This window comes from Budorcas taxicolor, chromosome 1, assembly GCF_023091745.1.
Source record: "Budorcas taxicolor isolate Tak-1 chromosome 1, Takin1.1, whole genome shotgun sequence".
In the NCBI taxonomy this organism is placed as follows: Eukaryota; Metazoa; Chordata; class Mammalia; order Artiodactyla; family Bovidae; genus Budorcas; species Budorcas taxicolor.
The window spans coordinates 53,307,555-53,415,704 of NC_068910.1; the positions used below are offsets into that span (position 1 = coordinate 53,307,555).

At 47.9% G+C, this 108,150-nt stretch overlaps 1 protein-coding gene across 1 annotated transcript; it reads right to left on the reverse strand.

Annotated features, from left to right (window-relative positions):
• Positions 1-15,851: 15,851 nt before the first annotated feature.
• Positions 15,852-76,766, reverse strand: TRIM71 (tripartite motif containing 71). The gene is made up of 4 exons (XM_052650173.1): positions 75,888-76,766; positions 27,753-27,920; positions 21,709-21,843; positions 15,852-17,303 (listed from the first exon to the last, which is right to left on the reverse strand). The coding sequence occupies exons 1-4, from the start codon at positions 76,764-76,766 to the stop codon at positions 15,852-15,854; spliced, it is 2,634 nt and encodes an 877-aa protein (XP_052506133.1).
• Between the last annotated feature and the right edge of the window lie 31,384 nt (positions 76,767-108,150).

A 108,150-nucleotide genomic window follows, 5' to 3' on the forward strand; every position in this document is an offset into this window, starting at 1 on the left:
CTTTCAGAATTTTCCAGTTTATTGTGATCCACACAGTCAAAGTCTTTGGCATAGTCAATACAGCACAAATAGTTGTTTTTCTGGAACTCTCTTGCTTTTTCGATGATCCAGTGGATGTTGGCAATTTGATCTCTGGTTCCTCTGCCTTTTCTAAATCCAGCTTGAACATCTGGAAGTTCATGGTTTATGTACTGTTGAAGCCTGGCTTGGAGAATTTTGAGCATTTCTTTGCTAGCATGTGAGATGAATGCAATTGTGTGGTAGTTTGAGCATTCTTTGGCATTGCCTTTGTTTGGGATTGGAATGAAAACTGACCTTTTCCAGTCCAGTGGCCACCACTGAGTTTTCTAAATTTCCTGACACAATGAGTGCAGCACTTTCACAGCATCATCTTTCAGGATTTGAAATAGCTCAACTGGAATTCCGTCACCTCCACTAGCTTTGTTTGTAGTGATGCTTCCAAAGGCCCACTTGACTTCACCTTCCAGGATGTCTGGCTCTAGGTGAGTGATCACACCATTGTGATTATCTGGGTCATGAAGATCTTTTTTGTATAATTCTTCTGTGTATTCTTGCCACCTCTTCTCAATATCTTCTGCTTCTGTTAGGTCCCTACCATTTTTGTCCTTTATCGAGCCCATCTGAATGAAATGTTCCCTTGGTATCTCTAATTTTCTTGAAGAGATCTCTAGTCTTTCCCATTCTATTGTTTTCCTCTGTTTCTTTGCACTGATCACTGAGGAAGGCTTTCTTATCTCTCACTGCTATTCTTTAGAACTCTGCATTCAAATGGGTATATCTTTCCTTTTCTCCTTTGCTTTTTGCTTCTCTTCTTTTCACAGCTATTTTAAGGCCTCCTTAGACAGCCATTTTACTTTTTTGCATTTCTTTTTATTGGGGATGGTTTTGATCGCTGTCTCCTGTACAGTGTCACGAACCTCCATTCATAGTTCATCAGGCAGTCGGTCCATCAGATCTAGTCCCTCAAATGTATTTCTCATTTTCACTGTATAATCATGAGGGATTTGATTTAGGTCATACCTGAATGGTCTAGTGTTTTTCCCCACTTTCTTCAATTTAAGTCTGAATTTGGCATTAAGAAGTTCATGATCTGAGCCACAGTCAGCTCCAGGTCTTGTTTTTGCTGACTGTATAGAGCTTTTTCATCTTTGATTGCAAAGAATATAATCAATCTGATTTCGGTGTTGACCATCTGCTGATGTCCATGTGTAGAGTCTTCTCTTGTGTTGTTGGAAGGGGGTGTTTGCTATGACCAGTGCGTTCCCTTGGTAAAACTCTATTAGCCTCTGCCCTGCTTCACTCTGTACTCCAAGGCCAAAGTTGCCTGTTACTCCAGGTGTTTCTTGACTTCCTACTTTTGCATTCCAGTCCCCTATAATGAAAAGGACTTCTTTTGGGGGTGTTAGTTCTAAAAGGTCTTGTAGGTCTATCATAGAACCATTCAACTTCAGCTTCTTCAGTGTTACTTGTCAGGTATAGACTTGGATTACCGTGATATAGAATGGTTTGCCTTGGAAATGAACAGAGATCATTCTGTCGTTTTTGAGATTGCAGACAAGTACTGCATTTTAGATTGTTTTCTTGACTATGAGGGCTACTCCATTTCTTCTAAGGGACTCTTGCCCACAGTAGTAGATTTAGTGGTCATATGAGTTTCGTTTACCCATTCCAGTCCATTTTAGTTCACTGATTCCTAGAATGTCGACTTTCACTCTTGCCATCTCCTGTTTGACCACTTCCAATTTACCTTGATTCATGGACCTAACATTCCAGATTCCTATGCAATATTAATCTTTATAGCATCCAACCTTGCTTCTATCACCAGTCACATCCACAACTGGGTGTTGTTTTTGCTTTGGCTCCATCCCTTCATTCTTTCTGGAGTTATTTCTCCACTGATCTCCAGTAGCATATTGGGCACCTACTGACCTGTGTCCTATCTTTTTGCCTTTTCATACTGTTCATGGGGTTCTCAAGGCAAGAATACTGAAGTGGTTTGCCATTCCCTTCTCCAGTGGACCACCTTCTGTCAGAAAACTCCACCATGACCCGTCCATCTTGGGTGGCCCTACAGGGCATGGCTTAGTTTCATTGAGTTAGACCAGGCTGTGGTCCATGTGATCAGATTGGCTAGTTTTCTGTGATTGTGGTTTCAGTCTGTCTCCCCTCTGATGCCCTCTTGCAACATCTACAGTCTTACTGGGATTTCTCTTACCTTGGACGTGGGGTATCTCTTCACGGCTGCTCCAGCAAAGCATAGCCACTGCTCCTTACCTTGGACATCGGAATCTCCTATTGGACACCGCTCCTGACCTTGGATGTGGGGTATCTCCTTTCAGCCCCTTCAGCACCGCGCAAGGTTTCTTTAGGAAAAGACATTTCCAGATTGCAGGCAGCTCAAGACGGCATCAGTAGAACTGGGCCCAGCAGATGAAAGCCCCAGGAAAATGGCTTGCCTCAGGGGTGAAGTCCCCATACCAGGAGGGTTCCAATAGGAAAAGGCTATGTCTGGAGCTGACAAAAAACCCACAGGGGATTTCCCTGGTGGTCCAGTGGTTGGTTAAGACTCTGCACTTCCACTGCAGGGGGCACAGGTTTGATCCTGGTCAGGGAACTAAGATCCCTGCTGCATGGCCAAAAAAAAAAAAAGAAAAACCCTTCAGACTTTATCCTAGACTCAGAACTTGTGACTGAGAAAGGAAGACATTATGCAGCATTTTCCCTTCTGAATCAAACCTCATTGTATCTAAAATGAGAACACTGGGCTGAACATCTTTAGGGGGGCAACTGGGCTAGGAAGAGCAGTACAACCTTGGGAAAAAACCCAACACCCCCAAACCCTTCCACTGTACATCCTTGACCTCATGCCCATTCATGAGGAACGGCTTCTCCCATCCCACCCCAACATCCTCTATCACGTCTCTCAGTGTTTCCTCCACGTTCAACATACTAAGTACTAAATACTAAAATCTGGCTGTTTCCAGAGAACACTGATTTTTCTCTAACCTTCTCTCCAGCGACTGTTGTTTCTCAAACACTGCTGCTGCTAAGTCTCAAACACTACTGGTTCTAAAATATTTGGAGGAGAAAAAGATCAGAAAGGTGCAATGTCTGAGCAGGGAGGAGATGAGAACTCTGAGCCCCAAGGTAAAACAGCTTCAGTTATGAGAAGGCAGGAGCATCTGAATTAGGGGGTCTCTGAAAGTTGGGGTTTCTGGCCTGGGGTCCACAGAGGTCTTTTCCCCATGGCTGAATGATGAAATCTAGGGCAGAAGAGATGGAAGCTTGATTCCCTGATTCACCAGAACCACAATATAGAAAGGTTTTTGACCCCAGGTTGGAACCACGCCCTTGGGTTTGGGCTCCTGCCTGACACATAGGGAAAGTCACTCAACCCCTGGATGAACTTCCAGCCCCACCTATCACCAAGCCTTTCAGGTCTCCACTAACATGTTTTCCCTCAGATTTTCTTAGCTTCAGCTCTTTCCAACTATTCCCAGTCCCCCGGCTTTGGGTCTGTCTCCTGCTTCTCATCCCTGGCCCTGGCTTCCTGCACCTGCCATAGAACCAGTCCCCCAATTCTGGGCAATTCTTACACCCTTACCATCCCACCCACCCAAGCCAAACCACTGAGCTGAGATCCAAGGCACCTGGCCCTTCTGGGCAGTGTGGTCAAAGGATACAGGAAGAAATAGACAGCATGATGGTGAGGCTGAGAGGAGGGACAGCAGAGAGGGAGGGTTTTGTAGTTCCGCACATAACAGGAGAAGCATAGTGAGAGAGGAAATAAAGAGGAATGGGACTGGGACTTCCCTGGTGGTCCAGTGGCTAAGACCCTGCGCTTCGAATATAAGGGACCTGGGTTTGACCCCTGATTGGGGGACTAGATCCCACATGCCGCGACTAGGAGTTTGAATGCTCCAACTAAAAGGTCCAGCATGAAGCAAAATAAATACATAAATATTACAAAAAAGAAAGAGCCTTGAAATGTTTGAATATTTGACTGTAGAAGGAACTAATGAGTGCTCAAAGGGGCATTGCCAAATCTCTAGTCTGAAGTGTGACAAGGGAATTTCCCCTGGCAGGTGTGAGGAGATTGCTAAAGGAAGCCAGCTGGCAGGGAGAAGATGTGCTCAGTTTCACAACTTGTTATGGGTGGTGTTGGCAGAGATTCCTGGAGAACTGACAAATATGAAAATGAACTCTTCGGTTCATAGTCATACCTGAACACATACACACACAGAGAGACCTGCATATCTGGCATGGTCAACAATAATATATAAGAAAAAAAACATAAAGAAAAAAGAAAGAATAAAAGAATATACATATTTAGGGGAAAATTCATACAAAAGGTAGTAAAATAGAACAGAATAAAAATTTAAAAGCAGAAAGGAACCCAAAGTAGTAAGCAGTGCCTCTTTCAAAAAAATTTTTTTAAATTAATTTTTACTGGAGAATGGTTGATTTTTCCAGTAGTCCTGTATGGATGTGAGAGTTGGACCATAATGAAGGCTGAGTGCCAAAAAATTGATGCTTTTGAACTGTGGTGCTCGAGAAGACTCTTGAGAGTCCCTTGGATGGCAAGGAGATCAAACCAGTCAATCCTAAAGGAAATCAGTCCTGAATATTCATTAGAAGGACTGAGGCTGAGACTGAAGCTCCAATATTTTGGCCATCCGATGTGAAAAGCCGACTCATTAGAAAAAGCTCTGATGCTGGGAAAGATTAAAGGCAGGAGAAGGGGACGACAGAGGATGAGATGGTTTGATGGTATCACTGACTCAATGGTGTTAGCTTTTTTTTGGAGTTTGAGTAAGCTCCAAGAGATGGTGAAAGACAGGGAAGCCTGGCGTGTTGCAGTCCATGGGGTTGCAAAGAGTCAGACATGACCGAGCCACTGAACAACAGTTGATTTACAATGATAGTTTCAGGTATGAATCAGCAAAGTCAATCAGTTATACCCATGTATGTGTCCAATCTTCTTCAGATTTTTTTCCCATATAAGCCATTACAGAATATTTAGAGTTCCCTGTGCTATACAGTAGGTTCCTATATATTTTTAATATATATACACATATTGTATATATATACAATGTACTCATTGTACATACAGATACACAATATACAGACTGTATATATACAAACACAATATACTCATTGTGTATGCTGCTGCTGCTGCTGCTGCTGCTACGTCGCTTCAGTCGTGTCCGACTCTGTGTGTCCCCATACACGGCAGCCCACCAGGCTCCTCTGTCCCTGGGATTCTCTAGGCAAGAACAGTGGAGTGGGTTGCCGTTTTCTTCTCTAATGCATGAAAGCGAAAAGTGAAAGGGAAGTCGCTCAGTCATGTCTGACTCTTCGAGATTCCATGGACTGTAGCCCACGAGGCTCCTCTATCCATGGGATTTTCCAAGCAAGAGTACTGGAGTGGGGTGCCATTGCCTTCTCCTCATTGTGTATATATAGACATTTATACACAATATACTCATTGTATATAATATATACACAATATACTCATTGGAAAAGACTGATGCTGGGAAGGATCAAAGGCAGAAGAAGGGGATGACAGAGGATGAGATGGTTGGATGGAATCACTGACTATATGGACATGAGTTTGAGCAAGCTTCAGGAGTTGGTGATGGACAGGGAAGCAGTGCCTACCAAGTATTTGTTGTTGTTGTTGTTTTTTCTTACAAAGTGCTTTGATAGAGGCAAGCAGTCAGCGATTTCATCAAAAAAAACAGTGCCCTATAGCAGGTACCCCCACCTCCAGGATCTAATGCCCGATGACCTGAGATTGTTGTTTAGCCATGAAGTCATGTCTGACTCTTTGCGACCCCATGGTCTAGTCCACCAGGCTCCTCTGTCCGTGGGATTCTCCAGGCAAGAACACTGGAGTGGGTTGCCATCTCTTCCTCCAGGGGATCTTCCTGGCCCAGGGATCGAACCCGTGCCTCCTGCATTGATAGGCTGAGCCACCAGGGAAGCCCATACTCTCCCAAGGTGGGCTTCTGCCTGTATCTTGGTCTCACTTGCTTTAGGAAAAATGCACTGGAGGGAGATCTAGTCGGGAGAGTATGTTGCTCTGTGGAAGGTGCAGTGAATATGGGTGGTGGTGGAGTCACGACAGAGCTTGTTTCTCAGGGATTCTGCTGGAACTGGCTGGGAACCTTGACGTGCTGGCACCTGCCCAGCCCTCCCGGCTGGGGGACAGTATGTTCCGGGCGGATCCCTCCTCCTCTCTCTCCTCATTCCCATCCCAGACCTTAACATTATAGGCACATTCCTAAGCTGAGTTCCCAAACCTGATATCTCTCAGTCCAGATTAGAGCGTGTGCCAGCCCCTCCCAGCTAACCCCAGCTCATCTGGCAGATGGTGGTTCCAGGCTGCTGTTGAACTCTCCTCAAGCAGTAGAGTCTGTCCCTGCCCAGAACCCACTGTAAAAACTTGAAAGTGTTGGGAATTCCTTGGAAGTCCAGCGGTTACAACTCCACAATTCCATTGCACGGGGCACTGGTTCGATCCTGGGTCAGGGGAACTAAGATCCCCCAAGACACGTTGCTTGGCCAAAAAAAGAAAACAGTTAAAGTTTCAGATTCAATGATAGCTTGGTCCAGAAAATACTGTCTGTAGCCTTTTGTAACAAGGATTGCACAAGTAATTGCACATTACTAAAAATAGAATTCATGGTACCTGTGATAGCCATTTTAAAACATGTTATCAACTCTACTTCAATAACACTGTTTTTTAATGTTGGGAATGCTTGACTGTGAAAGTTGCCAAGATAAGCCTCCAATCAGTGAAATCAAAGTAGACATCTTCTGAGTTGAACAGTAGGGAATTACCCCATCCAAGAAAATAGAATTGTTAGGCCACCTGTTCCAGCAAGCCCTATTGAAGGGCTTGGTTGAGCAGAAAGTACATTCACATCACGGAATCCACCAAGCAAGAGAGGTAAGAGTGGGTGAACACCCAGCCAAAATAATGTCTGTATGATTTTGGATTAACAAGGTCATGTTCACATTTGTCAATGTTGCAGGAGTATTTGCCTCCAAACCTAGCTCAAAACCCACACATCTTCCCCACCAAAAGGCAACCTCCCCGCCTCCTTTCTGCTAGGAACACCCTCATTCTGGCATTAGGCTGGGCGTGCAGGATCAAGAGGAAGCCTATGCCGGCCCGGCAATCCCCTGGTGGTCCAGTGGTTAGGATTCCGCACTTCCACTGCAGGGGAGATGGGTTTGATCTCTGGTCTGGGAACTAAGAACCTGAGTGCTCTGTGCACCCCACCTACCCTCCAACCCTGCAAAAAACAAAAACAAAAACAAAAACAAAAACCCATGAAACAAAAAAACACAAATATGTAGTATTGTTTTGAGCTTTTTTCAAACATGTAAAAGTCTTACTGTATGGAGAAGGAAATGGCAACCCACTCCAGTATTCTTGCCTGGGAAATCCCATGGACAGAGGAGCTTGGCGGGCTACAGTCCATGGGGTTACAAAAGAACTGGACACAACTAAGTGATTAAACAAGACCATGCTAAAAATGCTTTTAAGAGTAAAGGGTATTTTCTTACCTTCATTGTTGCTTTAAAAATAGCATTACAAATATAATATTAATATGCCCAAACATTGTTAATAAAAGAAAAGTAACTAAAAGTTATTATAGATCCAGCACTTCTCGGAGACAAACATTATATATTGGCTTCTAATTTAAAATTGTCAATTTCATCAAACATCATTTGACTTTGGTTGGCCCTTTATAGTTTGCATAAAACAAAGTTGATTTTCTTCATTTCTGTCATTTAGGTATTTTCCATATTGAGCAAATAATTTGAACTTATATTTCAAAAAAGGTATACCGTCAAGTCCCCCTGAAACTAGCTCCTTCGACTTTTAAATGTACCCACAGTTAGCTCCTGGTCATTCATTTTATAGTCCAGTGAATAAATGTATCATGTGTACTCTTCTCATGTCTTGTGCGAGTCTCTCCAAAGCACACTCCAGGTGAAAGGATGGATCTCAGTGCATACCCACGTCTTCCATTTACTAGGTATTGACAAATACCCCTGCCAACGGTTGTACACTCCCACCAGCTGTGTATGACATTTCCTAGCACTTGCTACGAGACTTTAAGATTTTTGTCAAACTTTTGAGTACAAAATGGTATCTTATTTTCGCTTAGTTATTTCCCTGAGCTCTAGTGCAGCTGAGCTCTCTAAATTACCTAACCGATCCTTTGCCTATTTTTTTTTAAATTGGACTGTATTTTCCTTATTGACGTGTAATTCTTTAAATATTCTGGAATATTACTTGCTGTTATTTATACCTTTATAAGGGGCTTCCCTGGTGGCTCTGTGGTAAAGAAGCTGCCTGCAGTGTAGGAGACACAGGAGACTTGGGTTCAATCCCTGGGTCAAGATCCCCTGGAGATGGGAATGGCAACCACTCCAGTATGGCTTGGAGAATTCCATGGACCCAGGAGCTTGGTGGGCTACAGTCCCCAGGGTTACAAAGGGTTGGACATGACTGACCTTTAGGTTTTCATACCTTTATAGGTATCTTCTCCAAGGCCAAGCCTTCTCTTTTCACTTTTTAATGATGTTCATTGGACTGATTTTTTAATATTTTGAAAGTAACAACTGTACATATTTTGGTCACATGTACATCTCTGGTTGGCTGGGTGTATTCGCCTCATTCCTAAATCCAGGCTGGTGATGCTGCCTTCCTTAGAATACTGCCTGAGGTCCTGAAGAGGGACCAGAACTCAGCAAGGGCTCACCAGGCCCAAAAAATAGCCCTGCTGGGAAGTGGCACCGTTATCACTACCACTTACAACTTTCAGGGTGGGCTAGCCATGAGGCCCTCCCAATACAAGTCCAGAAAAACCAATCAAACCTTTCATTTAAGCATTAATTTTTAATATAACCCGATGTACTGTGCCTTTTCATATTGAGATTATTCATATACCATAGAATTCACCCACTTACTTGTAGACACCATCACCATTGCCTAGTCCTAGATCATTGCATCATTTCAGAGAAATACCAGGAGGATGTGGATTGCAGGGGAAGGTTATGCATGTGTGAGGGTAGGAGGCCTCTGGGAAATCTTTGTGCCTTCGTCTCAATTTCTGTTATGAACCTAAAACTGTTCTTTAAAATAAAAATTGCCTTACGCCCCTCCACTAAAAAAGTTGGGAACTTCCCCTGGTGGTCCAGGGGTTAGGCAGTTTCACTGCTGGGACCTGGCTTCCATCCCTGGTCGGAGAAAAGACCCTACATGCCACAGGATATGGCCAAAAATAAAATTTAAAAAATAAAGGTGTTTGAGGGACTTCCCTGGTGGCCCAGCGGCTAGGCTAAGGATTCTGTGCTCCCAATACAGGGGGTACCTGGGTTTGATCCCTGGTAGGGGAACTAGATCCCACGTGCCACTATTAAGATGCAGTGCAGCCAAATAAATAAAAATGTATTTGGCTATGTTAAAAAAAAAAACATAAACATGGTATCCATCTGCTCTGCAAACACTGTATGGACCCAATCTGACCCACTGACCAGAGTACTCACTCTGGATCCTCCATCACAGATCACCCTTCTTTATTCTCAAATTAAGGACCACACAGACACAGCCTTTCCATGGAAAAAACCCTCTTGTTTATTTGATTAAACAAAAATAAAATAAGCTGCATAGGAACAATTTTAAAGTCCAAAGAGACACCAACTTTGTTTTAAGGCTGCAGTAGCTGATACATCATCTCCTTGCTACCTTGTCCAGCCTCCTCTGTGGACCACAGCGATACATTCAGAAGCCTGTTAGCTAACACAGGAGTTTTTGAACACTTTCCCATCGGTTCTTCACCTGCTCATTGCCTGTCATGCCTGAGGCCTGCAGTGTATCATTTAGAAGTAAAACTCCAGAGGGGAGGAGGAAAAAAAAAAAAAAACCCACCCAAACAAGAACCCACCTTAAAGGTCTGGGGAAAACCCTTCACTTCCCCAGTTCCCCACTTAATGGACAGGATCCACACCACCGCTGCAATGCCCATTTTGAAAAGTGTCAAGAGGCAGTCAGCAACCAGGAGGGTTTGCAGCATAGGTTTCTGTGGCCCAGGCAGTTAGTCTGGTGGTGCATATTCTTACACCACGTCTGCCTTGAACAAATTAAAAAAAAAAAAAAAAAAAAGACTTATCTCACTCATTCTAATCTCAGGCAACATGCCCGTGTTAATTTCTCCAAATTTGCATTTGTTTTTCTCACAAAAACAAAACAAAAAAAAAAACCCTCAACCAAGCCATGTGTTCTACACTTTCAAATTTAAAGCATTTTGTTGACCGGGCATGACAGCTAATGGACAGTATTAAGCAAGATTCATTAAAAAAAAAACAACAACAACAAACACTAACAACCCTCCCACCCACCCGAATATATCTAACATGCTAGCTAAAAACAACATCCCTTGCCCACCCACCCTCTCACCTGCATTGAATTGAAGAAAAGAAAGAAAGAAATCTTACCGCCCTAAAAACAAGAACATCCCAGAAATGTGAAAAATCTTCCTCTGAAAAAGACAACTACACAGACTGCTAGGAACACAAAGAACTATTCCAGAGCTGGTTATTTCAAGAAAGTAAACACTGTGCTTCACACAGTAACATTCAGTCAGTGTGCTCTGGGATAGAGCCTTAAGAAAAATACTACCTGAGCTTGTAAGTTAATACAATCATTAAAAGGAGGTCTACGACCATGTGGATACACAAAACTTTTAGAACCATTACTGGTTAAATGATGATGGAAAAACATCCCACCAGGCTGGCTTGTTAACCCGTAAGATCAGTTTTTAAAATAGGCATCATTGAGGTATTTCTTCACCATGACATCTTTAAAGCAAATGCACGATAATGACAGTGGTCTTCAGGACCCTCGCTTCCAAACTGTAACAAAAATTGAAGTGAGGGGAGAAAGAGGGGTGGAGAGGCAATACAGTATTATCATGGTAATGTGCTTCTCAACTTTATCAAGTATTTAATCAACAAGCAAAGGAAAAGAACAACCCATCAAAGAATGTGTTACCTTTGGTAGGGGGGAAAGAAAAAATCAAACACAGAAAAAGTGACACACCCTTCACCATCACTGCTCAGTCAGACAGTGATTGTTGCAATGTCAGGGTTGAGGCATGCCTTGCTGGGTCCAGAAAGGGGATAAATACAATCACGAGGTCTAAAGGATGCTCATTCCCTTCCAATAGGTGATGTTTTCAACAACCAGACCCTTAGAATTGCTCCTAAAAGGCTGTATTTGTAGACATTCAAAATACAGATAAAATATTTTTTCTCTTGAAGAGAAAAAAAAAAAAAAAAAAAAGACCTAAAGGTCTTCATTTGCAGTTAAGTCCTCAAACAGGTCAGATGTACTCGTGGTTTCAGAACACTGAGCAACATGCTAACGGTGTGCGTTGTTAACTCCTGGTGGGGGAAAAAAGCCAGATTGGTAAGAAATATTTGGGTTTAAGGACTGTGCTGCATGAGTATAGGAAGATTTGGTTTCCAGGTTTCTTTTTCAAGGTCGGTCCAATGTTTCTCCTGGGAGAAGTCAGTTCTGGAATTAATGAAAGCATTTTCTTCTCGAGGTAGCTCCCTGCTCCCACCCACTCCTGGTGGATTAATACTATTCAGAGACCCTGTTAGATGCTAGTGTGAGGTAGGGGACTTTTTGCCAAAAGTGAGGTAGAAAAGAAACAAAAGCAGACGGTGTGGAGTGGAGTGGGTGTGTGTGTGTGTTTTTGCATCTGTCTGTGTTTTATGCCCCGGCCTGCCAACAGCCAGAGAAGATTGGGAGGGCCAGGTTCTGCGATTCCACCACACGCAAGTATTAAGACTTTTTATACAGCCCCGGACTGTTGGAAACTCAGTAAGAGTGATGTCTTAAATAAATACTTTTTGGCACCATTGGATTTTTTTAACAGCAGAAAAAAAAACACACTAACAAACATAAAACCAGCCTATAACTTTGGCATATCTTTCGCTATCTACCAGGACACAGCAGTCTTAAGATCTTCAGAGAGGAAGACGACACACAGAAGACATTAAGACTTCCCTCCTCTAACCATTAAGCTTTGGCTTAACTAGAATAAAGCAGACGGAGCCAATCTCCCGGTCTTCTCTTACAACCGCATTTCAAAGTGCCTTCCATTCTGGCAACTTGTTTTTGGCCCAGCGTGTAATTTAGATTTTGCTTATGGTACCCTAGTCTTGTGATTCCCCAAATAAGTTAGACTTAAAAGGGTTCTGTCAATCAAAGAGTCAGTGGACTTGGGGTCCTGTCTGGGCCACTGGGCTGCAGCCAATGTGAGTGCCACCTGCCAGCCACCACACAGCACAGGCTGAGATAGAACTGCTTCTCGTGACCAAATTCGCACAGGAATTACTAGGTTGGCCAAAAAGTTCGTTTGGGTTTTTCCATCACACCTTATGGAAAAACCCTAGCAAATTTTTGGCCAACCCAGTATTCAAAAAAAAAAAAACCACCATACAAAACAAACCCAAACACCAGTAATACTTCTGAAATGTCACGTTGGTGTCAACCAAAAGTGGTTTGCCTCTGTGGGTTGTTTAGATTTCCTTTAGCCATTGCAATATTTAAACCTGTACATCTAAAGCCAATTGGCATCTCAAACCATATACTGACCCTACACCCCATCCCATCCCCTGACCAGATCGGACATACACGGGGACTACTGTCTCAGCATCACATTCCTGAACAAACATTTTATCCTCCTCCCTCACAGCACCCAGGAACCCTATCTTCACACCAAGTTAAGGACTCCTGCTTTGATCCAATTCCTGCTGCCCTGGTGTCACACCTCCTAAGGGGCAGAGACCCACACGGGTAAACACTTATTGTGAACAGCCTCACTCATTCTAGGGAGGTCCGAAGGCTAGCCTTTCTCACGACTCTTTGATCCGGAGCATTCCACACTGTACAAGAAGCACACTCTGAGTGCTTTGCACCAATCCCTTGCAGGTCAGGAGTCAATCGGGAGCAGCCACAGATGGCAGTGTTTTACAAACAAAAGCTTCCCAAGTGTGACCACGTTTCTCGAATGGCAGTGACGCACAATCCTAGGCGCAGGCAAGGTAAGGAGATGTTATCTTTTACAAAGAGTGAAGAGGCTGCGTCACCCACCCTCCGTGCTCGTTTCAAGGAGGGGGCCTGTCTGCTTTAAGCCTGCACACTGGACAGTCGATTAATGAAGCCCTGGTCATTTCAGCCACGTGTGGAAACCCTGGATTCACAACCAGATCCACAGACAAACTTTGAAGAAGCAGCGTTAGTTACTGCTACTCAGCAAGTAAATTTCTCACTCAGGTCCCAATATTTCCCCACAAATAGGGAAACTGGGAAGCAAAAGTGAAGGTGAAGATGTAACTGAAGGTAGTGACTACCTCAAACAACTCAGACTAACCATAATCACGACCTGAGTTTCAGAGAACATCTGAAAGAATTTTCAAGATCCACTCCCCACCAGCTAAAAAAAAAAAAAAAAAAATATTTAAGCATTCAAAATCAGTTGTCTTTGGTGATTATTTGGGGGAGCAGGAGGACTGAGAGAAGGAGGATCAGCACCAAGTTATTTCAAAATAAATAAAAAGAAATGCTTAATTACATGTGCTCTTTACCAGTCAAAGAACTGAGAAGTTAGGGACAACATGAAAGAGAACTGAATAGGAATTAGAGGGGAATTCACTATTAGGGAATCACTATTAAATTCTTCAATCAAAGAAGAGACGCTTTTACTGAAGTCTCCCGACACCTCCCTACCCAGCAACACTGCATCTGGGTGACAGCAGTCGGAAGCTGCTTTCCAGTTTGGGGATCTTTCACTACATCTACTTCTCGTTTATGGAACGAGGTTTTCCCCATCTTGGTCGCTTAGAAACCCCAGAGCTAAAGCAATGGGGAGAGAGGGGGGACCGCAACATGGTGAATATCCCCAAAAGCTGGATGGGAAAAGCAATTTGATTGGCTGGCTACACTATTTCCCATCATCTCCTTTTCTTTGGGAACAACAGGAGTTGTTCCGTTTATTAGTTTATTCTGTTCGTTAAAAACCCTAGCCATACTGCAAGAGGAATTTCTCTTCAATACAGGGTCAGAAACTGATCTGTTAGGGGACAGATCCTATTCAACATTGCCATCCAGGCGCACCTCACTCTCTGGTGCCCCTCTGGAATTCGGTTCTCAGTTCAGTATTTCCAAGACGGCCAAGGCTCAGAAGCGCAAGCCTCTGCACCCCAGTCCAGCTCCTGACAAACCCACCCTGTAAAGCAACAGATGCCATCTGATGGTTCTGCAGCTGGGGAGACCGGCTTCCTAAATCTTCCTTCTTTGGTTGAACTAGAGGTATTCTGTCCTATACGTTGTTCAGGTTGGGGCGATTTTGGCTTACAAACCCTTTACATTCAAAGGCCTTTGCGGGGGGGAAAACGAACCACGCCCCGTGGCTCAGGAGCAGACTGCTCTGTGGAGGTGAGCTGAGGAGAGGGTGTGGGAGTGGGCTGTTCCTACTTGATTCGCAAACATCCCATCTCCCTGAACTTTCAAAGCAGGAAAAAATTGTGCTTTTAAAACAAAAGTTGATTCCTTTGCCTCCTCATCCTAGGAGGAGAAACACCTAGTGTTCAGAGAACCACAATCAACCGCAGTCTGGGGGTCCCTCGCCTGTGTCTCACGCTCTCTGCTGACCGACTCAGCACATGCACCCCACCCACTCATGTCCACACTCCGGTCCATGCCTGAAAATCCTCATTTTGAGAAGGAGGTGACTTTTCTTCTTCCTTCAAACGTATTCTTTATAACCAACAGCAAATGAAAAATCACTTAACTTCTGAGAATACTTTTAAGCAAAAAGCCTGAACTACATCTATTTATCAGAAACCAAAGTGTGAGAAGAAAGTTCTTTGGGAGGTGGTTTTGCTATTTTGGTGTAAGGTGGTTGTACTCTCTCACACACACACATACACACACCCCCTCCCTCAGAAGAAATAAAGACTGCACACCCTAAAAGAAGAATGGTCAGCTTTTCTCGGCTAGCAAGCCACAGCCACATCTTCTAGGAGTAAGAAAATATGATGATGATCAGGATGAGAAACACACTGAGGTATACAGGGAGAACACAGGAAAGTTCTCTGTTGCAGCATTAAAAAAAAAAAGGAAAAAAAAGAAAAAAAAGATTTTTCCCATAAAGACCAAGATCACACAACACAACCTAACCCCATAAACACAGTATTCTTAAGAACACAAATACTCTACAATTAAGAATCTTAAATCCTATTTTCCCAAGTTTTATAGTTTTTTTTTGTTTTTCCTTTTCACTTAGTAGTTTTCTCATGTTTCCTTGGCTCAATCTACAGAACGCACCCCACCGCACACATCCAGTGCCCCCCCACCAGCCACAGAGATGCTAGGCTTGTGCGTGTCACATCCCATGGAGAGGGGAGGAAAACCCCCACTGAGCGAGTGTGGGAGGAGGCAGAGGGCCTGTCGGAGAAGGAAATGTAAAAGGTTTCTGAGGTAGATAGAGATATCACTTCACAGGCTCAATCCCTGCAGAAAAGATAAGTACATTCATCTGTAAAAAAATAAAGGTGAGGTAGGACGCAAGCAATGTTGTACTCTTCTTGTTGTCTTTCAAACAAAAGCAAAAAAAAAAAAAAAAATTTTTTTTTTCCCTGAGACAGTTTCTTCTTTGAAATTCAAAAGTGGGGGAAAGAGACAGACAGGACAGATGGATACGCGCACCCCAAACACGGAAGCCCAGGAAACGTGATTAGAAGATGAGGATTCGATTGTTGCCGAAGTCCACCACGACGATCATCCCGTCCGGCGTGACCGCTATGCCGGAGGGCCGGTCCATCTGCCCGAAGCCACTGCCCTGGGCGCCGAACTTGCACAGGAAGCTGCCATTGGGCTCGAACATCTGCACCCGGTGGTTCCTGGAGTCGGCCACGATGATGCGCCCCTCCTGGTCCACAGCCACGCCCTGCGGCCGCAGGAACTGCCCGTTGCCCGTGCCCTCGGAGCCCAGGAAGCGGGCCGACTGGCAGTCCGGGTGGATGACCAGGAGCCGGTGGTTGTTGAAGTCGGTGACCACCAAGTGGCCCTCGTGGTTGAAAGCCACGCCCCGCGGGGAGTCAAAGTGTTTCCAGAGAGCCCCCTCGAAGCCGTACTTATTCAGGAAGACCCCGTCGGGCCCGAACAGCTGGACGCGGTGGTTCCGCGTGTCTGAGACCAAGATCTTGCCCTCGGAATTCACCGCCACGTCCCAGGGGTAGTTGAACTGCCCGTTCTTGGTGCCCTTCTCCCCGAACTTGAGGAGGAACTGGCCCTCGAAGGTGAAGATCTGGATGCGATGATTGTCCTTGTCGGCCACCACGATCCTGCGGGAGGCATCGCACGCCACCCCGGCAGGCCGGTCAAACTGCCCCGGCCGGGAGCCCAGGGTGCCGAACTTGTGGTGGAAGGTGCCGCACGGCTTGAACACCTGGATGCGGTTGTTGCTGCGGTCGGCCACCACGATGAAGCCCTCCTTGTCCACGCTCACGCCCCACGGGCGGCAGAGCTTGCCGTCGCTGTCGCCCTCGCTGCCGAAGCTCAGGCCGGGCAGCCCAATGCCCACGTAGCTGCGGCCAGACTTGACCAGCACCTTGAAGGGGCTGTTCTCGATGTGCTGGTTGCACAGGGTGACGGACACCAGGTGCTCCCCCTCCAGCTGCGGCCGGTAGCTCACCACGTAAGTCCCATTCTGCTGGTCGCTCACCTCCGCGCCAAACAGGTTGCCGTCGGGGCCCAGGACCACGGCCGACATGAGGTCACCCCCCGACAGCCGTGGCTCCCCGTCGTGGTCGTAGCCGATGACGGTGAAGGAGGCCACCTTTCCCTGCAGGGCCCGCTTGAGGCCATCGCCCGTGGCCTTGGTGAGCGGCGCAAAGGCCCCGCTGCTGACGAAGCCGAAGGACTTGATGGCGAGATACAGGGCCTGGTCGGGGGGTGTGAACATGACCCGGTCGTCCTCCTGGGGCTGCAGGAGGCTGCGCACGGCCTTGAGCTCCTGTGCCTGGGCCAGCATGCGGTCCCGGGCCAGCAGGATGTCCAGCGCCCGGCCCTCCTCCAGGACCTGCTGGACGGCGCTGATGGTGCTCTCCAGCTTGTTCAGGTTCTGCCGCAGCTTCTCCACCTGCAGGTACAGTGACTTGGCCTTCACCTGGCGGATCTTCTCTACCTGGAGGGAAAGGTGAGAGCCAGAGAGAGGACATGGAGGCTTAAAAGACAGACAGAAAGCAACTCATCGGCTGAAACACACACACACCGAGGGAAGCCTCAGACTGCGGGGCTGCAGAAATGACTGGTCTCCACACCCCCAGCATAGCAAAATGCAGACAGAGGAAGGCGGGGGAACTTTCCCTGGTCACAGGCGATGACTACAGAGACCTGATGGCTAAACGCAATGACTAATCCTGGACTGAGGAAATGCTGCTCTGAAGGAGGGAGTGGGACTTTGCTGGCGGTCCAGTGGTTACGACTCTGCGCTCCCTGGTCAGGGAACTAAGATCCCACATGCCTGGTGGTGTGGCTGAAAAACACCAGCAACAAAAACCTACTACTGCTGAAATATGACTGTGGACTAGACTCAAGATTTGAAACCAGTGTCATATCAAGACTCAACTTCCTGGTTTTGATTAAGAGGATGTCCTTGCTCAGAGGAAGCGAACATTTAGTTTGTAACGGTGCCGAGTTGCCAACATTCCAACTTACTCTCAAATTGCAGGCATGTGCACGCAGCTCGTGCACGCGCACGTGCATGCACACACACACGGACACGTGTGCACGCGCACACACACGCACATACACACACACACACACTGATGAAAACAGAACAAGATGTAAATCACGGGTGAATCGGGATCAAGCATACATGGCGTTCTTTTATTATCCCTGCAACTTTTCTCTAAGCTAGAAATTAGGGACTTCCCTCTGGTGGCCAGTGGCTAAGACTCCATGCTCCCAATGCAGAAGGCCCAGGTTCAATTCCTAGTCAGGGAACTGGATTACACATGCTGTACCCAAGAGTTCACATGCCACAGCTCAAGATCTCATGTGCTCTAACGAAGACCAGTGCAGCCGAATAAACAAAATATTTTTTAAAAAATGTCAAGTGAGAGTTGCTCAGTCGTGTCTGACTCGTTGCAACCCTGTGGACTATACAGTCCGGGGAATTCTCCAGGCCAGAATACTGGAGTGGGCAGCCTTTCCCTTCTCCAGGGGATCTTCCCAACCCAGGGATTGAAGCCAGGTCTCCCGCACCGCAGGCAGATTCTTTACCAACCGAGCTATCAGGGAAGCCTTTAAAAAATTAAAAATTAACAACAGCCATGTGACAGAAGTAGGCATTTCCTGAGCACCTCCACTGCACCAGGCGCTAGAGGTACACGTGGCCAACAGAAAACACGCGCCTCACCCCACTGAGCTTGTAATCTGAAAAGAGAGATACTAACCAAGCAATGAAAGACAGAAAGACTAACTCAGACAGTGCTAGATGTTAGAGGGTACACACAGTGTGATGGAGACTCACAAGGAAGGTCTGACTTAGTCTCTTGAAGGTTATTTCTCTTTCTCAACATACACACACACACACAATCACCAGGAGAACACTTGTGTGTGGAGGCAGTATAAGGAAGGATTTGGTTAGCATCTAATTCCAGAGTACAAACTAATCCCCCCTCTGCTTCCCATCTTCATTGTTTTCTCTGTTCACAGGTTTTAGAGATTTTCAACAGGGAGCCTAAGAGGCCCCACACCCCAGATCTGGAGACACGACCTTTGTTGGCAACTGCTGGCCTGGATTACCTCCAAAGGGGCCTCTAACCCTAAAATGCTGTAGTATGTAAAAACATGGCTTCTGTCCTGTTTCTGAGGGTCCCAAACCACACTATTAGGGAACATAGGATTTTTGTTTGACTGATGAAGCAGCCATTTCTCCATTCTTTCAAATGAAATAACTTGAGATTCCTCTAAGTGTTTTGCTCTGTGAAGAGAACAAACCAGCCGCCCGGCTAGTCTGCGTTGTTCTGCAGAGAGGACCGTGACTTCTGAGTGCCTAACTGATCTGAAAGCCACAGAGGGTTCACTGGAAGAAGAGCTGGATTTAATCTGACTTCCCCTTGCGGGGTGGATAACATGATTCTGAACCCAATTCCTGCACATTCATCTGTCCACTCTGGAAGGATGTGCCTGCAGAGAAGCCCAAAGGTGCGGACCAAAGAGAAACCACATCCTCTGTTGTCACTCTGGACCATATCTCTGGGCCTCGGTTCTGATCCCTCAACTGTGTGGCTGTAAATGTGTAAGCCACAAGAAAGGAGGTGTATCCAGACACGTAAAACTGGGCCACCCAGCACTCAAGTATTTTCAATAACCAAGATGCACAAAAAGAAAACGTTATACAAAGGTGCCCAGGCAGGAGGGAGCAGAAAACTTAGTGATTAGTGGAGAAGGCAGGCCTCCCCAGGATCTGGGGCAAGGCACTCCAGCAGAGAGCAAAGATGAACAGGACTGCTGTGTGTCCAGAATGAGCAAGCTGATTTTGGGTCATCCAAGAGTGAGTTTTTAGGCAAGTAAACAAGAAGCTGCTTACATGAAGAAGAGAGACTCTGCTTCCCAATCTGCTTCTCCTACGGTAAAGCGCGTGCTCTCGAGTGCTCCTGAAAGAGCACTGCCCTGCGAGGGAGGAGGATGCAAGTTGGGCCCACCAGCGGGAGAGGAACTAAGGTGAGGTCTGAAGAAACCCCCGCACACAAAGGCCTTTTCATCCACAAATCCAGAAGAGCAAGTTTGTGGCAGAGTTCACCACAGAGCTCTCAGGTTGCAACAAGGGGGCCCCTTTCGGTTATAATTACCATTCGTGGGTGGCACGGGACCGGCAGACTGGGGGGACATCAGAGTGTCTGAAAACTGTGGCAGGCCCACAGAGGTGCCCGAATAAACCGTGTGAATGAACTCTTGGACCGTTTCTACCCGAGGACTCTCCTGCCAAAAGGGAGCGGAGCCATATTCCTTGAGAGACTCAAGCAGGCAGAAAGCAGACAAGAAGGGGCAACACAGAAGCCAACGCAGCCTTCCAAAAGGCCGGCACAATTCGCTGTTTCAGGGCACAGGAAACTGACGAGGATCATTTTCAGAAATCAAGACGCCGTCAGACTGCCCTAGTGGCCCAGCGGACAGGCATCTGCCTGCCAGTGCAGGGGACACGGGTTCAATCCCTGATCCAGGACGATCTCACATGCCTTGGGGTAACTAAGCCCGTGCACCACCACTACTCAGCCCAGATCTAGAGCCCACGAGCTGCAACTACTGAATTCAGGCCGTGTGCCTAGAGACTGTGCTGCGTAACAAGAGAAATCCCCAAACCGCAGGGAAGAGGAGCGCCTCCCCCCCAGCCCCACCGCCTACAACTAGAGGAAGCCCCTGAGCAGCAACGAAGATCAAGTGCAACCAAGAACAAATAAATAATTTTACAAAGAAAATCAAGATGCAATGAGCCCAACAAGCACCACACACCCAAGTACACAATTTACATAAGGTCTGTATAGTCTTTGCTGGCATCTTTTTTCAATTTTTTTTCTGGTCATGCCAAATGACACGTGGGGTCTTAGTTCCCCAACCAGGAATGGAACCTGCGCCCCTTGCACTGGAAGCACAGTCTTAACCAGTGGGCCACAGGGAAGCCCCTGTGTAGTTGCCACTGTGTGTTCTGAGACGGCGACTGATTCCAGTGGAACTGGCGTGAGGCACTGGACCCTCTCAAGGCTCCTGCCCTTTTCTTCCTGGGTAAGGGTGGAAGATCTGACAAGAAAAGGCTGCTGGGGACGTGGGCGGGACGAGTCACCTCTCCGGCTGATGTTATCTAAACAGCACACCAGCGGGCTCTGCGCTCCTTCCTCCTCCAACAGGAAGAAAGGGCACATGCGTTCACTGCCCCCACACGGAAAACTGGCTTTCCACAAGGCGTCAGGAAGTCCCGCCAGCCAGGGCACCAACACTAAGGATGTGTCCTAGCAGGCTGCTTTCCTGATGGCAGCCGCCACTGTACTCTTTCTGCCTAGAATTTTCTGTTGTGTCTGCAATAGAAAACCCGAGCCTCCTGGGACTCCCCTGGTGGTGTAGGGGGCGCGGCTCCCATCCCTGGTTGGGGAATTAAGATCCCACATGCCAAAAAAAAAAAAAAAAAGTGTTAAGAAAACCCAAGACTCCATCCAATCTCAGGGACCTGCCTACTTCTGAAAGGAGTCTTTCTGCTCGGAGGGCACCAGCAATGTCTAGACACGCCTGCATCTTTCTGCGAGAAAGAAATGGCAACCCACTCCAGTGTTCTTGAGAGAACCCCAGGAGAGAACCCTTGGAGAATCCCAGGGACAGGGGGAGCCTGGTGGGCTGCCGTCTATGGGGTCGCACAGAGTCGGACATGGCTGAAGCGACTTAGCAGCAGCAGCAGCATCTTTCTACAGACTATTCGAAAGTCAGAGCCAGGGTCCGGGGATGATATCAGGACACTCACTGTCCTGCTGTGGCTCACAGAGGACATGCGGCCGCCGAGCTGGCCCAGGGTGGGCTGGGGCACCCCCAGTTACCTTCCAGAGCAGCTCACACTCCCGCTCCTCCAGCGCCTTCTTGTGTCTTGCAGTCACAGCTTTGACCTCCGACTGTACCACCTTTGCCTTCATCTCCACCTGCTCTGCCACCGTCTGCGCCTGCTCGATGCTCAGCTGGAAAACCAAAAGCCATCTCAGAGCACGACAGAGACCTTCATTCCCCACAGGCAACACTACGGCTGCTTCTCCTCAGCCCTGAAAAATGAATGCCGTGGGCCCCCACCCAGGCCTGGTGGGCCCCATCCTTGGAAAGAGAGCAGGCGTTGGGAGAAAGAAGGGATTCTGTCTGATATGTAACTGAAGGAGCTGCTGGGCAAGGGCTGGGCTTCTTTGTATGAGAAATGGCACCTCCACAGTGAATGTCAGGATTGTTAAAGAGATAACTCCGACACAGTGAAACCACTATAGCTGGGTCGCAGCCCAAAACCGGGGACTGAGGGTCAGATGTGAAATATACGACTCCAGGCACCCGAGTGACTTCCCACAGGCTTTCCGGCCCGGATCCCTATCTGGGGGAAACCCCGAAGGCCAAGCATATCCCTGGAGGGAGGCATGCCACAGGCTACAGCCGAGCTCAGAAGCAACGCCAAGTGCAAACTGGGAACGGTGTCGCACCCACCTGAGAAGCCACACCTGTGGCCAGACACAGCTCGCCAGAGCCCATCCCTGCCCCCACCACGCCCCTACCCTGTACCACCAGCCCCCAGTAAATCAGCCCGTTTAATCAGACGTAGTATTGCTCATAAAAAATTAATCCAGACAGAAGGCCTGGTGTTTTCATGAATATTACATGATGTGTCTTGAGAAGCCACAAGGATTGGAGATACTGAGGTATTAAATCAGGGATTCCAAACCGACTGCTGTGGCCCAGATCAGGAGGAACCCAGGGAGCCTTAAGGGTCTGGACCCTGCCTGGGCTCAGCAATCAGCTGCAGGTGAGCCTTCAACCATGTGCCTGGCACAGGAGGCTTTCTGGGACGTGGAACGCATCCACGGCTGGCGCCCGTCCTGGGTAAGTGAGGCTGGATGGCCGTCCTGGGGCTCAGAAACCCAGGTTCGTTCAGATCCCAACTCCACCTCCTACCACTTTCTAAGGTCTCAGACGTGTTCCTGGCCTTCTCCAACTTTGGGGTGAATGTGAGAAAAATGCAGAACAATACATGGCAAGAGCTGGGTCCAGACCCTGGCCTGGAGTCAAATATGGCTATTATTAACAGTGCCTAGCTGATAGCCCCTGCAACAGGGGCGCAACCATCCTCTCCCTTCACCCCACTTAGCCACATCACACAAGCAGGTAGGCCTATTCACAGCCCCTCCCTTGAGATGTGATCCCACAAGAGACACTCAGCACACGCAACGTGGTGCGGTCACCACCACTATCTGGCTCCAGAACAACATCTTCACCCAAAAGGAAGCATCCAGGCCCCTGAAGCAGTGGTTCGCCACCTCCCCTCCCTCTCCCCGACGGCATCCAACACCTACTGTCTCTCTAGATCTGTTTATTCTGGGTATTTCAGACAAATGGAATCAAACAATACATGACCAACCGTATTTTCAGGACCAGGCTCTCAGCTAATCAGTTGTGACAAGGGCTTCCCTGGTGGCTTAGCAGTACAGAATCTGCAGGGGACGTGGGTTCAATCCCTGGGTCAAGAAGATCCCCGGAAGAAGGGGATGGAAACCCGCTCTAGTATTCTTGCCAGGGAATTCCCTGGTGGAATATAGTCCATGGAGTCGAAAAACAATCAGACAACAACTTAAGAAATTAAACAACAACAATCAGCTACAATTCATTCAGTCACTTATAATTGAGATCCCTAACTGACCACCCTTCACGCTCAGTTGGAAGACCCATTAATGGCATGAGAACCCCATGCAGCTGCCCCCAAACCAGACATAGTGGACATCCCCAGGAGGCCTAAGGACCCACTGAGTGGATCGGAGCTGGTACCTGGCTGATCTGGATGCCTCACAGGCTATCCATGGCCTGGGATGGCTTTCACCTCCAAAATCACCCCAAGATTCCAAACCTCAGCTCAGATGTCACTTCCTTCACTGAAATTGGAAGTAGAGAATACCAACCCATGACTGCAGTGGGTTAAACATCGTCCTGCCAAAATTCAGATGTGCCTGAAACTGCAGGAAATGACTTAACTTGGAAATAAGGTCCTTGCAAATGTTACTATTTAAGATGAGGTCACAGTGGACTAGCCTGAGTTCTAAATCCAATGACTCTTACCATACAGGGCTGGGGGAAAGTGAAAAGTCACTCAGCTGTGCCCGACTCTTTGTAACCCCACAGACTGTAGCCCGCCAGGCTCCTACCAATGGAATTCTGCAGGCAATAATGGAGTGGGTTGCCATTGCCTTCTCCAGGGTATCTTTCCAACCCAGGGATCGAACTCGGGTTTCCACCTCTGTGGGCAGATTCTTTACCACCTGAGCCACCAGGGAGGCTCAGAGGGCCATGGGTGGACAGAGGCAGAAACCGGAAGTGATACAGGTTCAAGTCAAGGCAGGAAGAAACAAGACAAGGTTCTTCCCTAAAGTCTTTACAAGGAGCACAGCCTTAGTGATACGTTGGTTTCTGACTTTTATCGTCCAGAACTGCGAAAAAATAAACTGCTATCGCTGTAAGTCACCCGGTTTACAGCAGCCCCAGGGAACTAATACAGCAGCAGACAAGTTGAAATAGATGGATGTATCCAAATTACCCTAAAGAGAAAAAGTTAAGACTGATCAATCAAGCAAGTGTGTATAGGAGCAGAGATATAACAGAGTCGCTAGCTTTCAAAACATCTCAGGTTTTCAGTAGAGGCTGATTCAGAAAAAGAGCAACCTCACTAGACAGTTAAACAGAGACGATTTAATGCAAGGAATTCGGTTGTACACGAAGTGGAGACCTACTCGGGCAAAGGGCACCCTGAGGACTCAGGTCAGCAGCTACCACTCCCTGGTGTCTGAGAACAAAGAAAAGTAGGGGTTACTGGGACCCAGAAGTGTGGAGAGGGACACCCCAGGGCCCAGCTCACTCTGGGAGTGGCAACAGCTGGGAACTGGAATCAACTTCTGCTACCAGGAGGGGAAAAGAGCTGCTGCTGAGAACAGGAAGTCAAAAGAAGAAACAAGGTCCTTTCCCCCACTTCTAGATATGCTGTTTGAAACACTGCAGCCCCTGCCTCAGATGGCATGACCACGAAAGGGCGGGCTGGCACACCAGTAATGGGTATGCCCTGTTCCCAGAGGTGCTGGGTATTAATCAGCACAGAGCTGATATCCTCGTCTATATCACTGAGCCAACCATGCCTATGTCTGTAACATTTTAAAATGCCTCTGCGATGGTAAGCAAAGGCATCAAGCTGCCTTAGGTTTATATTAATGTCATATTACTTACCAAACTGATTTCCCATTAAAATCAGAAGAAATGGAAATAACAGGTGCACACTCCTACAGGGACTGACCGGAGGGCAGTGACCACCATCCACCCCTTGCATGACAACATGGACAGTGAGGGTCTGGCCACCCCCCACCTTACCCTGTCCCCTAGCCAGGTTGCTCTCAGCATCTCCTCCCCTTGCGTTTGGCCCTCCTACCCTAGGATAAGAAGTATTTCTTCCATTTTCCGAACAGGTAAAATTGAAGTGAAGTGAAAGTTGCTCAGTCGTGTCTGACTCTTTGTGACCCTATGGACTATACAGTCCATGGGATTCTCCAGGCCAGAATACTGGAGTGCGTAGCCTTTCCCTTCTCCAGGGGACCCTCCCGACCCAGGGACTGAACCCAGGTCTCCTGCACTGCAGGCGGATTCTTTACCAGCCGAGCCACCGGGGAAGCCCAAGACAGGCAGAAGGGGAGCCAAGCTCTGGTTGTAATCTGAGTTGTCCCCATTCCCAAAGTCATAAAAGCTCGGCATGAAGAGACCAAATGGATCTTTCTTCTCCAAATCCTACACAACTTTCAGGCAAGCACTGCACTCCAAGGTGTGCAGACCAGGATGTGCTTAGCTAGTTCCCATTATCTACGCAGAGCATATGAAGGACGCAAGAGGCAGATGGGTTGGGGGAAATGGCAGTGGGTGAAAGGGTTGGGGAAGCTTGGAAAACAAACACTTGACAGTAAAAAAGAAGTGTGCACCATGGCAGATCCATGCTGATGTACAAAATCCACCACAATATTGTAAAGTAATCCTCCAACTAAAATAAATTAATTTTTTTAAGAAGAAATAGAAGAGGGACTTTCCTGGTGGTCCAACAGCTGGGGCTTTGTGCTCCTGATGCAGGGGGCCTGGTTCGACCCCTGGTCAGGGAACTAGATTCCACATGCCAAAACCAAAGATCCTGTGTGCCCCAACTAAGCCCCAGAACAACCCAAAATAAATATTTTTAAAATAAATAAATAAGAAGGAAGGAAAGAAAAGGGGGGCAGGGGAGGGAGGAAAGAAGAAAGATCACCGAACAAGCATGGCACTTGAGAAAAAAACATTGTCTTCAAATGTTAACAGATTCAATCAAACACTTGAAGTTGAGGAGCTCAATCCGAGCAGGGAAGTCAGTGATGCCAGCTGACTGTTGAGTGGCGGCCACTTAGTACCGAGGAGAGTCTGAGGCCAATCTGGGTTTCACTGAGAAGAGTGCCAAAAGCGATTAGTGATGTCTGCATGGAGAATGGTGGTGGCCTGATGACAGGTATTTAAAGTGGCCTGATAGTCAGAAGATAAGAGAGAAGCAAGCGTCACCGATAAAGGCCACCACAGCAGATATGAGAATTACTGCTGTATCTTTAGCACACTGAGTATCTTTCAAACTATGATTCATCTTAACATTGTCAGTGGGCTTTTTTCCTTTCTTGATTGTATACAAAATAAATGTGTACCTTACGATTAATGGCAACTTAAATGTGATGAAAAAGGAAGTAAAGACTCAAGGCTGTCTTATGTGGAAAGCAACTATATTCCTGATCCAAACTGTGGTTGGCCCCAGGGAAAACCTTTATGAAATTCTCACATTACATTTGTTGTTGTTGAGTTGCTAAGTTGTGTCTGACTTTGCCACCCCTCAGACTGCAGCCTGCCAGGCTTCCCTGTCCTTCACCATCCCCCAGAGTTTGCTCAAACCCATGTCCATCAAGTGGGTGAGGCCATCCAACCATCTCAGCCTCTGCCATTCCCTTCTCTTCCTGCCCTCCATCTTTCCCAGCATGTTGTACTTTCATGAGTCAAGTGCCTTGGCTATCAGATAACCTGACTCGGCAGAAAGATTACTTCAGTATCACGTATAGAAATGCTGAGAGTTGCAGAGAAACTTACTAAAATCCTAAACCATCCTTCTTCCCTGAGCATGATCAATTCTTTAGCATCTCCCTCCAAAAGTCTTATTTTAAAAAATAATTCACATCCTCAACAGTTTCCTATTCAATTTCTGCTTGAGGATTAGTAATGTTTGACTTTCAAGCTTATCCTGCCAGACAAGGAAAACAACCTGATTTTTTTATTTTCCTAAAACCCTGGATCAGGCAACACTATTATTAATTATGTAAGCGAACTTCCCTGTGTCCCAAAGTTACACGTATCCCTTCCTACATGACCTTATTTAGCTCCCGGGGAAGTTTGAGATTGTGAACCTTATATAAAATTTCCCATGCTCACTTATTTCTCACCTGTAAACCAATCTGGGTAGCAAGATGAGGACAGTCTTCCTACAGTTCTGACCGAAGCAGGCTGATGTCCATTGGATTGGGGCGGGGGGTGGGGGAAAGGCGGGAGAGAGGAACTTGGATGGGAAGCTTGCCCCGAGCGGCTAGTAACTCAAGCCACATCACTGTCATCTTCATGAGACTGTGAGGTCTGCATGCCCTGCCCCTCCGCCCTCATGTGACTGCCGCTGCCTGTCACGTGGGCTCATCGGGGTCACTGTCCCATGGCACACCCAAACATCTGCACACATCTGAAAGCGGGGGTGGGGTGGGGAAGGTTTTCTGTGCCAGGAAGAACCAGGGAGACGGGTGAAGGGTGGGGAGGGACTGACCTGGATGGCCTGGCGGCCTTGCTGGGCGTCGGCCAGCAGCTGGATGGTGAGGGCCCGCGAGTCCTGCAGCGCCTCCTGGAGGTAGACGAAGCTGTGGCCGCCGTGCCGGCCCACCGTGCACTCGCGGCAAATGGGCACGGAGCACGTGTCGCAGTACAGGTGCAGCACCTGGGGGCCAGAGAGACGCAGGCGTGAGCGGTGCACGGGACGTTCTGCGCGCAGACCCCCACGACAAACACACACCCCCCACGGGAGGCGGGGGCGCCGCAGTCCACCCTGAGGTCAACCTGCTCCCCTCCGCCCCCGACACAGAGAAAAACCAACCACTTCCCCTGTTCTGCTCGTTTTATTCACAGCCATGCCTGAGCCGCCTGGAAGACCAAGAAACAAAATGATCCTCCTGCCATCAGACTTCCGAATCCTAATCTAACCAGAGAAAGTTCCAAGAGTATGTCTCTGTGGTCTGAGATGGGTGGCCGGAATGAACAAACACATGAAGTTTCTCTTGCCATTCCAGGGAATGGAACTGGGCTGGGAAGCCAGGCGGGGGGGCCAGGATCAAACACCCACCCACTACAGCCCGCTGCCACCTTCCCCATCGAGAAGCACTTAAGCAAGGTGAGGGCTTCCGTTTCTGGAACGAAGGCCAGAGGCTCATGGTAAAATCAGCCAGCTTCTTATCTTTCTCTTTCCCGCCAAGTTGTTCCCAGGAGCTGACCCTCGGAGGCAGCCGGTGCTTGACAGAGCTGCTTTATGCCAAGCTCTGTGCTGCCCTGGGGCCCCCTCAGTGCTGGGAGAGGCAGAAGGCTTGGCACAGCCTCCACCTGCTGATAAACGCCCCAACTCTCAACAGCAAAAGCTCCTTGGCACGGGGCCAGTCCCATCGCATCCCTCCCCAGAGCTGGCCCTCAGCACCACTGTCTGTAAATGTTTGCTGGCTTGCTTACAAGAGCAGGGCTTCAGTCTGCCTGTTACACCAGGGGGCGAGGGGAAGCCAGCCAACAGGCAGGGAAGCAGTTTGTGTGTTTGGTGGCAGGGGGTGCTTTCACATCTGCAGCACTCAGTGGAAGAGGCCACACAGGTAGCAAGAGCTGCTCCCAACACACAGGGTTCTGGCTACCCCGTCCAGGGCACAAAGCACCTGCCAAGGCATCACCAAGGGGGTAAGACTCGGGACCAGGAGATTCTGGAAGCAGAGTATTGTGAGATGGAAGAAGAGATAGGGGTTGCCCTGAGATCCAGGAAGTTCCTATTATACTGCAAGGGCCCCGGTCAGCTCGCATTATTTACTGTGGGTGGAGCAAATCCATTAGGAAATGATGCCCCCAAGCGGCTGTCAGGCAAACAGGCCTCCACTCAGAGGAGCACGTGACCCAGTAGAGATTAGGGTGCTGCTTCTGTCTGGGATCCAAGAACGGGAAAAAGGAAAGACTAAGGATATCAAATTCCTGCTTGGAAGAAATCGCTGTGATCCGGCAAGTTTTCTAGACCCCCTTTCTCAGGCAGGAAATGTGATCGGGTTTGTAACTTGTTGAGGGTACTTCTCCGGAAGTCGAGTCCAGGAGGCGTTTGCCTCCGTGAAGGCCAATTGCTTTTTGAAAAAGGCCTGCCATTTAGCGATGTAATCTTTCTCTATTTGATAAATTTAAAATTCTCAAGCCAGCCTGAGATCTAAACCAAAAAAATGCTAAATAAATGTAGGGAAATTCCTGGATGCTGTGTTTTTACGAAGTTCTACTAAAGCGTTTCTCTGGCCTGAACCACATCCCTCCCCTCTGCTCCTTCCATTTGTCACGGGAATAAAGGGATCACTCCTGCTAATGTGAAGTGTGAAAACCTCCCAGCAGAAGGCTCCCTCCTCTTACCAAACAGCTAAGCAATCTTCTCTTCACCTCTGCTCAGGATCCACCTATTTTTGGGGGCGGGGAGGGGGGTGGGGGGTGCCGGCGGTGCACGTGGATGACTGGTGTCTCCCTGCTTTCTTAGATCTGTGGGCTCCTGCCAAGCGGGGAAGAACGTTAGGCTGTCAGCCTGAGCCTGGCACCACCACCTGCCTGCCAGGATACCTGCTATCCAGTCACCTGTCTCGGCTTCAGCTCCTTGTATGGAGCGCGTGGTGTCTGACCAGGGACCTCAGAAAACCCCTTCCACTCCAGAACTCCCGGGAACCCTGTATCTCTGGGCACTCAATGCCACAAACCAGAGAATTCTGGCCTGAGCCGGAAGCCAGCCTCCAGGTGCCAGCTGTTCAACTGCAAGGCATTAAGGTGATTTTTCTGGGCTTTTAAGTTTGCAAACTCTGGAGTATACATGCATGATACAGTTTGGGGAAAGAGATCCCACCAACGGTGGGTTTCAAAGGATCTTGCAGGGACTTCTCTGGTGGTCTCGTGGTTAAGACCTCCAAGCTTCAACTACAGTGGGCTTGAGTTCAATCCCTGGTTGGGGAACTAAGAGCCCACGTGCTACAAAGTGCAGCCAGAAATAAACAAATAAACAGGATCCTACTAGCAGCGAGGGAAGAAAAGAGATCCTAGGAAGAGAGCGGAGGCCCGCAGCACTTCGACAACGGGCAAATGGGGGTCCTGGGGCATGGCCCCACCTGACAGTGTTTCACATGGGGTCAGTGTAGCTCTAACATCCTCTGCTTTTTGAAGTGCCACTGCTTCTGCAGTTCCAGGCTAACTACCGGTGACAGGGCTGCGGGTGACATGAACAGTGGGGAGGACTTCCCTGGTGGTCCACTGGCTAAGACTTCTGCTTCCAAAGCAGGGATGCAGGCAAGGGGTCGTGGGTTTGATACCTGGAGGGGGAACTAGGGTCCCATATGCTGTCTGGCATGGGGGAAAAAAAAATTTTTTTTTTTCAGAGGAAGGTAAAAGCAGAGCCCCAGCAATGCTTTCATTCAACTGTTGATTTTTTAATTTATTAACTGAAAGATAACTGCTTTACAATATCGTGTTGGTTTCTGCATGAGTCTACTGTAGGTATGCATATGTCCCTCCCTCTTGAACCTCCCTCCCACCCCCACCCCATCCCACTCCTCTAGGTTGTCACAGAGCCCCGGCCAACTATGGATTTTTTTTTTTTTCAAGAGCACACTATCTAAAACCAAAAAACGCGATGATCACATACCGTAAACTTTCTATTAGGGTAAAACTTTGGAGGGACATCACTCCATTCAGAAGCTCCACATCTCACAGGTTCTAAGGTCAAAACCCAACAATTTTGGACCCTGTGAGACTCAGTGAGCAGGCAGGGTGCATGTGGGTGTGCATCGGTGCAACTCTCTCTGAACCAGCTTATTTAAGGTTATTTTGAAAGAATAAACTGGAGGGCTGTTCAGAGGGGCCACAGGCAGAAAGAAATGTGGCAGAGGCCATGAACTGTGGCTGGGGGGGAGGGAGGGAGCGGGCCTCTGGCGGCAGGAATTCCAGGGCCTGAGCTGCCCCTTCGGGGCTTCCCGGGCAGATGCTCGGACACGCCCCCTCCCCCCCACATGGCGACAATCTGGCTGCCCCAGCTGAATGGAGCAGGCCTGACCTCTGACCCTGCAAGTGACCACCCTCTTCCCTGCCCCCAGCTTCCAGAACGCCCCACCCACTGCCTTCCTCTCCCAAAATTTCTAAAATACCAGGCGGAGACAAAGACCTAGGAATGTGGGCCCAGCAGGAGAGGAAGGGGGGAGGTTAGAGAAAAAATAAATAAAAATACCAAGCAGGCAGGTTTACCGTAGGCAGGGCTTAAATTAAGTGCTCCGTTAATGAACAAGACGGCATGCACACGGAATCTACTGTTTTATACAACGTGTGATCCAACAAGAACACACACACACACACACACACACGCGCGCGCGCGCGCGCACTCTGTGGAACTCCAGGTTAAAACACAACTACCCACATCAATGAGAAGTATACATGGAAAGGATGAAGGGGGCCCCTCATTGTCCAGATGCCCCAACTGAAATAACAGCAACTTATTTTTGGAGATTTTTTTGGCAGCCCTTAAAATGAACTGAGGACACACGGCCTCCCACAAACTCAGGCGTAGACAGGAGGAGGTCTCCAGCCGCCCCTCCAGACACTGGGAGGCTACAGGGGGAGGCGGGCTGGTGACAACCAGAAGCCTTATCTGTTAGTGACACTCAGCAGCCTCTCCTATTAAAAAATGGTAAACCACGTTCAAGGAGTCAAGTCAAGCCACGAAACCAAGTGTCTTCAACAACACGGAAACCAAGCTTTCCGTGACTGGGGGAAAAACAGACGGGAAACCAGGGCTCTCAAATCCGCACAAGCTGTCCTGCATCCCAACCACGTGCGGCCAGCCGCAAAGCTGTGGCCTCAGGGAGCCTGGGAAGTGAAGAAAGGAATCTTGGACCCTCCTTCGGACATCACCACTGGCTCAGAGTCCAGCGGGGGACTAGCTACCTTCTTATTGCGGGAAGAGAGTCGGCAACTCCTCAAAATTATGTGCATTTTTAAAGCAAAAAATATAAACTGTTTTTTAAAAAATCTGTCCCAACAGCTCGGTTGTTTCTGCATTTTTATGTAATCATCCAAAAACCTGCTATATTCTAAGACACAAATAGGAGAGCATTACACCAGGCTTTTTCACTTAAGTGTATTAACCTGGAGGCTGTTCTGGGCCCAGCTGCCTATTTTACTGCTGTGTTACGTTGTCTGTGGATATACCGCGACTTATTTAATTAGTACCTGCTGATAGGATTTTAATGCTGTTTCCTGATTCTGGAAAACTCGCAAGCAACGCTGCAGCGAATATCCCTTCGTATTGCTCTTAACAAAGCCCAGAAGTTTCTATCAGTAATAGATTCAATTGCTACTTCGACGTATCAGAAGGAAAAAAAAACCCTACTTGCAAGTGCGGACCCTACGCAAGGTCTTCTGGAGTTTAATAACTTGACGTCAGAGTCAGCCTCCACTCAGGTGAAGAACAAAGGTGGTACAAGTGTGTCCCTGAGACCAAACCTCTTATTTGCAAAACAGAGATACACACACAGAGAAAAGAACAAAGGCATGGACCCTGAGAGCAGGTGGGGGTGGGATGAATCGGGACTGACATATATACACTATTGATACTGTGTATAAAATAGATAACCAACGAGAACCTACTGTACTGGCACAGGCATGCGACGTCCTGAGGTGCCCTAAATGAGATGAAGTCCACAAAAAGGGGGATGTATGCAAACACACAGCCGATCCACTTGGCTGTACAAAACAAACAAACTAAAACAGGTGTACTCCAATGAAATTAAAACACGCACACACATACCAAACCTACACGGAAGGCCAGTGTGGGGATGGACACCAGTGAGCCGGACGACATGTGGCTGGGAGCACAGGTCCACTCTGCTTGGCTGAAGGGAGGCCCCAGAGGAGAAGCAAGAAAGCAAGGCTGGGGTTTTCAGTGGTTGCCAGATTTCCCAAGGGTGGAGGGGAGTGAGGCCACTTGGGATAACTCCAGAGGCGAACAGTGGGAAAGGTCTCGGGTGGCATAAAGAGGCGGGACTGCCAGAGCTCCCATCCAAACACCAGTGAAATGAACACAGGGAGTCCCCATACAAGCCCAGAATCCCATTCTACAGTCCCCCCAAATCCAACAGACTCTGAAACCAAGTTTCTATGTATGCTGTGTGGCAGCAAAAACTGAACTGGCGTGAAAACGATTTCTAATTTTTATCTATACCATTTAGAGTGGGTTTTCATATAGTTCACCAAAGAACTGCTAATATTCATTATTTTGTGGTGCTGTTTCACAGTATAAACTTTCCAAAATCAGAAAGGTTGAACTTCAAGGCACATCTAATCCCAAGAAAGAGGAGGAATACCACCAGCTCTAACAACCCAATTTTTTTTTTTTGGTGGGGGGGGGGTTGGGGTTGTGCTGCACTGCTTGCAGAATCTTAGTTCCCCAACCAGGAATTGAACTCAGGCCCTAGCAGTGACAGCACAGAGTCCTAACCACTGGACAGAACACCGGGGAACTCCCAGCTCTGCCAGCTTTAGACCACATGTGGTTGCTGGTGCCAAGGGAAAGCATAGTTCAATGATCACAGAACATCCCGTGTGGCTCGTTTGAGCTTTCTGTGCCACTTCAAAAGCCACATCAAAATCCCTTTCCTATTTTTTTAGAACAAAAGAAAATTTTCACACTCCCAATGACCATTGGGGGCCCTCTTCCTTCCTAACACCACCCAACCACCAGCAAGACCCAGCTCCCCACCCACAAGGCTTCTTCCAAGTTTCTCTTGCTCCTCTTCACCTGCTCTCCTGCTTGTGGGATCAGGGCCCAACACCCCGGAGTCAGGCACATCGGATCTCCACTTTATATCCCTGCATTTACATTTTATACTTTATATTTCCTATCTCAGGGTTCAACCCCAGGAAGAACCCTCCCTGGACACACAGCTTCTACTATCAACACATACAAAAGCAGAACCATGGCCTTTTCATGAAAAGCCACTGGTAACTAGAGAAGTAAGTTCTAATTCTACGGCTGAATGACTGGATTTGGCTGAGTTTACCTGCGGATTGCTAAAAGGAGAAAGAACTCAATTTGGGGCTCATAGAACTGTCAAAATTATTTTAAGAAGAATGAAAATGAGTTCATCCCGGAAGGAAATCACTTTTCCTCTAGCACTGAGGCCCCCAGAAAACAAGGTCACTCCAGGCAGTAAAGCACGCAACACCTTCACCCAGAGTCACAAGGAGCCTTACAAAATTCTCTATCATAGCCCCCTCCCAAAACTAAGGTTCCAACGGCAAATCTGACTCCTAGAGGTGGCAAGAAAGACGTATAACCCACGTGTGTGTTTTTCTAGGATCCTGATGATACTTGGAGACTGCAGCTAGGTGGTGAGGGCAGGAGAAAACCTCCAAGAGAGCTCTAAGGGCAGAGCTCGAGATACCTAGAAAGAAAGGAAAAAAAGCAGGCAGAAGACAGAAATTCCCACATGGAGCTACAGCCAGAATTTCTCAGCGCTTTTGTGAAGTCCAAAAAGAAACATGGAATTTGGGACCTCCCTGGTGGTCCAGTGGCTAAGACTCCACACTTCCAATGCAGCGGACCTGGGTTCAATCCCTAGTCAGGGAACTAGATCCCATATGGTGCAGTCAAATAAACAGATTAAAAAAGAAAGAAACATGAAATTTATAAATGTATAATCAGGATGTCACAGAATACTCAGCGTGGGACAATACATAAGCGAACTCCAGAGATGAACTATGACTCTGCTGTCTGTTCACTTGTGATACCCAGGAGTACCCAACCCTCCCTAGGCCTGCCCAGCTGTACTCAGGCCCTGCCCCCGTAGGGGGCATCACTGGGCGCCTCCTTGGGGGCCTGCAGCCATCCTACTTCCTCAGATGATGCTGATAAACAAGTTATCCACCCAAACCCTGTCTACCTCTGGGGGTGCCCAACCTGCAACAGCTCCTTTGCTCCTGGTCAGGTTCCCAAAGCAACCAGTCTGAGGCACCTTCATGGGCAGCCACGCCCGCCAAGGCCAGCAGGGTTGACTGCCCCCAGTTCTGCGGTCTCCCTCACTCCTGGAAGACTCCAACAGTGGCCTATGGTCAAGGAGCATGTGACACTCCTGTGCCGGGGGTTTCTTCCAAGAGACCCAACTTGCAGGACATCGAGTGGCACTCTCGAACATGCCAGAGCTGTGTGTGGGGCTGCTGCTTACCAAACAGTTTTTTAGCAAATAAACTTTTTACTTAAATGAAAAGCGGGTTATTCAGACATTCTTCCAGTTCGAAAATGAAAACAAAACTTCCCTATCAAGTACTGTCCACACAATGTAATACTTTTAGCAGCGAGGATCAATTACTGATTTGTGCCACCATACAGATGCTTAGTGGAAAGAGCTGGAATTAAAAAAAAAAAATCATATACTGTGTAATTCTATTTCTTTGAAGGCAAAACTAATCTAAAGTGAAAAAAAATTAAAGAAGTTACAGGTGGAAACGGGTGTGGTTGGAAGAAACTCGAGGGAGATGTTCTGGAGTGATGGATGCTCCTATTATCTTGCAGGAAGGAGTGCATATACGGGTGTATGGAACTGTCAACATGCGGCCTTCCCTGGTGGTTCAGTGGTGAAGACTCCCTTGCTTCCACTGCAGGGGGCACAGGTTCCATAACCTGATCCAGGAACTAAGGATTCCACATGCTGCGGAGCCAAAACAGTTAAACTGTCAAAATGTATTTATGTCAATACAATACAACACAATACCATGAAGATTGGAGCCGAGCCTCTGTACGAACTCCTCAGAGCTAAAGACCTAATAAATACGCCTTGAGCCCATAAATGAGCTCCTCCAATGGCCCCACATAATTTACTTCTAATAGGTCGCTACCATGCTTCCCACAATGTTCCCATTAGGTATTATTTTTCCTTTGCCCTCCACTATAAATATTATCTTAAGTTTAATCTCACAAGAGGCAAGTCAGACCAACTCCCTGGAGGCTTTGATAAAATTAGAACCCTGAGTCCGATTTACAGCCCCACAGGCGGCCGGCGGTCACACAAAGCCGCACGAAATCCTTAGTGTCCCAGCTGCCGCCCTGGCGCGCACCTGACCTCTGATGCGCTAATGAGTGGCCCAGGCAGCTTCCAGCAGCAAATAAGAGATCGGTCCCAGCAAGGGAGACCACTGCCCGTGGCTAATGAGTGGCCCAGGCAGCTTCCAGCAGCAAATAAGAGATCGGTCCCAGCAAGGGAGACCACTGCCCGTGGAAAGATTTTCAAGCCAGGCACAAGAAGATAGATTCTGACACAGACACACAGCTTTCCTGTTTGCCTTTGAGGTAGACAAATCAAGGTCCAATTTTAATCTGCTGTGTTCTGGACCAGATTCGGGGAGGGAGAGGGGCTGACTTTAGGAGATGGCCAGACTTTGTAGGTGGCTATGTAACTCAGCCCTCACCTCTTAAAAAACTGCGTGACGCCATGCACCTGAGACCGTTCACCCCTTGAAGCTGCTTAGGGGGTCTCAGTGGCTGCTTTGGCTGAGACCACGTGGACAGGTGGACGTAAAAAGCAAGGGAAAAGCACTCATCTCCAGAAAGGAAGCAGAAAGTAAGACTCAAGTAAGGGGCCTCCCTGGTGGTCCATTGGTGAAGAGTACCCCTTGCAATGCAGGGGAGGTGGGTTTGATCCCTGGTGAGGGAACTAAGATCCCATGTGGCTGCAGGGCAACTAAGCCCGCTGGCCACAACTAGAGAAGCCCCGCGCCGCAATGAAGACCCAGCGCAGCCAAAAAAAAATAAAAGGCCCAGATAAGAAAAAGAATTCAAGATGAAGGTTTTTAATTCTTCCTAGTAAGCCGTATCTCGGGGCTTCCCTAGTGGCTCAGGGTAAAGAAACCGCTTGATAACGCAGGAAACTTGGGTTCGATCCGGAGGAAGAAACGGCAACCCACTCTAGGATTCTTGCCTGGGAGATCCCAGGGCCAGAGGAGCCTGGCAGGCTACAGTCCATGGGGCCACAGAGAGTAGGACTCCACTGAGCATACATGCACACAAGCCGTGTCTTATCCCTCCAACACAACCAACAAAAATGTTCCTTCCTCTCTTCCCCCAGCTGGACAAGTCCTGTTACTTTGAACTGAAAGCCTTCTAGACTCGGCTGTCTGCTGCCTTGGGCAAGACAAAACAGGTCCAATGCTGGCCTTCCCAGTGGCTCACTTCGACAGTCACACCTGTTGACGATTCTAAGGGCCAGCTAACCGTATCAAGCACTGCCTCCAAATCAAGAGGTTAACCAAGTATTTACTGCTCTACGCACCTTGCTCACAGGCAGGAATGATTTAAATTGGAAAGTGGGGATGGGGCAGGGGAATGTTCCTGTAGGGGGCCCAGATTTGATCCCTGGTCAGAGAAATAAGATCTCACACACCGAATGTCCAAATCAATTAAAAAAAAAAAAATCAAATAGGGGAAGGAAGCCAATCAAAGAGGCAGTAGATGGGACTTCCCTGGCATTCTAGTGGTTAAGACTCCAAGCCTCCACTGCACAGGTTCTATCCCTGGTCGGCAAACTTAAGATCTGGCATTTAAAAAAAAAAAAAAGTTCAAGAAGCACTGGATGGCCTCTGTGAATTCTCTCGATGCCAGTGAGGGGCAACCCTTGGCACAGGACCGGGGCAAGGGCTCCCAAGCCTCACATTCTGGTGACACTCCTTAAAACCACCCCCATCAAGGAAAGCATCAAATAGAGATGGACAGACACACTCCTCGACCCCTGTGACACCTCAGGAATCACCGCTCTGTGACCAAGAGCAGAGGGACTTCAAAGCGCAGCTCCAGCGCAGCAGCTGGAGGTGATAGGAAAGGCCTATGTCTTATCAAGACATGGATTTCTTTCTAAAACCCTTTTCAAGTCAGCACTTTTAGACAATTTAAAAATCGCACTCTACTTAGACTCCAACAGGAAACTTAATCCCACCATGTGTTAGTCGTTCAGGCGTGTGTATGACTCTTTGTAACCCCATGGACTGTAGCCCTCCAGGTTCTTCTGTCCATGGAATTCTCCAGGCAAGAATACTGGAGTGGGGTGCTATTTACTTCTCCAGGGGATTTTCCCAACCCAGGGACTGAACCCAGGTCTCCTGCATTATAGGATTCTTTACCATCTGAGCCACAAAGCCCCACGGCCACCCCTACAAAGGCAACAGGGCCAGGCCAAGCCAGGAGACCAGCTTTATTGCAAGAGTCACCTGTCACCCATGCAGGGCTGGGAGACATGAATAGGACCCTGATTCTGTGATCCAGGCGGTTTATAAGGGTGGGTATTACCCGCCGCCCCCCATCCCAAGGGGAAAATCCAAACCGCAGTGAGCAATGCAGATGTGAGGCCAGCAGGAATGTTCACCCACTTCCTCTATCCCACCAGTGTGCGTGGATCCCGTGGGCTGTGGTCCTAAGGAAGCACTGACTACAGCAGGATTTGACAAGGAGCAGGGGAACTCCAACACAGGCCAGCGGATTTCAGGCAAGGAAATGCCAACTAACAGAAACAAGATGCAATCAGAAAACAAGATCATCCATGGGGGACCCTCCAGGTCGAACCATTAGAGTCCAGCTCCTGTTTAGAAGCCTGAATTCCCAGGATCACTCACCATGCGTGAATGAAGGTCTAATGAGAAAATAACGATGATGAGAAATAATTCTAGCCTCAGAAATGGACCGTGCTTCCTCAGAAACCCCACTTGATTCCAGCAAAGGAGGCCTGCGCTTCACGTCTTTGCACTGCACCTGTGTGCTGTTCAATAGAATTAAATGGATGGCCCCACTGACCCTGACCCAGCAGGTAATGCAACCAGGAGGTACAGGAGGGGAGGGGGCTGTGCCTCCTCAGCATCCCCTCCCCACGCAGAGACTCAAGGATAAACTCCAGTTCAAAGGCCAGACTTGACAGGGTGGAGGAAAGACAAAATGCTCGCACTGAGCTGGGAAACAATCAGGTGGAGGGTTGCGTCATCCAAAGTTCAAACAGTCCTTAAAGAGGTCTCCCCTTGGGTTTTTACACTGCTGACTCGCTTAGTTAGTTTGGCTCTGTGCTGAGATCGCTGGGAGGGAGTCACCCTTGCTTTGGCTGGCACCTAACCAGCTGAGATGCAAGGCCAGGGAGATGCAGGAGGCATTTGTCTGTGATGGATCTTCAAATTGCTGTCAGTTTTTATTTTTGGCCACACTGTGCGCTATGTGGGATCTTAGTTGCCTGACTAGAGATCGAACCATCACCCTCCTCTGTGAAGTCTTAACCACCAGACTGTCAGGGAAGCCCCAAACTGGTGTTATTTTGAACTTCTGGCCCCAGGTGGGTTTTCCTCAGCCCTTTGACAGAAGAACCCACTGCACCTAATACTCCAAGGGCCTTCCCCAAGTAACAGGCCCACCGGGACGTGTCAGGCTGGCCTGTCCACTTGTCCCCCTGCTCTCCCTGGAGTGAACTTCATCATTTCAGAGATGGAACTAATACAGGTGGTCTGTAGTCTCTGAGGCCATGACGTCTGCATTAAGTATGCAGTGTTTGCCGATTTTTTTAAGAAAACCATTTACACTGGATTTCAGACTCTGAGCTAAGAGCCTTATGAGTTAAAAAAAAAAAAAAAAATCAACTCAAGAAGCTTCCAGTCTCCTAGAAGTCTTGGGTGGTCAGCCTGGGGAGGTCATGGTCAGGCTGTCTAAGTGCGATTATTAACAACGGCCTCTTTCACTCTCAAAAATGGCCCAGTATGAAAATCCACTGGACAGGATCAGTAAGACAAATGGGGAATTAACCAAAATACACGAGGGCAGAGAGGAAAGACTGCCATTCAGAGGAGTACAAAATCCCCTTAGGATTTACTGGGGTCACATGGCCTAAGGGTGAGGCAGGTAACTCAGAAATGACTTCTTATGGGGTTTCCCCGGTAAGCCAGCGCTTAGGACTCTGTGCGTCCATTGCACGGGGCGCGAGTTTGATCCCTGGTAGGGGAACCAAAATCACACACAAGCTATGAAGTGCAGCAAAAAAACAAACAAACAAAAAGAACAGGGACTGAGATGAAAGGTTTACAAATCCAATTAAAAAGAACACTATGAGCAGAAGCACACTTTTCTTGGCCTAGGGGCAGGGAAGACCCTGGAGCAGACTGAAGGAGAAGTTAGCTGGGAGCTCAAGCACCAGAGGGCACTACACGGAAGGAGGCCAGGGCACAGCCTGGGGCCACCTTTTTGTTGAGAAATCCGAAAACCCGGGCTCAAATATTGATGTGGTCCTTCCTTCTCCAGCTCTTTTGGTTAAGCGGGCTCACTGTGCGTTTTCCACCCCCCAAGGTGGGGAAAGTACACTTCATCTCACGGTTGGTAGTGAAGAGTTCACAAGTGTATGAAACCCAGATGCAGTTCTAGCAGCGAGGAAAGGGATGGCGGCCTGCCTTGAAGGCTCCAGTTAGGTCAGTGAAGAAAGAGGCAAGGTAAATCCAGCTCCAGAATCCTGTCTGCAAGGCTGGCTGTGTTTGCAAGGCAGGGCTGATACGGGCTGCCAAGCCCCCTCCCATCATCAATGACCTTTCTCCAGGGCTGTGACTTTCTTTGCCCACTGAAGGGAATATTTACACAGCCCATAAATACAACCGGAAAAAGCAGGCTGGGGACTTCTCTGGTGGTTCAGTGGTTAAGACTCCATGCTCCAAATGCTGGGGACCCAGGTTCTATCACTGGTCAGGGAACTAGATCCCCCATGCTGCAACTAAGACTGGGGCAGCCAAATCAACTTAAAAAGATAAATGTCTCCAACTTCCTGTGCGGCCACGGTGCTGCCCCTCCACTCTCAGACCAGCCCCGTTCAGTCCCCACCAACAGAGGTCATGTGTTCAACAGGAATGCCCAAGGCAGGCAATGACACCTGCTCCTGGGACCATGCCCTTTCCTTCCCCTCAAAGAGGGGACAGCCCACCAGGAGGGGCGATGAACAAGGCCCACAAGCTCAGGAACGGGGGAAGAAAGTGAACATTGGGCCGCGCGGGTGGTAATCTCAGCAGACTTCCAGGAGGAAGGGGAACCTAAGTCTCAAAATGCAAACAGAAATGGGCGGGATAAAAGGTCCACACCAGGGGGGTGCTGGCAGAGAAACGCAAGGTACCTTCTCACTCCACTGCCCACCCTTCCACCACTGCTCCCCTGTGCCTCCTCACGCAGGGAGTCCCTTCTGGGTATTTTTTAAATCTTTTCTTTTTTTTCCATTAATTTTTCCCTGACCATGGATCAAACCTGCAGTGGAAGCTCAGAGTCTTAATCCCTGAATGGCTAGAAGTCCCGAGAGCGCCTCTTAGAGTGAGAGGCACTGCCCCTTCCGTGAAGCCTTCCGTGGTTCCCCCTGCACGCCTGAGCCCCCTCAGCCCGCGGGGTTTCACTGGGCTGCCCTAGACTCCTGGCTGCTCCACACAAGCTCCACCTGCTTCCCCCTGCTTGAAAACCCTCCTCCTCGCACCACCAGCACCCAGCTGCTCCCATCCCTCCTCAGTTCCTGCCAGTCAGGATCACTTCCTCAGACAGATCCTTCCCCTGACTATTGGCACTAAGGTCCTGGGTCCCTGGCTTCCTCTGAATTCTTTTTTTTAAATTATTTCTTTAATTTATTTCTGGCTGTGCTGGGTCTTCCTTGCGGCGTAGGCTCAGTTGCAGAGAACGGGGACGACTCTCTAGCCGCAGGACGCAGGCTTCTCATTTTGGTGGCTTCCCCGGCGGCAGAGCGTGGGCTCTAGGGCACAGGTTCAGTAGTTGCGGTGCCCAGGCTTAGCTGCTCCGCAGCATGTGGGATCTCCCTGGGTCAGGCATCAAAATCCATGTCTCCTGCACTGGCAGGCAGGCTCTTGAACCACTGGGCCACCAAGGAGGAGAGCCAGAGGTCAGTTTTAAAGAGACTCCTTCCCGGGCGGTGCTGTGTACTCTCTGAGCCACCAGCGAAGCCCTCTCCTGAATTTCCTCGGTTTAACGCTTTCCACTGCTTGTTCTGTGCTTCCTTCCAAGGGTCTGGCACATGAAAACTCAATAAACATCTGAGTGACTACTCAGGTGGGAGACTGGCGCGGTAACCAGCAGAATACACAGGAAAGGGGCGATGCGTCTGGCAGCAGGTCCCCAGATGAACGGACAAGTTATTGGCCACCTGTTGGACCTTGTCTAGCCATCTCTCTAGCTGCTGATGAAAAAAACCACCCCACATCACGATGAAAACACAACAAAAATCAAGGAGAGGGGAAGGACACAGGCTGGGAGGTATGACAGAACAGCAGGTTCCACGGTGTGCAGGTTTAATTAAAATGTGGACAGAAATCCAGGACACGATGGGGAAGCCCAGCTCTCATCACTGGCGGGGAGCACCAGGGTGCCCTTCTGCGCTTTTCAAGGAAAAGCCACTCGCGCGCAATCGAAGACAGCAGCAGGTGTTTTGCTATTCCTCTCATTAAAATGTAAAATCTGGGACTTCCCTGGTGACCCAGTGGCTAAGACTATGCGCTCCCAATGCAGAGGGCCTTGGTTAGATCCCTGGATCAGGGAACTAGATCCCACATGCCACAACTGAGACCCGGTGCAGCCAAACAGTTCAATGAATATTTAACACACACACACTCACACACACACTCACACACACACTCACACACACACTCACTCACTCTACTTCCCGGTGCAGCCAAACAGATAGGTCAATAAATATTTAAAACACACACACACAATCTACTTCCCCTCTGCCAAACAGATACGTCAATAAATATTTAAAATACACACACACACACCATCTACTTCACACACACACCATCTACTTTTCACACACACACACACACACACCATCTACTTCACACACACACACACACACACACACACACACACACACACAGAAAATCTACTTCCCCTCTGCTTGAATCAGAGCTAGTCTCAGATGTGTAGTGGCCATTCTATAGACCCCGATGTGCCTGGCTGAAGCCCTCACTCTCTGAGTCCAGCAGCAGTGCCCTGAGAAACCCAGGCCAGGAAGAAGCCAGGAGCCCTGGCCACCAGCCCCAGCTGATCACCCACCAGGGGAGCGCACCTTCTTCAACCTTCCAGGCCAGCTAGCCTTCCACCTCCAATGACAAGGTAAAAAGGCAGGCTCCGCTGCTGACTCATGAGAAACAATCAATAATTAAAACACCATTTCAATCTTATCCATTAGAAAAGAAGTTTTCACTGAGAGATGACACCTTCTTCCATTCTTGAGTAAGACCTGCAGGCACGCGTGCATGCTCAGCCCTTTCAGTTGTGTCTCTTTGCGACCCCATGGACTGTAGCCCACCAGGCTCCTCTGTACATGGGATTCTCCAGGCAAGAATATCAGAGTGGGTTGCCATGCCCTCCTCCAGACCCAAGGATTGAACCCAGGTCTCCAGCCACTGCAGGCCGTTTTTTTACCATCTGAGTCACCAGGGAAGCTGAGTAAGGCCTAGGGATTAAGATAGTCACGGGTCCTTCCCAGCTCTGCCCATGGTTGGTTCCATCAAAATTCAGTTCACAGATTCCATTCCAGACCCTGATCAGACAGTAGTCACAGCGGTAGAGCCAAAGAAAATGCAGATTCCCCAAGCCCCAAGACGTGGCCACAACCTCTCAGAACCTCAACAGCCTACTCAGTCCAACCAGGAGCTGCTTTCTGCGTCTGAGGCCAGGTCTCTGAATAGGTGGTTCTCTAGAAGTAGCTACCTACAAGAATGCAGCAGAAAACCATTAAAACGGGGAAAAGTAAAAGAGTTAGTTGCTCGATGGTGTCCAACTCTTTGTGACCCCATGGACCGTATCTGCCAGGTTCCTCTATCCATGAAATTCTCCAGGCAAGAATACTGGACTGGGTTGCCATTTCCCTCCTCCAGGGGATCTTTCGGACCCAGAGATTGAACCCAGCTCTCCTGCACTGCAAGCACGTTCTTTGCCATCTGAGCTACCGGGGAAGCCCAAAATGGGGAGAGGGAGAATTTAAATCCCCAGTGAGCTTCCAAAAGGGTCAGCCCTAAGATGTCTTCCCAGGGGTCTCCCCTAAGCCATTGCCCCCCACACACTTTTGACAAACTAGGTCTGACACACCCAGAGTCCAGAGCTCTGATCTGTATTTCCCAACACAGCCAACTGCGATCCCAGGAAAAGCCTTAACCTCCATTTCTTCCCAGGGAAGAAGAGAGAGCATGTTATTTCTCCAGTAAACAAGAACTTCTACAATGTATATGTTCAAGCCACCCAGCTAGGAACTTGGCACTTCCTGGGGGGGGTGGGGAACAGATGGTCTGTGGCACCATGTCTGAGATTAGATGCAAACTACATGTCCATCAATAGGGGACTGCTTACAGTTATTAAATAGACTGATTACTGGGCAACCGTAAAAAAGCATATGAGCAATAGAATGAACTCCAAAATACACAACTGAGGGAAAAATAAGGAAGCAGTGGTGTGCACGGCGTGCTGTTTGTGTAAAGGAAGAAAACAGGTACAAGGATTCCTTGCTAACTCATTCTACAGTGAGGGGTACATGAATATGCTTAGACGCCATAGGATACTACTCGGTAATATTTTTCACTCCACACCCAAATGGGGCATGATTATATAGTTATTTAGAACCTCATGAAACTGTAAATACTTTCTGCTATTCCCTTCACATTCCTAAAATATTTGCTAAGATAAGCTACACGTTTAATTACTGTTTACACTAAACTAAAACCAGATATTATCGTGATGTAATGTGAAGTAAAAAACAGAATATGAACAGTATTTATGGTATGATCTAAATAGGGGAATGGAGTTTCTTGTAAGCCACAAAAATCTAGAATGTTATCAAACCAGGGAAAGGCCTGCTGGTCCAATGGTTAAGATTCAGTGTTTTCACTGCCATGGGCCCAGGTTCAATCCCTGGCTGGGGAAGTAAGATCCCACAAACCACGAGGAACAGTTAAAAAAAAAAAAGAATGATATAAACCAAATTATTAATTCTGGGTTAGGATGACCAGCAACTTAATCTTCTATATATATATTTTTTTTTTTTTTTTTCACTCATAGGGATTGAAGGTTCATTTACCCAAACAGCCTCAGTGCCAACAGGAATTTTATATTGGCAAACATTTCTCCAAAGTGTTTACTGAGGTCAGGCCCTAGACCAGACACTCGACACATATTAACTTGCTTAATCCTCCTCACAGTCTTCTGGGGGTATAGCGACTATTATCCATTTCACAGGTGAAGAAATTGAGGAATACACAGTGCCTTGCCCAAGTACACAAGTAAGGTGTCAGAACCATGAGGTTTGCTGGCGCTATTAAAAGTAACAACAGTGTCTGCCCCACTGCCTTGGAAACCTCACCTCTGTAATTTCCCACTGATACATGTGCCTGTCATACAGGCAACGTGCACTCTGTGCCAACAACCACTGCTAACCTCAGTCCTCCAATTCTGTTTCGTGACTCCGAAACTCAGCAACCCTCGACGGCTCCCCACTACCTATGGGTCAAAAATAAAGTCCTCAAGTTAAACACGTCTTATTTTAAAAGCACGTTCCCCAGGTTTCTGTCCTGCTCTGGCCTCTGCTCTTAAGTGTGCAGCGTGGAGAGCCCCACCCTTCCCCTAACTCTTATGGAGACCCTTACCCTCTACAGGGCATTCATCCCAACCACTCAGCCTACACAGGGTAAATCTGGAAGACACACGCCCCTCTAGTAGTCAGAGGGAGGAACACAGCTCTCAATGTCCTCCTCCAGGATGTGCCCCAGGGGCTCTGTGATCAATTTGGTGCAAGGCTTAGAGTCAATCATAGAATATTGATAGGTGGGTCCAAGATGGCGGCTGGTCCAATACAGAGCCTTTGTTCCCACAAGCTTCCTCCAGTTCACACTCTCCCTCCTGCCCTGCAAGAGGGAGGCTGACAGAAAATCCCTTCCCCAACCCCTAAGAGATAACCATGGATTCCGGCAAGATGGTAAAACGAGGTTTCCTTTTTTTTTTTTTTTTAAGTTTCCTTCTCCCTTGTCACTTTAATACTTGCCACCCTGAAACCGTTAAGCTCCAAAAAGTAAATTTCTATGACTGTCACACAGGAGGTCGTTACTTTAAACCCAATGGCCCCATCCCTCTCAAAGCTGCCAGCTCTAATATCATTACCAATCGGAAGAAAAGGTGTGGATAATGGCGACCAAGAGACTTCAAACAACTTTATATTAGCTGAGCGAACTCAGCAGAGGAGGAGGAAGGCCTACAATCAAAGTCAACTCTGCAGACGCCTGTTATGGACACAGCTCTTTTGCTAATTGTCTGCACTGGGCTATTAACAACTGTATTCATCTATAAGCTCCCTGTAGGCTGAAATGTCAATTTCAGGATTTGCAGAATTTTTAAGTGGGGGCTGGGGGTGGGGATGGAATTAACACCAACGCGTCTCAAAAAAGAACAAACTTTCTGGTTCTCCTGAAGAAACACTATCCAACAGGTTTTAAAATGCAGGGGCTGGGCTAGTGATATTTCCAGTCATATTTGGGGAAAGGGGGCTTTTTTAAAGGCCTGTTCACATAAGTCCAAAAGACAACAGGAAGGTGGAGAAGGTTGTTTTTTTTTTTCTAAAAAAGTCATGTTTTCCATTTTGCGTTTTTTGACAAATCACGTTTTCCATTCAAACCCCTCCCCCACTCTCACCCTTGGGTTTTCTAATGTGAATAGGGTGGCTGGTGGGGGTGGAGAAATGACTTGAGATTTCGGGATTTGATCAATGCAACATGTTAGGGGCAGAGCACAAGGTCAAAAGGAAATGATTAATCCCACAAGAGAAACAGGCGGATGGGGCAGGGACCGGCTCCCCTACAAAAGCCTCACTAATAAATAGGTCAAACGATTAAAAAAAAAAAAAAGATACTCTGGTGAGCAAGGTTTTCTCCCCAACCCAGACTCAGCAGTTCATCCTAAAATAGTTTTTAAAATCCAAAGAACATTGGTCCACACAAGCTAGTCTTCCTTCAGGTTATTTTTACTGGCCGACTGCATTCCAGCTGTTGCCGGAGGGGGTCCAAAATGGGGGTAGAATGACCTCAGTCATCTGGATGACTAGACACTCTATGACAATTTCCATTACTGGAGGGAACCATGCTGTCATTAATGGAGACAGGGATATTTCAGGCCTACTTAAAAGAAGTTAGCAGTCCAGACATACAATATCCCTTTGAAAGGCTATGACATCAACACTCTGAAAATACATAAATAGGTCAAACACGGGGAGGGGGAGGGAAAGGCCTTACAAAAATCCTCTGGGAGACAATTTTCCTCTTAGCTTTTCTCACTCTGCCTAATACTTGCATGCTTTTAGAGCATCACATGCAAAAAATTCTTATTTCTAATTGATGATGCACAATCTCCCCCCTCTAATGACCACACTCTCCTCGGCAAACACAAGCCAGACTGGCCCACAGGGCTGTCATTGCACCCTTCCGCCCCTTTACCCACCTCATCCCCCCCAAAAGAGCATGAGCCCAGAGACAGAATGGCTTCCTCAGGGGGCTCAACCCTGACACCACCGAAGATGGGTGGAGTTCCGTTCCACTTGTAAAAATTCATGGTTAACAGATGCCGATCTAGACTGAAAGGCACTCAAGACACCCCCCAAGAACGCTTTCAACCACAAAAATCTTACATGCTACAGGGGAGCAGCCCTCAGCTTGTGAGAGTGCATGTTTCTTTGGGGCACACAGGTATTACGTTCTCCTAAGTCTCTGCCTATTAAAAAGACAGAGAACGGTGAAGAATCCAGTGTGCTCAACTCTGCCCCTTCCATCCAACAAAACAGTGGAGCCAAAGGAGGGCTGTTTGTTCGGGTAAAACAAGCATGGTGTGTGCAGGAGTTAAGGATCAAAACTCAGTCCTCCAGGACCCCTCTACAGGCTCCTTCCTGCAGCCAGGCTGTTTACAAATCCATCCTGGGAGGGGATCCCGATGCCAGGTTTATAGTCTAAGGCCTCTGGAGTGGGGAGACTCAGCTCAGCCCCAAAGAAAAGATCTGCTTCCGTCTGACCTTGTGCGGCCTATTTTCCAAAGCATCGCTTTTAACTTTAAATTGCAATTATCCTGCCCATCCCCCCAGCTCTCTGCTTAAGGCCCCCCTGACCTCCCAGGGCCAGCATCCCCAGGATCCCATTTCCTAAAACAAGAGAGTCCTTGAAATTTTTAAAATAGTGTCTTAACCCTCCCCCACCCCCAGACACTGAGGCTGCAAGGAGTTGGCTCGCTGATGTGGAGGTGGGAGGTGCTGGGGGCTGTGGGTCTCCAGTGGCAGGGCCCAGGCTCCTCCAGGGGAGGTTGGTGTGACTGGAGGGGGTCGGGGCAGGAGGGTCAACCCCCTACCACCAACCACCACCTTGAGCTGCAGCCACAGGAGGTTAGCTTGGCTCTCTGGATTTTCTTGCCACCTTGAGTCCTGGCTGCTCTTCCACGGGTTCCCCGGCACCCTAGCTACTGGCCTGGGCTTTACTCAGCTGCCACGGGTGGCGGCCAAAGGGTAAAGATGAAGAACACACAGCATGGTTAAAAACACCTGGCAGGGACTCCCCTGGTGGTCCAGGGGCTAAGGTTTCTTGCTCGGAATGCAAGGGGCCCGGGTTCAATCCCTGGTCGCGGAACTAGATCCCATATGCTGCAACTAAAGAGCCCATGTGCTGCAGTGAAGACCAGGAACAGCCAAATAAATAAATATCTTTTAAAAAATAGTAAGATAAAAATGCTTGACAAAGGGAAAGTAATCTCTTCATCGTGTTCCTGGATGCAGTATAGTGTGTTTTCGAGCTTCGTTCCCCAAAAGGAGCATTAAACAAAGCAATACTTAGAAATATGAGGGCTTCCTAGGCAGTGCAGGTAAAGAATCTGCCTGCCAAAGCAAACAACACAAGAGATGTGGGTTTGATCCCTGGGTGGGGAAGATCCCCTGGAGGAGGGCATGGCGACCCACTCCAGTATTCTTGCCTGGAAAAGCCCATGGACGGAGGAGCCTGGCGGGCTGCAGCAAGTCACGTTGCAAACACGAAATGAGGAACAGAGGGCAAAGAATCAGCAAAAACCATCTCCTCGTGTCTTCAGAGAGACATTTCCAACAACCTGACGCCCCGTGACTCAGGCCCCCGGGCCAGAGGGGTGGTCCCAGAGAGCAGGGAGGAAAGCTGCTGACTGGTGCAGAAGCCGATGGATAGGCCAGACCTGTGGAACTCCCTGGGCAAGATTCCTCGCCCCAGAAGAACAAGAGGGAGGGCAGAGAGAGACGCACCCTACCCCGAGGTGTCCAACTGTCAGAACTCAACACAGATCAGATTGTGGGTACAGGAATGTAGCTACCCTGATCCCTAGGCAATACATAAGGAAAACCAGGGCGAAGGGAGAGGGGAACAGCCCTGCACCAGGTCACAGGGTAGTCAGTAGCACTTCAGTCTTGGCTGCTTGCAGGGAGACACACAAGCATTCCCTCCAAAATGCGTCTCAACGCAACTCAAAAGGGAAAAGACCCCTGGACAAAGAGGCACCTGAGCTGAGACTCAGAGGCTGCGGCAGGGGGCAGACCCCTGCAGATCTGCCTGGTTGTCGGGACCTTCCTTTGCCAACATAAGGGGCCGCGTTTAACTGAGCACAGATACTCAAATGCTTGCCAACTGGATGGACACAGAAAGTCAGGCACTGGGCTGGATACTGCCCCGCATCATCACGGACACCGCGGACTTCCTGGAGGTCTGGCGGCTAAGACTGCGTTTCCACTGCAGGGGGCGCAGGTGCCTTCCCTGGTCGAGGAACTAAGATCCCACACCTAGTGCCACGTGGCCAAAGACAGATTAATGAAAATTTTAGAAATAAATAGAAAGCACGATTAATGAGCCATAGCCCCATCTCCATTTTTACAAATGGTGGAAACTAACGTCTGGCCTGGGTCAGATGGCTGGTGCACAACATGACCCAGAAACCCCGTGGAAGATAGCAAGGTGCTTTGTTCCCTCAAGGGACTGGGCAGGTTAATGTTATTAAGCCGCAGCACGCACAACTGGTTTGCGATGGTATGTAACGCTCAGTTACCTGGTGCCTCTGCTTGGAGGTTTGTAACCCTAAACAACTTCCTGCAGCCCTGCTGAAGTACGCCAAAGGCACAAAATCACGGTTTATAAAAGAGCTAACTGCTCTGCGGGTAAGAAAGGAAAGGACGATGTAAGGATGAAGGAAGGAGAGAGAGAGGGAGGGAGCGAGAAAAGAAGCCAGCCACCCCTGGAGCTGCCTTCTCCGGTCCTCCTTGTCTCAAGGGCATCCTACGTTTTTCACAAGGCTTTTTTGTAAGTCTAGTTCTGTATCGGGAGCAGGGTAGGCCAGTCTGGATCCACTATCTCCCTGTCTCCACCCCAGTAGTGGAATTCACCCTGGGCAGTAAATGGCAGCCCTGGGGGTGGGTCAGGGGGCAGGGGGTGGTCACAGCCACCAGCTCACCTTTTCAGCCCTATCTTTCCATTGCAGTGGCTGCTTTAATACAATCTTCAAATGAGAGGGACACTCAGGAAGATGTGTTCCGTTTAGAACACTCGTCCTTGCACCTGTCAGAGCTCCTCTCCTAGAGTAGGGGTGTGGGGTAGTGGATGGATTCCAGGTGGGCTCTGGGCTTCCCTTGTAGCTCAGTCAGTAAAGAATCTGCCTGCAGTGCAGGAGACCCGGGTTCAATCCCTGGGTCGGGAAGATCCCCTGGAAAAGGAAATGGCAATCCACTCCAGTATCCCTGCCTGGAAAATCTTAAGGACAGAGGAGCCTGGTGGACTGCAGCCCATGGGGTCGCAAAGAGTCAGGCACGACTGAGTGACTAACACTAACAAACTAACTACCACTCTAAAGACTAGGAGGGGGGTGAAAAAGAAAAGCTTTATTTACTGACTTAAGCCTTTCAAGGAAGCATGGACATTTAGGGGAGTTAAAAAAAGAAAAAACTGGGATATACAATATCAATAGATCAATTTCCCAAGGAAGAGAAATGTAGCTATACAAGAATTATTTCTCGGGAATTCCCTGGTGGTCCAGTGGTTAGGAAACTGAGCTTCCAGTGCAGGGGGTATGAGTTCAATCCTTGGTAGGGGGATTAAGATCCTGAAAGCTTTGTGGAAAGCTTCATGGTGCTGTCAAAAAGAAAAAAAAATATTATTTCTTGAGTGTTAGTCACTCAGTCGTGTCTGACTCTTTGCAACCTCATGGACTCTACCCCAGCTGGCGCCTGTGTCCACGGGACTTTCCAAGCAAGAATACTGGAGTGGGTAGCCATTTCCTTCTCCAGGGGATCTTCCCGATCCAGGGATCGAACCTAGGTCTCCCACACTGCAGGCAGATTCTTCACCATCTGAACCACCAGGGAAGCCCCATTATTTCTCAAGCCAAAATTCAAGCTGAATGTGCCCAGCACCCCTGGGGAGGAGAGCTCGGACTTCTTAGAGAGTGCTACAGTCCTGTCCCCCATAAGCCATCTTGAGATGTTCCTGCAGCCCCAGTGCCCGCCAGGCCCGCCCGTGCCCTGTAGACAAGTCCCTGGAAGGTCTCCAGGGAGCTCCCGCGTGGCTCTGTTTAGACAGAGGAGGTGCCAACTGGCAGCAGAAGCAGCAGCTGAAGACTTGGCAACAAGCTTTGGCAGCTGTGTAGACTCTGGGACTCTGGCCCCGGCACCCAGTCCCAGAGGGGCTAACCTAGTTCCAGCTGCTTTTGGTCTGAGGCGACGGCAGAGGTCTGCAGACTGCTGCTGTGGGGCATCTCACTCCAACACAGGCCAGAACGCTGTCTTCTGGACCTAAGTTGGATTGTCATCGCACGTCAGTAAGACAAGAGAACTTTGGGGGATATGAACTAATGGTCCCCTTGACCCTCTTCTAAGTGGCTCACAGTGGTTAAGAATCAATCAGCCTGCGAACGCGGACAGGTTCGATCCCTGGTCTGGGAAGACTCCACGTGCCTTGGAGCAACTAAGCCCATGTGCCACAACTTTTGAGTCTGTGCTCTTAGGGCCCCCGGCGCGCAACTGCTGAAGCCTTGCACATCCTAAAGCCTGTGCTCAGGAACAAGAGAAACCCCTGCACCGTGCCTGGAGAGTGGCCCACGCTCCATAGCCAGAGAAAGCCCGCACACCAAAGACCCAGCACAGCCAAAACTAACCAGCACTAGTGTCTTTTTAAAGCAACCAACCAACCAAATAGTGGCTCAGCGGAAAAGACTGCCTTCAAATCCGATGTTGCGGCCTGAAGCTAAAACACCAAACAGTATGTTAAAGCATCATATTTTTTATCAAGGGCCACTGAAACCAGGGCAGCTGACAATAAAACAGGTGAGGACTCAGGTGCAATCACTTAGATGGGATACATGATATAATTAATGACTGGTAATTGGGGATTAAAATTCTAATACAAAAAAAAATACAAAGCTGGGGCTCTGCAGTAACCTTAAACCTCCTCTCCTGGGTTACTGCTTAAAACCCCTCCCTCTCAAAGGAGCCTTCTGCATTAGAACCCCAAGGTACTTTTTAAAAATGCAAACTGGGACCTTCCCTAGTGGTCCAGAGGTTAAGAATCTGCCTTGCAATGCAGGAGATGTGGGTCTCATCCCTGGTAGGGGAACTAAGAGCCCACATGCCACAGGGCAACTAAACCCATGCACTCCAAGTACTGAGTCTGCTAGCCACAACAGTACCCGGCAACAAAAGACCCCAGAGGACACTAAGACCCAACACAGAGATATTTTTAAAAATGCAAATTGGAACCCAACCCTGGTTTTAAACAATCAGAATCTCTGTGGGGTTGGGAGCCCTGGAGTTAATCAATGAACTCCAACAACAACTTTAGTTGTTAAACTGGAAAAGGCTGATTTAAAGAAGAAGCCCTTAACTGAGAAAATACAAGCTCAAAATGGGCAGTCACAAAAAATGCTCTTTGCATAAAATACTTTATTTTTCTGTTCTAACAGCTTAGGACATTTTTTGTTCTTGTTTCACCTCCAGGCACCTTAATAGAAAAAGTGCATTGTCTGATGTTATTTGCATAACATTCAATCCAGGAGTTCCTGCACAAAGAAGGGCTGGTGCTGAGTGTTTCAAGCACAGGGCCCACAGGCTCACATCCAGGCTGCCTTCTGATCTGGCTCTGCACTTTCCCTGGAGGCAGCAAGACAGAGGCGTTTTCAGGGAGGTTCTAATAGCCCTTGGGCCAGAAGACTTCCTCCCAGAATCTTACTCATCTCTGGAACAGAAAATCCAGCAGCTATTGGGATAAGCATGCAGAGGAAGATTAAACCCTCTAATAAAATCCCGAAGAAGGGGAGGCAGAGGATTAGCTCACAGGAGGAAAGGAGGGACCTGCTAGCAGGAGAGGTAGGGCCTGCCTAACCCAGAGATCTCTCCCTAAACAAGATCCAATCCAGCCATCACTCCACTGGACAAGACCCAGCATCCCTTACTTCAAGGCCACTCTGTAAAGCCTGTCCCAAGAGCTGGGCAACCCCAAGTGCTTTCTTCATCAAAAGTGAAAAATGAGTTACTGCTGTATCTTAAAATGCTGACGAATGATAAAAAAGGGAACTGGGTGGGGAGGGATCCTCTGAAGGGCACTAATCTCTCAGCCCTTCTCATCTCTCCTTGCTCCACCCTGTCCAACCTGCCAGGATCCGCAGCTGTCCCCACCCAGCCCCACCTGGCTACAGCACCCAGGGGGCCCTCGCTCTGCCACAACCTCTCCAGCCTAGGCCCTGCTGGGAAGGGCTCAAGCCACCACCCCAGTAATCCTACAAGGCTTCCCACTCCACCTCCCAATTACAGAAAACCAAAGGCACCTCGATCAAAAAACCATGTATTCAAGCATCTAACTGCCTAAAGATTCAGAGCGGCCTGGCCCCTGCCCTGGGAGAGGGTCATTTATGACCATTACGGCCAGAGTAAGGCAGGCTCCCAGAGGCCCATAAAACTCCCAGGGAAGGAAGTGGGGATTAACCACTTCCTCCCACTCCTCAAGAAGGGGTTTCAAGCTCCACCAAATTGCAGAAGAGAAGGGCTCCCTGGGTGGGGGAAATGGGGGACAGGGGTCCAGCGATGCTACACCTAGTAGTACTAGCCTCTTCCGGGGGACACGACTCACTCTGGCATCTTTCAGGATGCTGCGATTTTTACAGGTGGGTGCTTTTTGGGTCCTGTTGCCTCCGGAGGTTCATGGGGACACTCTACCAAGCCTCCTTGCCTCTCAGCATGGGGCTGGACTCTGTCCAGGGAGGGACTGGTGTACATGAGGATCATGTGTTTATCTGACAAGTGCTATGCACGTACAACGGCTTGCTTCTTCTACATACTAATCAGCCTGATTTACTGGATTGAAACAGTCCCATTCCTGGGCAGTTTACAACACCCTCATCCTTCACTGATTTTTATTGAAAGTGATTCCAGTAACTCTTACACAGATCTAAGAAGAGCAGCTTACAAAGAAAGCCAGTAACATATATGTAAACCAAGTCTGAGCCAACTCATTAGAAAAGGCCCTGATGCAGGAAAAGACTGAAAGCAGGGAGAAGGAGATGGTTGGATGGTATCAACATCTCAATGGACACGAGTGTGAATACGCTTCGGGAGATGGTGGAAGACAGGGAAGCCTGGAGTGCTGCAGTCCATGGGGTCTCAAAGAGTCAAACATGACTGAGCAACTGAACAAGTTGGCTAAGGGAGAAGCAAGTCAGCGAATCTCCCTACACTGAAACCAGGAGTTTGGCTCCGAGCTTCCTGGCAGTCAGAGCAAAATGGGCAATACGCCACAACTATGTCACTGTCAAACCATCCACTTGAGAGGACCAAGAGTTCTCCTGGCAGCAGACCGAGACGCAGCAGTGAACCTGGAAGCCCCCTTCTCCGCTCTCCCAAACAGACTCGCTCCCCTGCAGCCTGCTCGCTGGGCTTCTTTTCCCCGAGGGGCAGAAATTCCTGCTGAAATCCTGAAGAGACCGTCTTTCTCTCTCTTGCTAGAGAAAAGCACATACAAGTGCCCAGAAGCCCTATGGTATGTGGAACGAGCTTCCCCTAAAATCCTCTTGTAGAAATCCCAAAACTGCTCTTCCTAAACTACTGCCCAAAAGCTTCAGACCGGAGTGTGCCTCTCCACCCGCCAGGATGGCTGGGGTCTTTGACAGCAACAGACCAGGAGTGCAGTCGAGAGCTTAAGCTTCCTCCCATCTCTGAGCTGGCATCTGGTTTCCAAGCGGAGCCTCCATCTCTCCCCCACCATTCTCAGCAAGGATCCCCGGTGGTTGGGGTGGGGGAGAGGAGGTCAGAGGGCTCTTGTTCTGGGTATTCTGTCCTGTGACTTTTTTTTTGTCCTGTGACTAACTGCTGTCACCTATGAGAACTCTTTACCAAAAGAGTCTGTAGCCGCCTCCAACCTTTTAGGCACCAGGGACCAACCCGGACTGGTTTCGTGGAAGACACTTTTTTTTCCAGAAACCAGGGGTGGGGCAGGAATGGTTTTGGTATGATTCAAGCGCATCCCATTTATCATGCACTTTACTCCTATTATTGTTACATCAGCTCCATCTCAGAGCATCAAGCATTAGCTCCCAGAGGTTGAGGACCCCTCATCTGTAGGGGCCCAAAGGCAGAGTGGGGGAGGGGTGGGTCCTGCCAGGGGGGCTGGGTGGTGGGGGAGCCTTTCACTGGATTTCAGCCTCTGCAGTAGCTTTAGGGAGTGTCCGGAGAACATTCATACTAACTACAGCACAGCCCAGTTAAATTTTAATTTCCAACAGACAACAGTGTTTGGCACAAGTGTGTCCCAACAATGCACGGGGCATACTAAAAAACTGCTTACTATTTACAAACTAGGCATGGGGGGGTGGCCGTTGCTAGAGCCTGCAATCTTGGTCAGGAGGCTTCCTGGTGATCTGGGGGGGTCCCAGCTGGGTGAGGTGACTCCTTGAGAAGGGGAGCCTGGAATTTTGAGGTTACTCATTAGCACAGCAACCAGGGTTTTTTTAGTTTTGCTTTTAATGGGCAGAGGGGAGTTTCGTGTGACTGTGGTAAGCACTAGAACGGGTCCACTTGATCCAGCCCAGGGGTGGCCAAGCTGGTCTGGGGCATCACCCCCCAACCCGAGCCCTAAGAGCCGCCCCAGGAGCAGAGACCAGGCTTCGGTGGTGCTGGCCTCTCAAGCCAGGGCATCCACATTCCAGAAGGCCGCCATTCCCGCCCTCGGGAGGGACAAAGGGCCTGGGGGGGAACTGCCCCAAGCATGGGGGTGGGGTGGTATCCAAACAAAACTGAGCAGAAAAAAGCGCCCCCAGCCAGAGGCCCTGGGAAGAAGCCCACTCCCCTCCGCGCCCCTCACACGGACAGGAAGGCCCAAGGAAGAACTCCAGCTCAGACACTAAAATCCAACCTTCCCAACACGGAATGCAGTTTAGGGGGGCAGGGTCCCTAGCTGTGATGGAGTAAAGTTCAAGAGAGAAAACTCTCTAAAGGAAGCAAGCCAAAAGCTCCAAATGTAATCATTAACTTAATCTTGAGGGTCTTTCTTTGTATTCTCGCCAGGGGCTGGCTTTTACAGTAACCCTACGCAAACATTTCTCTGTCCTTCAAAACCAGAGGGTGGGATTCGCGTGCTGGTTTTTTAAAACGACAGCTCCTGTATCACCACAGATGATATCAGACAGGTTCCACTCAGGGATCCCCAGCACCAAAGACATCTGGAAGGAGGGGTGCAGCGGGGGTGGGGTCTGGGGAGATTAGCCCAGGCTCTGGCCAGTGTGCTGGGGCACACACTTTTGGGGACCACAGTGGACAGAACCTGCGACAACTTGAGGGGAGATGAGAGACTCCAGGGCCTCAGTGAAGAAGACGGGACAGGCTGACACAACTGCAGGGTTCCCTTTCTGAGGGGGCAGGTGGTTCCAAGCAAGGGTAACTCCGTTCCCACAAAAAGACCCCTTTCAGCATCCCCAGCCACAGGTTTGCAAGGGGGCCCAACCGCTCCCTGGAGCCTGTTTGAATTAACTCCGCAAACACTGGTTGAACATTTGCTTTTTTGCAGATAACATTCTAATCGCCACAGGGTACCCAGCAAAGTGCTTCCCAGTTTTGCAGAAGCCCTCAAAGGCTCCCAGGCCTTTCTTCCTGGAGGCCAGGGCTGGTCCTCGCCCTCTACCTGGGTGGGTCCCACCTCACTCTCACCCCTCTCCCCTTGCAAAAAAAAAAAAAAATTCTCTTTCAGGCCTCGTATCCGGTTCTCACAGTATCCAACCCTGATTCCGTCCCAGCCTCAGCTCAGCAAAACACTACTTCCTTTGCAGGCAGACCCAGGTTTCGCTGGGGGTGGAGGCCAAACCTCAGGAAAGAGGAAAAGGGCAGAAACGAACTCTGGATCCCAAGACAGTGCCTGGGGGTTAAGGACCCCTCCCCTGCAACAACACTCAATGATCAACTTACTAAAGAAGCTCCTCGGGTCGCCACATGCAAAGCGGCCTAAAACCAGTGGAAGCTGGCTGTGAATGACACAGCCACGGCTGGTTTGGGGCAGGGAACTGCCCCCACCCCAAAGTGCAGTGAGTGTCCTCGGTAACAACTCAAGACTTTTCCAAGAAGTTCAAAACCAAAATTTTCTGAACAGACAGTCTTCAGGAATGGAAGTTACCAACTGGTCACCCCAATTGACTTGGCAGGCCTGGAAAGCTATGAGTTTTCTCAGAAATGTTTGGGACCACATGGGCCTAGGTTCAATGATAAGAACCCTCTAAAGCAGCGGTCCCCAACCTTTTTGGAACCAGGGACCAGTTTCGCGGAAGACAATTTTTCCATGGATGGGGTGGGGGTGGTTTGGGATGACCCAAGGGCATTGCATTTATTGTGCTCTTTATTTCTATTACTATTGCATCAGTTTCACCTCAGATCCCGGAGGCTGGGGACCCCTGCTCTAAGGACACACAGGACTCCAGCACTCTGCTGGGGCGGCTCCGTCTCCTCTACTGCGTTACCCTTTCCTGAGCCCCAGAACAGTGTTTGTTTTCTTTTTTAAACACGTGAGCGTGTAACATCTCATCAACAACAATTTAATGCTTTCACATGCACATGACTCACCGGGACACCCCAAATCCCCGGCTGTTCTAGTTCCCTGTATCACGGTAATGTGAGTAAGGGTCCCCAGAAGGCAATCTCCATTCTAGTCCTTTGTGTCTTCAAACACCCGGAGAGGGCAGACACATGGCCGGTGTTCAATGAGAAGTGTGTTGATTCAATGGAATTTACTTCCACATTTTCCAAGCAATCCTTGAGGAATTTGCCTCCCAGCAGGCAACTGCTTGCTGGAAAACAATGTTCCCTGACCATTTGCATTGTGGCCCTGAAACCGAAAATGTTTAAGATAGGAGAAAAAGAGAGTATCTGGGCCTTTGCAGAGGATAAAATGCTTCTTAAGGGTCAAGATTCTAGGCTGTTTTACAGCTCCCCCCACCTCAGCCATAAACCAGGACATCAGACCCAGCAACGTTGCCATCAGTCTAATTCACATCCAAAGGCCTGTGTCCAGCTCTAGTCTCCATAAATCCTCCCAAGACCAGAGCAGCAGGCCAAATTCTCCAGACACGAGCTCTGAAAGATTACTGCGGCAACGGAACCTTCTAAGGTGGTAGAAATGTTCCGTCATGATCGTGGTGGTATCGCAGATGTATAAATTTGCCTGAACTCACCACCAAAATGTGTGCTTATAATGCGTGTGTTTGGGGCTTCCCTGGTGCTCCAGTGTGGCTAAGACTCCACAATCGCAAAGCAGAGGACCAACTTTCGATCCCTGGGCAGGGAACTAGGTCCCCCAACTCAGAATTTGCATGTTGCAACTAAAAATCCCTCCTACTGCAACTAAGACCTGGCGAAGCCAAATAAATAATAAATAAATGCTTTAAAATGGGTGCATTTGACTATGCCTACACTACCCTCAACAAAGATGACGACGAATGCTACTAGATTCCAAAGACAAAGCAAGACGTAGAACTACAGGTGTATTACGAATGATACTTTCCAAGCAACTTTATTAACATCAGAGTGTGCCAGATTAAATGATAAGTCCAGTCATAAAGGTAATGGTGCAAAAGCACAGGAATAGAGACCAATGACAGAATCCAGCCTGTTATCAGGAGTTACATCTGGGCAGTGGAATTAGCAAATTGTATATTTTTAGCTATTTAGCACCTGCCTGGATTAAAAGGACTACTTGCTTCTCTTCCAGTTAAAATACCCAATGAAGATTAAAAACTCAGGGAAGAAAAGGCAGGTCTGCAGGACCCTGCCCAATAACTGTAGGCAACAGAACCCTAACCGATGGGCTTCCCTGGTGGTCCAGAGGTTAAGACTCTGCCTGCCAAAGCAGGGGACACAGGTTCTGTCCCTGGTCCAGGAAGATCCCACATGCCACAAGGCAACCAAGCCTGTGCACCACAGCTACTGAGCCCGTGCTTTACAGCAAGAGAAGCCACCTCAAGAGAAAGCCCGTGTGCAGCAACAAAGCCCTAGTGCAGCTAAAAATAAAATTTTTAAAAACATAGTAACAAACAAAAGCCCACTGACTGATGTCTAATGGGCCTACACCAAGCCAAGTATTACCATTTACCAGCTGTGTATCTCCTTAATAGCCAACCAACACCAAAGAGATTTTTAAGAGATCACCGGTATATGACCACAGAGCACGAACATCCAATATACATACATTAAACTGCAACCCAGTTGGCATTCACCGAGCAAAGGTCTTAATACTCCCTTCTCTTCGCCCCCAGCAGACAGCTATATTCACAACTGTTTCCCAGAAATTTAAGGGTTCAGAGAAAAAGGGGAAATGAGACTGTTCACTCACAGTCAGGACCTCAGGCTCATGGTTCGTTCCAGATAAAATTAGATCCCACCTTCTAAGATACACTAAGAAAATATTCTGAGATATGATTAAAGACACAGCATGCAGAGACAATGAAAGACGATCGTCAGTAACACTGAAATTTAAAATGTATACCAAGTTAAATTAAACTGGGGCCAGCCAAGGACTCTGAAAAATCTGCTGGAAGAAGGAGCAGTATTTATCCAAAATGCCTACGAATTGATTTTTTTTTTTTAAACCCAGGAGAGAGGCCCAGGAACCAAGGCAATTTGGGGAGAGAATCCAAATGGTCAATAAACAAAAAGACACCCACCCTACAGCAATCACAGAAATGCGAAGTCAGTCAATGGGACGAGCCATTTTTCTCCCATTAGACTGATGGCAACAGGGCCGGATTGGGTGGGAGGAAATGTGGCTGGCAGGAAGGCAAATTAACATTTCAAATGTGCCTTGCTAGCATCTGAGTAAGTCCCTGGCTGGGGGGCTCTTCCCTCCAGAAGTCACAGGGACACAAATAAATGGCAATGGCCAATGCAGAGAAAAATCTTACATAAAGGAACAGCTAAATAAATTCCACAGCATGAACACCAAGCCTGGAGCAGTAATCACTAGCAAAGAAAGTACAGGAAAATGTCTACATTAAGACTGTCTTTCTATATATTCCGTGCGTGTGTATATGTGAATAGGTGTAAAGGTTTGGTAGGAAACACACCCAAATTACACACTTTGGGAAGAAGTAGGTCTGGGGGTATACTTATAAAAAGTTTTTTACAGATCATCCTAACAAAGATATTTATGTGTTACTTACATAATTAAATAAGAATTCAACTTAAGTGGACCAAATCAAGTATTCCTGGGAGGGAACACAAAGTAGCTCTGAGAAAACTCTCAATTTTTCATTCATCCAGCAGCTACAAGCTGAGCATGCTGAAGGAAGGAAGGAAAGGTCAAATAAATAACAGTCGCAGACATACACACATTCAGAAAAATCACCACCCAGAATGACAAGCGCTGGGAAGTCTTAAGCACAACTCAGGTAAGGAAAAAGCAAAACAAAACGCAGTTAAGGAAAAAAAACCCAAGTCAGTGAAGAAAGAAAGGAAAAAAACTTCTCAATGTTGTTAAAAGAACACATATTTAAAACAAAGCTGTTCCCTCTTCCCCCTTTCATGGACCCTATCAAATGTTTGCAAATGTTGAATGGTTTTTATTAAGCACTCACTCATCCGGGTTCCTCTTTTGAGTTCACTATGGCAAACCTGTCTGCCTTTAGCCCCAGGACGGGGTGAGACCTTCCCATCGTGAGTGGCAACACGTACAAGTGCCAACTGAAAGTCAAGGAACCAAAATGAGAAGAGCTTGGCAGACAGGACAGAGATATCGCCCCAGTTATTTTTTAGACTCCTGTTTTCTTAACCTGTTGGAACCTCAGAATACTGTGGGCTTACCCCCGTGCAACACCCAAGCCTCATCAAGTTATACAAGCCAACAGCGGGGCTTGTATTGTATTGAGTTGGAAACGCAATCCTTTCTCCCAGACTAAGGCCACATATCCCCTCCTCATCCTCATCGCTCCGTCTTACACGGTCCTTAGACCTTATTCCCATGTATTTGTCTGCTGCTCTCCACGACTTCGGTGGAGAAGAAGAGAATTGATTTTGCATCCCAACAGGCAAAAAAAATCTAAAACAAACCTTGAAAAGAAGTTCCAGGGGGCTAGAACAAATAGACACTGATGAACATTACATTCAGAAAAATTCTGCGCTTGCTTCTGCAGTAGATCCCATACAATCAACGCAGGGGGAGGAAACACATGATTGCTGGAAACAGTCCGTGTGAACCCCATCCCTCCTTTTATGAGGGAAAAACGGTTACGTTCCAAATTCTGAACAAGCTGCATTTTCAGTCTGAGATGCCCAGATGCAGAGAGCCGTTCTTTGCCTGTTCCCGTATGTTACTAACATTTCCATGGAATTAACAACTTCACCTCAGTTCTTAGATCTCAAGGCACATCTGTCTTTTTACTGTACAGCATACTTAAGGGTGAATAACAAGATTACAGACTTAGCAGCTGTTGTGAACCTCAAATGTTGCCTACAATGAACTGCTATCTCGGGCTCAGAAAGGATTCTGCTAGGCCCTCATAACTTGGTTTCTATTCACCACCATAAATATCAACAACCTCAATATGAAACGTCCCTTTCCCCTATTAATCTCCCATTTAAAATGGAGACGCTTTTCCATCTACACTCCATGGAGGCGATTCTTTCCAGGATTCCGCTAAAAGCTCCAGATATTTGCGGTGGTCCATCACTGATAAGAGTTATATTTTTTATTTTTTACGTGCACCCATGTGGCTTTTAAAAAATCTGGTTGAACTGGTAAAAACAAATGTTCCTCTTTGTATGTATATGCCTCCTGAAAGCTCTGATAAAGTTGATAATAAAATGGAAATAAAGACCAAAAAGAATTGTTCTGAAAAGTTATTAATAAAGGGCAGAGGGGGAAAAAAAAAAAAAATCAACAAAGGGCAAGGCTAATGCGGGGGCAGACAGGTGGTTTCCCCTGTCCCCCTACAGCACAGCCTCCAAAGCAGCTCCTGAACTTTGAATTTCTGTCTTCACTTAAATTTTTAAATTTCGTATTAAAAAAAAGAAAAGATGATTTACAGTATCATGTTAGTGTCAGGTGTATGGCGCAAGGGTTCAGTTTCACACATACGTGAAAGTACATATTCCTTCCTTTCCAGATTCTTTTCCCTTATAGGCTAACACAAAATACTGAGTACAGATCACCCACTGTGCTCTACAGTAGGACCTTGCTGTTCGTGTAAATATACATGTAGTGTACCCTGCATTTTTTCATCAGGAAATACCCCATCTGATCCGCAAACAGAAAAGACAGCCCTAGGCAGACAAATGAAACCGTTAGCATCCTACAGAGTGATGCGGGAACTAGAGTCTCAGAGCCACTAAACGTTGCTGACAAATGTTCCAGGATGAAAATGGGGGCTCCAGCTGGTGCCAGTGACCACCAAGACCCAACACAGCACTGCTCCTATTTCAGGCATCAACACAGTCACCATCGCTGAAAACAGGAAACACAAGAGCCCTTCAGCTGGGGAACGTGAAAACTATGGTACAATGGAAAACTACTCAGCAAGAAACAGGGAGGAGCCGCTGACACCGGCCACCTGCCGCCTGCGAGGACTCGTGGACGCAGCCTGGCAAGGGGAAAGGGCCCCGATTCGAGGATCCAACAGTCTCAGATTCCATTCTATGACCTGCTGGAGAAGACCACACCAGAGGACTAGAGGTGAGGTCGGAGGCTGCCTGAGGCTCTGAGACGGGTATTGTGGGGTGATGAGCTGCTCTTTAGAGCGTGGAGTGATAGCACTCTCCGCCTTTGTCAAGAGGTGCAGAAGTGTACGCTAAAAAAAAAAAAAAGATCAATTTTACGATGTATATGTTTACCTCAATACGCAAAAACCAATGCCAAAAGCACACAAGAAGAAATCACTGAACTTAGTCAGAAGTGAGGTTTTCCCTCTCAGCCTTGGGCTCTGCAGGTGAAATTGCCCCCTCAACTGTAGGACAAAGCCTGGGGGGCAGGTCATCCCAAAGGCGGAGGAGAGGAAGGGGAAGCAGGGACCCGAGCTCCTTCCTGCAGGGCCAAGGCTCCTCCCCTCCATGAGGTCAGAGCCCTGATGGGCTGGAAGGGTCTAGAGGGCAGTCAGGGAGGTTCCCACAGCAGTCCCTACGCACCAGAGCTGTCGGCCCAGAGCACTGCTTTTGAAGAAGAGCGAGTCCCGTTCCCCCCACCCCCCGTCCCAAGCTGGCTGGATAAACAAGCCCCATGAAGAAAAGGGATTCACGGCTGTTCTGCTCACTGCTCCGTCCCCAGGGCTTCCTACTTTACACCAAACCTGAGTTCATAGGCTTACAGGCCTGCTTACACAGACATTTTCTGCACTGATTTCATTTTTACTTAAAACTGTCTAATTTATACAAACAAGTGCGGAGGACACAGGGCTTCCCATGTGGCTCAGTGGTAAAGAATCTGCCTGCAATGCAAGAGACACAGCAGATGTAGCTTCCATCCCTGGGACAGGAAGATCCTCTGGAGAAGCAAACAGGGCTACAGCCCTTTGGATCGAAAGAGTCGGACACGACGGAACGCCTGACCACACACACACGGGAGAACACACACAGGTCTGGAAACAACAGAGGCTGTGTCCCCCCTGTAAGCAAGCACAGGGCGTGGGCTGAGTGCTGCCTGCTGGCAAGTAAATAGCAAGCTGGGTTAGTAAGAGTGTGAACACACCGTCGGGACTGGGTACTTAACTCCGGCTATGTTCTACGCCCCCTCAGCCCAGGGTCTCCCCCATGTTTTCATGCAATTTTCAAATGGAATCAAGCACCAAGCGGGAGTCCATCTTCCAAGCAACGCTGCTTCCTGAGCTCTGACTGCCTCCTAGCTTAAACCCACCCCCCAAGCGGGCCACACCTCTGCTTTGCCAGCTGCATCCCTGTGACTCCGACACTAGGGAACTTGAGGGGGAGAAAGGTTTTGCTCTGAGTTCTGCTTCCTGGGTGGGCACTTCCTTCAACAGACTTCTCTAATCCAAAGTCACGAGTCGTTTCAGTGGCAGCACCTGATTCCAGGTTTCTAACGCTGACCGGACCCACAGGAAACCACGGGAGTATTAACAATTCCAACTTTTCCCTCTTCTCATCTCCCTACCCAAGGAGAGGAGCTGCTTCCCACAGCTGTTACCCGCCAGCCAGGCACGCAAGTAGTGTCTCTCCTTGCATTGCAATTTCCCAGCTAAAAACTCACGAACTCAACAGTCAATAATGCTTTACATTAAATTACCTGTTAAAGTAACTAAACGCGGCTCTAGCTCCAGCCATTTCCTCTATATGTCAGTAGCCACCCTCCTAAAAAGGGTAAAAATGGGAGTTCCCTGGCAGTCCAGTGGTTACGGCTCAGAGCTTTCACTGCAGCTATTGAGTCTGATCCCTGGTCAGGGAAGGGAGATCACGCAAGGTGTGCAGACGGCAGGAGGGGAAAAAAAAAAAAAGGAATGGACCCCTAAAACTACCATAATTTCACTCTTGGATAGGTATCTGGAAAAATTAAAAACTTCAAAAAGATACCTGCACCCAATGTTCATAGCAGCACTATTTACCATAGCTAAGACCAGAAAGCAACCAAAGTGTCCATCGACAGATGAAGGCATAAAAGATATATATATATATATATATATATACTACTCAGCCACAAAAAGAATGAAACTTTGCCACTTGCAGCAATGTAAATGGACCCAGAGAATATAATATGCTTAGTGAAAAAAGTCAGACAAGAAGCATGACATCACTTATTTGTAGAATCTAAAAAATAAAACCCATGAAACAGCAGAACAGAAACATGCAGACACAGAAAACAAACGAGAGGTTACCAGTGGGGAGGGGCAAGATCGGGGTAGGGGATTAACAGGGACAAAGCACTGTGTGTGAAATGGACAAGCAGCAAGGATATACTGTACAGCAGAAGAAACCATACTCATTATTTAGTAATAACTTTCAACAGAGCATGATCTATAAAATTACTCAATCACGATGCTGTATACCTGAAATTAGTATACTACTGTAAAATCAACTATACTTCAATTTTACAAGATGGGGAGGCGGAGCCTAACACCTTTCTTAGGGATGCTGAAAGGCAAAATCAGATAAAAGATCGTGATCACGAACACTCTATAGTCAAGCCAATGCAGGCTGCCAGAAGCCAAAACCACTCCTGCCTTCTTTCCATCTTTTACCTAAATCCCATCATTCTCCAAGATCCCTGTCTTTCAGCCCAAACTCACCTCCCTATCAGAACCTGTTCAGATGCCAGGAGAGCTTGCTTTAACATTTAGTTTCCCTCTAGTAATGTAAATAAGACCACATATAAAGTAGCCACACAGGAAGCCAAGAATCCCTCTGCCCCATTCAAACCACTTTCTTCCAGTTCCATCCTCCCAGCGAGACTAACCAGAGGCTTGGCAAAGAGCACAATTCAAAGCAGCAGACATCCAAGTGTTTTGATGACAAATCTTAACACATCAAGTCCTCTGTGAGCAATTATTTCATGGTATCAAATATCATTTGGCCATCAACCAGAAAACATTTTTTAAGAAAGATAAGCAGCTTATCTAATTTCATGAAGAAGGAATTTGACCCGTTTGACTGCCAACTTGCAGGAAAAGTTGAAGCCAAATTTTTTTCACAATACTGAAAACATTTTTTCTGGCTCCTTCTTCAAAGCATCTTCACGTAAATCATAACTTCCCTCCATAAACAGTTCTCAAAAACTACTTCCACCATTTCCATCTGAAAGGTCAGAAATCAAGGATAAGTGACTTGTCCAAGGTCTCACAGTTACTTCAGGATGACACTGGGCTGTGAGCCCAGGTGTTCTTACCAAGAAGCTACAAGCATCTTCCCATTCTGTGGCTTGAAAAAGAGTAAGTTTCCTTTGTTTCTTTTAACAAAATACAGGCAGCACCACCATTTTCCATCACCACTGGGAACCGGCAATCCAGAAAACATCTTTCTCAATTTGGTCCTTAAGGCCACCAACATCAACCAAGGCCAGATCTGGCATAAGAGCCCCAAACCACTAGTGTTAGAATATTTGCTCTGATGTGCTGGGGCCACAGGGTGAGGCTGTGTTAGAGACGTTTGGCCGAGGAAGCATCCTTCTCACTTTGATACTGAGAGATCTCCTATGAGACTTACGCATCATTTCAAGACATTAAACTCAAGCCCTCTTCCTTGCTAAATTACTGCTCTGACAACACATTAAACCTTAGAAGGAGAGGCAGTCACAGTAACGATGGTCACACTCGCTTTTGCCAAGCTGTACCTATGCGTGCATTCTCAGTCACAAAGTCGTATTTGACTCTTTGTGATCCCATGGACTGTAGGCCACCAGGCTCCTCTGTCCATGGAATTCTCCAGGCAAGAATACTGGGGAAAAAGAAAAAGAATACTGGAGTGGGTTGCCCTTTCCTTCTCCAGGGGATCTTTCTAACTCAGGGATTGAACCTGTGTTTCCTACACTGACAGGTGGCATCTTTACCACTGAGCCTAGGAAGGCTCCAGCTGTAAATTACTTGTATGTTATTTTTCTCCTTAATAACTTAAAAAAAAAAAAAAAGACCAAAATCAAAATAAAACACAAGACGCTAAAGATTCAAACAATAAACTCAGCATTAAATTTCAGACTTTTAAGGACCAGTTTCAAAAATATAATTCTGGACTTCCCTGGCTAAGACTGCACCCCCAATGCAGAGTCCAGGTTCCATCCCTGGTCAGGGAACTAAGTTACACATGGTGCACCTAAGAGTTCCTATGCCGCTACTAAGACGCGGTGCAGCCAAATCAACACATAAATATTTTAAGACATAATAATGATATATTTGCCAAATATTGTACATAAATTAGGAGAGCGAAGAGTGCTGGACCAGGCAAGTTCCTGCTAAAGTCACTTCACAACCCCAGCCTGTCTCCCCATTTGTAAAGCAGCAGTTTTTCTATAATGATTTAAGGCCTTTCTTGTGATAACTGAAGTTTCCTCTTCAGGAACACCTAAACTCGCAACTGACAACACCGTGAAATGAGAGCTTATAAAATATTCCAGGCTCTGAAATCAAACTGTTCCCTGGAGCAAGTTGATCTCTTTCCTTGAAATGTCACGGTCCCCCAAAAGATCAAGACTTTAAAGATTAATGATTCTCAACATATCATATAAAATATAAACACAAACACTGGCCTTCCACCAAAAAAAAAAAAAAGCCACAGGCAGTAATGTAGCCTCTAAACACACTTGTGCCCATCTTTCTGCTAGGCTCAGGGAGCCCTGTAACCCAGAGATGGTCTAGCCCAGAAGTGAAAGTTGAGGGCTAGTTTTTCTAGAGTGAAATAAAGTTTATGCATGTTTCCAGTTCACCTTGCACCACTTGAAAGAATCCCTGCGTCTTTCCTATTAGACCAGAGTAAACTGACAGAAGCCACAGTTTCCAACATCGACAAATAGTTTTCTTCCACAACATCCTCTTCGGAGGCAAAAGGATGGGGTGAGGAGTCTGCTTCAAAACTCAACAGAGCTTATTAATTACAAACAGCAAGGTCCTATTGTACAGCACAGGGAACTATTATGCAGTATCCCATGATAAACCATAATGGAAAACAAATACTAAAAAAAAAAAGAATAATGTATATATGTACAACTGAATTACTTTGCTATATAACAAAAATTTATATTGTAAATGAACTACACATCAATAAAGAAAATCTTTTTTTTTTTCCCATTAAAGAAAAAAAATTGTTTACAGGGATTTCCCTGGTGATCCAGTGGTTAAGAATCTGCCTTAGCAAGGCAGGTGAAGCAGATTCCATCCGTGGTTGGGGAACTAAGATCCCACATGCCAGGGAGCAACTAAATCCACATGCCTGCTAAGACCCAACACAAACAAGTAAATAAATATTTTTTTAAATATTTACAATTGCCTTCTAGTGTGCTATAAGACATTTTAAATACATTAATTGGAATGCTTACAACACTGCAAAGCGTTACAGATAAGAAAACTAAGGCAGCACAAGAATCTGAAAACCACATTGTCTAAGAGTGGTTAACCAAAAATAAACCTAAAGAAACACCACAAAAACATTTTCCCAACTTCTACCAAAATTTCCTCTAGTATATCCACTTCTCTGCTCAGCACTTATCCAGTACAAGCCTAGAGATGACCCTCAGAAAAAGATCTTCCTCTGACAGAGAGAGAGAGCGCATACAGACCAAAATCTTCGATGTGGTCTGCCCAAACGCAGCATAATCATGACTGCTGATGCCACCTCTTCACCATTCTGATCTTTTTAAACACTCGTGCTGAAGATGTTCTATCAGATCCACGTGTAGCAAGATCTCCACGTCCAGACTTTTTCTTAGAAGAACATCTTTAGAATCATGTCAGTTGGTCAAAGATATGAGAGAAGTTTGCAAAACCCATTGTCATTTCAAGAAAAGGAAACACACACATCTTCCATTGCAAGCAGTTAAGGCTAGATGGAAGGAAATGGCTGGCTGAACTTTTCAGGAGTAGCAACTCAAGGTTACAGTTGCTGACCTTCGACAGAGGCTCAGGGGTTCCAAAACCAACCCAGGGACCCTCAAAATTCACAGGGTGTGGGAGCCAGGAAGGGAGCCCTTGGTCTACACAACTGACCTGATCCACTTCAGTCTACACAGCTGACCTGATCCACTTCATTGTCTGGTGCACACTGCCCTGCTTCGTGCACACTGCCCTGCTTCATGCAAGTCCCATTAATGTCGGCAGAATGTGCAATTTGCACAAGTCTGTCAGATAAGCAATCACAGTCAAGAACTGAGCCCCGACAGTCCAGGGGTTAAGACTCCCACACGTCCACTGCAGGGAGCGGGGTTTGATACCTGGTTGGGGAACTAAGATACCACATGGCCCCTGGGGTAGCTAAAAAAATTTGAAATAAGTTATGCCCTTATTCATGATCAGGGCTCCTCTTGCCAGCATTTACAACTTCAGCTTGTAGTCTGTATGTTACTGAAAGCAATATCACTAAAGAATACCACTTCCTTCTGTAAAGCAGTTATCCTTCAACAAAAAATTAATTAATTAAAAAAAAAGAACACCACTTCCTTAGGGCAACTGTGTGGAAAATTATTTTTGAACAAATTACTAATTTCTCGTGTCTACTGATGCTTAAACTGGGATCACTATACAGATGTACTAAAACTAGGGCTCACTTGGTAGGAACTGACGCTCAGGTAAGAAAAATCTACATGAAAGAGGACAAAACAAAACATTGGTCTGATGGCTTCAGATTAAACCAGAATCTCCCCAAATTTCAGCTGGGTTTGAGTGGGAGATGAAAGCCAGGAGTTAGGGGTCTTCCCGTTTCATTCCACCCTACCCTCAAAGCCAGCTGCAAGCAAACTAAAGCACGAAGGAAGCGGAAGATGCCCTCTGAGAAGGCAAAGAATTACGCCGGAATAGGGTTTAAGCCAAAGTTTCAGATGTAAATTGCCTACGCTCAACCCCCCACACCCCTCCCAATTTTTCTGTTAACAAGTCAGAGCCTTGTCAATCAAAACAGTCAATCTGGTTTCAGTCAACTAGGTTTGTGGGTACAGACAAAACCTCAAAGGGAGGAGAATAATTTAGGACTGCAGAAGCGGGAGGTCGCATCAACTGAAGAGGAAAGATGGCTCAGGCTTCCTCCTCCAAGTCACAAAACTTGAAAGCTCAAGGGGAGGCAGAACAGAGTGGGCTTCGAGGGTGGCGTCTTGCTCCCTTTGGGCGACTGTTTATTCTTATCAGTACCTTTTCGCTCCCTTCCAAAATAACAGAGGTGGCACAAACAGCCTCAGTGAGTCAAGCCCTGAACTCTTTTGTTAGTGTTATGGGGAAAGGCAGGAGGAAACCGCCTGCGTGGTAGAATTCTTCTCAATCTTTCGTTCAAGTGTCATGAAGAATGACATCGAAATGGTCCTTTATTCCCTAAGAATGAATACATCTGAAATAAACCTTGCCCTGTGAGAGGAACTGGTGAGAATAAGCAACCCATGTGACTTCAATAAGCACCAAAGGAAATAAAACTTGGAGGAGATTAAACGTGAGAGCTATATAGAATTATCTAGTAAGTTAAAATTCTTCATAAGCAGAAAAAGTTTATAAACCCTTTCTTCTCCTGGCAAACTATTTCAACAACAAAAGAATTTTAACCATTTCACCTCATTCATGGCTTCCCCCAAAGCTAACTCCCTTTCTACATATGCGTAGTTTTTTTTTTAATGAAAACATAAAAAGCAAAACAGTTGTGCTCAAAATTTTACATGTGCAGAGAAATTAGGAAACTCTACATTTTAATGATGGTTTTAGTGCCCTGAAATCTGAAAAGGACTCCCTGGAATTAGCATTTATAAGTAACTAAAATGGGAAGGAAAGCTGGGATGGAAAAAGGCAATTTTATTCAGTCTTTATAAACACTTTCAGACTGCTTTAGTCCTACAACTATTTAACTTGTAAACACTGAATCACAAAGAATGTATAGTGCTACCAAACGAACTGAAAGCACCCATTTTCTCCCTAAAATATCTTCATTGTTTGCAAAATATATATTCCTAGCATTGGAAATAAAGATCCTGTGGACCAAAACCAAGTCTATGCAACTCCCAAACTAGTGTTTACTCCTTAGCAAGAAAAACTGGTCATAAGTCTCCAGAGACAGCGTTTATTCCACAACAGCCTCAGTATCACCAGCATCCTTTCTGACTCGGCCGTGCGGGTGAGGCAACCTCACCAGCACAGCTTGCCAAACTAGCCATTTGCCTGGGAGCCATGTTGGTGAAACTCATCTCTGTGCCTTTTATGGAAGACCAGGCACATTCCTCCAATCACACGTAAATTTTTTTTTTAAAGTCCACAGTGTAGAGATTATATTCAAAATTAACATATTGAGAAGTTAATAGTGAACATTTCTCTCCCGGATATTTTCCTCAAGCATTTTCGTAATTCAACAGATTTCAAATGTCCACCTGCTGAACTGGATTCAAAGCAGGAAGCTTTCAACTATTTCCACGGCATGGAAGGTCTGATTTTCTGGGAACAGGTGAGATGTGAGTGCTAAGCAGACATACATCTACCAAGTCCTATCGCACTGGTTGAGGATGCGGAGAAGAAACAACCAGAATGCACATTTTTACCCATTTTTTTACTCGTCCTTAAAAAAACCTCTTACTATAAATTTTACAATTTACAAGGCACACACGTATAATTTTAAAACACAAACGGATGCATGCCTGAGAAAACTTAGCCTCTGCAAATACAGAATAAAATATATTGATGCCAATTCGAGTAAAGTCCCCACTCACAGGAACGTATTCAAAATCAGATAGAAGAGTACATTCCACAATCAATTATTTTAGGCAGCAAACCTTCTTTCTCTAGGCTGTTTGGGGCTGATTTCTGGAGAGTGGTTTCCTCAATATTTGGGGTCAACGTTTAGGATCATATGGAATTGGAATTCTAGAGCCTATCTTCCAGGGAGTTTGTTACACACACACAGAAATAAACTGCATTAGTCCCTTCATCCCACTTTCCATCCAGGAGACTCAGGAAAATCCACCCTTACTCCCACCTTCCTAACTGAGAACCAACAATGCCATCTTCGGAGTCTACAAAGAAACCTTCAGCTCAAGATGGCAACTAGGTCACCCCTGCCCTACTCCCAAGTGACAGGGCCTTTCCGGGGACCGGAACAGGCTCAGACCCCACTCAGCTTCTCCCATTTACAGAGCGCTGCCGCCCGGCCCTGCACACACACACACCCTTTCTGCTCGCAGTGTCGCCTCCGAGGCAGCCAAGGAAGGGCTTGCTTCCCACGTGCAAGCAACACAACATTAAAGGACACCTCGTGACGACGGGAGCCGCGCGCTCCGGTCCAGATCAGCGCCCCATCTCTCCCCGCAGATGCGTGCCGACCCTGTCTCGGCCCCGCCGCGTCCGGCTGGCGGAGACCCGGTCCGGACAGGTCGAGCCGCCTCCGCCCGCCTCTCCAGGGCCCCGTGGGAGGCGCGCGGCCAGCGGTCCCGGGGCGCCGACCACCCACCCCCGGCTCCATTCTCAGCCAGACTGCCCGCCAGCAGGCCTTTTGGACTGACCGGCACCGAGGCGAATAACCCAAACTCTCGTTTTTTACCTGGACCAAATACAGAGTAGGAGGAAGCAACCTTCATTCCGTTGGAAAACCCAGCTCCCTTCTTTTAGTTTTCCGGTTAATGTTTTAAAACCAACTCTCAGAGAACCATCTTACGCTGGCGGGGATGCCTAAGGAACGCAGTCTGGGGGAAGAGACCCGACCGGCTACCCTTCTAGATGCCAACTGTTGGACGCACTCTTCCTAAAATTAAAGGGGAAGAGCCAGGCATGGGGGTCCCCCTGCCCAAGGTCAGGTGGCATCAGTCACCATAAAACAAGGGCACGCTGAATTATTTCATGGAGCATGTTGACACCGGAGCAACTCAGAAGAACAGCACATCTGAAAAATCCAAGCACACTGTACCCACTAAAAAACACAAGGATTTAGGCATTCCTTCCATCACTATCAGAGGACAAGGTGGTCATCTCCCATAGTGACCTCAGGCTCTTTTCCCAATCGGAAAAGGGGCTTTCTAAAGGCACATCATTGCGAAACTATTAAGGATCACTCCCTTGGAAAGAGAGAAAGAATTTAGGCCGGGGCTGGGACCCGCTGGGTGAACCAGGTGCTTTTCCTCTGAACATCTGACTTTCCCATTCACAGCCCTGGTCTGTCCCTTTAAATTCGGTAACATTCCAAACCCAGAAAAGATTAAAAAGATCTAAAAATTAATTTCCAAGTTTTCTTCTTTAAAACCAACAGGGAGGCAAGGGGAGTAGAGTTTGCTCAAAACTGAGAAAATTTCGTGTTTTTAAAGGATAGTTGGTCTAGCAGTGTAGGATCTTAATGCCTCTGCCCAACAACTTCACCAGAACTGCACACGTTAAAAAACCGAAATGTTCAGGGCATCCAGGTACCTCCCAGGGTGAGGGGAACACCGCTCACTTCACACACTCCCATACCATTTGAATGGTTTTATAATTTGAAAAGTATATAAACCTTTTACAAGTCTGGCAACACTGAGCATGTACTGTTTTAACCCAAATAAAACGTATACGGATCTTTAATTGGGAATATAAATAAAACCTGACATTTAAACTCAACTGCTGAGAGGGAGGGTTCCATCTACGCCCCTGCCAGGAGGGAAACTGGGGCGGATTCGAGGCGCCCTCTCCCGCCTCCTCCCCCTTGATACTAAACTTCCCAGTGAGTTGGTTGCCTCTTTCCATTCCTGGGATTGGGATTCAGATCTCTTTTACCTCAATCCATTTTTTGAAAGAATCTGCTAGAAACATTCAGCCCTGAATGTGGGAAAACTTTCACAAAGTCCATTCAAAGCTTTAAAAAAGGAAGGCAAAGAATAACGGCCCGCCTAGGCTTCGTACCTAGAAAAAAACTTTGAAAATGAGGGGTCCACAACAAGTAGATTAGAATTTCAACTTTTTTCCAATAGGAGAAGCCGGCTTAAGGCCAGCAGGCAATAGCTCCGCCCTCCTCCCCAAATAACAGGTTAGAAGTGGAAAAGACTGCGCTGGGCAAGCCTCAGCCGCGCTCGCAGCCAGCACGCCCACCCCACCTCGCAGGCGGCGACTCCCACGAGGACTCCTGTTCCCCTGCAAGGCGAGTCTCTAGCATCACGTCTCCCCGAGGGACTACAGGTAGATCGCATCAAGGCACCGACCCTCTCAGCAGAGGCTGAGCTTCAAAACGTTCGGCCCCTTCCACTCATGGGCTCCAACTGCTTTAAAGTGGCACACGAGGTGAAAAATATACAAGAAAGGTTTATTCCACCAACAGCCAAGAGCCAAGTGAGCCCAAAGGCTGCCCTTCAGCCTTCGGGCTCTGCGTGCCCGGTTCGAGCCGCGTGCAGCCGGGGTCGGCTTGTTCCCCAGGGGCAGTCGAGCCTCAGGGTTTGAACGGGGTGGGGACACCTCCCAACCTGGGAAACCGGTTCTCGGAGAGACTGAGGCCGGGGCAGGCGGGGCGGCCCGAGGACTTCCAGCTGGGTGAGGGCAACCGGCAAGGCCCCCCCCCCCCCGCCCCCAACCCGCAGCTCCGGGCGCAGCGGTGGGCCCACGAGGCTCATGTCCACACAAGGGAGGTTCAGGGGCCAGAACGCGCTTCTTCTCCACGTTGCGGAAATGGAACCTCGGGAGCTGGAGGCTGAAAACCCGAGGCCCTCACAGATCCGCAGCTGCCCGCTTATCCCACACAAGGAGATATCCCAACTACAAGAATAATCCGCCCTCCTGATCGCGCACGTGGAAAACCAGGGCATTTCGAGCACGTGTACCCACTCACCCACTCGACCCCCTAACTCCTGGCCAATGCCTTACTTAAAAGCAACCATCGATGAACTTTAAACAAACAAAACTAAAGTGGGGGAAAAATCTAAATGGGAGAACTCAGTATGTTGGGAGGCCTCTAGTGTACCCCGACAAGACCACATTTACTCACAGACACACACACACCTCCATCCCTTGTCTTGCTTAAAACAATAGCCTGCCCGTTTTGTCAAACAGAAATGGGGAAACCAAAGTCTCTAAAGAGGGGGCTATCTCCAACCTCGGGAGCTGTCTGGAGGAAGAGTAGGGACCGTCACCACGGAGGCTAGGTCTACACAGGCATACACATTTGTGCCAGCCCAGCTCCTGCCTATAACTGGAGACAGCGGTTGCCACGTTTGGCCAGCCAGAAAATTAGATATGGAAGTGGGAGGAGGGGGAGTTCGCGTTCTGGGACCCTCTACGGCCCGCATACAGAAGCCACCTCTTCGCACACACAGGGTCGTTGGCTCAATGGCAGCGACTGCCACGTAGTCAAAAAGAAGAGCGGAAAAATCCGGAAGGGGGAGAGGACTCCCTCCCTCAGTTGGGGACCTGCCCGGAGACCCCTGGTAACACCCGCGCAGGTCCCCTGGGGCCCAGACCCGCTGTCCACGCCGCCGGGCCGCAGTCCCCGGCGGGAGCGGTCCCCGCACTCACCTCGTCGTCGTGGTGCTGGCAGAAGCCGAGGCGCTCCGGGAAGACGGAGAGGAGGGAGAAGGGAGCGCCTGGGAAGGGCGGCCCGAGCCCGAGCTGTTGCGCCGCCGCCACGGCGGCGGCTGCGGCGGGGCCGGGCGGGCCGCGCTCGATGTAGTGGTCCTTGGTGAGGCGCACGCGCTGGTGCGCGCGGACGCAGTTGTCGCACAGGTGCTCCTGGCAGTCGAGGCAACGCGACGAGGCCGCGTTGCCCTCGTCGCAGGAGCTGCAGCCGTGGGGTCGGCGCAGCAGCAGCGCCGACGGGGAGCCTGCGGGGCCGCCAGGCGCCGAGCGGGGCGGCGCAGGCGGCGGCGGTGCGGGCGGGAGCGGCGGCGGCGGCGCCGAGGCGGCCGCGCGGGGGTGCGCGTGGTGCGCGTGGTGCCGGTGGTTGCTGCCGTGGCCGCCCGCGCCCGCCGCGGCGCCGGCCCGCCCGTTCTTCGGCGGCGGCGGCTCGTCGGCCGTGGCCACCACGGCTTCGAGCAGGTTGCTGAGCAGGAAGGAGGACGAAGGCAGCGCGTCCATGCCCGCCGCCTCGGCCAGAACGACCTTCTGGTCGCACACGGGGCAGCGCAGCTTGAGCGGCTCTCCCGGCGCGCCGCCGCCGCCGCCCGCCGCCGGCAGCCGGTGCGCCTCGAGGCACGGGCGGCAGAAGGCGTGCAGGCAGGGCAGGACGTGCAGGCGGCGCGCCGCGGCCCCGGGGCCCCCGCCGCCGCCCCCCGACGACGTGGACGTCTGCGAGGATGACGACGACGCCGACGAGCTGGAGGAGAGCGGCGCCGGCGAGCCGCACATCTCCTTGCACAGCAGGCAGATCTGGAAGTCGGTCTCGGGGAACGAAGCCATTTGCAACCAGGCCCGGAGGAGGGAGGAGACCAGAGAGGAAGAGGAGGAGGAGAGCGCCGACGAGGTGGGTGGGGGAGCCGCCGACTCACTCAGAAAAAAGGCATCGATTAGGCCTACGCACGGGAGCCGGCACCAGAGCGGCGCGACCGGCTCGGCCTCGCCGCGTCCGGCCCGCGCGCTGCTACCCGCGACGCAGCGGGCATTAAATGCCACTTTCCAGAGGCGACAAGGATTTCTCCCGGAGGAGGACGCGGGAGCCGCGCGCTTTCCGAGGCGGGAGCGCCGGAACAAGTCCCGACACGCGAGGGGCGAGCGGGGGCAGGGAGGTCAGAGGACTCCTGGAGCAGCTGCAGCTTAGCTTCTCGCCAGCCGAGGGGAATTGTCCCCCACCCCCAAGTCAAGTCCGCTGTGGAAACCCAGTCCCGGCTTGAGAGGCAGAATTTGGTTCGACGAGTATTTGGTGCGTGGGCTTTTCTTTAAATGGATTTAGTCTCTTCTTGGGACAGGAAAACTCCCCAAATTAGTAAAGGCGGGAGCGGCGAGACGCCAAGCCCGTGTCCCCCCGCACGACGCCAGCCGCCCCACCGCATGACGCGGCGGCCTGGGGCTCCTGGGTGGCCCGGCGTGCGGCGCTCCGGGCTTGCGCACGGCCGGGCGCGGCCTCTCTGCAAGGGCGGTGAGCCCCGCCGCAGCTGCAGCCAGTGGGGCCCGCCGCGGCCGCACGCGGGTAGTACGCACGCGCGCCCCACGCGCCTCGAGTCTCCCGCGCGCCCGCCGAGCCCCGCCGCGCTGCCGGCGCTTAACACGCACGCGCACCCCACGCGGCCCGGGGCCCTCTTGCCCCGGCCTTGCAGGGCCCGGGCGCCTCCCACGCGCTCCTTCTTCTCCGGTTTAGCCGCGCCGCTGCTCAGGGCCGCAGGTCCCCGAGGGCCCTCGTGAATTATTCATCGGAAGGAAGATATTAGATGTACCCGCTGCCCGCTCCGCGCGAGCCGTCGTGCAATGCTATCCGAGCTCTGCGCGCGCCCCGCGCCCCTCCTCCTCGCGTCCGTCCTCTCTGAAACCTTGGCAGCGAAGGGGGATCACATTTCCTTTGTCATCGGGCCATTTCGCCCTCGCCTTGGTCCCCCCCTCCGATCCTGAGCCGCGGGGACGGAACCTCCACCGAGGCGCGCCGGAATCAGTGGAACCGGCAACGGCCCAGCGCGGTGAGATCAGGAGCCGCGTGGTCAACGCCTCCGGCCCGCGCCCGCGTCATCTTCTTTCTGAAACGAGTCGCCGAGAGACTCGGGTGGCCCCGGCAGCGTTGCGCCTGCCGGGCTTGGCTCGCGCTGTGCGCCCTGACCGCCTGGGGCTTTGAACAACTCCGCAATTCGGGCTGTGTGCGTGCACGCGCGCGCGTTCCCCCTTTCTCAGCTTTGCCGCCTCTTCTTCCTCCTCCTCCTCCTCCTTTCAGTACGTTGGTTATTGGGACTGATCGGAATTCGGAATCCTTTTAATCTCCAAAGGAGCAAACTCACTTCCGCCCGAGTGCTGGGAGGGGGCTGGGGGAGGGGACACAGAGGAGGGGGTTCCAGGCAAACAGGAAACATTAGCCCTCTCTGCACGGCTCGCTTTTGTGTGCTCCCTCCCTCCTCCTTCCAACCTCCTCCCTTCTCCTGGCCGCTGGGGAGATGAACGCCCCCGGGCTTCAGTGTGACGACCTTTGAAACCCTCTGAGCACAGAGTGGAGAGCGACTCTTCCGTTTATTTAAAGAAGAAAAGAAAAGATTTCATTCTGAATCCTGGTTCTGCTGGGGCTGATAGCCACTGCCCGTGAGATCTCACCCCCACCCCCGCCCCAGCCACCGGTTTCTTTTTTTTTTACGTTTTCTTAAGGACTCTGCATATCTGTGATCAACAGCAAAACATCACGCAGTTTGGAATTAAACGAATCTGAATTTTGACCAGTTTCTTTTGGCGTTTTACTAGGGGGGTGGAGATAGGGGGCAGAGGGCAGCTGTTCGGGGGAGGTCCCTGGTGATGGCCCCGCGGCCATCTGGGTGCTGCCCGAGGCTGCCTGGGCGGTTCTGGGAGAGAAACTCGCTGGGCCCTGGAGAGAGACTGACTTGGTAGAGTGGAGAGGGCCAAATAGCAGGATTTAGAGGGTATATAGTGTGGAGGCCATCGGGTGGGCCGGTGGGCCGATTGTCCCAGTCTTAACAGCATCAAGCTGTGAGTGACAGCTTGGGTCCCACTTCTACTAACAACCTGGATGAATCTCAAAAACATCATGTTAGAAGAAAGGGACCAAACACAAAAGTTCATACTGTGTGATTCCATATACGGAAAATTCAAGAACAGGCATAACTAAGCTTTAGTGACTGGGAAAGGGGGTAGGAGAGAACCTTCTGGGGAAATGAAGTCGAAGAGGTATTTGTGTGTACATTTGTCAAAACTTATAGATCTGTGCTAAATTACACTGACTGTAAGTTCAAAAAATAATTTGTTGCCCAAGCTAAACAACCATGCATCATCATAAATGTGAAGTAATAAAGAAAAAACTACATACACATTTGCAGCTCACCAGATTTCAGAGATTTGCAGGGAACTCAACATGCTGAAGGCCTCATGCTGCAGAAACATCACCCTAGTGGGACAAAGCCATCATGGGGCCTGGTGCTGCCCTGAGATGGGAAGAATTCCAGGACAAGCCAGCGGACCTAGTCTGCTGCTTCTGTCTCCTTGGCACCTGGAGCAAATCTGAACTAAGTCAACATTCACCCAAATGTGGGAGGAGTGCAAAAATTATTATGGAATAAACCCAGAACACATCAGTTATATCTCAATAAAATGGGGCGGGTTGGGGGGACAGATTTCTTTCTTTGACCAATGAATGAGATGTAAACATTTTATGCTTTGAATATTAGAAATAACATTGTGTATCAGCTACACTCCAATATGAAAATTTAATACATATTAGGAGTTTTTCATGCCAACACAAGTTTCTTCCACAGTTTGAGACCTGTGAATAAACACCTACATGCTGGCACATGAATTTTCCTACAGAATTTTGTACCACACTGGCATTGCTTCAGCAGAGGTGTGGATGTATTCTGTGGTTTTCGTTTCTTTTCCTTTCTTTGATTGTTTTTAATTTCTTTTTTTTTTTTTTTTAACAAAAACAAGAGGAAAACAGATGGGGGAAGAGAATTGCCAGAAGGAAGATGGCCCCAGAGGGTCAGAAAAGGGATGGGCCAGACCTGCTGTCTCCCTCTTGGTTGGCCCCACCCACCAGCATCTAAAAAGGTTTAAAAAAAAAGATGACCAGAGAGGGGGAGGGGAGAATTAGCAGCTCTTCTGGTCCTATGACTAAATATCTTGCAAGTGGAAGGCAGAGATGGAAAGTCAGCTGAGACATCTCTGAGGAGCAGGAAGACTGGAACTCCAGAAAGAGGAATCAAACTCCACAGCAGGGGATGGGTTAGTTTCCTAGGGACAATTGCTCAGAATAAGGCAAAAAGAAAGAGAAGGAGGAAAAAGATGTTGATTTCTCTTCATGAAGTAGCTTCCCTTTCTTTCCTTTCCTGAATTGACAGGACATTGCCAGGAAGCAGGGCTGCAGTGTAAATTGTTAAATTAGCACTTTTCTAATTTCCACTAAGACTTAATTCACCATACCTTGGGAAAGAGGGAAATTTTTAAAGCAACTCATTCAATCACAATTGTAGAGAAATACAGTTATGATTTTTTAAATATGGTGTAGTGATGAAGACCAAATTAGGAAGAGATTTTAATAAGGCTGTAGCTTATCCATGAGAGGAATGGGAGCTGTATATCCAGATGAAAGGTCAAAGACAGTCCCCTGCTATAAACTAGTATTAAATTTTTCATTGCCATCCTAGCTAATAAACACCCTTTCTTAGCAAGAGAAGAACAAGCAGCCGTCCAGTTTTGCCTAAATTAGAAAGGGAATACATAAACATCTTTCTGAAACCTGAAAATCAATCATTTGTATTTTAATAAGGAACTACTTCTTTAAAAAAAAAAAAAGCCCTAAAATTACGTAGGCAGTAAATTTGCATTCTTTCTTGAATTCATCTGTAACCATATTTTCTTTTCAAAGAGGACACTGGCCCCTGCTGCTCTCTCAGGCTTGGGCTTGGGGTTCCACATTTCCATCCATCAGGCCGACTGCATCTGTTTTTTGCATCTGATCCTTTCATTAAATATTTGATGTACCAGCTTGTTTTGATGTAACATTGCATCTTTCACCATCATCCTCAGGGTATAGTCACATAATTTTAAAACGCATGAATCACTAGAATATTCTTTTTGAATATTAAAAAAAAATTTTATATCATAATAACTCTTAAACCACTGGGGGCAGGGGAGGTATTACCAGCCAAAGAGACTACCCTTGAATCCTACCCTTGTATCCTGCCAGTTCAAGGGGAATGGAGTTCAACACACCTGGCCAACTCTTAACTCTGCCCTGACTCTGGCCTTGGAGTCTTTATAATGAGGAGGGCATGGCAACCCACTCCAGTATTCTTACCTGGAGGATCCCCACGGACTGAGGAGCCTGGTGGGCTATGAGTCCATAGGGTCACAAAGAGTCAGATGTGACTGAAGTGGCTTATCACGAATCAGCTGCTTTTAACAGCCCAGAGTCCAGAATAGCAACAAGTCAGAGAATATATAAGCTCTAGTCACCTAGACCTTTATAGACTACAGTAAAGAAGCTTGAAAAGTCAATATTCAGCTTGAATGGTTAAAAGTACTCCAGAGCTCAGTCAGGCTTCTCTCCCAGCTTAATACTCTGTGTGATCTTGGGCAAGTTACTTAATCTCTCTGTGCCTCTGATTACTCAGGCTTATAGCAGGACTGGGCCAAGTACTTAGCCCATCAGGGTTAAATGAGCTGCTAAATGTACAATGCTTAGTATAATACCGAATACATGTAAGTGCTCAAGCACACAGTTAAATATTACCTTTTTGTTTGCATTATGTTTATTCAGTGGAGGGGTTTACAAACTGCCTGCCTACCCCTTAAATTTGTCGTTGCCTATTCACGACCCTCCCCTGGATCTCAGCATTTCAGATCACCAATCATGTCCTTCGCCTCCATAATAGAGAGATGTGGTCTTGCTTCCTGTCACTCGCAGCTCAAGACCCCGCAGTAGCTGCGTGTGGCCCACCAGGTTTAAGCTAAGGTCTCACCTTATGTTTTATGAAATGAAATGTGTGTCTTTCATAGTCAGGGGGCAAAAACTATATATAAAGTTGTCTTTTAAATAAATATAGCAGAAAATCAAAAGATACATAAATCAATACATACTGTTAAGCCTGACGGGCCTCTTATTCCAGAGGCTCCAGTTTTGTAGCTGAAAGGGCTCCCTTTAACCTAAAGAAGTCAGACTGCTCACGCTGATGGCCAAGGACCTCTCTGTTAAGTGACTAAGTCATGTCCCATTCTTTTACAACCCCACGGACTGTAAGCCAGCCAGGCTCCTCTGTCCATGGGATTTCCCAGGCAAGGATGCTGGAGTTGGGTGCCATTTCCTTCTCCAGGGGATCTTCCCGATCCGGGGATCCAATCCGAGTCTCCTGTGTTGGCAGGCACATTCTTTACCACTGAGCCACCAGGGAAGCCTAAGGACCTCTCTGCTGCTGCTGCTGCTAAGTCGCTTCAGTCGTGGCCGACTCTGTACGACCCCATAGACGGCAGCCCACCAGGCTCTGCCATCCCTGGGATTCTCCAGGCAAGAACACTGGAGCGGGTTGCCATTTCCTTCTCCAATGCATGAAAGTGAACAGTGAAAGTGAAGTCACTGATCCGTGAGGGACCTCTCTGCCCTGTCTCAAATCTCCCTTTCTGTAAGTCTTCCACACAAGCACTTCCCACTACCCATAGATACCCAACTCAACTGCTTAGGACCCAGTAAGTCTTCAGCCTGGCCTGACTGCTCCAACTCAAGGCTTTCCCTGAGAGGTGGGGTCTGCTGCCCCTCCCCTAGAGTCTGGGCTGGCGCCTGGCTGCTTCAGCCAGTACAGAGTATGGCAGAAGGGATGCTCTGCCTATTCCTGGCCCAGTCTCTAAAAGAACTGACAGCTTCCACCTTGGTCTCCACAGTGGCTCAGGGTGCAGGAAGTCAAGGGGGAAGAGTCCACATGGAGGGTCCCTGAATCAGCATGGACAGAGAGAGGGGGCCGCTTGAGCCCAGCCTCCCTGCCGTACCCGCCAGGCGCCAGGCATGTGGTGGAAGCCATCTTGGATCGCCTAGACCACCCCAGTCTGAATACCACCTGGTTGGTGCCACTGGGCTTCTCTCCACTGAGCCGATCTGAATTCCAGATTCACAAAATTGTGAAATATAATAACATGGTGGTTGTTGTAAGCCACTAAATTTGGGGGTCATTTGTTACACAGCAGGAGACAAATGGACACTGCCTTCCCCTCCTGTCCCACATTTTCTGCCAGATTAACATCCCTAAGTTTCTTCCTTCCTTCCTCTCGCCCTGCCTCCTTCCCTTCCCTCCTTTCTTTCTTTCTTCCTCCTTTCCTTCCTCTCTCTTTCTTTCTTTCAAAACAGCTTTACACAGCTTTTTTTTTTTTTTCAAACAGCTTTAGGGAATTCCCTGGAACTCCAGGGGGTCGAACCCTTTCACTGCCGAGGGCCCAGCCTCTCTCCCTGGTCAGGGAACTAAGATCCCACAAGCTGCATGACCAAAAAATAAATAAAACAGTTTAATTGACGTATACTTGACATACAGCAAATTAACTACACACTTTTAAAAGTACACAGTTTGATAAGTTTGGATATATGGCTATCACCACACCAAGAGAACAAATATATCACTCCCCGAAGTTTTCTTGAACCCTTTGATAAACCCATCATGTAACCTCTCCCCAGGTGACCACCTGTTGCTTTCTATAGCTATAGATTGGTTTGCATTTTCTAGAGTTTTATGTACATGGAACGTATAATACATATTCTTTTGTACGATTTGTACTTTTCTTGGGGGTATGGAGCTCTGGCTTCTTTAACTCAGCATAATTACTTTGCTATTTGTTTTTAATTTTTATTGGAGAATAGTTGATTTACAATATTGTGTTAGTTTCAGGTGTACAGAAAAGTGATTGCATTATACATGTACATATATCCACTCTTTTTGAGATTCTTTTCCCATATAGGTCACGCAGAGTATTGAGTAGAGTTCCCTGTACTATACAGTAAGTCCTTATCAGCTATCTATTATATAGAGAGTAGTGTGTATGTATCATTCCCAATCTTCCAATTTATGAACATAATTACTTTGTGATTAATTCATAACAATGTGTGGATAAGAACTCCCTTTCTTCTCAGTAATACTATTGCTGAGTAGTGTTGCATGGTATGGATGCTCTGCAATTTGCTGACTTACCAGTTTGCTTGCTCATTTTGGTTTATGGGTCATTTGGGTTTGTTTTCAAGCTTTGGCTATTACAAATAAGATTGCTATAAATATTCATACACAAATCTTTCTTTGGACTAGTATATATTTTCTCTTGGGAAAATACATGTTTGTGGAATGGCTGGATCACATGGCAGGTGTGTATTAATTTTTCAGGGAACCACAAAGTGGTTTTAAATAGTGCTTGTACCATTTTACATTTCTGCCCACAGAATATGAGTTCAGTCTTGTCCACATCCTCACCAAACTTTATACAGTCAGTTATGTGTTTTATTTCATTTTAGCCATTCTTATAGGTGAATGGTGGTAGCTCACTGTGGTTTTAATTTGCGTTTCCCTGATGGCTAATGATATTGAGCCTTTTTTCATGTGTTTTATTTAAAAATCATAGATCTTCTTTGGTGCCGTGTCTGCTTACAGCTTTTGCTTTTTAAAAATTGGGTTTTTTGCTTCCTTATTAATTGAGAGCTCTTTATGCATTTTGGCTATGAATCCTTTATCAGATATATGCTTTGCTAAGATTTTCTCCCAGTCTGTGTTTTCATTCTCTTTTAAATTAATTTTACATTTTAATGAAGCTCAGTTTATCAGCTTTTTTTTAAGTTTTCATAACAAAATTTATTGGAAGAGTGGTTTTGAAAAGTCTAGCATCCCATGAGAACTACTGTAGACAACATTACCACTGGGAACGTTTCCCAAAATGTCATTGTCAAGCCACTCAAGGGATCTATTAAATCACGCACCAAAGAACTAGTGCATTTGATATACAGAGCCAAAAAAAGAGAACCTCATGGATTAAAGTTTTAAATGTTTATCACCTACATTAAGACATGGCTTATTTCAGTCCAATCCAAAATCAGGACTTTCCTGGTGGGCCAGTGGCTGACAGTCTGTACTCGCCATGCAGGGGGCTCAGGTTCGATCCCCGGTCAGGAGCTAGATCCCACACGCTGCAGTGAAGATCCAAGATCCCAAGTGCAGCAAGACCCAATGCAGCCAGATAAATAAATAAATATTTTTTAAAAATCAGAACTGCATTAAAAAAATGTAATGTAGTGCCGATGCAATCAAACCAAAATTTAATTCGATCATAAGTGCTCTCCTACATAAGTGTGAATCATAGCAAGGAAGAAAAAGTTTAAATCACGTGATTCAAAAAAATCTGTATTATATTTATCTGTAAATAAACTACAGAACAAGAGAAATCTTACATTATACATTCTGTCAGACTGTAAATGGTAATATTGAAATGAGGTCCATAAGAGAAACAGGGGTTCCTGCTTTGTTACATGACACTTAAACTTCTAGAAATTTGAAAGATGCCATTTTCCATAATCTTCAGAGAGTATGGATTTGATACATGGAGAATTCCCTTTAGATGTCAACTATCAAATATTGAAGCAGAGGAAGAATCTTTTTTGTTAACCACAGATAGTATTGTGGAAAACAAAAGGAGTTTTTCTTCTAGTGTACCATTTTAATCACTTTTAAAAATATATATTTTTTTCATTTGGCTGCGCCGGGTCTTAGTTACAGCTTGTTGAATCTAGTTCCCTGACCAGCGATGGAACCCAGGCCCCCTGCCTTGGGAGCACGGAGTCTTAGCCACTGGACCACCAGAGAAGTTCCTCAAAAGGAGTTTTAAAGAATAAAGACCTCTAGCGGACAAGTCTTAACATTAAAGATACAAAGGGTTAAAACCCTAGAATTAGAACACATCAGAAGAAACTTGTCACTGAGGACGTTAAGGCTGCAAAATATACTGACAAAACTGACAAAATTGTCTGCTGATATATGGACCAAGACCTCTGCTAATTTTTGATATTTACATATTCATATTACAACATCAACTTTGGCAGAATCACTACTACTAAACCTAGAGTGCTTCTGGCCCAATGGTTCCATCACAGTGGCCAGTGCACAGAATTCTCTGAAGACATTGCATAAACTAGAACGTCAAGGTCAGACACCCAAAGACCAGTGCTTGAACTCAGTAGTAAAAGGTGAAGAACCTAGGACCATGTCAATTTATTCTTTTAGGGATTGTGAATTTTTTACTGTATGTAAAAATCTTTCTCTACACCTTGTTTCCCTTTTCTATAAAATTGGGATAAAATACATGCTAGTAAATTGGGAATTTGGTATTGACAGACATGTACAACTTTATGTAAAATAAATAAGGAGAATTCCCTGGCAGTCCAGTGGTTGAGACTCCATGCTTCCAATGCAAAAAGTGTGAGTTCGGTCCCTGGTCGGGGAACTAAGATCCCACATGCCTCGTGGCCAAAACTGAAAATAATAAAACAGATAAACAGCAAGGTCCTACTGTATAGTACAGAGATTTATATTCAATATCTTGTAAGTAAGTGTTAGTCGCTCAGTCGTGCCCGACTCTTTGCAACCCCATGGACTGCAGCCCACCAGGCTCCTCTGTCCATGAGATTTTCCAGGCAAGAATACTGGAGTGGGTTGCCATTTCCTCCTCCAGGGGATCTTCCCAACACAGGGATTGAACCCGGGTCTCCTGCACTGCAGGCAGATTCTTTACCGACTGAGCTACAAGGGAAGCCCTCCTCAATATCTTGTAATAACCTATAATGGAAAAGTCTGAAAAAGAATATATATATGTAAATCACTTTGCTGTATACCTAATAGTTTAGGTTGTGTTAGGACACAACGTTGTAACAAGACTTTGCTCCATGGGGCACTCATCTTGAAAACCCTGAGTTACCATAATAAAGGGGCCGTGTGGAGAGGTTCTGAGCATTTATTATGATGGATGGAGAGATGGACAGGTAGAGAGATGATAGATTAATAGATAGATTATGATGGATGAATAGATTTCCAGGGAGCCCCAACTATGCATGGCTTCCCAGCTATGAAGTTAGATATGTGTGTGAAGTCATCTCTAGATGATTCTAGTCTCAAACCCGTAGAGTCACCCCAGCTGTTCAAATCTTCCCAGCTGAGATTTCAGGCACTGTGAAGCTGACACCAGCCAGCACCTCTACTGTGCCTTGTCTCAATTCCAGACCCACACAATCTGGGAGCATAGTAGAATGGTGATTGTTTATGCAACTACGTTTTGGAATGGTTTATAAGGCAGGCAATGGATAACACGCATATACCATGATGACCGTATGGAAAAATGTGCCTACTCAAGGTAATGAAATACACTACAGTTTGAAAGCTGAGTTAGTAAGATGTGCTGATGGCTTGGATGAAAAAAGATAGCAATCAAGAGGTGAGGAAGGGGATGACTCCAAAGTTTTTTGGCCTGAGTAGTTGGATACTTGGATACATTTCCCCGGTTACAGAATGTTGGGGAATTTGGCTTGTTGAGTGAGTTTGGCTTGATCATGTTACTAAAAGGACTGTGCAACCTATGTGTAGAACAGAAAGCCATTCCCGGAGACGTCCTGGCTCGGCTGCTCCTGGTCCTATATGCCCTCAGATCTGTTCTCTGTCCAGCTGTGTTCTGTGTCTCAGAGGGCTGGTAACTTCAGATCCTGCTCCCAGGTTCCTGAGTCAGATTCTGGCTGGGTTTGGCCAAAAGGAGGCCAGTAATTGATTAGAGGGGGCTTCCCTGGTGACTTCGATGGTAAAGAATCTGCCTGCAATGCAGGAGACCGGGGTTCAGTTCCTGGGTTGGGAAGATCCCATGGAGAAGGAAATGGCAACCCACTCCAGTATACCTTCCTGAGAAATCCCATGAACAGAGGAGCCTGGTGGGCTTCAGTCCATGGGATCGTAGAGTCTGACACACTGAGCAACTAACACACACTTCCCAGGTGGCTCTAGTGGTAAAGAACCCGCCTGCCAATGCAGAAGACACGAGAGACGCAGGCTCAATCCCTGGTCAGGAAGACCCCCTGGAGAAGGGCATGGCAACCCACTCTAGTATTCTCTACTGGAAAACTCCATGGACAGAGGAGTCTGGCAGGTGATGGTCCATGAGTCGAAAAGAGTGGGACACGGCTGGGCACAGCATACACACACAGTTGACTAGGGAGCTAAAAGAAGAGAAAGTCCAGGGCTTTCTCCCCTTCTCTCTCTGCCCTGGGTAGCAGCCCTAGTCTCCAGCCATGGTTGCATCTCTCCCTGGTTCCATCTCCAGGCCTGCTGTGATTCCAGCTTCCAGCAGGGGACCCTTGGGTTCAGTAAGTCCATCCCCTCCTTTGGCCTTCCAGCCAGCTGAAGTGGCATCGGCTTCTGGCTGTAGCTCAGGGCGGCAGACCGGTACCTCCTGTCCTACTAGTTGGGACATTAGATTAGAAATTAAGTGCACAGTGAATGCAGTGCTCTTGAATCAACCTCAAACCAGCCTGCCAATTCTGGGTATGTGGAACAATCATCTTCCATAAAACCGGCACTTGGTGCCAAAAAGGTTGGAGGCTGTGGCTCTGCCGGACCTCTGGGTTCTATCTCCTATCCAGCCAAACCTCTCCATTCAGTTGTCTCTGTTATAAATAGGTAAAGTCATTTGTTTCGGCGCCTTGCCCTTGACTATAGCAATCTAGGTTGAAGATTCAAGTGTACATGTGCAGCCCAGCCCCACCTGGGGCAGACTCCCAGGCTCCAAGGTGTTTACCAGACCTTCACCTTGGGATTTGCTCATTCCCGACCTCTGCACTTTTGCACCTGACATTCCCTCTGTCTGTGTGCAAAATGTGATATCTGTGCATCCAAGGCAACCCCCCTCACCCGCTTTCAACCCCAGCTCAAAACCCGTGACCTCCTGTAAGCCTGTCACCAGTGGCTCACCTGTCCAGCCCCCAGCCTGTGGCCTTGGCTCAATGAAAAACCACTTGCTGACAAATCGCTCAGTATCGCATCCAGTCTTCCACCTCTGTGCTTGGCTCACAATGTCCCTTTGCTGGAAAACTCCTACTCAGCCTTCAAAACCTCCTTCAAGTGTTCCACCTGGGGAGTAAGACATTTCTGGCAGGTTTCTTTCCACATTCCTGCTTCTGTCCTGTTTCCTGGCAAATCACATTGTAGGCACTTTACACGTCCGTCTCCGATATGCAGCTGCCAGCTCCTGGGAGGCGGAGCTAAGTCATCAGCTGGGGTCTGGGCCCCAGTGGCCTTCAGGGACTCTTGGTTGAACTCTAGACACATGGATGGCCATGCATTTTCAGTGATTGCAGGCAGGTGACTTTGGTCTTCCCAGTCAGCTTACAAATCTCTCTTAGGGGGATTCCTAATTCTTGTGCAGTTTGTTGGTACCTATTTTAGGGCAGAAGGAAACCAATAAAAGTGTCATCAGACATGAACACTGTCTATTTCTTCAGTGTCATAAACTTTTCTTCCTTCTTTGTTCCTTCGTTCCTTCCTACTTCTTACTCTCTTTCTTAGCTTTTTTTTTTTTTTTTTTTTGCCTGTGCCCAGTCTTAATTGTCACACTTAGGGTCCTCGATCTTCATTGTAGCATGTGGGCTGTCTTAGCAGGGGCATGCAAACTCCTAGTTGAGGCATGTGAGGTCTAGTTCCCTGACTAGGGACGGAACCTGGGCCCCCTGCATTGCGAGCACAGAGTCTTAGCCCCTGGACCACCAGGGAAGTCCCGTTTCCTAGCTTTTATCTCTTCTTAATTTATTCGTTTTACTGATTTTTATTTTTTCTAACTTTGTATTTCAAAATCATTTTAGATGGAGAGAAAAATGACAATGACAATACAAAGAATTCCCATCTATCCTTCACCCAGGATCCCTAAAGATTAACCTTTTCCCCGTATTCATGGTCACACCCTCTCTCTCTCCATATGTACCTGTGTATTATAAGTATTTTAGTTAATTCATTTTTGGCTAGGGATCCAAGTTCCCTGACCAGGGATCAAACCTGGGGCCCCTGCATTGAAAGTATAGAGTCCTAGCCACTGGACCACAAGAGAACTCCCATACACATGTGTGTTATTATATACATATAATATGTAGATAGCGCATAATATATATGTATTGTGCATGTATATATGTTAAATGTGTAGCTATGTAAAAAATACAGATAGATGTAAAATAAAATACCTATAGCTATAGATTAAAAATTGTTTTTGTGAACCATTTGGGAGGGAGTACGATGACCTTCTCTGTTCTTAATCACTTCCTGTGCCTTTCCTAAGAATACAAACATTATCTTATGTAACCAAAGTACAGTGTCTAAATCAGGAAATTTAGCATTGCTACAAGACTACTATCTCATCCACAGACTGTATTCACATTTCACCAGTTGTCTCAATCAGCTCCTTTCCGGGCGAGTCTGTTTTTCCCTTCCTAGGGTCCAGTCCAGAACCACAGGCTGCAGCCCGAGGTCCTGCCTCTCCAATCCTCTTTTATTTTATTTATTTTTTAATGTGTGTCTCTATTTCTTTCAGCAGTAAAATACACACTTTTAAAATATTTTTATTTTTTAGCTTTTTATTTTATATTGGAAAATAGCCGATTAACAATGTTGTGATAGTTACAGGTGGACAGCAAAAGGCTCAGTCATACATATACATGAATCCATTCTCTTCCAAACCCTCCTGCCACCCAGGCTGGCACATAACACTGAGCAGGGTTTCCCGTGCTACACAGTAGGACAATCCTCTTTAATCAGGGCAGACCCTCAGCCCTCCTGTGTCTTTTAGGACCTGACTTTATATTTTTTTCGGCTGCCCCACGAGGCATGGAGGAATCATAGTTCCCTGACGAGGGATGGAACCCATGCTCCCTGCTGTGGAAGCCCAGAGTCCGAACGACTGGCCTGCCAGGGAATTCCCAAGACCTGACATTTTTGGAGCATCAAGGCCAGTTGCTTGGTTTCCTCATAGGTCTCACCACGTTGTTACTAAACTCTCTTCTTGTCCACACTCAGGGGAGGACTCTTTGCAGGGTCTTGTAAAACCTTAAGTAAACGACATGGACAAATTCCACTTTGACCACTGTCTTGTTAAAATTCCTCAAAAAAGTTAACTCGTTGGGCCCAAAGTGTCTTAACAAAAGCCAGGCTGAACTTCTAGTATTCCCCCTTCCTCAAAGGATTTTATGTGCTGTTTAATGATTTTTCACAAATAGTCTTTCTTACCCTTAAAGTCGGATTAATTGAATTTTAATTCAGTGGGATCACTCTCTAAAAAGAGAGACACTAGCTCTGCAGGTCAGGTCAGGGCCGCTCCCCCTAATTAAGGGCTTTCTCCAACAGAGTGGGATTCTGAAGGTGAGAAAGTCCAGCCAAGCAGCACCCTAAACTCATGTCTATTTTGGATCATAATGAAGAAATCCCTTAAGAATTCCCGGGTGGTCCTGTGATTAGGACTCTGATCTTCTCTTGCAGGGGGTATGGGTTCAGTCTCTGGTTGAGGAACTAAGATCTTGCATACTGCATGGTGTGGCAAAAAAAAAAAAAAGAAAAAAAAAATCCCCCTTTCTTTCTTTTTAAAAAATATTTAATAATTTATGTATTTGGCTGATTAGTTGCAGCATGGGGGATCTAGTTCCCTGACCAGGGATGAAACCCAGGCCCCTGCATTAGCAGCATGGAGTCTTAGCTACTAGACCAGCAGGGAAGTCCCGAAATGTCCTTTCCCTTCCCAGCAAAGGGAATTCTGGATGGCCTATGAAGGAAAGCCAGCCACCAGGGCTTTCTGGGCTCCAAAACCTCACCTGTCATATTTAAGGCCCCTGCCTTTGATGGGTGGGGGTCCTGAGACCATTCTCCTAGTGGCTATTCACGTTAGCCTCCCTGTTCTTTCTTTACAAATTTTTTTTTGAACAGCTAAACATAGTTGACTTTTGAACTGTGGTATTGAAGAAGACTCTTGAGAGTCCCTTGGACTGCAAGGAGATCCAACCAGTCTATCCTAAAGGAAATCAGTCCTGAATATTCATTGGAAGGACTGATACTGAAGCTGAAACTCCAATACTTTTGCATCCAATACTGATGCGAAGAACTGACTCATTGGAAAAGACCCTGATGCTGGGAAAGATTGAAGGCAGGAGAAGGGGATGACAGAGGATGAGATGGTTGGATGGCATCACCGACTCAATGGACATGAGTTTGAGTGAACTCCGGGAGTTGGCGATGGACAGGGAGGCCTGGTGTGCTGCGATTCATGGGGTCACAAAGAGTTGGACACCACTGAGCGACTGAACTGAACTGAAACATAGTTGAAATTCCCCAAAATACAAAAGACTATACCAAGGAAAGCAGACTTTCTCTCCCGAATTCTGGCCTCAACCCCACCGTTCTGGCCTCAGTCCCACTGTTCACAGTTGTTTCTGGCCCAGAGGACTTGAACTTAACTGAATGAATTTTACTGAATGAATCCGTGAACCAAAGCTTGTCATTTTCTTTTGGAATCCTGCCCACTATTGTCCTGATCAGCCTGGCCTGGACTAGAGTTATAGATAGATTGATAGATAGATAGATAGATAGATGATAGATAAAGACAACCCATACTGAGAGTTCTAGAAAACGTTCTGACTTCAAGTGGTCAGAACAATTATCACATGAGAAATATCAAGCTAGCCACAGCCACTCCACTTCCACTTCGATGGTGTCTGAGGGACTGACAGGCCAAATGGGGGCTGCTAGTGACGCTGGATTCCTGATCCACAACGCCACTGTTCGTTTTTCTTTCCTTTTTTATCATGCCACACAGCTTGCAAGGTCTTAGTTTCCCGACCAGGGATCCAACCCAGGCCACAGCAGTGAAAGCAATGAGTCCTAACCATTGGACCGCCAGGGAATCCCAGCCACTGTCGGATTTCTCAGGGATTTTCACACTGTTCTTAGTGAAGGGCAGAAAGGAAGAAAACACCTATTTCCTTCTTCAAGAGAGGGGGGCCTGGAAAACTCAGACTCCAGACAAAGGGCAGCCTTTTGGGGAGGCCTTTTCCCCAAAAGGAAGGTTTTGAAGTGGAGTAGAACTGTGTGGTCCTTGCCCCCCGTGTCCTCCTCCTGCCTTTGGTCTGTGGAAAAACTTTAGCCAAAGAATAAGTGTAATCAGACAAGTGAGAGAATGCAGAAATAAAGGAAAACAGTCCAACAAGACTAAATAATTTGCCATGAAGTGATGGGACTGGATGCCATGATCTTAGTTTTCTGAATGGTGTTGAACTTTAACTTAATGACTAATAGTAGATTAGTCATTAAGCAAAGTCAAGGACATTCAGTTTCTCCTCAAGGGCAATAGATAATATTCTGAACCATATCCTGTGAGCTATGTGGTAGAGGGTGAAACCCCGACTAGGTGGAAGAAGTTAACTACATGAGAACCAGACTGTAGGCATGACATAAGCTACCACAATTCTGAGAACTGGCACCAAAGAAATGGGGACAAACCGACTCTGGAATTGAAGACTGACTCTACTTAAGACAATCAAGATGCCACTGGACATGCCACTGGTCACAGTCCACCTGTGACCAATTTCAAGATGACTGTTAGAGCTGACAGTGCTGTTTCTGCAAGGAGCCTATGAAAGCTTTCGTCCGAGGATTGTGTGGCGCTGAGCGGGAGTTGGCTTTCGGAGAGGAGTCCGCCCTACTCTTCAGGTAGCATGCATCCAAAATAAAGCTAATTTTCCTTTCCATCAGCCTTTCTTGTTTCAGTTCAGTTCAGTTCAGTCACTCAGTGGTATCTGACTCTTTGTAACTCCACGGACTGCAGCACACCAGGCCTCCCTGTCCATCACCAACTCCCGGAGTCCACCCAAACCCATGTCCATTGTGTCAGTGATGCCATCCAACCATCTCATCCTCTGTCGTCCCCTTCTCCTCCTGCCCTCAATCTTTCCCAGCATCACGGTCTTTTCCAGTGAGTTAGCTCTTCACATCAGGTGGCCAAAGTATTGGAGTTTCAGCTTTAACATCAGTCCTTCCAATGAACACCCAGGACTGATCTCCTTTAGGATGGACTGGTTGGATCTCCTTGCAGTCCAAGGGATTGCAACACCACAGAGTCTTCTGCAACACCACAGTTCAAAATCATCAGTTCTTTAGTGCTCAGCTTTCTTTACAGTCCAACTCTCACATCCATACATGACTACTGGAAAAACCATAGCCTTGACTAGACGGACCTTTGTTGGCAAAGTAATGTCTCTGCTTTTCAATATGCTGTCTAGGTTGGTCATAACTTTCCTTCCAAAGAGTAAAAGTCTTTTAATTTCATGGCTGCAATCACCATCTGCAGTGATTTCGGAGCCCCCCCAAAATAAAGTCAGCCACTGTTTGCACTGTTTGCCCATCTATTTGCCATGAAGTGATGGGACCAGATGCCATGATCTTAGTTTTCTGAATATTGAACTTTAAACCAACTTTTTCACTCTCCTCTTTCACTTTCATCAAGAGGCTCTTTCTGCCATAAGGGTGGTGTCATCTGCACATCTGAGGTTATTGATATTTCTCCTGGCAGTCTTGATTCCAGCTTTTGCTTCCTCCAGCCCAGCGTTTCTCATGATGTACTCTGCATAGAAGTTAAATAAGCAGGGTGACAGTATACAGCCTTGACATACTCCTTTTCCTGTTTGGAGCCAGCCTTTTGTTCCACGTCCAGTTCTCACTGTTGCTTCCTGACCTGCATATAGATTTCTCAAGACGCAGGTCAGGTGGTCTGGTATTCCCATCTCTTTCAGAATTTTCCACAGTTTATTGTGATCCACACAGTCAAAGGTTTTGGCATAGTCAATAAAGCAGAAAATAGATGTTTTTCTGAACTCTCTTGCTTTTTCAATGATCCAACAGATGTTGGTAATTTGATCTCTGGTTCCTTTGTCTTTTCTAAAACCAGCTTGAACATCTGGAAGTTCACAGTTCATGTATTACTGCAGCCTGGCTTGGAGAATTTTGAGCATTACTTTGCTAGCGTTTGAGATGAGTGCAATTGTGTGGGAGTTTGAGCATTCTTCGGCATTGCCTTTCTTTGGGATGGGAGTGAAAACTGATCTTTTCCAGTCCTGTGGCCACTGCTAAGTTTTCCAAATTTGCTGACATATTGAGTGCAGCACTTTCACAGCATCATCTTTTCGGATTTGAAATAGCTCAACTGGAATTCCATTACCTCCACTAGCTTTGTTTGTAGTGATACTTCCTAAGGCCCACTTGACTTCACATTCCAGGATGTCTGGCTCTAGGTGAGTGATCACACCATTGTGATTATCTGGGTCGTGAAGATCTTTTTTGTACAGTTCTTCTGTGTATTCTTGCCACCTCTTCTTAATATTTTCTGCTTCTGTTAGGTCCATACCATTTCTGTCCTTTATTGAGCCCATATTTGCACGAAATGTTCTCTTGGTATCTCTAATTTTCTTGAGGAGATCTCTAGTCTTTCCCATTCTATTGTTTTCCTCTATTTCTTTGCATTGATCACTGAAGAATGCTTTTTATCTCCTTGCTATTCTTTGGAACTCCACACTCAAATGGGTATATCTTTCCTTTTCTCCTTTGCTTTTCGCTTCTCTTCTTTTCACAGCTATTTGTAAGGCCCCCTCAGACAGCTGTTTTGCTTTTTTGCATTTCTTTTTCTTGGGGATGGTCTTGCTCCTTGTCTCCTGTACAATGTCACAAACCGCCATCCATAGTTCATCGGGCACTCTAGAGGGACTAGATCTATTTCTCACTTCCACTGTATAATCATAAGGGATTTGATTTAGGTCAGACCTGAATGGTGTAGTGGTTGTCCCCACTTTCTTCAATTTAAGTCTGAATTTGGCAATAAGGAGTTCATGATCTGAGCCACAGTCAGCTCCAGGTCTTGTTTTTGCTGACTGTATAGAGCCTCTCCATCTTTGGCTGCAAAGAATATAGTCAATCGGATTTCGGTGTTGACCATCTGCTGATGTCCATGTGTAGAGTCTTCTCTTGTCTATTGGAAGAGGGTGTTTGCTATGACCAGTGTGCTCTCTTGGCAAAACTCTATTAGCCTCTGCCCTGCTTCATTCTGTACTCCAAGGCCAGATTTGCCTGTTACTCCAGGTGTTTCTTGCTTATTTGCTGGCTTTTAAGCTGGGAGCACCTGGACCTACAAACAGATTTTTTTTTCTTTCTTTAATCTTATTTTATTGGATTCCAAAATTTATACTTTTGAAAGATATTGAACCCATGTCTATGTATCTGTGGGCATCCCTGGTGGCTGAGAGGTTGAAGTGTCTACCCGCAATGCAGGGGATGCTGGTTCTGTCCCTGGGTTGGGAAGATCCCCTGGAGAAGGAAATGGCAACCCACTCCAGTATTCTTGCCTGGAGAATACCATGGACAAAGAATCCTGGTGGGCTATAGTCAATGGGGTCGCAAAGAGTCGAACACAACTGAGTGACTTCACTTACTTATTTACTTACTATATATCTGTATTCTAAGGTGCATTGTATTTTGGAGATCTTGCCCTATCTTGGCGTGCCTACTTACTTTTTTTGGCTTCACTGAGCCTTAGTTGCAGCATTCAGGATCTTCGTTGCCACGTGCGGGATCTTTATAGTTGCAGCACGTGAGATCTAGTTCCCTGACCAGGGATCAAACCCAGGGCCCCTGGATTGGGAATGCAGTCTTAGACGCTGAACCGCTGGGGAAGTCCCGCTAACAGATGTTGGCACACATTGTGAGGCTGTGTTCTTGCAACATCGGGCTCCAGGAAGGGAGTTGTTCCTGAGCCAAGGCATCACCTTCATGATGTGCTGGGAACGCTGTGAGGAGCCACTGGCCCCAGGAGGAGGTTTGAGAGGACGTTCCCAGTGGAAACCATTTGTTTGGGGGATCCTCTCTGTTTCTCCCCTGCTCAACCCTGATGGCCATACTACGCTTTTCCTTGGTGGGACGAAAAGACACCTCTGAGGAGAGCTGACAAGCGCCAAGACACCTCTAAGTCCACCACTATGCACGCGAACAACTTCTCTTTTGAGTATGAACTATGCTATTTTGGCATTTTGTAAATTGGTTGTGACATGTGTCTGATGTGGAAGACAATTTTTGTAGCAGAGAAAGCTGGGCTGATAAAATACTGTTTTCAGAATTCTAATCCTGAGAGGACAAAAATGTGCCTAGGAGAAAGCTTGAAGTGAGCTCTTATCATGTCCTTAAAATACAAACAAAGCCCACTTTGCCTGAGACTTCAGTCTTAGGTTAATTGGTAGAGCTTCAAAAGATGTTTGGGGTTTATTAAACACACTCTTGTTCCACATTAAAGAGAAAGGGTGCTATGAGAAAAATTCAAGTTTTTGGAGATTATGGAATATGTTAAGTTTTTCAATCAGAAAATGCTGGTATAACAATTCAATTACTTGTTTCTTGGTTTTGTTAAGGCTTTTAAGGGTTAAAAATTGTAAATATGTAATGAAAGCTACCAGCAGGACAAGGAAAGCATTTCAGAGTGTAAAGCAACTATATGCATTGTAGGTGATAAAAGGTATACAGAATGGAGATGTTTTTGTTGAGGAAAAGTGGTGAAAATTTTGTTCAAGAGCTGTTTCTGGATGGGGAAAATAAGAGACAGATCATATGGATACAAAAAGTGGTACAAGGTTTGTGAGAAAAGGGAACTCTAAGAGAAGGCTTTTGTGTGTTGTCAGGAGTGATTAAAATTAGAATGGATTTAATTAGGTAAATCAACTTTGTTACTAATAGTAAACTGGTAGAAGATGGGAATTTTTTTCTTCCTGCTCTGCCGTGCAGCTTGTGGGATCTTAGTTTCAGGACCACAGATTGAACCTGCATCCTCAGCAGTGCAAGCACAGAGTCCTAACACCGGTCAGCCAGGAAATTCCCTGGAATTTGGTTTTCTTTCTCCCTGTTAAAAGAACAAAAATTTCCTGGAATATGGGGCTTTTTCTGATAACAGATTGTACGTTTCTTTCTCTAGCTAAGTTTGAGTATTCCCAAGGCCCCCGAGGCATCTCAGGAAAAATAGTAAAGTAAATTGGATTATTTGGTCTATTAAATTATATTAGAAACACTTGATAACTTTCAGATCATACTGCTGAACTGGGTAAGACATTTAAATAACATTATGGAAAGCTATTGTTTTGTTGCAAACCATATTTCATTTTATTATTATTATTTTTACTTTTGGTATGCTAAAAAACCTTTTGGCTGAACCACTCGGCATGTGGGATCTTAGTTCCCCAACCAGGAATAGAACCTGAGCCCTCTGCAGTGGAAGCACAGAGTCTTAATTGCTGCACCACAAGGGACATTCCTTCACACATATATTATTTTAAAAAACAATAATTTTATTTGTTTATTTTTGGCTGTGCTGGGTCTTCTTTGCTGTGTGGGCTTTCCTCTAGTTGCGGTGCACGAGCTTCACTTGTATTGGAGCTTCGGCTCTAGGACTTGGGGGCTCTGTACTTGCAGCTCCCAGGCTTTAGAGCACAAGCTTAATAGTTGTGCATGGGCTTAGCTGCTCCGCGGCACGTGGGATCTTCCCAGACCAGGGATCGAACCCGTGTTTGATCCTGAATAGACAGGTGGATTCTTTACCACTGAGCCCCCCAGGGAAGCCCCCAAACCATATTTTTGACCCCAATGTCCAGGGTGGAAAAGACACATTCAGAAAATAATACACAGATGCATTTTGATTGTTATCCTCATTGTAATGTCTACTAATTTTCAAAACTTTGTCCAGGTGCTATGACAAAGTAATCAGAGAGAGGCGATGTTTTCATAATATAAAATACTGATGCTAAGCTTGGAAATTGAGATTATTTCCAACTCTGTGTGCATTCCCCAAGTTAGGCTGGCTTCCCTGTGGCTCAGTGGGTAAAGAATCCACTTGCCAATGCAGGAGACACAGGTTCAATCCCTGGGTCAGGAAGATAACCTGGAGAAGGAAAAAGCAACCCACTCCAGTATTCTTGTTGGGGAAATCCCATGCATAGAGGGAGGCTGGTAGGCTACAGTTCACAGGGTCACAAAAAAGGAGTTAGCAACCCAACAACAGGGACAACAACACCCCATTTCAGCAGGAAGTAGTGAGTGGTGGTTGCCCCATTCCCTGGAAGGGTTGGAACAAATTGGAATGGAAATGGAACCAAATCCAAATTCCTCTGCTGAGTTTATGATTAACCTCTGTGTTTAAAACTTTATTTCCTTTCTTGTTCTGTACCCATTCCTCCTCAAGATTGAGGAATATCACAAAAAGGGGGCAGGGGGGATTGAAACAGGGAAGGACCCGTCTCTGCATTCCTAGTCCCCAGCAGCCCCCAAGCATTTTGGCACCTGGGACAGGTTTCATAGAAGACAGTTTTTCTAAGGACCAGGAGTAGAAGGGATGGTTTTGGGATGCTTCCAGCACATTACATTTACTGCGTACTTTATTTCTATTATTATTACATCAGCTCTACCTCATTTTATCAGGCGTCAGACCCCAGAGGTTGGGGACCCTTGATTTCCCCCCATAACCTTAGCCTGCCTTCTGCTGTGGAAAAAGTTTTAGTAACAACTCAAGGCAATTAGCCTGCCTTCTGTTTTAGTAACAACTCAAGGCAAGGGGCAGCCAAGGGAGGTTCTTTCCCTCCTAATTCATGGCAGCAGTGCACCTTGGCTTTTAACAAGCAGAAATCAAAAACTCAGAACACCCCTCTTGAAACAGCTAGAGACCATCTGCTGAGCAGCTTTGCTAAGGAAGCACTCTCCTTGACTCTGCCCTCTGAAGTGAGCATTACTCTCATGTTATAGCGGTGGAAGCTGGGGTCCAGAGAGAGCAAGCAGTTTGCACACAGTCACACAGCCAGGAAGTAGCAAAGCAATGCCCAGGACTTTCCCATGAACCCATCCTTCTTTCTTTCCCAGAATGCAGAAGAGAGCCCGACTCGGGATCTCCACAAGGCATTTTATAGTAGCCTCTGCACTCATTTGGTTAACCTTCACCCAGCTGGTGCCTACTAGGTGCCAGGCTCTTTTCCTAGAGCTTCACAAACAGCAGCTCCCTTGAGCTTCATAACAGGCCCATGGGGTTCCTGGTACTCTGGTGCCATTGCACAAATGAGGAAACGGCAGCACAGAGGAAGTGGTGAGCGGGACCGGCGTCTGGACCCGGGCTGCTGAAGCCAGATCCAGGAGGAGAGGGGGCAAGGAGATGCTACACCAACAAATGAAAAAGCAGAATGGGACGCCTCCCCGAAATTCGTGGATTAGAAACCCATCTTTTGCCCAGTTTGAATGCCAAGAGCCTCACGGAAAGTCACATCTGGGCGGTGTCTTCACCGGGCTTCTTGTCAACCCTGCCATTCCCACGGAGCCCTTTCCTGTGGGAACAGCAGAAATGGTGTTCAAGAAGGACCCTTGGCCCTGCTGCGGGCTCCAGGACTGGAAGGAAGCTTCTCTCTTTCTACCCTTCCCAGCCCATGCCAGGCGGTAGACGCCCTGTGTGAGCTTTTTGCTTAGTCACTAAGTTGTGTCTGACTCTTTGTGGCCCCGCGGACTATACCCCGCCAGGCTTCTATGTCCATGCGATTCTCCAGGCAAGAATACTGGAGTGGGTTGCCATGCCCCTCCTCTAGGAGATCTTCCCGATTCAGAGATCGAAACTGAACCCAAGTCTCCTGCATTCGCAGGGGGATTCTTCATCACTGTACCACCTGGAAAGCCCAAAGCAAATATTAGCAAAGTGTTAACTGCTGTATCTAGGGTATAAGCATGTTCACTAGACCTCTTTTTCATCTTTTCCATAAATTTAATCTTTTTCAGAATATTAAGTTGAGGGAAGATAAGGTGAAAATTCATAAGTGCAATTCACAGTGCTTTCCAGAGAACTGATGGCAAATAGTGACTCATTCTTCTTTTCCCCCAAATAACATAAAACATACACCATATTGCACAAGGTCTTCAGGGGAGTGGGGGGCACTGTGGAACTCAAAGAACCATAGGGTCTCAGAGCTGACAAATGAACCCTTCAGTCAGTCAATCAGTTCAGTTGCTCAGTCGTGTCCATGTCCGACTCTTTGCGACCCCATGAATTGCAGCACGTCATGCCTCCCTGTCCATCACCAACTCCCAGAGTTCACCCAAACCCACATCCATTGAGTCGGTGATGCCATCCAGCCATCTCATCCTCTGTCGTCGCCTTCTCCTCCTGCCCCCAATCCCTCCCAGCATCAGAGTCTTTTCCAATGAGTCACCTCTTCGCATGAGGTGGCCAGAGTACTGGAGTTTCAGCTTTAGCGTCATTCCTTCCAAAGAAATCCCAGGGCTGATCTCCTTCCTTACCTACCTCAAATTACAGACCACTCTCTCTCCAGCAGCTAAGACCCACTGCAGTGTGACAAGAAAAACGAGAACAAAACACACCTTAGAACTTCTTTCCTAGTTTAATCTGAAACATACCCGCTGTGGTCCAGTCACCTGCAGCTGTCTCCTGCCCCTGATCACCTGACCACCTGAAGTGAAACTTCCTCCATGATGCTTTGTTCCAGTTCTCGGGTCCTTGTCTCTCATCCTAATTTTGGCTTGGAGCTCTAGAGGCTGGGAGTCTGTGCCCAGAGCAGGTACCTTGATGGAATTTAAATATCTGATTTAATATCTGGGTTTCACATTGTGTCAACTGGAGAAATATTTATTAATGGCTTTTGGTCAACACATGTCCCTGGCCCAAGGATGACATCAAACCTTGTTCCCGACTTTCCAGGTGCTTCCAATTTAGTTGTGGAGATGAGACAAACACTGCAAATAATGAGCTGAAGAGTATTCATTTTCACTATTTCTTAAAACTCAGAGGCAGGAAAATACATACAGCTCAGGATAGGATGAAAAAGATATCCATCTTTCCCCTTCAACCACAAATAAAATAATAGACAATAAAAACAAATGAATTAATGAGATAAAATGAATAAAAAATAGAATAAAGAGAAAATAAAAATAAAAGCAGAACAAATGAAATTAAGTAATGAAATAAAGTTAGTAAAAACAAAATGAATATAAAATGAAATAATAAGCCGAGTAAAATAATAAAGTGGAATAACGAAACAAAAATGAAATAAAAGAAAAATTACTATAACAACTAAAAATAAAGCCAACACAATAAATATAAGAAAATTAGTAAAATGAGAAGGAATGTCATTAATCAAAGAAACACTGTAATGATTGGAGGGAACGGAGTTACGTTTGTTGGGCAGGATCTCGTTATGTTTTCCGCCTGTATTTGGGTCCCCGGGTGTCGGCCAGAACGAAAGCTCGGCGCGGGGAAATGCTGGGTCGCTAATGCGCGGCGCCCTCGGGTGGGATGGCTTTCCGAGCCGGTAAACGTGCAGCCTGGCCGGGAAAGAGGGGCTCCCCCGGCCGGCACCACCTCGGCCCCTCTGGGCCGGTTCGCCGTGTCGACCCAGCCGCCGGTAGGTGGCGCCCTGAGCCCCGAGGCCCGCGCACCGCGCTGGCCGAGCAGGTTCCTCCCAGACCGCGCGCGCCTTCGCCGCGGCCCCTGCTTAATCCTTTGGAGTCTCCCCTGCCCCCGCCACCTGGGGGCCCTCGGCTGCTCGTTCTGAGGATGCGCCGCGCGCGTAATGGTGACTTTGGAGCACCTGGGGGAAAAATGTCACATCAAACGCAGGGTTCTTGCCACAAGACCATCAGTGGGAGACTGGGCAGAAGGATGGTTCATGCAAACTCCTGATCTGCCTCGATGTGTCCTAAAAAGTAACTGAAAGTGTGAAATAAAATTTTGAAACGGGAGTAAAAAAAAAAAATTTCACCTGCCTGCTGCCTCCGGGGAAAGGCTATTCGTCCAGAGTAGCTAGCTACCTGTGGCTTTAGCAGGGATTCAGTGAGGGCAGAGGGCGCTTGCAGGCGGTCTGCGCGCAATCCCACAAGCCCCGGGAAAGCCGTGCTGGGGGAGGCAGGGGGGCGCAGGGGGTGGGGACGCGGGGACCAGGGGCCGCTCACATGCAAATGCAGCTGGGACAATCCGGCCGGGCGCCTCCGCGCCTCCGGGAGGCCGAGGCGGGGACAAAGCATTAGCATTTTCTACATGTGAAAAGCCCGCATTCCTGGGCGGGGAGGCCGCGAGGGCGCCGCCCCCCTCTCCCCATTCACACTCCGGACCACACAGAGCGCCTCTCGCGCCAAATGCTCGAAGGTTCGCTCCAGCTTTTCTTTTGACTAGGGCGATGCATCCGAAATGTAGATATTTCCCTAAACGCCGGCTTTGACATTTAATGTGATCCTAAGTAGCCAGAAATGTGGACTGGATTAGGAGGAGGCTTGGGGCCCACAGGGACACTTGGCCAAATCCGCCTAAATCCTCCTGGACAATTGTTTGTCACCACACGGATCCCCTTTGCCCCAAATGAGGGGGCTAATGAACTGCGCTGCCTCCTCCCGGGGCACTCCCACTCCCACCCAGGAGCCGGCACGTCGGCCCGGTTCTTCCCAGGGAGGAAGCCAAGCCTAGTGTGCAAACTGCTCTGTGAAGGTATAGGTTTGGTTCCTTTAGGCTGGGCCGGCTGAGTTTGACCAGTAACCCACCCGTGCTGGGTCACTATTTAACTGGCTTGATGAGGCTCAGAGGGTCAAGGATGCTGAGGCCCCCCCCCTCCCCCCGCGAACCCTGGGATTATGTTAATAAGCCATCCCCACCTTGAGAGAAGCAGTTCCTGTGACACTGCCTGACCTAGAAAGGAAGGCACCCAGAATGTGTGCTGCAGACTTTATTATCCAGAACGATCCACACACTGTATACAGTACAGCCCTGTTTTCAAAGTATTCAGGATCCAGGAAGGGGAAGAAAAGATGATGAAGAACAGAAGTAGACTCAGCCTGAAAAATCTGCCAGGTTACCAGGGGGTTCCCCTGAAAAGCTTACCATCCTGGAAGTACCTCTGGGTAGCATATGTGGAATGAATGAAGGCTTGGGACAGAGCAGGTATCTCCTTGGGAGTTAGGGACCAAGGGGCCGAGTGAAAGGGCCAGAGTGTGTACACACTGGAACAGCAACCAAGTCCTGGGGATGGGAAATGGTGACCACTCTGGGGGACAGCAGATTCCAGTCTGGATGTAACACGCTGGGTCTAAGAGTTCAGTGGGGAGAGGGGAGTGGCTGGTGTGCAGAGGCCTCTCTGGGGGGAGTCGGAGCTGTGCTGCAGGGGCAGATGAGAGGAGGAAAGGGTGGGGAAGGGGCCTCCTGTCAGAGGAGGAGGGCCTGGGTGAGGCAGGTTAAGAACAGGATGAGAACATGGGATGATGCCAGTATATACTGAACACTCCTCATGGCCCAGACACTGGACACAGCCAGAGCGCAGGAGGCAGCCATTTACCTGGAAGGGTCCCCTCGCTCTCTACCACCCAACTCCCCAGTTCCAGTGGCTCAGCAGTCTCTGCTTTGATTATCCTTCATATATTACACAGTAAAAAATTAAGAGTTTCCTTTTGAACGTCTGGAGCTCCTATTCAGCAACAACAATGTCCAGGGCTTTAAACCTCATTCCAAGCCTGTGAGAGAGATACTGTTATTGTCCTCACTTCACAGATGAAAAAAGAAACTGAGGCATAAAGAGGCAAAATACCGTGTTGCAGATCAAGTCTGTCCCAGTGAGAGAGCTGAGATGTGGAGCCCATCCAGCAGTCTGGCTCCAGGGTCCCCTTCCTCCAGGTGGCTTCCAAGTCATCGAGGAGGACTGGGCTGAGCAGGTCCTCTGGGCAACAGGGAGGTAAATGCACTCACCTGTAGTGCGTCTTTGCATTCGGGCATCTCATTTTAATTTTCACAGGAGGCCCTGAGTAGTTAGCTTCATTGTGCAGATGGTCAAAAACCTCAAGAGATCAAGGCACTTGGGTTGAGTAAGGGGCAGAGCTCCCAGCAGACTGGCCCATGAGGGGTTCTGCATGGTGGGAACACCAAGAGTGCTATTCTGAGAAGGGGGCAGGGGTACGAGTGGGGCAGGAGAGACCCTTGAAGGCACTGGCTCTGCTGGGGGCCGCCCTGCCCCTGCGCAATCTGTGAAGGGACCCATGCCATGAATTCTGGCCCACTGGGCTGCTGAACAGGTGGTGGGGCTTGAACAAAAGCCAAGGAGGCCTGTCTCAGAATTCACAACCCCACCAGCTATGACACCACCCTTTGAGAGCCCCCACACCTGTTAAACTGCAGAACATCATCTACCGTAGAAGAAAGGTATGACCAAGACACAAATGGTCAGGGCGGGGGCGGTGGGGTGGAGAAATTGAGACAGCGAGGAGAAACTTCCAGGACACGGCATCTAAAACCTCTCAGCACTGTTAGGGTTACCTCCCTTAGCAGTAAGTGAAAGCTGCTCAGTCATGTCTGACTCTGTGACCCCATGGACTATATGGAATTCTCCAGGCCAGAATATGGAGATTCTTTACCAGCTGAGCCACCAGGGAAGGCCAAGGATACTGGAGCAGGTAGCCTTTCCCTTCTCCAGGGGATCTTCCCAACCCAGGAATCGAACCGGGGTCTGCTGCATTGCAGGAGGATTCTTTTTTTACTGAAGTATAATTGCTTTACAAAATTTTGTTGTTTTCTGCAGGCGGATTCTTTACCAACTGAGCTACCAGGGAAGCTCCTCCATAGCAGAGATGGTGACCGTTCACAGACTGTGCTGGAAAAAATGAGTGGGAGAAGCCTTCCTGGCTGATGGACTCAGAAAGACAAGTCATAGAGATAAAGAGCCTACATTTACTGCGCACAGATCTGCTGAGGGTGGCTGTGGAGGGGCGAGCTGGACTGCTGGGGTCAGAATTTGACAACAATGCATCAGATCTGGAGTGCTCCAGCTGGGAAAACCCTTCACCAGCCTTCTCCTAAGATGTGCAGGGTTGTACCAGCACCTGCAGCTAAGGATGGATACATGATTTGAACTACAGAGGAGATGGAGGCTGAGGTCTGCTGAGGGTTTCTGGGTAAACTTTGTTCCTGATGGTTTCTGATCACGACAGGGTGCCTTTACCTTCTTTTCAAATTTTATTTTTGGCTGCACTGGGTCTTCGCTGCTTTGAGCGGGCTTTCTCTAGTTGCGGTGAGTGGGGGCTACTCTTCGCTGTGGAGCTCAGGGCTCTCCTTGTGGTGGTTTTTCTTGCTGCGGAGCGTGGGCTTCGTTGTCCCACGGCGCATGGAATCTTCCTGGACCAGGGATCCAACCTGTGTTCCCTGCATTGGGAAGAGGATTCTTCACCACTGGACCACCAGGGAAGTCTTGCTGCGTCTTCTTGCTTCAGTGCAGATATGATGCTGGAACATCCTGTGACCAGGGGGACAGAAGTCCAGATGCTGAGGAGGATGGTGTGGGAAAACAGAGCTGAGTCCCTGATAGCATCTGAGCATGAAAAGCCAAGGTCACCAGCTGCCTATGGATCCCCTTCTCAAGTGGGATAGAAACTATCTTCGTTTAAGTCACGGATCCACTTTGTGCTACTCACAGCCAAGGGTACTCTTATTTAACAGCAACATGGGGCCTCATCTGCCTCTGAGCTATTCCTGCTTTCCCTCTAACTAATCAGCAAGTGGGGAAAGTTTCAGTTTCTTGAGATGTCTCCAAAGATGTATTGCCTTCGAGTTCAACTACAGGCCTTCTACCACCCATACGCCACCCAAGACCTGGTGGGCTCGCAATTTATGAAGCGTGTGGGCTTTGTATGGAAAATGCCCTGGCTAAGCTCTAATCCTTTGGCCACCTGATGCGAAAAGCTGACTCACTGCAAAAGACGCTGATGCTGGGAAAGATAGAGGGCAGGAGATGCTGGGAAAGATAGAGGGCAGGAGAAGGGGTGACAGATGTGGCTTCAGTGACTCAATGGACATGAGTCTGAGCAAACTTGGAGAGTGAGTGAAGGGCAGGGAAGCCTGGCGTGCTGCAGTCCACGGGTCACAAAGAGTTGGAAATGACTGAGCGACTGAACGGCAACAGGCAAAGCTGCCACCATCCTGCGGCACACACGCGGGTCCTACAGAACCGTTGCAGATCTGGGGCTTGGGGAAGCAGCTCCTGCAGGTTTTGACCAACACCAGTGCAGCCTACGACTCCCATCTCATTTGGAAAAGGCTTCGAGAGGCCCGAGGGAACTAGGCCACCTCTGTTTTCTGTATCCTCCAGGAAGGAATCTACTCTGTATATAAAACAACTTGTTGTTTAATCTCTAAGTCGTGTCTGACTCTTTTGCGGCCCTATGGGCTGTAGCCCTGCCAGGCTCCTCTGTCCATGGGATTCTCCAGGCAAGCATACTGGGAATGGGTTGCCCTTTCCTTCTCCAGGGAATCTTCCTGACCCAGGGATCAAACCTGCGTCTCCTGCACGGGCAGACGGACTTTACTGTGGAGCCACCAGGGAAAGCAACTGCCACATGGCAAAGAGCACGCGAGCCCCGTGCACACCCTTCCCACGTTCAAATGGAAGGAAAACCGTGCCCCCTTCTCTGAGTCACTCGTGGGTAGTGTGTGGTCACATCTCACTCAGCTCCTATAGATCCCCAACTAAAATGTTTGGTTTCAGCAACAGAATAATTCAGATGCAGTTTCTGATAAACCATGCGCTTCTCTAAACGCTCCCCTCTCCATCTGTGAAAACCGAGGAGCCGTGTAGATTCGGCTAGTGTGAACCTGGTCTTCCAGGTCGGAAACTGGAGAGACGCTGGCGGCAGGGACGATCCTGAACGGCCAGCTTTCGTGAGTCCAAGCCTGATACTGACTGGGGGGCCGCCCAGGCTCTCCAGAGTTAGTCCGCAGCGTGTTTTGTTGTTCCTGCTTTTAAGTTTAACGTATTGACCCTGTTGACACATTTTGGCCGGGTCAATCCCGCAACACATACCTGTCTCTTATGAGAAAGAAGCTTTTAAGTTCCCGTTTGCACCTGCAATGGGGATAGCGATGAGCCTTGAACTCCCTGCTGACAGACTCCCTACCTGGTGCTTCTCCCCAGTGGCACAGGAGGGTGAACGTGGCCAGTGCCCTGAGTGCTGTTTGTCGTCATCTGTAATTTTTAAGCCATAATTAATTCCTATCAGTCGTCGCTTCCTAACCCAACCTGACTAGCCCTATG

Coding starts and splice junctions, on each gene's coding strand:
- TRIM71 (XM_052650173.1), bottom strand. CDS start 76,766: ATGGCTTCGTTCCCCGAGACCGACTTCCAGATCTGCCTGCTGTGCAAG. Junction 27,921..75,887: donor GCCAGCACCACGACGACGAG/GTGAGTGCGGGG, acceptor TCTGGCCCCCAG/GTGCTGCACCTGTACTGCGA. Junction 21,844..27,752: donor AAGGCCGCCAGGCCATCCAG/GTCAGTCCCTCC, acceptor TTGGTTTTCCAG/CTGAGCATCGAGCAGGCGCA.